This window comes from Quercus lobata, chromosome 1 (assembly GCF_001633185.2).
Source record: "Quercus lobata isolate SW786 chromosome 1, ValleyOak3.0 Primary Assembly, whole genome shotgun sequence".
NCBI lineage: Eukaryota > Viridiplantae > Streptophyta > Magnoliopsida > Fagales > Fagaceae > Quercus > Quercus lobata.
The window spans coordinates 877,743-1,003,000 of record NC_044904.1 but is presented as its reverse complement, the minus strand read 5'-3'; the positions used below and the strand labels follow the sequence as shown (position 1 = coordinate 1,003,000).

At 33.5% G+C, this 125,258-nt stretch overlaps 8 protein-coding genes and 2 long non-coding RNA genes across 13 annotated transcripts; 6 read left to right on the top strand and 4 right to left on the bottom strand.

The window, feature by feature from the left end:
* Positions 1-9,686: 9,686 nt before the first annotated feature.
* Positions 9,687-12,182, bottom strand: LOC115971329 (probable transmembrane ascorbate ferrireductase 4). The gene is made up of 4 exons (XM_031091226.1): positions 11,881-12,182; positions 11,716-11,767; positions 11,388-11,584; positions 9,687-10,232 (listed from the first exon to the last, which is right to left on the bottom strand). Exons 1-4 carry the CDS (start codon positions 12,025-12,027, stop codon positions 9,909-9,911), a joined length of 720 nt encoding a protein of 239 aa, XP_030947086.1. The 5' UTR covers positions 12,028-12,182; the 3' UTR covers positions 9,687-9,908.
* A 7,659-nt stretch (positions 12,183-19,841) lies between these two features.
* On the top strand, positions 19,842-22,576 carry LOC115963522 (clavaminate synthase-like protein At3g21360). Its single transcript, XM_031082581.1, has 3 exons — positions 19,842-20,207; positions 21,097-21,353; positions 22,154-22,576. Exons 1-3 carry the CDS (start codon positions 19,842-19,844, stop codon positions 22,497-22,499), a joined length of 969 nt encoding a protein of 322 aa, XP_030938441.1. The 3' UTR covers positions 22,500-22,576.
* Positions 22,577-33,203: 10,627 nt separating this feature from the next.
* Positions 33,204-36,244, top strand: LOC115962630 (clavaminate synthase-like protein At3g21360). Its single transcript, XM_031081548.1, has 3 exons — positions 33,204-33,569; positions 34,834-35,090; positions 35,890-36,244. The coding sequence occupies exons 1-3, from the start codon at positions 33,204-33,206 to the stop codon at positions 36,233-36,235; spliced, it is 969 nt and encodes a 322-aa protein (XP_030937408.1). The 3' UTR covers positions 36,236-36,244.
* Positions 36,245-37,157: 913 nt separating this feature from the next.
* Positions 37,158-42,167, bottom strand: LOC115971035 (protein decapping 5). The gene is made up of 8 exons (XM_031090732.1): positions 41,783-42,167; positions 41,090-41,190; positions 40,438-40,509; positions 39,424-40,356; positions 38,542-38,607; positions 37,874-38,074; positions 37,659-37,769; positions 37,158-37,544 (listed from the first exon to the last, which is right to left on the bottom strand). Exons 1-8 carry the CDS (start codon positions 41,988-41,990, stop codon positions 37,404-37,406), a joined length of 1,833 nt encoding a protein of 610 aa, XP_030946592.1. The 5' UTR covers positions 41,991-42,167; the 3' UTR covers positions 37,158-37,403.
* Positions 42,168-44,348: 2,181 nt separating this feature from the next.
* LOC115970747 (protein CROWDED NUCLEI 3-like) lies at positions 44,349-63,634 on the top strand. Of its 3 annotated transcripts, XM_031090453.1 has the most exons (9): positions 44,349-44,930; positions 45,645-45,854; positions 46,541-46,794; positions 46,976-47,246; positions 47,386-47,469; positions 48,240-50,220; positions 61,060-61,144; positions 62,569-62,782; positions 62,894-63,634. In XM_031090453.1, exons 1-9 carry the CDS (start codon positions 44,661-44,663, stop codon positions 63,119-63,121), a joined length of 3,597 nt encoding a protein of 1,198 aa, XP_030946313.1. In that variant the 5' UTR covers positions 44,349-44,660; the 3' UTR covers positions 63,122-63,634. The 3 variants fall into 3 exon arrangements, with proteins under 3 accessions (XP_030946313.1, XP_030946377.1, XP_030946241.1); XM_031090517.1 differs by lacking the exon at positions 62,894-63,634 and having other exon boundaries at positions 62,574-62,694; XM_031090381.1 differs by lacking the exons at positions 61,060-61,144; positions 62,569-62,782; positions 62,894-63,634 and adding exons at positions 51,730-51,943; positions 52,055-52,628 and having other exon boundaries at positions 48,240-50,305.
* Positions 58,011-61,034, bottom strand: LOC115970954 (protein CROWDED NUCLEI 3-like). The gene is made up of 3 exons (XM_031090629.1): positions 60,485-61,034; positions 58,863-59,076; positions 58,011-58,751 (listed from the first exon to the last, which is right to left on the bottom strand). Exons 1-3 carry the CDS (start codon positions 61,015-61,017, stop codon positions 58,524-58,526), a joined length of 975 nt encoding a protein of 324 aa, XP_030946489.1. The 5' UTR covers positions 61,018-61,034; the 3' UTR covers positions 58,011-58,523.
* A 5,933-nt stretch (positions 63,635-69,567) lies between the features above and the next one.
* LOC115975411 (piriformospora indica-insensitive protein 2-like) lies at positions 69,568-72,710 on the top strand. The gene is made up of 2 exons (XM_031096557.1): positions 69,568-70,272; positions 71,343-72,710. Exons 1-2 carry the CDS (start codon positions 70,063-70,065, stop codon positions 72,564-72,566), a joined length of 1,434 nt encoding a protein of 477 aa, XP_030952417.1. The 5' UTR covers positions 69,568-70,062; the 3' UTR covers positions 72,567-72,710.
* A 14,499-nt stretch (positions 72,711-87,209) lies between these two features.
* Positions 87,210-89,047, top strand: LOC115970691. Its single transcript, XR_004087134.1, has 3 exons — positions 87,210-87,250; positions 87,357-87,472; positions 88,436-89,047. It is a non-coding gene; the product is annotated as an uncharacterized LOC115970691 (long non-coding RNA).
* Positions 89,048-89,247: 200 nt separating this feature from the next.
* Positions 89,248-91,236, top strand: LOC115970609. 2 transcript variants are annotated; one of them, XR_004087129.1, is made up of 3 exons: positions 89,248-89,527; positions 89,949-90,548; positions 90,723-91,236. It is a non-coding gene; the product is annotated as an uncharacterized LOC115970609 (long non-coding RNA). The 2 variants fall into 2 exon arrangements; XR_004087126.1 differs by having other exon boundaries at positions 89,949-91,236.
* Positions 91,237-114,933: 23,697 nt separating this feature from the next.
* LOC115993051 lies at positions 114,934-115,518 on the bottom strand. The gene has a single exon (XM_031117327.1). It carries the CDS (start codon positions 115,516-115,518, stop codon positions 114,934-114,936), a length of 585 nt encoding a protein of 194 aa, XP_030973187.1.
* Positions 115,519-125,258: the final 9,740 nt, after the last annotated feature.

Below are 125,258 nucleotides of genomic sequence, written 5' to 3'. Positions count from 1 at the left end.
CGCGTGATCAAAGGTTCTTTTTTTTTTTTTTTTTTTTTGGTAAAGATTAATAATTTACATATATTATAATTTAGAAATATATATATTTTTATTTGTCAAACAAATAAAAAGAATAAACTTTAGAAATAAATTTCTTTTTCGAATGTAAAGGGAAAAAAATCCTAAATTTTAAGGGTACGTTTGGTATGCTGTAATAACTCCTTTAATGGAATAGTTATTCATGTGTAATAGCAATTTGGTCATTTGATTGCATCTTTATTACATGAATTAGTTATTACATTGAAATAATTATTCTTTAAATTGAATGATAGAAATTCCTCTTTAAAATGGATGTAATAGCTATTTCTTTGAACATATAATAGGTTTTAAAATTAATATATTTCCAAAAATATAAAGTTTCCTTATACATCATCATTTACAAACTTTCCATATGTAACAACCAAACTTATGAATAGTAATAGTTATTTCATTATAATGTTTTCTATTCCCAGCAATAAAGATTACTATTTTTAATATAATTTATATTCAGTGTACCAAACGTACCTTAAGAGTTCTCTTTTTTACTTCAAAATGAAATTTGTTATTTTACATTTATAACTCCATTTCTAAATGAAGTTGCCCTTCAACAATGAGGGTATTTTTGAACCACATAAAAATCTAATTGAAAGAGGGGAAACCTCTTATATATAGTTGTTGGGGACGTTTTTCCAACAAAGGCCAAAAATGTGATATTAGCCCAAATCTCCCATTAGGTTCTTTAGAAGTGTTTATTATAGAGAATAAAGTCCAAAATTCCAAATGTATAATGAACAAAAGGCTAATAGTGCTTTGACAAAAGAGAATCAAAATGCTAATAATAAAAGTGCAGAAAAAGTACAAAAATATAATATGTTTGAAATTTCGACTCGCAGTCATCGAGAAGAGGAAATTGAGAGAAGTTGTGAGGAAGAGAGGGAAGGTTTTCCTGTACCCATATTTCCACTCCTAAGGTTCAGAATTGTGAGAATGTTTCCTGACTCAGTGGGTTTTTGCCTCAAGTTTCAGCTCTATGGGGAAAACGTGGATCAACAGGTCTGAAACTTCGACCCACAATCACTGAGAAGAGGAAATTGAGAGAGGTTATGAGGAAGAGAGGGAAGGTTCTCCTATACCCATATTTCCACTCCCAAACTTTGGAATTGTGATATTGTTGACTGGCTGAATGGGCTTTTACTCTGAAGTTTCAAGTCTGTGGGTAGAACGTGGTTAGTTGATTTTGAATCTAATAGGGGCCTTTTGTATTGAACTTAGGGTGCTTTAAGTGACTATTTTTGGTCAATAGAAGAGGTTTTGAACCCTAAGGTATGGATCAAAGAAGTTATGGTCAGATTTGATTTAATTAGGTAAGAGGGATGCCTTACTTTTTGCATAATTTGGAAAATAAAGTAGCCTAAATTCATGGGTTGATGTTTTCTAGACATAGCAGGTCATTGGAGATTGCATTTGGTAGTTGCAGTAGACCAAGCCAGCCACTTAAGGTTAGCTATGTGTTTTAGGCAAAAAATGGTATAGTAGAAAAGTTGGGTCACAGTCACTCAAAGCATAAAAGCTATTTTGGGGTGTATATTTTGGATACAAGACCTCCTCCATGAGTTTAAGGTGCTACTAGTGTCCCTTGCCCACTTGGTAGCACGCATGAGTTGGGCTCATGCAAAAGGTACGAAAGGAACCGACCCATACCCTCCAAACCACACTTTCTCAATTTCCACCATAAGTCACATGGGCTTAAGTCATGCTTAAAAGAATAAAATAAAATGTAATACATGAATTAAGCCCACAATAGTATAAATAAATATATAAGCAGACACCTCATGTTAAAGAGTATAGGATTGTGCTATGTGACACATTTTTCGAAGTTCTCTTTATTTAGGGTTCTAAATCAACAAAGTTTGCATTTATATCAAAGTATTAGTTCATTAAATTAGCCAATAGAGAAAATGCTTATATTAATTATCAATAGTTGTGCATTAATTATTTATATCAAATAAATTTATATGATTATTTTTATAAACCCTATATAAGAGATAATTTTTAGTTGGAATAATAATAATAAATTTAGAATATAACATTCTTACTCATGTTTAGTTGCTTTGACAACAATTGACACAAAAGCCGTAAAAATTAAATATTTGTGAATTTACTAAAATAAATCTTAGTCCTTTAAATTTCCTAACTCCTTTCAGTCACATGTAATATATATATGTGTGTGTGTGTGTGTGTGTGTGTGTATGTAATAAAATAAGTACATTTATTTTGTTATAACATAATGAAATTTTAATATAATTTTTCTACGATTTATGTGAGAAACAATAATTGAAAGATATATGCATTTTTTTAGCAGGCATGAAATATGCTTATCTATATTAACCACTATATCATGCAATTTTCAATTTGTGAATATATATAGTGTGATTTCTATTTTGTCTATAAAATAAATAAAGATTACAATTTTTTTTTTTAATATATATATTGATAGTTGGGAGATATGAATCATGAATGTCTCTATTGGAAATTAAGGTGCCAACTAATTAAGTTATAAGGTTCTTTGTAAACTTATTGAAATATTGGAGAAAACTAATAATAAGTTGCACCACACATCATGTAGGAATTTAGTTAATTTTCTTTTAGTTAGTATTGCTTTTGCTGCTACAAGTGGGCAAGTAAAAGAAGTTCCATGTACGATATAATATTGATCATTTAATTCATGATGAATGTTAATGTGGAGACACGTTTTTCAGGCCAAACCCAAGATGCATGGGACCTTAGACCAGTGAGCCTGATACAATGAATTTATAGAGAGTGGACCAAAGAGCTAGGCTTTAGTGTATGGACAACAATCATCGCGGTGTTCCTCATGGGCCGAGTTTACCAAAGAAAATTGGTCCTCGGCATGATCCGATGACCTTTTCCTGGTATCCCCAGTATGTTGGGGGGAGCCTCCCCCTTTCTGTTTCTCTTTATTCCCTCTTTATAGTCGTTTTCTTCCTCCTGAATGGGGTCTCTAGGGTAGGTACTTGTCCCATCAGCCTCTCCTTTCAGTTGTTGGGAGTGGTTGTAAGGACAGAGAAGTATGGCTCTGTTAGGCACAAGGCACTAAATGCAATAGTGGCAGCCTTTCCCTTAGACTATTCCATTTTCTCCGTTGTCTTTTTCTGCTTTAGTGCTTTTCCTGACCTGTGGAACGATATGGAATGTTGCTACTAGTGGTATGTTGCCTCTTTTACCCTAGGCTATATCTCAGCCGAAGAGGATTCTCCCATGGCCGAGGAGGGATTTTCCTTGGATTGGGCCCCTGGCCCAATGTAGACATCGACATGGGCCTATTAGTATTTTACCCTCCCACAGTTAAGTACACAAACCTCAACTCCGGGTGCACATATGTCAGGCTCGATGGAAAACATAATGAAAGATTATTATCATTTTAAAAAGGAAGATGTACTATAAATTAATAAGAATCTCTGTAAATTAAATTAAATGTCTCTTTGATAAAGAGGCACCAACTATTAATATCCATGGTGCAGTATTTTTTTACTATTGCCTCACTACAAAAAACGTGGGCTATAGCCCTGTTTACAAAAAAAGCGGCTATAGCTAACCTATAGTTGTGTTTTAAAGAAACACAACTTAAACTACAGACCTACCCGCATTTTTAAAACGTGGCTATAAGTTAAGTCTATAGCCGCATTTCTAAGTAGAAATGCGGCTATAGGTTTATTTGGATTTTTTTTTTTTTTTTTAAATAGACTACCTATAGCCACGCTTTTGAAACACGACTATAGGTCCATCAAGAAATGCATGATGCTCCTTATATATTGGAGAGTTTAATTGAAAATTGGGATGAAGAACATTCAACTGAGGTAATTAAACTGCTTGCTCTACATAGTGTTCTTGTGATGCCTTGGCTATGGGCTTCTCGTCCTTTATATACACTTCTTTGTGGTTTTTGTGTGATTTTGTGTTTTTTTGGGGCTAATCATGAATGAATATTGTAGATAGGAATATTGCTATGTTAATTTGAATGTGTGTGTATAAATATATATATAGGATGAATATTGTAGACAGGAATATATAAACATGAATATTGTAGACAAGTTAATATGTTAACAAGATGAATATTGTAGACAAGAATTTGTGATTTGCCCAAAAAGAAAAAAGAAAATAAGAAAAAAAAAAACACTATAGCTACATTTATAAAACACGGCTATGGAAAAATTAGGGGAAAAAAAGGGTTATAGCCGCGTTTAACAAGCGTGGCTAAATTAAGATCTATAGCTGTGTTTGAAAAAACGCAGCTATAGACCTGTTGATCTATTGTCATGATTTTTAGACCACGCTTTAATACATGGCTATAAAAAACACGGCTATAGACGAAATGGACCGATAGCCATGTTTTTAGTAATGCCTCCGAAGGACCAAAATTCCAACTATAGCTACAGTTAGTATATTAGACTTCATAGCCAAAAATGATCCAACCACAATATCATTGAAATTATTATATGATTTTGTAAAATTAAATGCAACTGATATAGAATTCACTTCAACTTTTTGCTCAATTGCCGTAATAAAACCCTTAAAAATATCATGGTTTCTCTCATCTCTATAGCTTTTATATGGATAGATTCTTGCTAATGGAGCTATACCTACAATGGTTTCAAGAAAAGTGTTGAACAAAATTGTTTCACTTTTGGTTCTACCTGCCACTGAGACACACCCAATACCATAGCCATTTACGTTGTTGAATGAATACTCTTCACGATAAATGTTAGGTTTTTGAATTTTGCCACAATAATAGTAGATACCATTAACACTATATATATATATATATATATATATATATATTTATTTAACATAAAAAATCAATTAATACTAGAATATAAGTCTTTCGTGTCTTTTAGCCTTATATCATCCCAATAAATCCCTTCTTTAACCTCGCTTTCCTTGAGTAGAAAAATAGAAAATCAATACTTAAGTCTGGTATCAATTATTGAGATTTTGATTTCCTTTTCCTAGACATGTCAAAATATGAACAAAGTTAAGCTTCTTAAAAAAAAAAAAAAAGGAGTAAGTTTTGGCATTAGACATAATTTTGGTTGTTCACATGATTGGCATTGATACCAGCTAGAACTAATAGAAGGATCACAAGCTCTCTCAATTTGCAATAGAAAAAAATTTCAATAACTTATAATTGGTGGTGGAAGTGGATGTAGTGATACCAGTTGCAATAACATGTAATTTTGGAGGTGGAATAGAGTTTTAATACCTTATTGTATTAGGGAAAATTGTTGCAATAACTTGATACCAATTATTTTTGCAATTTATTAAAACAAAAATTTTGAATTGATAACTTATTGCAACAAAGTTATCGTTGCAATAAACCGATATCAATTATCTTACAATCTATTGCAACGACAAAAATGAATAATTATCTATAAAAACGAAGATATAGTTGCAATAATTTGATATGAATTATTTATGTCAATTATTTCAATCTATTACAATAACATTCATGAAGTAATAATCTATTATTATAAGATATTTGAAGCAGTCAATTTTTTTTATTGCAACAATATATATATATATATATATATATTTATATTATTGCATCAAAGTTTTTATTAAAATATTTAGAGTTTATTACAACATAATTTTTTATTTCTATAACATGCATCAACAATTGCAATAACTTAAATGTTATTGCAATGATTTTTTTTTTTTTTTGTTTGCATTAGGTGAAAATGGAAGCAATATATTGCATCAAAATTGTTATTAAAATATTTAGAGTTTATTCAACATAATTTTTTATTGCTATAACTTGCATCAACAATTGCAATAACTTAAATGTTATTGTATTGATTTTTTTTTTTTTTTTGGGCATTAGGTGAAAATGGAAGCAATACCCATGAAATTACAATATACAAATGCCTTAATAACATAATTCATATGTTACGGTTAGGAGCAAAGCCGTGTTTTAAAAACATGGCTATAACTCGTGTTTTTAGTAGTGCCTTCGAAGGACCATAATTCTTAGCAGCAGCAGCTACGGTTAGTATATTAGACTTCATAGCCAAAAATGATCCAACCACAATATCATTGAATTGCAATTGATATAGAAATCACGTCAACTCTTTGCTCAATTGCAGCAATAAAATCCTTAAAATATCATGGTTTCTCTCATCTCTATAGCTTTTATATGGATAGATTCTTGCTGACGGAGTTGAACCTACAATGATTTCAGGAAAAGTGTTGAACAAAATTTTTTCACTTTTGGTCCTAGCTGCCACTAAGGCACACCCAGTACCATGGCCATTTACGTCGTTGAATGAATACTCATCACGATAATTAAATGTAAGGTTTTTGAATTTTGCTGCAATAATAGTAGATACCAATAACATTAAATATATATATATATATATATATATATATTTAACATAAAAAAATCAATTAATACTAGAATATAAGTCTTTCGTGTCATTTAGCCTTATATTATCCAAATAAATCCCTTCTTTAATCTTGCTTTCCTTGAGTAGAAAAACAAAAAATCAATACTTAAGTCTGGTATCAATTATTGAGATTTTGATTTCCTTTCCCTAGACATGTCAAAATATGAACAAAGTTAAGCTGCTTAAAAAAAAAAAAAAAAACTAATTAACTAGTAATAAGTTTTGGCATTAGACATTTTGGTTGTTCACATGATTGGCATTGATACCAGCTAGAACTAATACAAAGATCACAAGCTCTCTCAAGTTGCAATAGAAAAAATTTCAATAACTTTCAATTGGCGGTGGAAGTGGAAAAATTTCAATAACTTATAATTGGCGGTGGAAGTGGATGTAGTGATACCAGTTGCAATAACATATAATTTTGGAGGTGGAATAGAGTTTTAATACCTTAATGTATTAGGGAAAATTTTTGCAATAATTTAAAATAAATATATTGTTACAATAACTTGATACCAATTATTTTTGCAATTTATTACAACAAAACTTTTGAATTGATAACTTATTACAATGAAGTTATCATTGCCATAAACTTATATCAATTATTTTACAATCTATTGCAAAGAAAAAAATGAAATAATTATCTATAAAACGAAGATATATTTGAAATAATTTTATATCTATTATTTATGTCAATTATTTCAATCTATTAAAATAACATTCATGAAGTAATAGTATATTATTATAAAATATTTGAAGCAATCAATTTTTTATTGCAACAATATATATATTCTTGCATCAAAATTATTATTAAAATATTTGAAGTTTATTACAACATAATTTTTTGTTGCAAAAACCTATTATCTTAGATTTTATTGCTATAACTTGCATCAATAATTGCAATAACTCTAATGTAATTGCAATGATTTTTTTTTTTTTTTTTTTTTTTTTTTTTGCATTAGGTGAAAATGAAAGCAATATCCATGTAATACAATATACAAATGCCTTAATAACATAATTCATATGTTGTCTCACTTAATTCTTTTAACAAAAAAATACGTCTTTCACTTTTAAGAAAAACTTGGGACCAAATCCCACAATTCCAACAATCGCATCAAATATAATCTTGATATGCTCTTACTGGATATTCCCAACAATAGAAAGTTAGGAAGGTGATGGAGCAAAAGCAAAACAAGCTATTCCCAATTGGTCTACAAGAACTAAAGAGTTTCTTGGTGGAATTTCCAAGATTGTCTTACCCCAGAAATAGAAAGACACTATTGAAAGTAAACTATTTCAAACCATATTGATTCTAGTATATCTCAAAGATTAACACTCAGGTGCTCAATGGATGACAAATTGCACATTAAAAGCATCACGGAATGCTTCCTAAGCTACTTTTGACAAACTAGTCACGGTGTCCCTGAGTCCATAATCACTCCTATATCACCCAATTTTGCTCGACAGATAATTACTAAACGCCCCCCAACAAGAAACTCGTACACAAAGGATTAGGGACCACCTCCAAACCTATGATCCCGGCCTCTCTACTAAATGTGACCATATTCATATGTTCACACCCTATAGCCATGTTTATAATTATTTTACACTATTGCAATGACAATTATGAAGTTGCAACAAAGATATTATTGCAATAACCTGTTATCAATAATTTTACAATTAATTGTAACACAAACATGAAATAATAATCTATTGCAACAAAGATATCATTGCGATAATTTGACCCAAATTATTTTTGTTAAGTATTTTCAATCTATTGCACTAAGATTCATGACATATAGTATTTTTGAATTAAATTTGTGACATCAACAAATAAACCACATGTATACACTATTAAAACCGGCCTAACCACGGGTGGGTTAAATCTAATTTCTCCTATATTTTCATATTGATAAAATTTAAAATTTTATTATTGGACAATGATAACCGTTCATCATCACTTTTTAATTGTCTAGTCTTAGTATATTTATATAACCTACCAAGTATTGAGAAAAAAAGAAGAAGGAATAAATTAAATAAATATTTGGAAGAAATTGAACATCTCAAAAGATAATGTACCATTTTTTTTTGGGGGCTAAAAATAGACCGTATACCCTTTGTTACGAGAAAGTATATCATGTTTCAAGAATACCAACTCAGCATTTAGTTGGTGTTTCTAAGGTCAATAAAAAATTGACACCTATCTAAAAAAACACACCAACAAAACATACTATTTGCTCCTGAAAAGATAAGGTTGCCCCTGAAATTTCAAAGCCCCGCCATTAACAACCTAAAACCCCTTTTGCAAAATCAAAATCAAAATTTTCAAAGCCCCACCAATTACAACCTAAAACCCCTTGTGCAAAATCAAAATCAAAATCAAAATTTTCTCTCGTCTCTCTCACAACACAACATATACCATCATCTACTCTCTCTTTCTCAACTCCAAACCTCAATAATCATGGCCTTTTGAGTCTATCACATTTTTCTTCGATTGATAATATAGTTAAATTATCTATTATTGTTTCTAAATTTTGTTAAATTTAATGTTTTTACTTATTATTGAAAATTTTATTATTAGCTAATTGTTACTCCATTAGCTTTTAGCCTTATAGTTTCCATAAAACTAAAAAAGGCATACCATCAAAATCATGCTCAGTTATGTTTAAGTGTTCGTAATTTTACTAGAACCCTCGAACTTGTTTTGTTGAGCATCTGCAAGACAACATGCAATTTTGAGGTGAATGAGGAAAGTTGAGGAAACGATTTATGAAGGATTAAGAAAAAAGTGTATGTATCTTGCAAATGGGCACTATAAAATACCAAATAGAATACCAAATCTAAGAAACAAATTTGAGACTTCTTAAACCATAACATCTCAAACTATAACTGAGCATAGTTTTGATGGCATGTGTAATATATTGCTCTTCAAATCTTGGTAGCTTCCAACCCCAAGAGGACGCATAAAGAAGACTATTTTAGTATTTCTCAGGTGTGAGGAAAAAAGAAGACTACTTCTCAGATGTGAAGAATGAACAGATTGCTTATCATATATAAATTATAAAGTACTCATGCAATTGGGTGAGGAGAATGAAGAAAGAAAGGTATGAACAAACAAATACATGAACGGTTTTGGGAAAATTTTGTCTGAAAAATCAAGGGATAAAATGAATGAAAGTCACAAGAAATAGTATATCTATTTTCCTGGAAAATATTTCTTTGCATTTTGAGAAACCACAAACACTACATATTCAAAGTGAATCCATGAAAATCAAGGCAATTACACAGCTCAAAATTCACAAGAAGATTTCCCCCTTTTTTCCCCTACTCTATTTTTTCCCCTACTATAAAACAAACAATAAGTAACATTTACAAACATATCCAATAAGGATATCACTATAAAGCCAAGTCAAAAGACTCAAAACAATTTTGTTAAAATGACAAGCACTTAGCATCTGAGAACATGAGTTTATTTTGAAGGGTTTTGTGCTTTGGTGAAACCGCGGCCAATATTACAATGCCACTAAGAAGGGCCAAACCCACTCCTAGACTATTGACAACCATGGACTCTGGAGAGTGTGTGGATACATTTCTTTTGGTTTGTAGGAATGTCAACTTCTCTAGAAGTCCAGTTTCTGCTGTGGCCACAGCCAAACCATATGTGTAGAGACCAAGGAAAATGTGCCAAGGCAAGACCCTTAGCCTTACTGTGCGCGCCTCTCCTCTATGCCAAAAGCTCAGGAAACCCATCAACCACTGCATTTAAATTAATACTCCTATAAGAGAATTTGAAACTCACATCATATTATTTGAAAATACACGCTTTTCATTAGAATATATAAAAGACAAAACTCATATAATTCTTGTACCTTATGTTTTCCAATTGAATTCAACCAAATATTATATTGATTAATGCAACAAAAAAAGTGTCATTTTTTACACGGACTATTAAAGTCAGCCATTTAGTTCATTCATCAATTCAACTATAGGTTGAGTTTAATAATTGGGGAACCTAAGGCATTGTTCCTTACCCTAAATAAAATATCTCAAAAATAGGTACCCAACAAGTAGAAAAGTACTCAAGCAATTGTTACAAATATAACATATTGTCTAGGTTCCTAGTCTATGAATAGCCTAGAATTCGTCTCTATAGACTATACGTACCTACAATAGAGATCTCAATGGTAACGATAAAGATGTAGACAAATCAATAACAATTCTAACAATAACAATAGCCCCTTCTGCTTTCCTTAGTTTAGGAGAAGAGGTTGATGTTAATTTAGAGATTGTTTTCTACTAGGATATATGCTATTTTGCTATCCAAGAAAAATCCTTCTAATTTTCCATCTTATTGTTTAATTTTCGGGCCACTAATTTCTGTTTTGAATTTTATTATCCGTAAATTACTATGGAAATTGTATATGAATGTCATATTAGTCATTGCATCGGATTCCATATTTTACCTTGACAAATTGATAATGATTGATGGCCTACATGCTTCCTAGCTAGTTATTATGAAAACATCCAAAAGCATCTTTCCTTGATCATGCAATTGACATAGACAGAATTTTGTCATCATTTTAGTAAAGATAAGGAACTTACTCTCAAAAGAAATGAAAGTTGAAAACAGTAGTGTAGTCTTGTTGCTATTTAATTGAAACAGACATGCCATCAAAGAAATGGGGGATCAAAAAAGTAATGTAGTTGTGTTAATTTTTAATTGAAACTAGAAGGGTTTGGTAATAGTGTGAAAATTGAAGAGGATCAAAATGGCATCAACACCTGAGCTGTGAAGCATTACTTATATTATTCAGTTTCTTAGGAAACACACACAACATTATGATTTTGAAACAATTGAAGTAAAATAAGAAACGTGCATCAGTAAAACTTGGGGAATTGAAGAAACAAAACCTGAGCTCCAAATAGGAAGACACATATCAAACCCATCCAAGAATGCAGACTATAGAAGTTAGCCACAATTCCATCATTCCCACGAAACTTCGTCCAAATCCCAAAAAACCCAGAAGCCAAAGCCACTCCTTGTAGACACAGATGCACGGATTTCTTGAAGCTCTTTGAACCAGGCAACCATCTATGCACCAGAATTGCTAAAAAACACACACAAAAACAAAAGAAGCACAACATGAGCCCCATTGTGCAAATTTACTGTTAATGGTCTAACAAGTTTACATGTACATTGTTTAGTATATAATAATTTCTAAGTTCTTTCACTAGCTACCTTCGCCACTGATGAGAATAAAACCAATCACCATTAGTAAAGGATGAAGAACCTGTCATAAAAGAAAGGAAAATAAAAACCAATCCTCTGAAGCACTTCAAAGATAAAAAACCATACTTTGGTGCTTTGTGTAAATGACATGCAGAGAGAGATAGTGTAACATACTGCATAGATGAGGTCTTCTTGGGAGGAGTGAAGGAGGAAGCTGGACTTGAAAGCAAGGGCCCAGAAGAGGACTAGCAATGCCACTACAAGTCCTGAGAGTCTAGCAAAGAAAAGGAGTGGGAATAGTGAAGAGGAGGTTATGGCCATGTGTACTTGTTGCAGTAGTACTCTCAGTCCCACAGTCCAAACTCAGTGAAAGTGGTAGCACTAGGAGCTGAGCTGAGGAACTTACAGTTAAAGCTGAGCTTTAGATCTACCATAGTAGGGTATTGAGTAAAGCAATTCCTTTTGGGAAACTTTATTTTGGAATAAGGTTTGGTTTTGTTTATTACCATTTACTTTGCATTATTGGTAATGTAATAGATTGAGATGTCAGACTCAGTTACCAGACGTTAATGACAATAATGGTAGTGGATTGCTTTTTAGATTAGGCCATTATTATTTATAAATCAATGAAATTTGACACTGAAATATATCTAGATGTGTATCACACTACTGATGATTTGGTTCTGATTAGTGAATTTTTTTTCAAAAGAGGGGTAACATAAGAACATATAATACTTCTTAATAAAAACTATTATTCGCTTTTTCTTATTTAAGGTATGACCGACCATTTTCTTATTCACTTTTTTTTATTTTACTATTTAGTTTATTTTTGTTATTATTTATGAGTTTTATTACACTTTTTAGTAATATTTATGAGTTTTATTCTACTATTTTAACTAACTTTTATTTTTATTTACTGTACTTTCAGTAAAAAGTTTTCAATTTTAACAAAATAAGCGGATTCCAAACAAAGTTAGAGACCATTTTATCTTCTTCTTTTTTTTTTTTTCCTAAAGTAATTTTATCCCTTCCAATACATTGTTCTTCACTTCTTTCAGGCTCCGCTTGGGAGGAGGGAATGGAATGGAATGGAATGGAAAGGAATAAAAAGAATAATTTTAGAATATTCTTCCCTTCTCTTGTTTGGGAGTTTTAATGAATGGAATGAAAAGTCTATTCCCTTGTTTGGGAGTTTAAGTGAGAGGGAATGGAATGGATAGGAGGGAACACCCATTCCTCTCTATTCCCTTAAAACCTCAAATTTTCATTCTCCCCAAAATTGAGAGGAATGGGAGGGAATGGAATTAGATTTAATGATTTTTTTACTAGAACTCCCAAAATACCCCTATATATTCAACCTTTTATTTTAAAATAGGGGTCTAATAGTAATATTGTCATAAAATGATTCCATTCCATTCTCTCCATGTTGCTCCCAAACAGGATTACTTACATTTCATTCATTTCCATTCCTTTATTTTAAAAGATCCAATCAAGGTTACTTAATTCCATTCCATTCCATTTTTTTCCCTTACTTAAATACATTCCATTCCATTCCTTTCCATTTCCTTATGACCATCTCATTCCATTCTATTCCATTCCCTTATGAACTCCCAAGCGGAGCTTTATAGGTCATTTGCATCTAATAAAATTGGAAGAATATTAGTTCCCTAATAAAGTTTTTGAGTATCAAATCTAAACTCATGGACATGTTGGCCACTTTATATATGAAAATCAATCAATCATATGTTCCCGGTTTCAACCAAAAATATACCAATGGTGAAAAAAACCCCTAATTATACTCCATAATTTTTTTCATAACTATTGATGTAATTTATTAGGAATGTTATACCATAAAAGTAATATCAATAATGGTTAATATGAAAATAATTTTATTCTACTTATACTTTACATCTCAACAAACTGTTAAAAAACAAAAAGTAGTTGTAAAAATAAAATAGTATTATTCTTAAAATAGTTTACTAATAAAAGCATTTAGAGCATTCGTTTTCACTTTATTTTATTCTCCATACCTATGGTCCATACTGATATCATACAGACGTATAAATAAAATTGCATATATTACAAATTAAATCAAAACCACAAAGTGTATTTGCTTTTAATAATTGCATTGCCAGTGCTGTCTGTAAAATGCAACATTTGAGTAAAGAAGGTGGCATGGCAAGTGCCAACACATTCATTACTGTTGACTTTTGTTGGTGCTCTCTCCTCGTGCCTTGTTTTACTTCTAGCTCTAGCAAAATGTATTATAAACCTCGCTTTTGTTTCTTTCGAAAACCAGAACAAAAGAAAACAAAACCTTCGTTTGTTTCCAGGACCCAGATTTGTGAGGTTGCTTAATTGATAGGGACCTCTACTTCTTAGTTCCACGTAATCTACAATTAAAAAAATCACAATCTCTTTTGGTGGGTTTTATTGGTAACTAAGTTCTATGCAAGGATGGAGTCAGAACTTGAAGTTAGGGAGCAGTTTTACTATTAGTTGCGTGCGTTGGCTCTAGCTTTCGGCTCAGTTGCATATCAGCTAATGAGTTTTTATTTGTGTTTTCTATATGTGCATTTAGGTATGGACAAAATTATTTTGTTTAAAATTTTTTAAAGGGTCAAGTTGTTTGTTTTAGGTAAAATTGGTTAATTGAGTTTAATTGTTTTTAACTTTACTATTAGTAATTTTTGTTGCTGAACAATTTTTTTAGGCTTGTTTATTTTGCTTTAGATTTTAGATCTGGCCTTTAAAAGGAGAAAAATGCTAAAATTACAAACTTTTTTTTACAAATTCTTAATGTGGTAAGTGGTTATTATTAAGTAAAAATACGATGTAAGTAATGAGCCTAGATGCAAACTAATAAAAGTTTACTACCACAAAAATTTGTAAAAATGTTATAGAAAATTTTGTGGTTAGAGTAGTACTCTTAAAAGAATCAATGATAATATTAAAGGGGACAAAGTGTGATTTTATAGAACAAAATTGCTAAAATTGGTGACTATGTATATATTAATTTAAAAAAAAAAAAAAAAATAGGGGGGGCCATTGCCCCCGTCCAAGTCTCCCTCCGTCCCTGGTTCTATGAAAGTAAGATCTTAATCATGGTATATAAAATAGGCCTTGGCCTGCCTCAACTTAGTTGCACCCATTGGAGATAGGAGACAACAAACATAAAGCTAGCAATGAATGAGTATCCCTCATTAAGATCAAGCTGTTGCCTTTGTTTTTTCTTTTTGTCCTTTAAAATATAATTCGGATTCAGATCATACAAAATGGTGTTATCTTAAAAAGCTCAAAATGATTAAATCTCCATTTTCCCATTAATTTAGATTATGGATGTTTTATACGTACGATTGTATTGTTCAATAACATTATTGGGTTTTAAACTGTTTTTCTATTTAGGTTCACATGTATAAACTGTTAAAATGTTTTAAATATTTATTATAACCATAAAACAGGGATCAAACTTTTTGGGAAGGGGTAGTACACCGCGATTACAAATTAATTAAGGTACTTGATTTTGTTACAATTATCGGTAAAAGAGATTTCTTTAAAACTTCAATCTTTAGTGGCAAATTTTATAATCAACCAAGGTAATGACTTTGTCTACACTCTTACATAGCCTTGTGTTTATTATTTCTTTCTTATTTCAAGATAGATTATTTGAATAGTAGACACCCTTTACAAAATAGTATATATTAAACTTATTTGATTTAAGTATATTAAGAATATAATTTTTAAATTTAGACAGATATAAAATATATGATTTTATAGTTTGTAAAATTTTGCTATTAGTTTGTAAAACTATAGGATGATGGATTCAATCTTATGATAGGAATATCCTTCCACCAATTTTAATTTTGGTAGGATCATAATTTTAACAAGCTTCTTGTACTCTAGTATTTTATTACATATTTTTGTCGTTTACCTATTTGACTACACTCATTTACATCTATATATATCTAAAAGCTGAAGCGTAATATTTATTATTGCTAAACTTTTGTTAAGACACATCAGCAATCACATTATCCACTTACCTCTCTCTCTCTCTCTCTCTCTCTCTCTCTCTTTTAACTCTTTTTCTTTTTATTAATTTTCCTAACTTATTGTTACACATTCACAAACATTTTCCCCTCCTTTTTACCCTTCATCTTCCCACTACTAACTACGTTAATATCTCTCTTCCTCTATCCCTTTATCTTCATTTATTTTGGCTCTTCTTATCCTCATCTTCTTATTATAAATTTCAAATTCTCTCTCACATTCAGTGTATAGTTTTCTCACACACAAAATGTTATTTCTCTCTCTTGCTTTCAATTTTTTGAGTAACATTAAGTGCAATTTTGTTATGATTTTTTATTATCATAGTAATCTTCTTTAAGAGAATGAGGAATTTGAATGATTTATTCAAAACTTAAAAAGTTTAATTGCACAAGAAAAAAAATAGAAAAACATAGTGCAATATAACATAATTTTGAATAATGTGGACCACCTTATAAAGAAATAATATCAATCAAATGCAACCCAAAATAATAAAATGATATATTGGTAGAGTTAGAAAGATGAAATAATTTTAGAAATTTTTTAATTTTTAGGAAGAACAAAATTATCTTCAAAAAAATTTAGAAAATAAATTATATTTAATACCATAATTATAAAATAATGATCTATTCCCACGCATTACGTGGGTCTGCGACTAGATTAACTCTAAAACCTTCATAATGAATGGTCAAGAGCTTTGTATCTTAACTAGTTGGCAATTTTTGGTATTTTCAAAATGTCTAGGATTAAAATTCCCCCTCCCCCAACTATTGATGTATCCAATAAAAACCTTTAGAATGAACTTTATAAATCCATAACTAGAAGTTTCCAACTAATTGCTACAATAAATATATAAAAGATTTGGTGGTCTTGATTTCCTATTATGTGACTCCTATGGATTTGTTGTGCTAGAGAAATCATGGTCCACTCCCAATCTTAGTGATCATGGTTTCATTGTATTGAAAGTTTTTTTTTTTTTTTTTTTTCGTCGTATTTATCATTAATATTTGTTTGTAACTCATTTGCATCAACCCACATATCATAGAATTCATGTTTGTGATTTCAGCTAATCTGATGTTGATACAGGAGTAAGGAATAAGTATACCACTAATGCTTGGGAAGCCTAAGTATACCATTGTTAATTTTCAATTACAATTGTTGTTTATGTTATCATTGTTATGTATTGAACTGAAATAATGAACCTATATACTTGGTCTAAATTGAACATGACCGTGCCAAATTTTGAGATGCATATTGTTTTGAGTTATCATATATGCTTAGACCATATGAGTTTCTAAGTTTTCATTTTTTTTTTCTTTGGTTGAGATTATGAGTTCCTTTCCAAAGTATAATTACATAATTGCAAATTGAAAAGTTTCATAATTATTTTCCTTCTTTTATATATATATTTTTAATTTTTTACATCCTATAATGTGGTTGATGTGGTATGGCTAGCCTCATATTACACTATAAAAAAAATGCAAGTATATTTTCAGTTATTGAATAATTAACGTTTCGTTGTAGGTTATTGAATTGTTTCAGTCTCATATTATCAACGTAAGCTATTTTCAAAACTTACCTTAAGTTGATGAATTTTTATATTTTTTAGAATTTTACTTTAGATTGATGTGATTTAGTTTTTTATTTTTATGATTGTATTTTTTTTCTTTGATTTAATAGATGTCATTTTATTACATTATAAAGATAGTATATAAGAATATATCATCATTATTATATTATATATCATGACTTGAATAATTTGATATTTATTACTATATCTTATATTTTTACTCTTTTTATTCTTATCTTATTTTTTATAACTCTCTCTCTCTCTCTCTCTCTCTCTCTCTCTCTCTTTATTCTTTCTTGCAACTCTACTTTAGGTTGACAAATCATTGTATTTTTTAAAACTTTATTTTGGGTTAATATGTTTTAGTGCTATATTTTTGAGTTTTCCATCACAAGTAATCTCTCTCCCTATTATAGTTTTGGTTTGACTTTTGTTTGAGTTAGTTAGTTATTTTGTAAGTAAGAATTTGAAATTATATATATATAAAGTCTTGGCTATGCATTCGAATGTGTCTATCAATTATTTGAGTAACATTAAGTGCAATTTTATTATGATTTTTTATTATCATAGTAATCTTCTTTAAGAGAATGAGGAATTTGAATGATTTATTCAAAACTTAAAAAGTTTAATTGCACAAGAAAAAAATTAGAAAAACATAGTGCAATATAACATAATTTTGAATAATATGGACCACCTTATAAAGGAATAATATCAATCAAACGCAACCCAAAATAATAAAATGATATATTGGTAGAGTTAGAAAGATAAAATAATTTTAGAAATTTTTTAATTTTTAGGGAGAACAAAATTATCTTCAAAAAAATTTAGAAAATAAATTATATTAATACCATAATTATAAAATAATGATCTATTCCCACGCATTGCGTGGGTTTGCGACTAGATGAACTCTAAAACCTTCATAATGAATGGTCATGAGCTTTGTACCTTAACTAGTTGACAATTTTTGGTATTTTCAAAATATCTAGGATTAAAATTCCCCCTCCCCCAACTATTGATGTATCCAATAAAAACCTTTGGAATGAACTTTATAAATCCATAACTAGAAGTTTCCAACTAATTGCTACAATAAATATATAAAAGATTTGGTAATTAGTAACCATCTAGCTTCAACATCAACTTATGTCAAACCAAGTTTAATTATTTAACTTCTTCACAAAAATAAATTTCAAATGTTTACGTACGATAATTTGGTGGTTATTTGGGGCTATCACATATGAATTAAGTAAACAATGCCTAATGAATAGTGACAAAAAATATTAAAAAAAAAAAAAAAAGACACTACCTTCTATTTGTAGGAGGCTGCATAAGCCAAGTGTTCACCAAAACCAAACAAAATTCCAACCCTTCACAAAACGACATATATAAAGAATCTCAATTAAACAAGTCGATGAAGAAACCAAACCTATCTTAATTCCAAGCTTTGTAAACAGCTCCCTAAACAATAATAACCATAGTTGTCAGTATCGTACAATACGCAATTCATATCGTACGATATGTATTGTATTGTATACAAAAAGTTTTGTATCATAAATGTTCATGAATCGTCTAATATATAGATGCGTATCGTATGAATCGTATCGTATCAGTAAATCATACGTATCGTACGATACATAGACATGTGGGCTTAAAATGAGTTTTTTGGTTAAAATTTGTGATTTTATTTGATTTAAACAAGTTTATAGACTTTGTTAACACAAAATTATTAGGAAACTTAATTGCGTCTAATGAAATAGCAAGTCCATGAGTCTTTTTCCTCCCTTCTTTTTCTCCTACAAAATTTAGACTATACTTATAACACTCACTTTTATATGTGCAAATTTATTTTCTATGCTATTAATAATGTATTAAATGAAAATATAATTATTTTTTATTTTGTTATTATTATTTTGAGTCTAAAAAGCTAGAATGCCAAGAAAAAATATAAAGAAAAAATTATTAGAATAAAAAAACAAAAAAAAGAGAGTAAATGTTGATAATAATAAAGAAAATGTCTATGAAAAAATTATTTTGCAAGATGCTGAGGATGATAACATTGACTTTAAATGGAGTTGAATAACCAAGATGATGAAAAGATATTATTATTTTGGTTCATATATCATGTATTACTTTTGAGTTTAATCAATTTGAATGTGCATGTTATAAATATAAGTTAATTTGATTTATTTAGTTAGCTTTGTTAAATTTTATTACATAAATAATGATTAAATTGATCATTAGTTGAATATATTTTGAATTTATAATGAATATACCTTTTATATATGTATATCTATAATTATTTATAATTTTATTAGGTGTTTGTGTATTTTACGATACACGATTTGAATCATTTGATACGATACACGATACAAAAAAATCAAAAATCGATTTACGATATGATTCACGATTTGACAACCATGATAATAACCATTACATCGCCACTATATATAAGCAAACTAGGAGTGTGAAATATAATCCCACTTAAAGTGAAAAACTCCTAAAAAAGTGAAACATTTAGAGAGGAATGGAATTCTCTAGCAAGGCCTTCAAGGAAGGAAAATGTCAAGGCCAAAAAGTGGTGCATGGTGAAATCATGCCACTAGTTTTACAACCTCCAGAGCCCAACAAGGGTGACTTGGAATCCCTTCTCTTGGCTCTCAAGGAAAACAAGGACTGGTTCGAGCAAATGATCATCAACAACAGTGCTGTCCTCCTTAGAGGTTACAACGTTGAGAAAGCTGAGGATTTCAATGAAATCATAGAAATCTTTGGCTGGGAAGAAATTCATTATGTGGGGCCAGCACCTCGAACACATGTTTACAAACGAGTTTTGACAGCCAACGAGGGACCACTCTCTGAGTTCATTCACTACCACCATGAAATGGTTTTGGTAAGTCTCACACACACACACACATATATATGACAGTCTAAGAAAGGGGGTTTTGGTTAAAAGTGATTCATTTCTGCCTCTTAATAGCTATAGAATATACCTTCTCTACCTAGCCAAATCCTAACTTTTTTCTTTGATTGAATATGATAGTTTGAACCTATGACATCCCTCCATGATGAATGCTTTATATTATTAATCTAACATACCAATAATTTTCCTTTTTGTGTAGACAGGATTCAATCCAAAGTCTTTTATTCAATGACCAAAAAACTTTGTTAGTTAAACTAACTAGAAGTTTGGAAACCCACAATTAAATTTCAAGTTAAAATTTACTTTGTTAAGCAAAACTACAAGGTCTAAAGTGTCATTTCTAGCCGTTACACATGAGCCCCAGCTAATAATGAGACATCAAAGCACTTTAAGGACACAGTTGATGTGGTTAATTAGTTTGCCATGAAGGAGAAAGTCATCATCATATTGAGTTCATAAGAAATTATTGTTATATTTTTGGTCAATATAAGCTGGGTCCAAGAGTATACCTCAGAAGTCAGCACCAACCACTTCTTTTATTTATTTATTTTGATGCATCAATCACTACTTTTAACTCCTAGGAAACTAGCATTTCATATTAAATCATAGCCGATGTGCAATATATAAATTTAACGAGTCAAGCAGTGATGATGTATTTTGATGATGAAGCAGACTATGCACTGAATTGATTAGAGAGTAAATATGGAGGAAACTTAACATTTTATTTCATCTTAATTATGTCTCTTACACATCTAATTGGAGATTGCAAATGTATAATTTTGATGATAATTTGAAAGAGTTGGACAAATAATAGCATGTGCCATTTGCTAAACTTTATTAATTATGTCTAACCAACCAGATTAAGGAATGTCCAAAAAAAGTTATATTTTTCTGTGAGATACCACCCCCTGAAGGTGGAGAGACACCCTTTGTTCCCAGCTTCCGAGTAACAGAAAGGATGCTAGAGGAGTTCCCAGAAGCTGTGGAGAAAATAGAGGAGAAGGGGCTAAAGTACACATTCACAACTCTAAGCAAGAATGATACAGCATCCTCCATGAGAGGTAGAGGCTGGGAAGATACTTTTGGAACATCGGATTGTGCAGAAGCTGAGAGAAGGTACAGACAATGATCTACATGCATAAAGAAGCTATCACTTTCTGGTTTTGTAATGATGTTGTCCATTAGTGTGCTCATATATTTATATATATTGGTTTATGAGTAATACAAGGGAGACAACATTTTTCAAAACTACTAACATGACATGTTGTGACTGGAGTAACATGACTTCCACTCAGTTTTACCACTGACACAACTTTTATTATACACCAATTACAATAGGTCATGTTAGCATTTATGAAAAAATTGTCCTTAAACCTATTGATTAGTTACATGCGGCTCATCTCTAGTTTTCAACATAGGTGGAATGCATGCTCTTGCAGAATATGACAGCTCTTGCCTCTTGGCATAAATCAATATTCAGAACCAATGTTCATTAGCTTTTTCCTTGAGTCTAGCTTCAGTTAAAATAGCCAATGCGTGACTCTAAGAACAAGTTACAAGGACTACATACACATATAAGTAATCTAGCAGGAAAGTTTTGACTGCATGGTTTTGGGGATCAAGATCTTTTCTATTTGGCTCAAATTGAATAGGGTTCATTTCATGTTTCAAATTTCATTTTCAAGAACGTAAGACTATGCACAGTGCCACATCATTTAGAATTCTATTACACCAAATAAGGAATGATCACTGATTTTGAATTAGATGACTTTTGTTAACTATCAAATTCTTAATATGAAATGCACTCTCCATTTCAAATTAAGCAAATGCAGAGGATCCTTCTCCTGAATTCGGTGCCATCTTATCATGGTAAAGCACTTGAAATTCAAGTCTCACATGTGAAAATTTTATTATAGGGCCAATGCTGCTGGCATGGACTTGGAGTGGCTACCAAATGGTGCAGTTCAGGCAACATTGAGCCCACGACCTCTAACAAAGGTGTTTGATGGAAGAAAAGGAAGGAGGATGTGGTTTAACCTCGCAGTTGGCACGCATGGAAAGGAACACAGCTCAGCCATGATGGCAGATGGAACAGAATTACCGGAACATGTAGTCAAGAGATGTGAAGAAATCATCGAAGAAGAGAGCATCCAATTCAAGTGGGAAAAGGGAGATGTTCTCTTCTTTGATAACATGGCTTTGCTTCATGGAAGAAGGCCTTCTCTTCCTCCTAGAAGAATCCTGGTTGCCATAACCAAGTAGTTTGTTTCGCTTGTGGCTCTATCAATAATTGTGTGCGTTGTGAGGACTTTTCACACTGCAAATATATATGTTGTGTGATAAATGCTCTCACATTTGTCCACATCTGCCTGTTTAGAATAACTTGGGTTACACAATTTGTTGTTTCAAATAAGAAATTCCGAGTTCTGCCACTAGTTCGTGCTGCAGGATTTTAAGGGATCAAACATCTAGCTATCACCTCATTGTTCTTTTGGTAATTTTTGTTGTTTGTTCAAAAACAAGTGCCCAGCCCAAGAAAATAATACTTCGGAATTCTTTGGTCTTATCTTATCTTCTTTGGTCTCGTCTTATCTTCCACCACAAGAAAGCATAAATTTTCAATCTTATTTAAACCGGTAGTTGATACTATTTTGCTTATTCTAAGAATCACTAAAAACTCATCATCTTTCTGAACTCCTTGAAAGACCTCAAATCTCAGCGCCCCCCACCCAAGAAGTAACCCTGAAAATGCATTGTTATAAAATAATAATAATAAAAATAAAATTGCAAAAGTTAAAATTTGTCACCTATCCAATTATTTTCGTTTAGCTAACCTTTGCTTCTCTTTAAATAAATGACATTATAGAGTACTTCTAATACAACTATTAAAAGTACTTTTTCCACCACAAACGATTAGAAAATAAACAAAAATTAGTAAAGTTTCATAGTTTAACATCTAAATTAAGCACTATAAAAAATAATGTTATGTAACAGAATAAATACCAAATTATCCAAATCATGCTATGTAATAGAATAATATTATATTTTTATATGCTATATTTAATTCTTTAAAACGCAATAGGATAACATTTAACAATCAAAGAGAATAAAAAATAATAAAAAAACAACAACAATTTAAAAAACAAAACTAAATCGCATTAACCCAAAATAGAGTTTTAAAGAATATAAAAAATTATCAACTTAAAGTAGAGATGCAAGAAAAATAAAATAAAAAAATTCACCAAAAAATTTAGAGAGAGAGAGAGAAAGAGAGAACCATTTTTTTTTTTTTTTTTGTGAGGAAAAACTATGCATAGAATAGAAGAGATAATAACAAATTTATAGTAAAAGGTGTGAATAAGAAGAGACAAAAATAAAGAAAGATGAAGAGGAAGAGGAAGAATGATATTAATGTAGAGAGTAGTGGGGAGATGAAAAGGTAAGAGAGAGAGAAAGGTTGGAGAAGTGTAAATATTAAAAAAATAAATGTTAAAAACAATTATAGGAAAATTGGAAAAAAAAAAAAAAAAAAAAAAAAGAAGCCCTAAAGCTTGAAAGGCTTCAACAATTTTTTTTTCTTCTTTTAAGCTGAAAAGGCTCACACAAAACCCTAAAGCTGAACTGAAAAAACTTTGGGTTGGGCTTGATAGTGGAACTAAATAAATAAGAGGTGGGTTGGATTAATTATACAGATTTATTATAGGGTGATAGTGGAAATAAATAAATAAGTAGTGGGCTGGATTTATTATACAGATTTATTATAGGGTGATAGTGAAAGTAAATAAATAAGTAGTGGGTTGGATTTATTATAGGGTGATAGTGGAAGTAAATAAATAAGTAGTGGGGTGTATTTATAGGGCTGAAAATTGTAAAAGCCATTTTAAAATTGTAGGACAAATTATATATATTTTTTTTAAAAAAAGACGTGACAACTAATGTGGCGCAACGTGAGATGAAATGGTAAAGAAGAGAGAAATGTTGGAGAAGTGTAAATATTAAAAAAACTAAATGTTAAAAAAAATTATAGGAAAATTGAAAAAAAAAAAAAAAAAAAAAAAAAAAAAAAAAAAAAGCTAAAGCTTAAAAGGCTTCAACAATTTTTTTTTTTTTCTTCCTTTAAGCTGAAAAGGCTCATACAAAACCCTAAAACTGAACTAAAAAAACTTTGGGTTGGGCTTGATAGTGGAACTAAATAAATAAAAGGTGAGCTGGATTAATTATACAGATTTATTATAGGGTGATAGTGGAAATAAATAAATAAGTAGTGAGCTACATTTATAGGGCTGAAAATTGTAAAAACTATTTTAAAATTGTAGGACAAATTATATTAAAAAAAAAAAAAAAAAAAGAGACGTGGCAACTAATGTGGCGTAACGTGAGAGCAGCAGCATTAAACGCTACGCTTTAACTTTTAGTAATATATAGATATATAGATTAGAATGGCTGATTTAATTAATAAAGTGATCAAATGGCCTTCATTCCAATTACTTGTATAATAGCTGGATCATTGGTTATAGGCGGTGGAGGCTGAACAGGTGGAGAAGATTTAACCTGTAAATCCTGCAAAAAGAAGCTTATAGGATGTTCAGGGTCTTTCTACTTTCATAAATATTAACCATCCTAATATACCAAGTACAAAGCTGAGTATTGAGATAATATCTGTTCAGTTTTTTAAAAAATGAAATGTAAAATCTCAGCATGTAGCATGCAACACAGTCATGCCAACCAAACGCTAAAACCCATAAAGTATAACATAAAAACATTACAGCTTAGGCCTCTCATTGTTTGTCATCTCATCTTCTGTAAATCTGGTAATTCTCGACTCTGCTGTGATATATTTAGAGAATTATCTAACTCGAAATTTAAATTCTCACCATGCACACCCAAAAGGCAAACTAACTACTCTTTTAAGGGGTCAGTAAGAGTAAACACCAAAGCATAGATAAAACTGCATATTTTAAAGAACTCAACAAATGAAACATTCAAGGGCAGAGTTGACACAAGAACCACTAGAAACGATGTGTATTGAATCTCTTCCAAAAACATGATTGACTATTGAAATTATTGAGCACTACAAGTTGAATAAACATCATAGACCAACATTGAGAACAGATAAAGGGCCTTTATGCCTAGGATACCTTGATATCACTCCCACGGAAGAGTATATATTCGTAAATTTTATCGCCTGGAGGAACTTGCGGGCAATCCTTTTTTCTCCCTTCCGTTCCAAATGATCGTACTGCCACATGAAGAAAAAAAAAGATAAACCAGCATTAACAATCCTCCCGAACATATCTTAAATATATAAATTATAATGGCACAAAATTCACATGAAAGAGCGCTCAAATTTCCAAGATCACAAGAGACCTTGACAGTGATAAAAAGATTATCTCATCACGAACCTAAAAATCATAAAATTTGGAACAATTTTTTTACTTAGACAACCTTATGTTGGTCACATTTTAAACTAAACCGAAAAATTAAATCTTCCGGTGATTGCAAAACGCCTTCATTTCTCCGGATTCCTAGCCACACTCTCAACTTCACAATAATCTTATCTAATTCTCCTTTCATGATAGAAGAATTATCCCCTTCAATGACAAGTTCAGTGTTAAAGATATATTAGCCCATTAGTATAGGTCCAAGCCTAATTCTACTTTGTGTGCAAGCCAAGTCTCCTACTTGTTCTAGAAGTCTATTAGTCTAGGGTTTAGTTTACTATATATACACATATAATAATTCATTGTAACACAGGATTTGTATTACACTATAATATATTATTGATATAGCCCTTTAGGGTTTCCTCCATGGATGTAGGCCGTTAGGCTGAACCACGTAACCCTCGTGTGTTATTGTGTTTTATACTTTATGCTTTCGTTTCCATATCTATATTAGCATATTCAACATGGTGTATCAATGCTAATATTTAACATGGTATCAGAGCCACCTTCCTGTGGCCATGGTTTTCTGTCCTTACGGTATATTTAAGAGCAATTTTTGTCTTCCTCGGTGTTTTTTCGCTGCGTTCATCTTCTTTGGCTTCCTACTGCTACCGTCAAAACTCTCCGGTATAGTCATGCCACCGTTAGAAGTCATATCAACACTGCAAGACTATTGCCTTCCTCAAATTACTGTCACAGAGCCAAACTTCATTCAAGAGATCTTCTCAACCTTATCAAATCTCAAGATTTCATCAAGCTTCCATCTTGAGTTTGAGAGGGGGTGTTAAAGATATATTAGCCCATTAGTATAAGCCCAAGCCTAATTCTACTTTGTGTGCAAGTTAAGTCTCCTACTTGTACTAGAAGTCTATTAGTCTAGGGTTTAGTCTACTACATATACACATATTATAATTCACTGTAGCACAGGATTTGTATTACACTATAATATATTATTGATGTATATATAGTAGACTAAACCCTAGACTAATAGACTAAACCCTAGGCTAATATATCAAATTCAATAGCTTTCCGACATGCAAGAAACTTAGCCTCCTCACTAGAAGATACCTTAGGACCCTTTACTACCATGGCTGCCATAACCTCACCTTTTTCATTCCGAATAACTTCACCAAAACCTAACTGTTAAGAGCCGAAAACAGAGCTACATCAAAGTTAAGCTTGAAGATTGAAGGAGGAGGGGGCTGCCAGGTGTCCCAAGAAGCTTGCCCTCCATGTGATGGTCCCATTAGTACAGAAGCAATTCGAAACTCCTCAAGAAACTCTGTTGCCTAAATTTTATTAAAAAATAACTATAAAACCCAAACTATATTATTAGTTAGACAACGTTTGAAACTAATTTTGTTTCTCACAATTCGAGTCCAGAGGGCTCGATTTTGGGGAATTGAGCTGGACAAGCTGTCCACATAGACCTGGAAATCGAGTCTAAAGGACTTGGTTTTCGTTCACGAAAGGTCGAGCCCAAAGGACTTGGTTTACTTCGTTCAGCACACGGACATGAAATCACCAAGGAAGAGAATACTCACATGCTCTGTTTTACTCTCCACAAAACAGAGCATGTGAGTAGAGATTAAGAAAATAAGAAGAGTGGTGGCTAACAAAGCGGTTAAGAAAAATAAGAAGTAGAGATTAAAGACAACTAACGCTTCGATACGGACTTGCATTGAAACACAGATGTTAAAGGCAGTCGAAGTAAGATTTCCACCAATACCTCAGTCATGAAAATCGTTCATAGTTTTTTCTGCGTTTTTGTGACAGAATGGACCTTTGTTTGCTAGGAAAAGAACATAGTAACAGATCCGCAGGTAACTCTTTGATCCTCCTCTGTGTGCGTTTCCATGAGCATAACATCAAATCCATGGCAATATCAATAGAGATGAGAGTAGAGCTTTAGTTTAGCCTTAGATTATAGAATACAATACTACTAGTTTGGACAGCATGCATGAAATCACCAAGGAAGAGAGTCCACAACACTCACATGCTCTGTTTTACTCTCCACAAAACAGAGCATACCGAATCACAAGCATGGCCCCTCATCAAACCAAAACTCCACAACACCAACTATCACTCTCACTAATGGGGGACTCTCTTCACCAAACATGAATCCCATGCCCAGGCAACTCTCTCCCCCTCACGAACACTCACTCCCCTGATCCTCACAAGCCAAAGGAGGAACGTCAAGTGCTGTTGTGGGATGAGACGAGTAAATCGAGTCTAGTAGACTCGAGTTCCATGAACAAAAACCGAGTACTTTGGGCTCGATTTCCATGAACGAAAACCGGGTCCATTAGACTCGATTTCCATGTACAGAAACCGAGTCCAATGAACTCAATTTCCAGGCCTACATGGACATCTCGGCTCCCCAAAATCGAGTCCTTTGGACTCAAATTGTTAGAAACCAAATTAGTTTCAAACGTTGCCTAACAAATAATATAGTTTGGGTTTTCTAGTTATTTTTTAATAAAATCCCGATTATTCAACCAGCCTGGATCATGAAACTTACCCCCATGCACAAACCGATTTCTTGGATCCCAAATCAACCATGCTTGAACTAGCACAAACTCCATATCATGAGACTCTGCCCGCTCCAGTAAGTATTCCATTAATTGAAGCATATCCATCATACCTAACCCACCTTTCTGCAGAATTTTTAAGGTACCCACCCACACATCTCTAGCCGCACCACAATCCCAAAGCGCATGGACTACTGATTCCGGAAACCTCAAGCAAATTGGGCACATCGCATCTGCAATAATCTTTCTCTTAGACAGATTCAATTTTGTTGGTAAGATTTCATTACAATCTCTCCACCCAAACACCTCTATTTAGTTGGGAATTCTAAGCTTCCAAATTACAGAACAAACCTCCTTTCCATCACAACCTTGAGAACTCTCAACTACCCTTCCTTTGCTCAACATTGCCCTAGCCACCTTGTAAGCGGATTTAACAGTAAAAATCCCCTTCCTTTGGTGCATCCAGATCATACAGTCCTCCACATGTCTTCGGCTGAGCTGTATTCTACAAATAGCTTCTACATCTTCTTTTTCAAACATATCCATGATAAAATCAGCCCTCCATGCATGCAAGTCTTGGTCAATTAATTCAGTAACAGTCACCTCACGAACTTCATCTTCCACTAGATTTAGAGGTGCATTTGTTGAATAATTTGGTATCCATTTATCCCCTAGAATCTAAATTGAGTGGCCATTCCCGACTCTCCAACAACATCTAGACTTCAAAATAGGAAAAACAGCCACAATACTCTTCCAAACAAAAGAGCAATTTGGTGACTCCTTAGCAGCAAAGAGAGAAGTTCTTGGAAAATATCTGGCTTTGAGGCATTGGAACACCAAAGAATTATTATTATGCAGCAAACTCCACCCTTGTTTAGCTAGCATTGCTAAATTAAAGGCCCTTAGATCCCTAAACCCCATTCCTCCCTCCCTCTTTGATAGTGTCAATTTTTCCCACCTCTTCCAATGAATTTTCCTTTCATTCCCCACATGTCCCAACTAAAACTTAGCACACATTGCATCCAACTCATCACAAAGTTTCAAAGGGAGTTGGAAAACACTCGTAGTGTAAGTAGGAATGGATTGAGCAACTGCTTTAATCAGAATTTCCTTGCCAGCCTTAGACAACATCTTCCCCTTCCACCCCTACAACTTTTTCCATATCCTATCCTTCAAGTATGAGAACGTATGATACTTTGTTCTCCTTACTAAGGTAGGCAGTCCTAAATAGGACTCAAATCGGTTCACTTCCTGCACTCCCAAAATCCTTAGAATGCCTTGCTTCTGACTGGCTGAAGTATTACTGCTAAAAAAGACCGAGGACTTTTCCAAGTTCATGCACTGGCCTGACGCATTAGCATAGGTCTGAAGCATCTCAGAAACAACCTCCACTTCATTTTGAGTTGCCTTGCAGAATAAGAGGGAGTCATCTTGTAATCTAGTATTTTATTACATATTTTTGTCATTTACCTATTTGACTATACTCATCTACATTTTTATATATCTAAAAGTTGAAACGCAATATTTATTGTTGCTAAACTTTTGTTGAGACACATCAATAGCCACATCATCCACTTACCTCTCTCTCTCTCTCTCTCTCTCTCTCTCTCTCTCCCTTTTAACTCTTTTTCTTTTTATTAATTTTCTTAACTTATTATTACACATTCTCAAACATTTTCCCCTCCTTTTCACCCTTCATCTTCCCACTACTAGCTACCTTAATATCTCTCTTCCTCTATCCCTTTATCTTCATTTATTTTTGGCTCTTCTTATTTTCATCTTCTTATTATAAATTTCAAATTCTCTCTCACATTCAGTGCATAGTTTTCTCACACACAAAATGTTATTTCTCTCTTTTTCTTTCAATTTTTTGTTCATTTTTTTGGTGGTCTTGATTTCCTATTATGTGACTCCTATGGATTTGTTGTGCTAGAGAAATCATGGTCCACTCCCAATCCTTTGTGATCATGGTTTCAATGTATCAAAAGGTTTTTTTTTTTTTTTGTATTTATCATTAATATTTGTTTGTAACTCATCTGCATGAAGCCACATATCATAAAATTCATGTTTGTGATTTCAGCTAATCTGATGTTGATACAGGAGTAAGGAATAAGTATACCACTAATGCTTGGGAAGCCTAAGTATACCACTGTTAATTTTCAATTACAATTGTTGTTTATGTTATCATTGTTATGTATTGAATTGAAATAATGAACCTATATACTTGGTCTAAATTGAACATGACCGTGCCAAATTTTGAGATGCATATTGTTTTGAGTTATCAAATATGCCTAGACCATATGAGTTTCTAAGTTTTCATTTTTTTTTCCTTTGGTTGAGATTATGAGTTCCTTTCCAAAGTATAATTACATAATTGCGAATTGAAAAGTTTCATAATTATTTTCCTTCTTTTTTATATATATTTTTAATTTTTTACATCCTATAATGTGGTTGATGTGGTATGGCTAGCCTCATATTACACTATAAAAAAAAATGCAAGTATATTTTCAGTTATTGAATAATTAACGTTTCATTGTAGGTTATTGAATTGTTTCAATCTCATATTTTCAACGTAAGCTATTTTCAAAACTTACTTTAAGTTGATGAATTTTTATATTTTTTAGAATTTTACTTTAGATTGATGTGATTTAGTTTTTTATTTTAATGATTGTATTTTTTTTTCTTTGATTTAATAGATGTCATCTTATTACATTATAAAGATAGTATATAAGAATATATCATCATTATTATATTATATATCATGACTTGAATAATTTGATGTTTATTACTATATCTTATATTTTTACTCTTTTTATTCTTATCTTATTTTTTTATAACTCTCTCTCTCTCTCTCTCTCTCTCTTTTTTATTCTTTGTTGCAACTCTACTTTAGGTTGACGAATCATTGTATTTTTTAAAACTTTATTTTGGGTTAATATGTTTTAGTATTATATTTTTGAGTTTTCCATCACAAGTAATCTCTCTCCCTATTATAGTTTTGGTTTGACTTTTTTTTTAGTTACTTAGTTATTTTGTAAGTAAGAATTTGAAATTATATAATAATAAAAAAAAAAACAAAAAGTCTTGGCTATGCATTTGAATGTGTCTATCAATTATTTGAGTAACATTAAGTGCAATTTTGTTATGATTTTTTATTATCATAGTAATCTTCTTTAAGAGAATGAGGAATTTGAATGATTTATTCAAAACTTAAAAAGTTTAATTGCACAAGAAAAAAATTAGAAAAACATAGTGCAATATAACATAATTTTGAATAATATGGACCACCTTATAAAGGAATAATATCAATCAAACGCAACCCAAAATAATAAAATGATATATTGGTAGAGTTAGAAAGATGAAATAATTTTAGAAATTTTTTAATTTTTAGGAAGAACAAAATTATCTTCAAAAAAATTTAGAAAATAAATTATATTTAATACCATAATTATAAAATAATGATCTATTCCCACGCATTACGTGGGTCTGCGACTAGATGAACTCTAAAACCTTCATAATGAATGGTCAAGAGCTTTGTATCTTAACTAGTTGGCAATTTTTGGTATTTTCAAAATATCTAGGATTAAAATTCCCCCTCCCCCAACTATTGATGTATCCAATAAAAATCTTTAGAATGAACTTTATAAATCCATAACTAGAAGTTTCCAACTAATTGCTACAATAAATATATAAAAGATTTGGTAATTAGTAACCGTCTAGCTTCAACATCAACTTATGTCAAACCAAGTTTAATTATTTAACTTCTTCACAAAAATAAATTTCAAATGTTTACGTACGATAATTTGGTGGTTATTTGGGGCTATCACATATGAATTAAGTAAACAATGCCAAATGAATTGTGACCAAAAAAAAAAAAAAAAAAGGCCACTACCTTTTGTATGTAGGAGGCTGCATAAGCCAAGTGTTCACCAAAACCAAACAAAATTCCAACCCTTCACAAAAAGACATATATAAAGAATCTCCATTAAACAAGCCGATGAAGAAACCAAACCTATGTTGATTCCAAGCTTTGTAAACAGCTCCCTAAACAATAATAACCATAGTTGTCAGTATCGTACGATTCGCGATTCATATCGTACGATATGTATTGTATCGTATATAAAAAGTTTCCTATCGTAAGTGCTTATAAATCGTCCAATACATAAATGCGTATCGTATGAATCATATCGTATCGATGAATCATATGTATCGTACGATACATAGACATGTGGGTTTAAAATGGGTTTTTTTGTTAAAATTTGTGATTTGATTTTATTTAAATAAGTTTATAGACTTTGTTAACACAAAATTATTAGGAAACTTAATTGAGTCTAATGAAATAGTAAGTCCATGAGTTTTTTTTCCTCCCTTCTCTTTCTCCTACAAAATTTAGACTATACTCATAACACTCACTTTCATATGTGCAAATTTATTTTCTATGCTATTAATAATGTATTAAATGAAAATATAATTATTTATTTATTTTGTTATTATTATTTTGAGTCTAAAAAGCGAGAATGCCAAGAAAAAATATAAAGAAAAAATTATTAGAATAAAAAAAACAAAAAAAAAAGAGAGTAAATGTTGATAATAATAAAGAAAATGTTTATGAAAAAATTATTTTGCAAGATGCTAATGATGATAACATTGACTTTAAATGGAATTGATTAGCCCAGATGATGAAATATTTTATTATTTTAATTCATATATCATGTATTTTGAATTTATAATGAATATACCTTTTATATATGTATATCTATAATTATTTTATAATTTTATTAGGTGTTTATGTATCTTACGATACACGATTTGAATTATTTGATACGATACACGATATAAAAAAATCAAAAATTGATTTACGATACGATTCACGATTTGACAACCATGATAATAACCATTACTTCACCACTATATATAAGCAAACTAGGAGTGTGAAATATAATCCCACTTGAAGTGAAAAAACTCCTAAGAAAGTGACAAACATTTAGAGAGGAATGGAATTCTCTAGCAAGGCCTTCAAGGAAGGAAAATGTCAAGGCCAAAAAGTAGTGGATGGTGAAATCATGCCACTAGTTTTACAACCTCCAGAGCCCAACAAGGTTGACTTGGAATCCCTTCTCTTTGCTCTCAAGGAAAACAAGGACTGGTTCGAGCAAATGATCATCAACAACAGTGCTGTCCTCCTTAGGGGTTACAACGTTGAGAAAGCTGAGGATTTCAATGAAATCTTAGAAATCTTTGGCTGGGAAGAAATTCATTATGTGGGGCCAGCACCTCGAACACATGTTTACAAACGAGTTTTGACAGCCAACGAGGGACCACTCTCTGAGTTCATTTACTACCACCATGAAATGGTTTTGGTAAGTCTCACACACACACGCATATATATGACAGTCTAAGAAAGGGAGTTTTGGTTAAAAGTGATTCATTTCTGCCTCTTAATAGCTATAGAATATACCTTCTCTACCTAGCCAAATCCCAACTTTTTTCTTTGATTGAATATGATAGTTTGAACCTATGACATCCCTCCATGATGAATGTTTTATATTATTAAGCTAACATACCAATAATTTTCCTTTTTGTGTAGATCGGATTCAATCCAAAGTCTTTTATTCAATGACCAAAAAACTTTGTTAGTTAAACTAACTAGAAGTTTGGAAACCCACAATTAGGGTACGTTTGGTATGCTGTAATAGCTCCTGTAATGGAATAGTTATTCATGTGTAATAACAATTTGGTTATTTGGTTGCATCTTTATTACATAGATTATTTATTACATTGGAATGACTATTCTTTAAATTGAAGAATAGCTATTCCTCTTTAAAATGGATGTAATAGTTATTCCTTAGTATATATAATAGGTTTTAAAATTAATATATTTCCAAAAATATAAAGTTTTCTTATACATCATCTTTTACAAGCTTTCCATATGTAACAACCAAACTTATAAATAGTAATAGTTATTCCATTACAATGTCTTCTATTCTCAGTAATAAAGATTACTATTTCTAATGTAATCTACATTCAGTGTACCAAACGTACCCTTAAATTTCAAGTTAAAATTTACTTTGTTAAGCAAAACTACAAGGTCTAAAGTGTCATTTCTAGCCATTACACATGAGCCCCAGCTAATAATGAGACATCAAAGCACTTTTAAGGACACAGTTGATGTGGTTAATTAGTTTGCCATGAAGGAGAAAGTCATCATCATATTGAGTTCATAAGAAATTATTGTTATATTTTTGGTCAATATAAGCTGGGTCCAAGAGTATACCTCAGCAGTCAGCACCAACCACTTCTTTTATTTATTTATTTTGATGCATCAATCACTATTTTTAACTCCTAGGAAACTAGCATTTCATATTAAATCATAGCCGATGTGCAATATATAAATTTAACGAGTCAAGCAGTGATGATGTATTTTGATGATGAAGCAGACTATGCACTGAATTGATTAGAGAGTAAATATGGAGGAAACTTAACATTTTATTTCATCTTAATTATGTCTCTTACACATCTAATTGGAGATTGCAAATGTATAATTTTGATGATAATTTGAAAGAGTTGGACAAATAATAGCATGTGCCATTTGCTAAACTTTATTAATTATGTCTAACCAACCAGATTAAGGAATGTCCAAAAAAAGTTATATTTTTCTGTGAGATACCACCCCCTGAAGGTGGAGAGACACCCTTTGTTCCCAGCTTCCGAGTAACAGAAAGGATGCTAGAGGAGTTCCCAGAAGCTGTGGAGAAAATAGAGGAGAAGGGGCTAAAGTACACATTCACAACTCTAAGCAAGAATGATACAGCATCCTCCATGAGAGGTAGAGGCTGGGAAGATACTTTTGGAACATCGGATTGTGCAGAAGCTGAGAGAAGGTACAGACAATGATCTACATGCATAAAGAAGCTATCACTTTCTGGTTTTGTAATGATGTTGTCCATTAGTGTGCTCATATATTTATATATATTGGTTTATGAGTAATACAAGGGAGACAACATTTTTCAAAACTACTAACATGACATGTTGTGACTGGAGTAACATGACTTCCACTCAGTTTTACCACTGACACAACTTTTATTATACACCAATTACAATAGGTCATGTTAGCATTTATGAAAAAATTGTCCTTAAACCTATTGATTAGTTACATGCGGCTCATCTCTAGTTTTCAACATAGGTGGAATGCATGCTCTTGCAGAATATGACAGCTCTTGCCTCTTGGCATAAATCAATATTCAGAACCCATGTTCATTAGCTTTTTCCTTGAGTCTAGTTTCACATAAAATAGGCATGCGTGACTCTAAGAACAAGTTATAAGGACTACATACACATATAAGTAATCTAGCAGGAAAGTTTTGACTGCATGGTTTTGGGGATCAAGATCTTTTCTATTTGGCTCAAATTGAATAGGGTTCATTTCATGTTTCAAATTTCATTTTCAAGAACGTAAGACTATGCACAGTGCCACATCATTTAGAATTCTATTACACCAAATAAGGAATGATCACTGATTTTGAATTAGATGACTTTTGTTAACTATCAAATTCTTAATATGAAATGCACTCTCCATTTCAAATTAAGCAAATGCAGAGGATCCTTCTCCTGAATTCAGCACCATCTTATCATGGTAAAGCACTTGAAATTCAAGTCTCACATGTTAAAATTTTATTATAGGGCCAATGCTGCTGGCATGGACTTGGAGTGGCTACCAAATGGTGCAGTTCAGGCAACATTGAGCCCACGACCTCTAACAAAGGTGTTTGATGGAAGAAAAGGTAGGAGGATGTGGTTTAACACTGCAGTTGGCATGCATGGAAAGGAACACAGCTCGGCCATGATGGCAGACGGAACAGAATTACCGGAACATGTAGTCAAGAGATGTGAAGAAATCATCGAAGAGGAGAGCATCCAATTCAAGTGGGAAAAGGGAGATGTTCTCTTCTTTGATAACATGGCTTTGCTTCATGGAAGAAGGCCTTCTCTTCCTCCTAGAAGAATCCTGGTTGCCATAACCAAGTAGTTTGTTTCGCTTGTGGCTCTATCAATAATTGTGTGCGTTGTGAGGACTTTTCACACTGCAAATATATATGTGGTGATAAATCATCTCACATTAGTCCACATAAATCATCTCACATTAGTCCACATCTGCCTGTGTAGAATAACTTGGGTGACACAATTTGTTGTTTCAAATAAGAAATTCCGAGTTCTGCCACTAGTTCGTGCTGCAGGATTTTAAGGGATTAAACATCTAGTTATCACCTCATTGTTCTTTTGGTATTTTTTGTTGTTTCTTCAAAAACAAGTGCCCAGCCCAAGAAAATAATACTTCGATATTCTTTGTTCTTATCTTCTTTGGTCTTGTCTTATCTTCCACCGCAAGAAAGCATAAATTTTCAATCTTATTTAAACCGGTAGTTGATCCTATTTTGCTTATTCTAAGAATCACTAAAAGCTCATCATCTTTCTGAACTCCTTGAAAGACCTCAAATCTCAGCGCCCCCAACCCAAGAAGTAACCCTGAAAATGCAATTTGTTGACATTGTACCATCCTCTACCGAGGCCTTCAATGATGAATAAAATGTGTGATCAATTATGAGCCATCAGAAATTGGAATGAAATGGTGGATACTAATAAACCATACTCATAAAGCCTCTTAGCATTGTACAAGGGACCTATCACTGATGAAAAGGTGTTGGGGGGGGGGGGGGGGGGGGGCACTATTCCGAAGCAATCACATTTAAAAAAAAAAACTGCCAATTGTAAAAGAGAAATTCTATGGACACAACTCTTGCAGAAATCCTAACATGTGTGACTGAATTATAAAGAAAAAATAATAGATTTATGTGAAAGTAATTACACATCATTAAATAGTGACGAAGTGTGTGGCCAGATAAAAACTGATTGTAAAAACGTTGAACATCTAATGCCGGATGAGCTGGACCTTAGGTGGCAAAAGTATTTCTCCAATTGAAAGCAAAAATATTCGTTACCTCCATTAATGGACTGCTGAATGCAGGAAACAGATTAAGACAAATTTAAATCAAAATGTACATCCTACTCTTTATTTTCAGGACAATCAAAACTAAAACGTACAACCATAACAAGCACAGCCCTAAACCAGTTTGCTGCTGTAAGCATAAAGGCTTTATATTTACCAACTATAACATTTCAAACGTCTTAAGTGCCATCTATATGGCCCGACTAGGAATAGTCCGCCCCCGGCCCCTCCCACCGTAGCCATAACCCCTTCCATAGTAACCACCACGAGAACGACCACCACGCCCCCGACCTCCTCGACCACCCCGATACCTTGCGAAATCACCAAACGTCTGTGCATACAATCAAGCAAACATATTAAACATTTTTTTATGAAATTTTGGGCAAGTTGAACATATTGCACATAATCCTCAAAACTTGGAGAGACACATCAAAGCACACATTACCTCTGTGTCAATCTTCATTTGCTCAGAGAATCTAGTCCTTCCATTATGTGATTCATGGTCAAGAGCATTGGAGGAGAGAGAATCAAAGAAATCATCCTTATTATAGACAGGCTGCAAACATAAAGAAATAAATTATAATCAAGTAAGAAGCGCAAAACAAGTTATTATTAACAGAACTCAATTTAACCAGTGTGAAACAAGACAGTAAATCTTACCTTTTCTTGTAACTTGGATGATTGACCATCATCTTCATCCTGAGTATCATCTTCATCACTAAAATTTTCATCCCCTTCTTTGTCCTTTGAATGAGATTTACTACTCTTACCAAGATGACCCCACACTTCATCCTTCTTAAATTTCTCATTCATGGCAATGAAATCAAAATCTTCAGTGAATTTTGTTACTGGACGTGAACTCTGCACAGCAAATGTTCAGCTTTCATGTCAAACTCCCCATTCAATGAAAGCAACTACTCAATAAAAATTACTGTGATATTGTGTAAATTGAGATGATTGGGGGGACAGTACATTGATCTTATGTGATGGATTAAAATTTTAATACACAAAACACATAAGTCTCACATCAAAAAATATCTCAAGCTTTAAATATTTATTTTGAAATGTCATTCAGTGTCCAAAGCCAATTCCAAAATCTTTACTCTCTAAACACATCATCTCCAGCATTATATTCAACAAGTCACCACTCCCAAATTTGAGCAATAAAAGATTGTTATTTGGACCAAATTCTAGAACCATAAGAAGTAGAACTGTCCACTCAACTAATTCAATATTATAACTCTTAATGCGAATTTTCAGGTTGTAAGCTTGATCAACGTACAGACACCCAACTTAATTTTAAAATGTAAATGCAAACAACAAATTACCCCCATTCCTCTTCCTCTATCACGTCCCCTGTAACCATGACGATGTTGGAAAGGAGTTCCATTGGGCTGGGAAGAAAGAGAGACATACATGTCAGCAACCTCATCAATACAAGGATATATAGAATATATAATAAGCAAGAAATCAACACAAACTCAGATTTCGGAACACCATAGGTTCAAATTTGTTATGACTGTTGTGACTTAACAAAAAACATATGTCATCATTGTGCAGTATAGAAAGGACTAAGTTCAATTAAATTCACATTAGGAAAAAACGACTAAATGGGTTTAGCTTATATAGCAAATTGTGAGTCTTTGCACAACCAACAGTAAATTTCCCATGAACCAACCATAAACCACAGAGCAACCAAGAAAAAACAGCAACAATTTACAAAGCTTTAGTGGCTTGCTTCAAACCCACAATAGACAGCTTAGTCAAGGTTGACCACATGTATCCTAAATAGATTAGTTAGAGTTGGCCACATGTATTCTTTTTTTTTTTTTTTCTTTTTTCCATTTTATTCTATACAAGGTCATTGTCTTTGTTACTTTCTTAATTGACATGTCCTTTTTAACTACTTCTACTAATGTGATATTTGATCTTCCTTTGCCTTGTTTCGTTCCTTAAATTGAATCAACTCACTCTTTCTTACTAGTGCATTAATCTCTCAAACATTATGAACAACCTCATGAAAAAGATAAAGCTTGTTAGCTGGCAACCAAGGTTTCGGGGGGAGGGTGGAACCTGTCCCCTGTAATCTTAAAATAATTAATTCAAAATCAAACCAAGCCCACGCAATATAAACCAAGCTACCAAGCCTATGGATATTTGGAACAAGCCCAAGGGTAAGGGATACACATGGATATATGTAACACAATCACCTTATGAACAACTCGTGAAGGTACAGGTAATGGCAGTATTGGTGGCTGAGCTTCAGCTGAAACTGGCACTGTTGGTTCTGATGATGATGCAGAAGAAGATACTTGAACCACCTCTACATCCTTATGTGCTGTTTGTGAAGTTTGAGACAAAGAAACTGCAGTAGGTACAGACTGCAACAACTGACCTGGAGTTATCAATGAGGGAGCTGGTGTTTCTGCACGAATAGAATTGGATGTCCCAACAATAGACGAGGTAGATTGAGACAAGGTTTGATATGACAAGGTTGGACCAGAAATTGCACTAGGCTTGTTGGAGATTATTGGTGGTACAATAGCACTTATATCCGGACTAGATGTAGCTAAAGGAGTCAGAGATGGCAAACTAGAACTAAGTGTGACTGATGGAAGGCCAATAATAGGTGGTGCCTTGTTAGGCACTGAGTTTCCTAATGTTTCGGAAGCTAATGTAGCAGAAGGCACAGGAGGCAGAGTGGATGGCAAAGTTAACGGAGTTAAAGAACTGGAGCTTAAATTCAGGGAACTAGAGCTAGCAGGAGGAAACAAAGATGGAACTTCGGGTAAGTTTGAAGCCCCAGTGAGTAGAGAGGTGTTAAAATTTGGATATTGCATTGGCTGCTGCATCGAAGAAGGGATTGAAAGCCCTGGTGGTGGACGAAGCAAAGATTGCTGATGCAAATGAGGGAGCCCATTTGGGGGGCCATAGTATCCTTGCCAATACATTGGCATTGCAAGGCCACCGCCATTTGCACTAGGAGGAGGTGGTGTAGCTGCCCAAGAACCTAGATTTGGTTGATACAAAGGCACGCCACCATGAAGTCCCAACTGTGCAGTATGAGAATTAAGATCTGTCAAAGTCCCACTAACAGCAGGAGGCAAGCTTGTAGCTGTAGAAACTGGGCGAGGATAATGAGACTGCATAAAAATTAGAAAGAATTAGAATGGCATAGCCTGATTTAATTAATAAAGTGATCAAATGGCCTTCATTCCAATTACTTGTATAATAGCTGGATCATTGGTTATAGGCGGTGGAGGCTGCACAGGTGGAGAAGATTTAACCTGTAAATCCTGCAAAAAGAAGCTTATAGGATGTTCAGGGTCTTTCTACTTTCATAAATATTAACCATCCTAATATACCAAATACAAAGCTGAGTACTGAGATAATATCTGTTCAGTTTTTAAAAAAAAGAAATTTAAAATCTCAGCATGTAGCATGCAACACAGTCATGCCAACCAAACGCTAAAACCCATAAATTATAACATAAAAACATTACAGCTTAGGCCTCTCATTGTTTGTCATCTCATCTTCTGTAAATCTGGTAATTCTCGACTCTGCTGTGATCTATTTAGAGAATTATCTAACTTGAAATTTAAATTCTCACCATGCACACCCAAAAGGAAAACTAACTACTCTTTTTAAGGGGCTCAGTAAGAGTAAACACCAAAGCATAGATAAAACTGCATATTTTAAAGAACTCAACAAATGAAACATTCAAGGGCAGAGTTGACACAAGAACCACTAGAAACGATGTGTATTGAATCTCTTCCAAAAGCATGATTGACTATTGAAATTATTGAGCACTACAAGTTGAATAAACATCATAGACAAACATTGAGAACAGATAAAGGGCATTTATGCCTAGGATACCTTGATATCACTCCCACGGAAGAGTATATATTCGTAAATTTTATCGCCTGGAGGAACTTGCGGGCCATCCTTTTTTCTACCTTCAGTTCCAAATGATCGTACTGCCATATGAAGGAAAAAAAGAAAAAAAAAAAAAAGAAGAAGATAAACCAGCATTAACAATCCACCCGAACATATCTTAAATAAATAAATTATAATGGCACAAAATACACATGAAAGAGTGCTCGAATTTCCAAGATCATAAGAGACCTTGACAGCGATACAAAGATTATCTCATCTTGAACCTAAAAATCATAAAATTTGGAACAATTTTTTTACCTAAACCGAAAAATTAAATCTTCCGATGATTGCAAAACGCCTTTGTTTCTCCGTATTCCTACCCACACTCTCAACTTCACAATAATCTTAACTAATTATCCTTTCAGTTCTTAAGCAAACATTCACTTTGCAAACAAAATTTTTCCTACAAAACCAATTTGATGGAAAATTCCTTCAACACAGTCAAAGAATCCAAGAACACTCCATTAAACAAAGTATAGGACTCAATTCAAACATAACCAAGAAACAAATTCAAAACCAAATCGATACGTTGAAATTTGAGTTTAAAAATATATATGCACGAAGTCTTTGAATGTGACACTAATGCTAGACCTAGAGAGAAGAAAAAAAGAGGGAAAAAAATAAAAACGGTACCGTTTCGGAGTCCGATACTGGACTCATCAGTGTTGATGTTGTAGAGAACGCCTTCGTATCTGATCTCACTCTTTGAAGTCAAGCTAATCAAGCTCCCTATGTACGAATCGGCCCCTGAGCCTGAGGCTGTGGCTGTGGCTGTGGCTGAGCTCGGTTTCGATGCACTTTCCGATGCCATGGTTTTCAAAATCCCCCCCCCCCCAATCATACAAATTCAAAGACTCGAAGAGAGAGAGTAGGGTTTAGGTTTTGAACTTTTCTTGGTTTTGGTTTTGGTTTTGGGGGCGGGGCGCTGTGTTTTGCTTTGCTGTGTGCGTTTCTATCTATCTGGCTCTCTCTGTGATTTTATCGATTCCTGTTTTTGTGAAAACAAAAGAGAAGGAAGAGAGAGATCTATAATGCTAATACTAATACCTGTGTGAGATTTTGATGGACTGGCCAATGGGGGTTTGCCAGCGTGGCGGATTTCGGACTTGTTGGTCTTTTTGTAGCAAGCGAAATTTGTGGGGGATTTTTGGACTTTCGAACTAACGGAAAAGGATAAAAAAAAAGGTAAAAAAAAAGTGTTGTACGCGTTTCCAAACGCTGGATTGGTCCTGTAGTGTAACCTCCTCCTTTTTTTTTTTTTTTTTTCAAGATATAACTAGAGTTCATTGATACGGACCAAAGTCCATTGTAATTACATCATTTTGAATTTGGAGTTCAACAACAGGGAGAGTATCCTCCACCCATATTACACAATCATCAACATGCAAGGCATTCCTAGCAAGTAAGCGAGCAGTCCCATTGTTGTTTCTTTTGACGTGCTCAACCCTCCATGTCTTAAAGTGACTTAGGCACCACTGTGAGCCTTCAACAACTTTTTGGATGACTGAGGTTGGGTTTACAGACCCTTTCAACGCAAACATCACAAGCTGAGAGTCCCCTTCCACCACAATATCCTTCAAACCCAGGTCCCAAGCTAACAAAATACCTATTTCAGTAGCTTATGCTTCAGCTTCTAAGGCTCCCCAAGGCATGGCGACCTTCTTACATAAAGCCCCCATCATCTGCCCTTTGTCATTTCTAATGACCACCCCAATTCCACAACACCTTTGCTCCTTAAACACAGCCGCATCAACATTTACCTTATACATACCTTGAGGAGAGGGAGTCCAATGTTTAACCCGAGGAGCTGGTTGGGCTTTTTGGCCCTTAGTTAGACATGCTGCTCGAAAATCTTCCACATAATTCCTTGCTTCCCCTTCAATGGTCTTCCCATTCTTGCACTTACCCCTAAACCTGACAGAATTTATGTTGTTCCAAAGCAGCCACGTCGTGACAACAAACTTCTCCCAATCCTTGGCAATGACAAAACTTTGGAGTTAAAAGTCCTATTTACCAATATCATATAAAAAAAAATGTTACCACACTTTTTGTGGTGATATTTGATAATTAAATTTAGAGAAATATGTCCATAACATTTTCACAATAAATTTAAAACGGTATGCTGTTTGGGTTATTATTGGTAGGGCAAAACAATTAACCACTTATGATTTGTTATAAAAATATTTGTAAAAAAATGTTATAAATATAACATTTCTTTTAAATTTAACTATATAACTTATTAGCCTATGCAATCACTCTATTTTTTAATTCCTTTTTTTTTTTTTTTTGAGAAGGAGCTAATGCAATCATATGATTGAATTTAAATAAGGAACTTCCCCCGTTTGTTTTGGATGTTTCAAAAAATAAGAAGAGAATATGAAAGGTAAATTGACAACTCATGTTCAATCTTTAACATGTAATATTATGCATAAAAGAATGTGTTTTTATATTTAAACATCCTTTTAGCATAGTCATCTCAAGATTCCAAAAAAGGAGATGGTGATTTGGTGCTTAAACCAAAACTATTTATATCTTAGAATCGGATATAATACACATGCATATCATTGTTCTCTTTACACCAGAAGTTCTTCACTTTTGAGCACTATTAAGACCATATACACTACCTGACTCAGTGAATATTTACTAGAGAAAATCTTTTTACTTTTTGAACAATTGAATTTTAGGCTTTGCATTTTAAAGATAGCTTTTGAATGACAAAATTTGGTGGGTTTTTTTTTTATTTTTTTTTTTTATTATATAAAATCCTTCCCCTTGTGGTCTTGCCCATAGTTTTAAAAAATGGACTGGAGGCAAAACCGGACTTGCCTCCAGTTCCCCTTTTTTCCCTTTTTTTTATCGGTTTTAGGCCTTTTTTCAGTCCGGTTCGGTTTTTAAAACATTGGTCTTGCATTTTCTTCCTTCTATCTCTTATTTTCTTCTACTTTTTGAGTAATTTGTATTTTAGAAACCTAAAAAGGTTTGAAGATGGAGATCATAGGGCAAATAAAACTAAGACCTACTATGGATGGTTTCAATTGGGCTTGAGGGGCTTTTGTGCTTTTCTTCACGAGATATGGGCTTTGTTTTTTTAACTTGCAAACCCAGTCCATTCCGGACATAACGCACACGTGGCACAACCGACGCCGTTTTAGTAAAATGAGAGTACAACCACAGTCGCAATCACATTATTCACAACAAAAACAAAAAACAAAGAACCCGACCCTTCTTCGCCCCTCGCTCACTCTTCACACTCACACAATCAAAAACCCAAATACAATAAATCAAAATTAAAACCTAGAAATTAAATAAAAAAAATTAAATAAAGTTTGAATTCAAAATCAAAATTTCAAAACCTTTTATTTCAGTTTATTTTCCGATACATTCCGAAATCTCGGCCGGTTCGGAACGCGATCTGTAATTCTTTCTTTCTTTCTTTCATTCATTCTTGCAAAAGCTATAGTATCAATCTAGGGTTTCAGATTTTTCTTTTGGTTGCCGTGAAGATTCGGCGATGTTCACGCCGCAGAGGAAGGCGTGGCCGGCGATGACGGCAATTGCGCCGAGGAGTGCTTCGGCGGCGGCGACGGGGAAGGGTAAAGCGGTGGCGTTTCCTGATATTCCGCCGCCGTTGGATTCGCTGAGCGGCGAGGCGGCGGAGATTGGCGGCGGAGATATGGAGGACTGGAAGAGGTTCAGAGAGGCGGGGCTGTTGGACGAGGCGGTCATGCAGAGAAAGGACCGCGAGGCTCTTCTTCTCAAGCTCTCGAAGCTTGAAAACGAGGTTTAATCTTTGGTTTAATTTTTATTTGAATCTCATTGAATTTTTAAAAGCTTAAGGTTTTAGTATTGTAATGGGTTTCAATTTTGTTAAAGAACTATGATTAATAGGTCATGTTTGGTTTAATATTTAATAAATTTCCAATTGGGATAATTTATCAGTAATGGGTATTGTTCGAATTTGTGTTTGGTTTAATTTCATTACAAATTTTTTTTATATGGATGGTTGTTTGTGTGTGTATTATTGGGAAATATAGGGTGTACGTATGTGAGGTTCTGTGACTTTGAATTCTTATTGTATTATCGGATTGGTTACGCTTTTTGGGTTTTCCTTTCCAAACTATTTCGTTCGATTTTGAAAGTGAAAGTTATGTTCTATATTTCATCCAATAAGTCTTAAGGACACAATAATTTTTGCAATTTTTTCACAGCCTTTTGAGGTGACATGTTGTGATTGGTGTTAATGAAAGCAATGTCGCTAGGGACCCGTGTGAAAGTGAAGCTATGTCTGATCACAATTTGCATGCCAATAGTTGTAAAAAAGATTTTGAAATTTGTTGTGTGCCTAGCATTGCTGAATTTCGTCACTGCAATCTTTATTTTTTTATGTTGTTTGATCTTGTGTTTCTTTTGAATAGTATGAGATAGAATTTGGCATTCTTTGATGAAGACTTGTGTTTAAGGAATTGTTTCATGGTATCTTTGTTTTTTTGGTCAGCTTTATGACTACCAGTATAACATGGGGCTTCTCTTGATTGAGAAGAAAGAGTGGACTTCCAAGTACGAAGAACTGACACAAGCGCTAGCGGAAACTCAGGAGATCCTCAAACGTGAACAGTCAGCACATTTAATTGCATTTTCTGAAGTTGAAAAGAGAGAGGAGAATTTGAGAAGAGCATTGAGCGCTGAGAAGAAGTGTGTGATTGATGTATGCTACATTGCTACTACTTTCTATCTTTCCTTAAGTCTTAAAGTTGTCCCACCACCCTGGTCTTTTATGATTATGTACCTTCCTATTTATGATCTTGATATGCACAAGTGTGCTTTAGTACCAGGGCTATATAATCTGCATAATGTGTGCATTGATATGTGATTCACATGTATATTGATATGTCTTTGTATTTTTTTAGATAGGTTTGCTGTTTTTGTTGAAATATCATCTTCATCTTTTTAGAAGATTGGCTATGCAAATTTTTAATTGTCGTTTGCAAATGTTTAGAAGAATTGTGCTGTGAATATTACGGGGTTTTTTATATTTTATTGTTGGATCCTTAAAATTTATACATGCCATCTTCATAAGTCTCTAAAACAGAGATCTTTTACATTCTTTGATGCTCATGGCAGACTAAATTTTTTTACACAGGGCTTATGCTAGAGTTCAATTCTTTTTTGGTTGCTGCGAGCCTGATTCTGTATCATCTTTTAAATAAGTTAATATTTGGATGTAGCTACTATTGAATGCTGATTTTAGTTTAAAAAAGCAATTTTTTTTTTTTTTTAAATTTTATTTTAAAACTCTAGTTGTTTTGGGTTATTTGTTTGGATATGGAGTGTAGTTTGTACTATTTTGGACTTTGGGTTATTGATACCTGGGTCATGTTTTCTTCAATACAGCTTGAAAAATCTCTACGTGAACTTCAAGGAGAGCGTCACCAACTCAAACTTACATCTGAGACAAAGTTAGCTAATGCAGATGCTTTGGTTGTTGGAATTGGAGAGAAATCTTTGGAGGTAGAAGAAAAGTTGCATGCTGCTGAAGCCAAGCTTGCTGAGGTAAACAGAAAGAGTTCAGAATTGGAAATGAGATTGCAAGAGGTGGAGGCTCGTGAAAGTATTCTCCAGAGGGAGCGCCTATCCTTAGTTGCTGAGTATGCTCTATGCACATCATTTTAAATGTCTATGTTAATGACTATATATATGCATCATACACACACACACACACACACACACACACACACACAGAAACACAAACACCCATTTTCTTGGAGCCTATGACTCACTTCAATTAGTATTTTGCATTCAACTTATATGTGTTCTTATTGCACTTAGGCAAGAGGCACATAAGGCAATTTTTTATAAACAAAGAGAAGACTTACGAGAGTGGGAGAGGAAACTGCAGGAAGGAGAGGAAAGGCTATGTAACAATAGGAAAATCCTTCATGAGAGAGAGGAGAAGGCAAATGAAATAGAAGCAACTATTAAGCGGAAAGAGAGGAGCCTTGAAGAGGCCCAAAAGAAGATTGACTTATTGAACACAACGTTGAAAGAGAAGGAAGATGATATCAACGAAAGACTGGCGGATGTAGTTTTAAAGGAAAAAGTGAGTCTTCTGTTCATTTGAACTGTTTTAATAATTTAAATTCCTCAGTGTTTTATTACTTCTTTATTTTACCTATCAAAAAATAAATAAATTCTTCAGTGGTTTCATACATGCCCTCTGTTTTGTTGATTTTATGCAGAAAGCTGACTCTCTGAGAAGCTCCCTTGAGATGAAGGAGAAGGAATTACTTGTGTTGGAAGAAAAGCTTGACTCTAGAGAAAGAGTGAGTTCCAATAACCCCCTCCCCCCCCCCCCTTCCCTGCGTTTTGTCCTGCGTAGTGAAAAAAGAAAATTGACTCTATTATTGGTGTTATATTTATTTATATATATGACGGGAAATCTTTTGGAATGTATTATCCTCTGCAGAATAATATGTAGTTTAAGTACTTCTGAAGTCTAGTAAATATGAATACTTCTGCACTAGCCTCTCTCTCTCTCTCTCTCTCTCAAAAATCTAGCTTATCATTTGGGGGATGACAGATGAGTCCCTTTGAGCTTAAATACCTTTGAAGTTTGGACCATATTATGGTGTAGAGATGCCATAGTATGTACATATGGATTAGTGCTTGGGATGTTTGAATGGGATAGAGCCATAAGATCATTGAGAACTCTTATCGTGTGAGCCTTAAAATATTATATATCATTAGATATGGCAGGTTTGATGTCTGGCACCTGAGTTGTTATACAGATGATTATAAATGACCTAATACTGAATAAAAAATAAAAAATAAAAAAAAATCTAATAATGTCATTTATAAGGATGACATATCTGGATGTGATTTGATAGTATGCTTCAATTGGCAATATGGAAGAATAGATAGCTATATTTGTTTTGTATGGAACTTTGTGTGCTCTGCTTGTGTTCTTATTGATCAAGAAGGGTCCTGCTGTGTATGTGTATGGGATCATTTATGTTGTGAAGGAGTTGAATGGATTATAGGTGTATGATTAATTCAGCTGTCTGACATTTCATGTTTATGGGTTTTGTTTTAGGTGGAGATTCAGATTCTTCTTGACAAGCAAAGGGCTATCCTGGATGTTAAAATGCAGGAGTTTGAGCTGGAACTAGAAGAAAAAGGGAAATCCCTTAATGAGGAATACAGTAGCAAGTTAGATGAGGTGGAGCAGAGGAAGGTTAAAATCAACCATGAGAAAGAGAAGTTGATCAAACAAGGTCAAGCGTTGGATAAAAGGGAAGAGAGACTGCGTGAGAAAGAGAAGGACATTGAAACCAAGATGAAAAGTTGTAAAGAGATAGAAAAGGATGTGAAAGCTAATGAGAAAAGGTTGGAGGCAGAAAAGCAACAAATACTTGCTGATCAAGAGAGTCTGCAAAATCTCAGAGATGAAATTGAGAAGGCAAGGGATGAAAATGCTCAGCTGAAGCTGCAAATTCAAGAAGAGAGTGAGAAACTGAGGATAACTAAGAAAGAGAGGTCAGAGCACCTCCGTTTGCAGTCACAATTGAAACAGGAGATAGAAAATTACAGACTTCAGAAGGAGATGCTTTTGAAGGAAGGTGAAGATTTAAAACAAGAAAGGGAGAAGTTTGAGAAAGAGTGGGAAGTTTTGGATGAGAAAAGAACAGAAACTAGTAGGGAGCTAAAACAAATTGTTGAAGAGAAAGAGAAATTGGAGAAATTGCAACACTCTGAAGAAGAAAGGCTGAAAAAAGAGGAACGTGCAATGCAGGACCATATAAAGAGGGAGTTGGGAGCTCTTCAACAGGAGAAGGAATCATTTGCATCCTTAATGAAGCATGAGCAATTAGCTCTATCTGAGAAAGCACAGAATGAGCAAAGTCAAATGCTTCAAGAATTCGAATCACAAAGAAGGGATCTTGAGACTGATCTGCAGAACAGACGTGAAGAAATGGAGAGGTGTTTACAGGACAGGGAAAGAGCATTTGAGGAGGAGAAAGAAAGAGAGCATAATAATATTACGCACTTGAATGAAGTTGCTGAGAGGCAATGGCAAGAAGTGAAGTCCGAAAGGCTTAGACTACAGAAGGAAAAGGAGGAATTTAAATTGAACCAGAAGCAGTTGGAAGTGAACCAACTTGAAATGAATAAAGATATTGTTGAACTCAACGGTCTTAACAGTAAACTCAAGAAGCAGCGGGAACAGTTTATTGAAGAAAGAAATCGTTTCCTTGCATTTGTTGAGAAGTTCAAGGGTTGCGAAAGTTGTGGGGAAATCACAAGGGAGTTCGTTTTCTCGGATCTCCAACTACCTGAAAATGAAATAAAACATAGGGAGGTTATTCCTGTACCGAGGCTGGCTGATGAATTTTTGAATAGCCCTCAAGGCAATGCAGCTGCTTCTGATTTGGGATATTCAGACTCTGGGGGCCACATGACATGGCTCCGCAAATGCACCTCAAAGATTTTTAACTTATCTCCAGGTAAAAAGATTGAGAATGTTTCTGCTCACGTTTTGACAGAATCATCACCATCGTCAGCCATGCTGGTCAACAAAGGAGCTAGTGGGCATGGTATTTCTGAGGATGAGCCACAGTCTTTTGGCATGACTAATGACACCTATGATGTTCAGCGGCAGCTCCAATCTGAAAGCATCATTAGAGAGGTGGATAATGCTTGTGCCCCATCAGTTGATGATCATAGCTACATGGACAGTAAGGTACAGGAAGTTCCAGAAGATTCCCTGCAATCAGAACTGAAGAGTGGTCGGCGCAAGCCTGCAAGGCAACGCAAGTCAGGAGTGTATAGAACGCGTTCTGTCAAGGATGTTGTTAAAGATGCAAAGGTTTTTCTTGAAAGATCAGAATTGAATGCTAATGCCCAGACTGAAGCTATTGACCATATCAATGAAGAAAGCAAGGGTGATTCCAGTCGTGCTGAGAAATCTGCTGGTAACAATGCAAGGAAGAGGCAACATGCACAAACCTCAAGGATAACAGAGAGTGAGCAGGATGATGGCAATAGTGAAGAGCATTCAGAAAGTGTCACAGCTGGTGGACGCAGGAAGAGGCGTCAAACAGCTACTTCAGTCATGCAAACTCCAGGAGAGAAGCGATACAATCTCAGACGACATAAGACGTAAGTTTCTTAATTTTTTGTGTTGGTGAATCGCGTGGCGCAATGCTGATAACCATGAAGTTCTAGACAGAATTTTGTGTGCAGTTATTGTTTTGACTTTTTGGCTTTGGGAAAAGTAAGGTTTTAACTGTATTTATTTGAAAGAATGGAATAAAGATATTCCAGCAAACCGGTTTCAGAAGTTTATTTGCTTTATATATATATTCTTTTCTCTTTTTTTTAATGTTTTTATTTTGTACTCAGTCTGGCGAGCCACCTCTGATACATCAGCAAACTGATGAAGGTTTTAACTGTATTTATTTGAAAGAATGGAATAAAGATATTCCAGCAAACCGCTTTCAGAAGTTTGTTTGCTTTATATATATATATATATATATATATATATATATTCTTTTCTTCTTTTTTTAATGTTTTTATTTTGTACTCAGTCTGGCGAGCCACCTCTGATACATCAGCAAACTGATGCTGGTTTACAGTTTTGGGGATAACTGACCATGTCTGTTTGGTGATTGGAGGTTTAGTATTTAAGTTGAAGGGGTTGAGTACATCTCTGGAAAATATATTGCCATTTTTGGCTGCATTATGTCTTGGTTGGATAGGATCTGTGTTTCTTTCCATATCTTTTTTATTTTCCACATGTATTAAGGCTGTGCCCTTTACATTACCTTTAATTAAATTTTATCTGGAAATTGCCAATTTTTGAGTAATTGAATCGTTTTGTGTGATCTGTGGCTTAAAAGGAAAAACAAAATTCTCAATGTCAGTGATGATTGATTGCCACTGATGTAAGAAATTCTCAATCAATACGGCTGCCTTGCATTGGTCGTTTAGTAACTTAAATTAGTTAAATAGCAAATTCTGTTTTCTAATGGTTAAATGTTTCTGGGATGGGATTGGTGTGTATTAGTGTTTTTATCTTTTAGAACTATTGAAATTAAAACTGCTGATCTATCACTTTTGGGGGTATTTCTTGGACACGGTCATGGGCATTTTTTTGTTATTTATTTTTTGTATAATAACACTTGAAAAGGTAATATAGTACAAAGAAGACAAGGAAGGTTTTGCCAAACAAAATAGTTACTATAATGTCAGTGAATAAAAGAATAAGCAAAATATTTCTTTATATGGAACTATTTTTAGTCACACTTACCTTTACAATCCAAGCTTAAATCAATCATCTGCCGAAAACCTGATCATGTGTGTAATATATGTCGTATTCACTTTGGGCCCGTTTGGATTGAGAGGGAAAGGAGGCGAAGTGGAGGGGAATAGAATAAAGTTGGCTGAAAATAGGCTAATTTTGGGCCAAATTTACTTTACTCTACTCTACTCCTCCTCTCTTCCCTTCAATCCAAATGGATTATTAATGTGGTGCCAATGGAGAAAACACAGTTGTTCTAAAATATTGCCTAAACATCAATCAGTGCAGGGATAGTCACAGCAGCATACACCTCAGCTGACCTGACAAAGTCAAAGGGGAAAGAAGCCACTGATGGTGATGCAGTGGAAGTAGCACCAACACCTGAAGGTGTTTCTGCACCATCATCGAGCGTTGCTGGTAAGAATGGCCAAATTACAGGATTGGTACAAGTTACAACAGTTAAAAGTGTGGAGATCTCCGAGGATAGAGTTGTTCGGGTAAAACTCTCCCCTTTTTGGTGTGCACGTGTTTTCTGAGATATTCGTTGGCTTTATTTCCTGAACTATAGTTGTAATAATTTCCTTTCTTCTTTTGTTGTAATAATGCAGTTTAAAACACCGTCAGACATTGATAATGACGATGGCGATGTGGCAAAATCGATTGAAAATGCCCATTTGAGTGAGGAAGTAAATGGTACCCCTGAATATGGCAATGAAGATGAGAATGTGAGCACAATCCATGAAGCTGAGGATAACTCTGATGACGATGATGATGAGTCAGAGCATCCTGGTGAAGCTTCAATAGGAAGGAAGTTATGGACTTTCTTCACAACATGATGACTGCAGTAGTGTCTTCAGTTCACTCTTAGGAACTCCTCTTTCTCTCTCTCTTCTGTGTATCAAAATTGTGGAATTCATGTAAACTTTAGGGATTCTAGCTTTAGTTAGATTTTAAAGCATTTTGTGGTTTTCCCTTTCCTTTTGGTCTTGTGTATTTTGGGGAATAGAAAAGATTGCAGGATAGCATAAAGGAGGGTTCTATTCTAGCTGTCAGACACTGGGGGGGTGCATGATGTGCTGCTAGTTTCAGCATGCCCAAGTTGATTTTCTTTGTATCCTGATCGATGGTGCAACTTCCACATTTTTTATCCTAAATTGCTGGTCCGATTTCCCTGTCTTCTAATCTTTTTACACCTTGCTGAAATCAGGATGATCATGTATGTGCGTTATGGCATATATGCACAACTACATGCATGATGTATAATTCTATTGGGGCAAAATATCTGTATTTGAAGAAAATTATGTCTGTACTTTATGGCATATATACATAACTACAAGCAATGATGTATAATTTTATTGGGGTAAAATCTCTCTTTATTTGAAGAAAATATATAAAAAGAGAGTATGAAGTTTTGTCATGCAGTATATTCTTTAAGATCTTTTATTTAATTTAATTTATTGAATTAGCCAATAAAGTAAATGCATATATTAAATATCTATAGTTGTATATTTTTATAGGATTAAATATCTATAGTTGTGCATTAATTACTTATATTAAATGAATTTATATGATTATTTTTTATAAATTTTAGATTAAAAAAAAAACCATTTTTATTTGGAGTAATAATAATTGATTTAGAATATGATAATTTTTCTCAAGTTTAGTTGCTTGGAAAACAATCGAAACAAAAGTCATAAAATATTAAATATTTGTGAATTCACTAAAATTAATCTTTACCATTTAGATTTCCCAGCTTTTAATAGTGACATGTAATATATATTTTTTTGATGAATGTGACATGTAATATATATGAACCAACATTGTAGTATTTTCTTTATGTAATTAAAAGGATTGCTAATAGGATGAATACATACTTGTTATGTTAATTATTTTAAGTGATGCATTAATTATTTGAATATAAGGAATTTTTTATATTATTTTTTCTAATATTTATTTGATAAATCTAATTTTAAATATGATATTCTTGCTCAAATTTATTTGTTTTTGAAATAGTTGAAACAAAGTGGGCTATTTAGGTTAGTTGGATCAATAGCCAAAGATGTTTACATATACGTGATGTGATGCACTTGGAGCAAGTTGGGTAGCCCTTTTTTTTATTTATTTGGGAAGAACTTGTATCTAGTGCACGAGTTGCACTGAACACGTTAGAAGGCAAACACGTGTCTGTATTTCAACGTGTCAAGTGCACTAATGCACTAGACACAAGCTGCGTCCTCTTTATTTCGTTTGGGTTGGAACCTTTTTGTGATAGAATTTGGTGCAACAAAACATTTTCAGAAGCTTTTACTACATTTGCGCAGTGTTTTCCCTTCATCTTAATTGTTCCAAGAGAGATGCTACGTTTATAATATTTTTACAACAAATCACAGGTGATTAGTTATTATTAGTTCAAATTTGAAACTAACACTAAGATTACTTTTTTGCCCTAACAATAACAACTAGTAACAACCTGCCACTTAGGATTTGTTGTAAAAATATTATAGACATATCATTTCTCTTGTTCCAAGATGAAGATTATTGTCACTGTGGGTGTCCCTGCGCAAATTTGGTAGAAGCATTTGAATTATAACGTGACAAAGGCCTAAAACTTTTAATGTATTATTCTCCTTTATAAGCTTATTTATTTATGGAAAAATCGAGATTTTTCTTTTTTGATAAACTGTATTGTCCAATTTGTAGCTTTGACACATTTCCTCAGACTTTAAATTTGAGTAATTAACTCTCTAAGCTATGTGATCAGTTGTGATAACTTTCAAATAACATCTAACCATAATTTTCGTATGCCATTTGCATAATCTTTGAAAAAAAAAAAAAAACTAATTACATGATAATGTGGTAAACATTAAATTTTTAAGGTTAAGTATAACGTAAATTTGAGGAGATTGATCCCATAATTTACGGAAATGATTGCTTAAATTTAAAGTTTATAAAGCCATTATTAAATTTAGGATGGAAAAATAGGATAGTCTCGTCACGTGTAAAAACCAATAATTTTGACTTTTGACCACCACACATTTTTTGTATGATAATCACTTCATAAATACAAGTTATTATGGAGTGAAAAGGGCAAGGACAAGGGATTCAAGTTTCCGAGAGAAAGGTTTACACACATATACACTTATATTATAAAACAAAAGTTTCTCTCCAAACTAATTTAGAGAAAAACCCTTCAAACTCCTCATATATCTTTATATTGAGTGTGAATTTTGAAAATCTAATTGTTAGATTACATGTTATTATTATATCCTTCAAGTTTGAAAATTTCAGGAAAATCATAGATCAATTTCTTTGATCTTTGATCTTCGATCTTCGATCTTCCTGAATCAATCTATTCAGTTACTAACTGAATAGATAGATTCAATTTCTTTGATCGTTCATCAATTTCTTTGATTCAGTTAGTATAACATCAATATATTTTACTAACTGAATCAATCTATTCTTTTCTTATTAGTTATACAAGTTTCACCGTTAAAAAAGAAAAGGAGGGTTATAATACAAGTTTCAATCCTTCTTCTTGGCCCAAATGGTTAAGAGATTTTAACCTAGTGTAATTTAAATTGGCTGTTTGCCCCAAGGGTTCAACTAACTCGATCCTATTAATACAGTGAAAAATTTGACTCTATTTCTTAAAATTTCCAACTTTCGCGGCAATTAGCAACTTAAATTGATCAAGCTACGTTGAAGGTTTTTTTTTTTTTTTAAATGATAACTACACCAGAGAATTAAAAGATTAAAGTTTGTTTGGTTGGGAGGATAACAAAATGAAGATTGTATAATTTCTCTAAAGTGATAGGATTGAAAATGTAAATATAATAAAAAAGTTGACCAATACAAAATATTTTGCTTTTCTCTTGTGTGTGTGTTTCTGTAGAGTTTTTTTTTTTTTTTTTGAAGACTTATTAGTGCTCGTTTGGATAGGGCGTTTTCTTTGCTGTGTTTTCGTTGCTGCGTTTCACTCCTTTTTTTTTTTTTTTTTTTTTTCTTTTACATTTCACGCGTTTTGCTGAACCGGGGGACAAACGGTACTGTAGCTGCACTGTAGCGGCACTGTATCGGTACTGTAGCAGTACTATTTATGGGACCCACAGCCACTTTATTCATTAAAAAATATTAAAAATGGGTCCCACGGTACTATTTACACATTTAAAAATTATTTTGCTACAGTGTTTTCAGTTTTCAGTTTCAGCAACAATAAGTTCAATCCAAACACACCCTTAGAGAGCGTTTGGATTTGGCTGATAAGTTTGCGTTTGCGTTTTTTTTTTTTTTCACGCGTTTTTAGCTTTTTGAGTGCTGCGGTTACTGTTCATGTACTGTTCAATGAACAGTAACCGCAAATTTTGACTTTTCCAATTTGTTTTAGCCAATCACAGCACATCGTGTACTGTTTACGGACCCACAAATTTCACTTTTCAGCAACTTTTTCATTAAAAATGGGTCCCACGATACTATTCACACATTTAAAAATTATTTTGCTACAGTGTTTTTCAGTTTTCAGTTTCAGTTTTCAGTTTTCAGCTGTATCCAAACGGACTCTAATCTATAACACAAATATCTATTTATAAGAATGAAATATATATGTGAATATGTGATGTTGGTTAAAGAAAAAAAAGAAATACATGATGTGGTTTCCCCTACATATAAAGAAACTATTATGCATGCAGAAACAGGGAGTAAATAATTATAGCAACGGATTGAGTTGATTTGAATAAACTTATTGTTATACTTTTATTATATTAACAGAGGATAGAAAAAATTGTAATTAAAATAAGTAAAATAATAAATTCTATGTAACGAATATTTTCTCCTCTACTTTTCCTCCCAATTTGGGACGTGGGAAGATGGTTTTTGATGGGCCTTGAGTGGAAAACTCCATCCATCCCCATTTCCATTTCCCTCATTTTCATCATACCATATAAGAGAAAACTTTCATTTTCATCCTTTTGTACCCAACCAAAAGGACCAGAAGTATGCATTTGAATTAATTTTTTTTTCTGATTTAATGAAAAAAAATAAAATAAAACACTAATATTAGAAAAGAAACAAGTTTGGGACAATAAAATAATCAAAAGAATCAGGTTAAATGTTTATGTATCAAAGCACTATTTCATTACTCTCTCTCTCTCAAAAAAAAAAAAAAAAAAAAAGTAAGGTAGAAAATGACTTGTCAGCCTATGCTAGGCCTGTGAAGGAAATTAAGTGCAGCGTGGGCTATGCATTCTTATCAACTGATACATCGTGGTCCAAAAAAAGTCCAAACTTCGAAAGCTCCAAAATCGTTTCCTGTTGCTTTTCAACTTTTTTGTGATTCTTCTCACTCCTAAACTCTCCCTGAAAGGGTTTTCTATGTTGAGGGCATCGAAAGGTTTTTTTTTTTTTTTTTGGTGTGTGTGTGCGTGTGTGTGTGGGTGGGTAGAAAGGGCATGGAAAGTTGGAACTTAATAGAACATTCAACCTAACATGTTTGGAGTAAAAATGAAACTTTGGTCAGGTCATAATCACTCTACCAATTACCAATACCTCTAGCCTTTGGTGGTATATATAGGTTTAGGTTGTTTATATTCGTTTATCCAACCAAAAAGAACTGTAGGAGTGACTCATCTATTTGAACTTATTCAGCTTGTTGGTCCCATCTAAGCTTCAAAATTGATTTAGCTTGGGACCATCTTAAGTAGGCAAACGTACTGGAAAAATCATTGGTAAGATAAGAGGCTTTGATTTTCCTGCATAGAAGACAGAACAATGGACTGCCAATAGTAAAAAAAGGAAAATAAAAATACCATTTTTAACAGTTAGACAAAGTAATTCGTGTAACAACCTAGTGATTGAAAGGTTATGTATTTTAATTTTAGAGCAAAAGTTTAAGTATAGGTCCTTAAGTATGGTGCGGTACGTTTCTCCAATTAAATTTAGTCACATACTTATATTGACCAATATAGCAAAAATATTAATTGTTATATTTAAAAAAAAAAAATCAATTTAATTTTTTGGTTCATTAGTCGATATAACCACATAATAGAATTTAATTGGATGACATAGCTAGGGTACAACATCTAAGGAATCACCTAAGTAAGGAAGTTACTAATATATACCAATTTCACGTATAATATTTATTATTTAATTTGTTATATGAACGATTTAGTACTAATTTCTTGTATTATATACTTTCTCATCAAATATCCAAAATATTTTTTTTTTTTTTAGTTTTACAATAAGACACCACATCACTGTTTTGGCAGGTGTGAACTTAGTACAATCTCAAATCCAAAAGTAAAAGAAAAAGAAAAAGAAAATTATTGCTATCATTTATGTCCCATAAATTTAAAACAGAAAAAAGAAGAAGAAAAATCAACCTCTATGGCCCATTAGTTTAATCCTATAAAAATATACAACTATAGATATTTAATATATGCATTTACTTTATTGACTAATTCAATAAATTAAATAAAATAAAAGATCTTAAAGAATATACTGCATGACAAAACTTCATACTCTCCTTTTATATATTTTCTTCAAATAAAGAGAGATTTTACCCCAATAAAATTATACATCATTGCTTGTAGTTATGTATATATGCCATAAAGTACATACATAATTTTCTTCAAATACAGATATTTTGCCCCAATAGAATTATACATCATGCATGTAGTTGTGCATATATGCCATAACGCACATACATGATCATCCTGATTTCAGCAAGGTGTAAAAAGATTAGAAGACAGGGAAATCGGACCAGCAATTTAGGATAAAAAATGTGGAAGTTGCACCATCGATCAGGATACAAAGAAAATCAACTTGGGCATGCTGAAACTAGCAGCACATCATGCACCCCCCAGTGTCTGACAGCTAGAATAGAACCCTCCTTTATGCTATCCTGCAATCTTTTCTATTCCCCAAAATACACAAGACCAAAAGGAAAGGGAAAACCACAAAATGCTTTAAAATCTAACTAAAGCTAGAATCCCTAAAGTTTACATGAACTCCACAATTTTGATACACAGAAGAGAGAGAGAAAGAGGAGTTCCTAAGAGTGAACTGAAGACACTACTGCAGTCATCATGTTGTGAAGAAAGTCCATAACTTCCTTCCTATTGAAGCTTCACCAGGATGCTCTAACTCATCATCATCGTCATCAGAGTTATCCTCAGCTTCATGGATTGTGCTCACATTCTCATCTTCATTGCCATATTCAGGGGTACCATTTACTTCCTCACTCAAATGGGCATTTTCAATCGATTTTGCCACATCGCCATCGTCATTATCAATGTCTGATGGTGTTTTAAACTGCATTATTACAACAAAAGAAGAAAGGAAATTATTACAACTATAGTTCAGGAAATAAAGCCAACGAATATCTCAGAAAACACGTGCACACCAAAAAGGGGAGAGTTTTACCCGAACAACTCTATCCTCGGAGATCTCCACACTTTTAACTGTTGTAACTTGTACCAATCCTGTAATTTGGCCATTCTTACCAGCAACGCTCGATGATGGTGCAGAAACACCTTCAGGTGTTGGTGCTACTTCCACTGCATCACCATCAGTGGCTTCTTTCCCCTTTGACTTTGTCAGGTCAGCTGAGGTGTATGCTGCTGTGACTATCCCTGCACTGATTGATGTTTAGGCAATATTTTAGAACAACTGTGTTTTCTCCATTGGCACCACATTAATAATCCATTTGGATTGAAGGGAAGAGAGGAGGAGTAGAGTAGAGTAAAGTAAATTTGGCCCAAAATTAGCCTATTTTCAGCCAACTTTATTCTATTCCCCTCCACTTCGCCTCCTTTCCCTCTCAATCCAAACGGGCCCAAAGTGAATACGACATATATTACACACATGATCAGGTTTTCGGCAGATGATTGATTTAAGCTTGGATTGTAAAGGTAAGTGTGACTAAAAATAGTTCCATATAAAGAAATATTTTGCTTATTCTTTTATTCACTGACATTATAGTAACTATTTTGTTTGGCAAAACCTTCCTTGTCTTCTTTGTACTATATTACCTTTTCAAGTGTTATTATACAAAAAATAAATAACAAAAAAATGCCCATGACCGTGTCCAAGAAATACCCCCAAAAGTGATAGATCAGCAGTTTTAATTTCAATAGTTCTAAAAGATAAAAACACTAATACACACCAATCCCATCCCAGAAACATTTAACCATTAGAAAACAGAATTTGCTATTTAACTAATTTAAGTTACTAAACGACCAATGCAAGGCAGCCGTATTGATTGAGAATTTCTTACATCAGTGGCAATCAATCATCACTGACATTGAGAATTTTGTTTTTCCTTTTAAGCCACAGATCACACAAAACGATTCAATTACTCAAAAATTGGCAATTTCCAGATAAAATTTAATTAAAGGTAATGTAAAGGGCACAGCCTTAATACATGTGGAAAATAAAAAAGATATGGAAAGAAACACAGATCCTATCCAACCAAGACATAATGCAGCCAAAAATGGCAATATATTTTCCAGAGATGTACTCAACCCCTTCAACTTAAATACTAAACCTCCAATCACCAAACAGACATGGTCAGTTATCCCCAAAACTGTAAACCAGCATCAGTTTGCTGATGTATCAGAGGTGGCTCGCCAGACTGAGTACAAAATAAAAACATTAAAAAAAGAAGAAAAGAATATATATATATATATAAAGCAAACAAACTTCTGAAAGCGGTTTGCTGGAATATCTTTATTCCATTCTTTCAAATAAATACAGTTAAAACCTTCATCAGTTTGCTGATGTATCAGAGGTGGCTCGCCAGACTGAGTACAAAATAAAAACATTAAAAAAAAGAGAAAAGAATATATATATAAAGCAAATAAACTTCTGAAACCGGTTTGCTGGAATATCTTTATTCCATTCTTTCAAATAAATACAGTTAAAACCTTACTTTTCCCAAAGCCAAAAAGTCAAAAGAATAACTGCACACAAAATTCTGTCTAGAACTTCATGGTTATCAGCATTGCGCCACGCGATTCACCAACACAAAAAATTAAGAAACTTACGTCTTATGTCGTCTGAGATTGTATCGCTTCTCTCCTGGAGTTTGCATGACTGAAGTAGCTGTTTGACGCCTCTTCCTGCGTCCACCAGCTGTGACACTTTCTGAATGCTCTTCACTATTGCCATCATCCTGCTCACTCTCTGTTATCCTTGAGGTTTGTGCATGTTGCCTCTTCCTTGCATTGTTACCAGCAGATTTCTCAGCACGACTGGAATCACCCTTGCTTTCTTCATTGATATGGTCAATAGCTTCAGTCTGGGCATTAGCATTCAATTCTGATCTTTCAAGAAAAACCTTTGCATCTTTAACAACATCCTTGACAGAACGCGTTCTATACACTCCTGACTTGCGTTGCCTTGCAGGCTTGCGCCGACCACTCTTCAGTTCTGATTGCAGGGAATCTTCTGGAACTTCCTGTACCTTACTGTCCATGTAGCTATGATCATCAACTGATGGGGCACAAGCATTATCCACCTCTCTAATGATGCTTTCAGATTGGAGCTGCCGCTGAACATCATAGGTGTCATTAGTCATGCCAAAAGACTGTGGCTCATCCTTCAGAAAGTGTCACAGCTGGTGGACGCAGGAAGAGGCGTCAAACAGCTACTTCAGTCATGCAAACTCCAGGAGAGAAGCGATACAATCTCAGACGACATAAGACGTAAGTTTCTTAATTTTTTGTGTTGGTGAATCGCGTGGCGCAATGCTGATAACCATGAAGTTCTAGACAGAATTTTGTGTGCAGTTATTGTTTTGACTTTTTGGCTTTGGGAAAAGTAAGGTTTTAACTGTATTTATTTGAAAGAATGGAATAAAGATATTCCAGCAAACCGGTTTCAGAAGTTTATTTGCTTTATATATATATTCTTTTCTCTTTTTTTTAATGTTTTTATTTTGTACTCAGTCTGGCGAGCCACCTCTGATACATCAGCAAACTGATGAAGGTTTTAACTGTATTTATTTGAAAGAATGGAATAAAGATATTCCAGCAAACCGCTTTCAGAAGTTTGTTTGCTTTATATATATATATATATATATATATATATATATTCTTTTCTTCTTTTTTTAATGTTTTTATTTTGTACTCAGTCTGGCGAGCCACCTCTGATACATCAGCAAACTGATGCTGGTTTACAGTTTTGGGGATAACTGACCATGTCTGTTTGGTGATTGGAGGTTTAGTATTTAAGTTGAAGGGGTTGAGTACATCTCTGGAAAATATATTGCCATTTTTGGCTGCATTATGTCTTGGTTGGATAGGATCTGTGTTTCTTTCCATATCTTTTTTATTTTCCACATGTATTAAGGCTGTGCCCTTTACATTACCTTTAATTAAATTTTATCTGGAAATTGCCAATTTTTGAGTAATTGAATCGTTTTGTGTGATCTGTGGCTTAAAAGGAAAAACAAAATTCTCAATGTCAGTGATGATTGATTGCCACTGATGTAAGAAATTCTCAATCAATACGGCTGCCTTGCATTGGTCGTTTAGTAACTTAAATTAGTTAAATAGCAAATTCTGTTTTCTAATGGTTAAATGTTTCTGGGATGGGATTGGTGTGTATTAGTGTTTTTATCTTTTAGAACTATTGAAATTAAAACTGCTGATCTATCACTTTTGGGGGTATTTCTTGGACACGGTCATGGGCATTTTTTTGTTATTTATTTTTTGTATAATAACACTTGAAAAGGTAATATAGTACAAAGAAGACAAGGAAGGTTTTGCCAAACAAAATAGTTACTATAATGTCAGTGAATAAAAGAATAAGCAAAATATTTCTTTATATGGAACTATTTTTAGTCACACTTACCTTTACAATCCAAGCTTAAATCAATCATCTGCCGAAAACCTGATCATGTGTGTAATATATGTCGTATTCACTTTGGGCCCGTTTGGATTGAGAGGGAAAGGAGGCGAAGTGGAGGGGAATAGAATAAAGTTGGCTGAAAATAGGCTAATTTTGGGCCAAATTTACTTTACTCTACTCTACTCCTCCTCTCTTCCCTTCAATCCAAATGGATTATTAATGTGGTGCCAATGGAGAAAACACAGTTGTTCTAAAATATTGCCTAAACATCAATCAGTGCAGGGATAGTCACAGCAGCACACACCTCAGCTGACCTGACAAAGTCAAAGGGGAAAGAAGCCACTGATGGTGATGCAGTGGAAGTAGCACCAACACCTGAAGGTGTTTCTGCACCATCATCGAGCGTTGCTGGTAAGAATGGCCAAATTACAGGATTGGTACAAGTTACAACAGTTAAAAGTGTGGAGATCTCCGAGGATAGAGTTGTTCGGGTAAAACTCTCCCCTTTTTGGTGTGCACGTGTTTTCTGAGATATTCGTTGGCTTTATTTCCTGAACTATAGTTGTAATAATTTCCTTTCTTCTTTTGTTGTAATAATGCAGTTTAAAACACCATCAGACATTGATAATGACGATGGCGATGTGGCAAAATCGATTGAAAATGCCCATTTGAGTGAGGAAGTAAATGGTACCCCTGAATATGGCAATGAAGATGAGAATGTGAGCACAATCCATGAAGCTGAGGATAACTCTGATGACGATGATGATGAGTTAGAGCATCCTGGTGAAGCTTCAATAGGAAGGAAGTTATGGACTTTCTTCACAACATGATGACTGCAGTAGTGTCTTCAGTTCACTCTTAGGAACTCCTCTTTCTCTCTCTCTTCTGTGTATCAAAATTGTGGAGTTCATGTAAACTTTAGGGATTCTAGCTTTAGTTAGATTTTAAAGCATTTTGTGGTTTTCCCTTTCCTTTTGGTCTTGTGTATTTTGGGGAATAGAAAAGATTGCAGGATAGCATAAAGGAGGGTTCTATTCTAGCTGTCAGACACTGGGGGGTGCATGATGTGCTGCTAGTTTCAGCATGCCCAAGTTGATTTTCTTTGTATCCTGATCGATGGTGCAACTTCCACATTTTTTATCCTAAATTGCTGGTCCGATTTCCCTGTCTTCTAATCTTTTTACACCTTGCTGAAATCAGGATGATCATGTATGTGCGTTATGGCATATATGCACAACTACATGCATGATGTATAATTCTATTGGGGCAAAATATCTGTATTTGAAGAAAATTATGTATGTACTTTATGGCATATATACATAACTACAAGCAATGATGTATAATTTTATTGGGGTAAAATCTCTCTTTATTTGAAGAAAATATATAAAAGGAGAGTATGAAGTTTTGTCATGCAGTATATTCTTTAAGATCTTTTATTTTATTTAATTTATTGAATTAGTCAATAAAGTAAATGCATATATTAAATATCTATAGTTGTATATTTTTATAGGATTAAATATCTATAGTTGTGCATTAATTACTTATATTAAATGAATTTATATGATTATTTTTTATAAATTTTAGATAAAAAAAAAAACCATTTTTATTTGGAGTAATAATAATTGATTTAGAATATGACAATTTTTCTCAAGTTTAGTTGCTTGGAAAACAATTGAAACAAAAGTCATAAAATATTAAATATTTGTGAATTCACTAAAATTAATCTTTACCATTTAGATTTCCCAGCTTTTAATAGTGACATGTAATATATATTTTTTTGATGAATGTGACATGTAATATATATGAACCAACATTGTAGTATTTTCTTTATGTAATTAAAAGGATTGCTAATAGGATGAATACATACTTGTTATGTTAATTATTTTAAGTGATGTATTAATTATTTGAATATAAGGAATTTTTTATATTATTTTTTCTAATATTTATTTGATAAATCTAATTTTAAATATGATATTCTTGCTCAAATTTATTTGTTTTTGAAATAGTTGAAACAAAGTGGGCTATTTAGGTTAGTTGGATCAATAGCCAAAGATGTTTACATATACGTGATGTGATGCACTTGGAGCAAGTTGGGTAGCCCTTTTTTTTATTTATTTGGGAAGAACTTGTATCTAGTGCACCAGTTGCACTGAACACGTTAGAAGGCAAACACGTGTCTAAACACGTTAGAAGGCAAACACGTGTCTGTATTCCAACGTGTCAAGTGCACTAATGCACTAGACACAAGCTGCGTCCTCTTTATTTCGTTTGGGTTGGAACCTTTTTGTGACAGAATTTGGTGCAACAGAACATTTTCAGAAGCTTTTACTACATTTGCGCAGTGTTTTCCCTTCATCTTAATTGTTCCAAGAGAGATGCTACGTCTATAACATTTTTACAACAAATCACAGGTGATTAGTTATTATTAGTTCAAATTTGAAACTAACACTAAGATTACTTTTTTGCCCTAACAATAACAACTAGTAACAACCTGCCACTTAGAATTTGTTGTAAAAATGTTATAAAAATATTATAGACATATCATTTCTCTTGTTCCAAGATGAAGATTATTGTCTCTGTGGGTGTCCCTGCGCAAATTTGGTAGAAGCATTTGAATTATAATGTGACAAAGGCCTAAAACTTTTAATGTATTATTCTCCTTTATAAGCTTATTTATTTATGGAAAAATCGAGATTTTTCTTTTTTGATAAACTGTATTGTCCAATTTGTAGCTTTGACACATTTCCTCAGACTTTAAATTTGAGTAATTAACTCTCTAAGCTATGTGATCAGTTGTGATAACTTTCAAATAACATCTAACCATAATTTTCGTATGCCATTTGCATAATCTTTGAAAAAAAAAAAAAAAAACTAATTACATGATAATGTGATAAACATTAAATTTTTAAGGTTAAGTATAACGTAAATTTGAGGAGATTGATCCCATAATTTACGGAAATGATTGCTTAAATTTAAAGTTTATAAAGCCATTATTAAATTTAGGATGGAAAAATAGGATAGTCTCGTCACGTGTAAAAACCAATAGTTTTGACTTTTGACCACCACACATTTTTGGTATGATAATCACTTCATAAATACAAGTTATTATGGAGTGAAAAGGGTAAGGACAAAGGATTCAAGTTTCCAAGAGAAAAGTTTACACACATATACACTTATATTATAAAACAAAAGTTTCTCTCCAAACTAATTTAGAGAAAAACCCTTCAAACTCCTCATATATCTTTATATTGAGTGTGAATTTTGAAAATCTAATTGTTAAATTACATGTTATTATTATATCCTTCAAGTTTGAAAATTTCAAGAAAATCATAGATCAATTTCTTTGATCTTTGATCTTCGATCTTCGATCTTCCTGAATCAATCTATTCAGTTACTAACTGAATAGATTGATTCAATTTCTTTGATTCATGGTGAAAGATTGATTCAATTTCTTTGATCGTTCATCAATTTCTTTGATTCAGTTAGTATAACATCAATATATTTTACTAACTGAATCAATCTATTCTTTTCTTATTAGTTATACAAGTTTCACCGTTAAAAAAGAAAAAGAGGAGGGTTATAATACAAGTTTCAATCCTTCTTCTTGGCCCAAATGGTTAAGAGATTTTAACCTAGTGTAATTTAAATTGGCTGTTTGCCCCAAGGGTTCAACTAACTCGATCCTATTAATACAGTGAAAAATTTGACTCTATTTCTTAAAATTTCCAACTTTCGCGGCCCAAAAAAAAAAAAATTTTTAAAAGCAACTTTTTTAAATTTGGGGAAAAAAATTTCCAAAAGCCCCCCTTTACGATTGAAGGTTTTTTTTTTTTTTTTTTTTTTTTTTTTTTTTTTTTTTTTTTTTTTTTTTTTTTTTTTTTTTTTTTTAATGATAACTACACCAGAGAATTAAAAGATTAAAGTTTGTTTGGTTGGGAGGATAACAAAATGAAAATTGTATAATTTCTCTAAAGTGATAGGATTGAAAATGTAAATATGTTTGTTTTTAGACCCCTTAAACAATTGATTAAACCTAGATAATTAGCCAAGTTGTTACTTAGTCCAATTAAACAAGTCTAGGTTATCACAATATAAAAGATCAAATCATGCAAAGCAACGGAAAATAAATAACACAAGATATGATTACCCAGGAAACCAAACCGGTAAAAACCTGGGGAGGATTTGACCTAACTATCCTCAAGGTAAATTTGAATCCACTATCTTGAAAGAATCGAAGTTCATACAATAAGACTTACAAGCCCCCACGCTCAACTTCTTATTGCTACCAACCAGTAGAACTTACTGACACGACCACGTGCAAGCTCCGAATCCACGGACTCCTTCTTTCTTGGATTCCCACCAGCTACAAGCACACCCGCTTGTGTATTTTTTAAACTTTAATGACAGCAACTGAATTGATCATCAAGGTGTAGATAAATCTTCTCCTTGAAAACCCTAAGTTTGTGTAAAGGAAAGCTCCTCTAGATCTCACAAGAGATTTACATAAACCGTAAATATGAGCAACACTAAAACGTGGCTAGGGTTTGCCTTTTATACTTAGGACAAATAAGAAACCCTAAAAACGTTTTAAAACAAATAGGGCTGAGTTGGACGAATCTGCAGAAAAGCATTCTGCCCGAGTTTCGATCGGTCGAGCCTAAGCTTCAATCGATCGAGCCAGGCCGAAAGGCACAATGCTTCCTGCTTTAACTCGATTCCAACTTTACATTGACACACAACTTTGAATTAGCTTTAAACACTTCTAAACATATTGTTTTGATCATGGTTTGCCAACAATACACATTAGAGTTCTAAATACATAAAATCCTAAACTTTAGAACCTAACAAAATATAATAAAAAAGTTGACCAATACAAAATATTTTGCTTTTCTCTTGTGTGTGTGTTTTTGTAGTTTTTTTTTTTTTTTTTTTTTTTTTTTGAAGACTTAATCTATAACACAAATATCTATTTATAAGAATGAAATATATATGTGAATATGTGATGTTGGTAAAAGAAAAAAAAGAAATACATGATGTGGTTTTCCCTACATATAAAGAAACTATTATGCATGCAGAAACAGGGAGTAAATAATTATAGCAACGGATTGAGTTGATTTGAATAAACTTATTGTTATACTTTTATTATATTAACAGAGGATAGAAAAAATTGTAATTAAAATAAGTAAAATAATAAATTCTATGTAACAAATATTTTCTCCTCTACTTTTCCTCCCAATTTGGGACTTGGGAAGATGGTTTTTGATGGGCCTTGAGTGGAAAACTCCATCCATCCCCATTTCCATTTCCCTCATTTTCATCATACCATATAAGAGAAAACTTTCATTTTCATCCTTTTGCACCCAACCAAAAGGACCAGAAGTATGCATTTGAATTAAATTTTTTTTTTCCGATTTAATGAAAAAAAAAAATAATAAAACACTAATATTAGAAAAGAAACAAGTTTGGGACAATAAAATAATCAAAAGAATCAGGTTAAATGTTTATGTATCAAAGCACTATTTCATTACTCTCTCTCTCTCAAAAAAAAAAAAAAAAAAAAAGTAAGGTAGAAAATGACTTGTCAGCCTATGCTAGGCCTGTGAAGGAAATTAAGTGCAGCGTGGGCTATGCATTCTTATCAACTGATACATCGTGGTCCAAAAAAAGTCCAAACTTCGAAAGCTCCAAAATCGTTTCCTGTTGCTTTTCAACTTTTTTGTGATTCTTCTCACTCCTAAACTCTCCCTGAAAGGGTTTTCTATGTTGAGGGCATCGAAAGGTTTTTTTTTTTTTTTTTGGTGTGTGTGTGCGTGTGTGTGTGGGTGGGTAGAAAGGGCATGGAAAGTTGGAACTTAATAGAACATTCAACCTAACATGTTTGGAGTAAAAATGAAACTTTGGTCAGGTCATAATCACTCTACCAATTACCAATACCTCTAGCCTTTGGTGGTATATATAGGTTTAGGTTGTTTATATTCGTTTATCCAACCAAAAAGAACTGTAGGAGTGACTCATCTATTTGAACTTATTCAGCTTGTTGGTCCCATCTAAGCTTCAAAATTGATTTAGCTTGGGACCATCTTAAGTGGGCAAACGTACTGGAAAAATCATTGGTAAGATAAGAGGCTTTGATTTTCCTGCATAGAAGACAGAACAATGGACTGCCAATAGTAAAAAAAGGAAAATAAAAATACCATTTTTAACAGTTAGACAAAGTAATTCATGTAACAACCTAATGATTGAAAGGTTATGTATTTTAATTTTAGAGCAAAAGTTTAAGTATAGGTCCTTAAGTATGGTGCGGTACGTTTCTCCAATTAAATTTAGTCACATACTTATATTGACCAATATAGCAAAAATATTAATTGTTATATTTTAAAAAAAAATCAATTTAATTTTTTGGTTCATTAGTCGATATAACCACATAATAGAATTTAATTGGATGACATAGCTAGGGTACAACATCTAAGGAATCATCTAAGTAAGGAAGTTACTAATATATACCAATTTTACGTATAATATTTATTATTTAATTTGTTATATGAACGATTTAGTACTAATTTCTTGTATTATATACTTTCTCATCAAATACCCAAATTTTTTTTTTTTTTTTTTAGTTTTACAATAAGACACCACATCACTGTTTTGGCAGGTGTGAACTTAGTACAATCTCAAATCCAAAAGTAAAAGAAAAAGAAAAAGAAAATTATTGCTATCATTTATGTCCCATAAATTTAAAACAGAAAAAAGAAGAAGAAAAATCAACCTCTATGGCCCGTTAGCACTGCCAAGCTGCCAGCCCAACTCCATGCCCATTTTGCAGGCAAGCAGAGCAGTGTAGTGCTGTGCAGTGCAGTACTGTCCCACTTTCATAACATAACCTCACTACCATCTTGTCTTTTCTTCTCTGTTTCAGAGAACGGTTAATCATTCAAAAGCCCAAAAAGAGAGAACAAGAAAACAAGAGATAAAAACCCTATTTTGTCTTGCATGCATTTACATGCACTCTCTCTCTTTTGCATGGACAATATATAATGGCCCCCCAACACCTTCCAAACCCTAAAACCAGAAAAAATAAAAAGTCCTTTTACCCTAACTGATCCCCCCACAACCTTAACCATTTCTTCAACTACTCTTTAACCATATCTCTAGGATCCAATTACATTAATAATGACACTTTTAATGAATAGTAATACTTAATGTCTGATAACTGAATCATAAAGAGGGTCCAAAGCACAGAGCAGTATTAAGAGCAACCCTACTTTCCCTACCTTTCGCTTTCATTATCAAGCCCTTCAATTACACCTCTGTCACATTTTATTGTTGTGATTACCATTATTACTTTGATCTTGGAAAACTGTGCTGGATCTTGTGTCCCTTCTACTATATACAACTTCCTTAGCTTTTCCTCTAACACAAAGAAAGAAATACCTCAGATTTCTTACTTTGCTTCTGCTTTTCCTTCTTTAACTTTCTTCCTTCAACATGTGTTTGGATCTTTCTCATTCATTTATGTCTGGGTTTTCTAAAGTATTCTAAAGGGTCCCATATATGTTGGACTGATTGAGTTCTATGTTATATTGTTCTTCTGGGTCTATTTCTTATCCTATATATTTCACATCATGAACTGTATGACTCCAAAAATATCCCACTTTGTTTCTATGGATAGAAAGTGAAAGGCCCTTGTTATAGAATTGCTAGAATGGTCGTTTAAATTGAAGCCAAGCTTCTTCCTTTAAGATTTCCCTTGCTTTCTTCTGCATAAGTATCCATGAAGAGCTTCATTACTATCAGTAATGCTATTTTTGCTGTCTTCACCTTCTGTTTGGTTGCATGGTGCTGTGGACATGAAGACATTGATGTAGCTCCAATGGAGAAAACAGAAAAGGAAGCTCTTTACTCTGCTGTACAGGGCTTTGTGGGTAATTGGTGGAATGGCTCTGGTCTATATCCAGATCCTTGTGGCTGGACTCCTATACAGGTACTATTCTATTTTTTTGATGAACCACGTACAGGTACTATTTTATAGCCTTATCTATTTCATGTCACTTTATATACCTTTAAATTTATAATACTCCGTATTTGATTTAAACCATAAATAAAAATCTCTTTCGGATAGAAAGAATCATTTTCCTTCTCTTGTATTTTGAATATAATATTTATAATGATCACTTCAGCTATTCATTCAAAAGTTTATCTATATTTTTCTGTACACTGTTACTTTAGGATACCGATCAAAATGGTATTCTTGTTGTGTCATAAAAATAAATGATTTTCTTTGACATTAAAGTGTAACTAGTATGGGATAACATTCACCATTCTTTATTGAAAACACTACAGAGTGATCATTGATTCCTTTTGGTACCCCAAAAAAAAAAAAAACCCATTATAGACACCTAAAAAGCTCATCATGGTGGCCATCATTATTATTGTTGTCATCGTTATCATCATTATAACTAGACTCTTTTTTCAATTACATACTTGCACTTTGGGATGATTAGTAAGCTTTCGCAAATAAGACATGGAATTTTGAAAACTCTAAAAATGATTTCACAGATACACTTAAATCATTTGCCATCTGATTACTTATCGTTAGTTGGGGGACATGTCTTTAGCCTACAAACTCATTGAGAAGTGAGAACTTATCATCATTCAGAACGAAAGCTAAAAATGGAACATGGAATCGGAAGGTTTAAAGCCTTTTAGTTTTAGACTTACATCCTAAAGCTAAATTTTAGTGAATTTTTTCTCACAAAATGACAAACTTTGAGGCTCGGGAAACCATTTTTCACAACAATCTTATGCATTCTTCTTTACCAAATAAATAAATATATAATCATATGCATTCTTTACTGCCCCGTACAGAAAACAATTACCATGCACATGGTGAATGGTGATAATAGTTCATTAGCCATCATGACTAAATCATTGTAGCCATTACCATTCAACCGTAAGGTCAATTTTCATGTGGTATATTTTGGATATGTACGTGTAATTGCAGTCTCAGGCTTCACAATTTTGTTTGATACATTTTCTTATATTCTTCTACAGGGGGTTTCTTGTGATTTGTTTGATGGGCTTTGGTATGTTACTACCTTGAATATTGGGCCCATTCATGACAACTCTCTTGGTTGTGCCAAAAATTTGGAATTCAGAGCACAAGTGTTTGAGCTTAAGCACCTCAAAAGTCTTTCATTCTTCAAATGCTTTGTTTCACCCAAGAGGCATCCCATTGCCATTTCATCCAATAGCTGGGACAAACTTGGTGGCAGCTTAGAATCATTAGAGTTCAGATCAAACCCTGGTCTCATTGGAAAAATTCCTATCAGCTTTAGTGCCCTTGTGAAGCTCAAATCATTAGTGCTACTAGAAAATGGATTAACTGGCAATATACCGACAAATATTGGCAACTTGATCAACTTGAAGCGTCTAGTTCTTGCTGGGAACCGATTTGTTGGTTGGATTCCTGATAGTTTTGGTGGGTTGAATGAGCTACTAATATATGATTTAAGTAGGAATACACTATCTGGGCCTTTGCCATTGACTCTTGGAGGGTTGACCTCACTTTTGAAGCTTGACTTGAGCAACAATCAATTGGAAGGGATGCTTCCAAGTGAGATTAGTAACTTGAAGAATCTGACCCTTTTGGACCTTAGAAACAACAAAATTTCAGGTGGGTTGACCAAGTCATTTCAAGGAATGTGTTCCTTAGAAGAGTTGGTCTTGTCTCACAACCCAATAGGTGGAGACCTAATGAGCCTAGAGTGGCATAACTTACATAACTTGGTCATTTTGGACCTCTCCAATATTGGGTTGACAGGGGAGATTCCTGAGTCCATATCAAAATTAAAGAGATTGAGATTTTTGGGTCTCAGTGACAATAACCTCACAGGAAAGCTGTCTCCAAAGCTAGCTACTCTACCTTGTGTTAGTGCACTCTACCTAAATGCGAACAATCTGACTGGAGAACTTAATTTTCCTGATGATTTTTATAGGAAAGTGGGAAGGCGGTTTGGGGCTTGGAACAACCCAAACCTTTGTTACCCGGTTGGGTTAGTGTCAGCTAGCCATGTTCCATATGGGGTAAAACCATGCCAGCAACAGGTCACATTGCTTGAACACGACTTAAGAACCAAGTTGGCTAATGGGAACATGAATCAAAATTCCCAATTTGTGGCCTCTTTGGGGTTTACAAGCTATGGTTTTGGTGCTGGGATTTGGTGGGTTTCTCTAGTAGAGATGTTGACAGGTCTATTCTTAAATTGTTTCCTATAGTTGTGTCTTAATTGACAGAATTCTCAACTCTAGAAGATTACCTTTTAGAAGTATGTAACAGCAATTTCATCTTTCTTACTCTTGTCCTCTCTTCTAACATTTTTCTGCAGTACCATTGCTTATGGCTATTCATAATTATGAAAATGTGAATTGCATTGTGAATTTATATATATATATATATATATATATATATTGGTAAAAGGGAACTTGCATTAATGACAAAGAACTAGGGGGGGGGGGAAGGATCAGATATGGATCTGATATGATACACTCCAGCTCTGTCAGAGCTCAACATGACCAATAAATCCACAGGCGGATCATGGTGCAAAACAAAACAACTATCCTGATGAGTTCCTAAACGAGCCAAGAAGTCAGCACATGAATTTGCTTCACGAAAACAGTGGCTGATCCGGACTTGGCCTATCTGTGACACCAAATACCTGCAGTCATCAAGGAGAGGCATTGCACAAAAATTAGCACTAGATAAAGGAGCTGCACAACTGCTTTAGCATCAAGCTGGACATCCACGGCAGCCAAATGTAAGTCAATACAGAGACTTAAACCGTCCCTAAGCCCCCAAAGTTCTGCCATAAAGCTGTCGGCACAGCCAATACTCCTAGAGAAACCACCCAGCCACTCTCCATGCTCATTTCTTATAAGGCCACCAACCCAGCTCGGCCTGGGTTCCCTACAGCTGCACCATCAGTATTTAGGCATGCCCACCCAACTTGAGGTCTTTCCCACCTCACTTGCACCACCCTCTTGCTGCCTGACTTCTTGTTGTTCAAACCACAGTGCTGAAACTCCAAGGAACGGAAAAGCGCATCCTTATGGACATTTGGTTGAGCATGCAGGTTCCTGAAAATTGTTGCATTTCGATGCTTCCACAGCAGCCAAATGGCAAACGGGAAGATGATTCTCCAAGGGGGTTGCTCTCCTAACCTGCAAGTATTGTTCTTACAGTTGTATTCCAGTCGTTGACCCAAGTTTCCCTCATAAAAATTGCTATTCTGCTTTACTCCCAACCTTTCCAAAATCTGTTTCGAGGTCCCACAATCTCGAAGTCTATGGAGAATTGTTTCTGGCTCTCTATGACACAAGGGGCAGATATCATCATTACTAATGCACCGTTTGACTAGGCACACTCCCACTCCAATAGCATTATGTAAACATTGCCACATGAAGGTTTTAACCCGTGGGATAGTGTCCAATTTCCAAACCCACATCCCATTAAAGGGCCCAACATCCGTTTCACTCCCCATTGCTAATGCATAGGCATGATTAAGAAGAAGAAGAAGGGAGGGTACAATGCTTAAAGTAGATAATTTAAATTTTCTTTATCATTTTATGTTTTACCAATAAAAACTTGTCACTTATATACCTACTTAATTATATTCTATCATTATGTCTTTTCCTAATCTTACTTTATATAATGTAAAATTCATATTAAGATGCATCACACCAAAAAATGACAAAGACATATAATATATTTATCTTTATTTTCATTATCCACATTAACTTAGCCAAAATAGAATAAACTGCCTAAATTTAGGGGGAAAAAAAAATATATGTAAGGATTGAATTTGGATTGGACCCAGTATAAGATTGGGTTTTAGCCCAATAAGCCCAAACAATGAATTTATAGAGTGTGGGTGAAAGAACTAGTTCTACTCCAGAAAAAAGACAATAAAAGTTGCTGAATTAAGATCATTAAACACAAGTAAGATAAGAAAATCTGTCATTGGCACGGCTTGAGAAGCTTGTGTTATAATGTCTTGTTGATGAATAAAGTTACAACAGTTCACAGTATTATTACACAGATTTCTTGATTTTTTCCAATCCTGCTCCTTTAGGCCACCTTCCCATGATATATACTACAATCTTGGTATCATCCCTATCATACACGTGTAGGTTAGACTCTAGGAACTCCTTCTTGTCCCTCCAACACCTCCCAGAACCATCAACTAGTAGCTGTAAGGCTGCTTGACCACTGTTCAGGTATCACCTCCATATTAATGCGGTCAAAGAGTTAGTTGGGAGGCATTTAATGTGGAGGTAGTAGCTTTTGAAGATATTTGTTGCCTCCCTTTACTCATCCCTTATCCAATGTCCGACTCTTAGTTGTAATGCAACCTTGAAGGATGTCCGGGATTATAAAACATTCATACTGACCTTGGATCTCTGTTTCCGAGATGACTTTTCTCCTCGGACGTATTTTGGACTATCACATACAATCTTTATTTCTTCTTCTTATACCATTCCCATTATAACCTTATTTAACTATCCTCGGATTGGTTGATATCCTCGGATTGGGCCATAGGCCCAATTCATATAGTTTTAATAGTACCTTCTAGATAATTGGCCCCCACAGAATAAATTATTTAAAAACTAGTATGCAGAAGGACAAAAATTGAACTAATCTCTTAAATTTTGTAATCATAAACTAAATAGCTCAGTATAGAAAGTGTAAAATTTCAAATATGGAGAACATAAAATAATAATATTGGAATGGAAAAAAAAAATTATTGTGCTATATGTATAATACACTTTATGCCTAATTCAAGTGAGTTTTTATGACAAAGAAAAATGCATATAATTAACCCTAAATAGATTGTTGAAGATTCATAATCGGTCTCAAAATTTTGTGATTAAGACTGTGTTACTATATTGTTGGCTTCTTATAGTTTTATACTAATATAGTTTTATGAATTAGACGCACACTTTGGGAGCAATAAAATGGTAAGTTGGACACTCTCACACGATCACAAAAGCTAGATTCATGAAATTATCATAATCAATCAAATTCAATAACTTGAAGAAAAAAAAACGAAAAAAAAAAAAAACCCCTTTTTATATTTGATTGTATGACCCGTCTTCCCATTAATAATTTTAAGAATTAGGTGAGAATGAGATCAAGGTTGAAGAAGACTCACCGGAGCACCAACCTGCAGTCAAGAATTTAAGATAAGGTATTCTTTTCTGTACCATATGAATCTTCCTAGTTTCTCCCATTGTACATTTGCCCCTTGTCATGAACAGAAAATTTGGCAATGAAACATTGCTTATTGATAATAATTGGAATCATGTCCAAGTGACCTTTGTTGGATTAAATACTTTTTTTTTTTTTTAAGAAATAATTAAAATATACTATTAACTCTGGAGTTCAAACTTTTTTCTAAATTAAATACTTTAATATATAACATTTACATTTTCTTGATAAATCTTTTAAGAGCTTCTCCAAGGACAGTCTGCTATTGTAAGTCTAGAACTCTTATTTACGAGTTTCCAAATAACAAAGTAGTAATATTAGATGCGTAGAATTTTTCACAATTCTTTATAAGACAATAAATTGTAAATGAAATATCACTTTTACATGAATTAATCAATATAGAACTCTTTTGTTAATGGGCACCCATTATTATGCACGACAAACTACCTCCATTATAGTGAAAAAAAGAAAAGAAAAGATAATGAATAATTTTGGGGATTCTGGTTTTCAAATTAAATTAATTTAAATAGGTTTTTCGTTGACAAAACAAGCCAACTAATTTGGAAAGTTGGAATCTATGCTGTGGACCTGTGGTATATATTATAGATTTCCTATATTGATTTTTCAAAGCGGCAGTTGAATGACTTTAATACGTTGAAAATGAAATATGGATAACTAGACTTTAGACATACCGGGTAGGTGTAGCCTGTGTAAGTGTAACCCTTTACGTGTACCTTGGAATAAGTATGGCTAGGCTTGTAGCTTGTGTTCAGTGTTTTATGAACATTGTGTTGGAAGATGGTGATGATGATGATGAGGCCAGGGTTCAGATAAAAGTTAGACAATGTTCAAAACTTTTGTCAGCTAATCTCTGTTCTCATCTCTATGTTCTAGCGAGGTTGATTTCTTCACTTTGTTCTTAGGGTAATCAAAGTGCCTTGGCTTCTAGGAAAGTAAATTCAATGTTGCTTCCTTGCACTTCAACTACTTGTCACACACTTTTGAAGTCTAGCTTAGCTACTTTCATTCACTTGTTTAAAACTAAGGATTCGTTTGCCTGGGAGAATGGAAAAGTGAAAAAATAGAAAATAGAGAGGAGATGGAAAAGTGAGGAGATAGAAGAGATTTTAATTTCCTTTATTTATGTTTGGTTGGAGGGTAGAAAAGTGGAGGGATAAAAAATAGAGTTTGTATAAATTTACTCTCATGCCCTTATTACATAACTTATTTTATATAAATATTTTATAAAGGAAAAAATAAAAAGAAAAAATTGGTTGCTCTTTTACCAAAAAAAAAAAAATCTGTTCTATGTAAAATGGCTCAAAGTAAGGAAAAAAAATCCGGGAAAAAAAAAGTTTAAATGTGAGTAGCAAAGAACCCAAGAAAAAAAAATGTTCAATGAAACCAAAGACAGAGCCAAAAAGAAAAAGAAAAAGAAAAAGAAAAAGAAAAAAAGGAACAACGTTCCACGTCAAACAAAGAACCCATAATAAAAAATAAAAAAAAACAAAAAAAAAAACTACTAATGTGGCATAAAAAGAAAAAAGTATTAACATTGAATTTACTTTAGGAGAGTAGAAGGGGTAGAAATGTCATTTTCATCAACCACTTCCCCTCCCCATTTTCTCTCCAATTTGGGGGAGCTAAAAAATGGTGGGCCATGGAAGAAAATAGATGGGTCCCACCATTTTCTCTCCTCCAAAATCACTCTAACCAAACATCATTTCCACCTAAAATCTCTCCTATTTTCTCTCCTTCATTTTCCATTCTCCCTATTTTCACTCCAACCAAATATAGCCTTAAGAAAATTGAATGTTACATTCTTTTTTTTGCTATTTACTCGGGATTCTGTTTCAAATCTAAGGAATGATTGAGTTATTTTTGTTCTACCGAATTGGAAAGACAATTTGACCTAGTAGAAGCACTAAAATGATGTGTATGTGTGTAATTACAAATAACAATGTAACAAGAACAACATTAGTTAAAGTTGTAAGCTTTCAGCTCATAGCTAGCATTGCACTTGGACAACCAAAGAGAAAAAAACACAAGAAAAGAAAAAAAAAAATTCATATTAACAGATGCCCTTAATTAAGACATGTGTTAATGGACTATTTTAGGAAAATTTTGATACAAATTTCATAAAAAATATAAAAACTTATAATAAAAAAATTACTTTTTTTTTCTTTTTCTAGAAAAAGTTCTTAAAAATATTTCCTAAAGGGTATTAGCATTGGCATTGGGTCTTGTAAATGGTATATGTAGGGGAATTTTAGCATCCAAGCATAAAACAAGCCCATTACCCGGTCTTGTACTTGTAAAAAATTTTACAATAGTGTTACAGTAAATGGCATAATATTAAATTCTCTTTTCTCTCACTCTGTCAGCCATATACTTTTTCTTTTCTTTTATTTTTTTCTCTGATTCTCTCTCTTTCTTCACTCCTCACTCCTCACTCCCTCTCTCACATCTCTCTCTCTCTCATTCAAAGCTTGCCACTGAAGCTGGGTTGGATTTGGAGTGGTCACGACGTGGCGGAGATTGGCGTGGTCACGACATGGCGAGATCGGCATGGGCATGGCGGATTCTGATGGGGTTGTTTGATTTTTTACTATTAATTTTTGTGTTTTGGGTTTGGATGGGTTGGATTTTGGATTCCTATGGGTTGGTGTTTTGGACTCTGATGGGGTTTGGGTTGGATTTGGATTGGTTGGTTGGACTGATGTGGTGGGTAGTGGGTTGTTTTTACTATGGGTTTGCTTGGTTTTTTTTTTTTGGTTCTGGTGGGATTTTGGTAGGCAGTGGTGGCGTGGTGGGCATGGTGGTGGCATAGTGGTGCTTGGGTTGTTTGGTTGTTGAGAAAGTGACAGAGAGGCAGGGATAGAAATTAGAGAGAGAGAGAGAGAGATAATTTGTTTATTATTTTATTGTATAATTTATATTATTTTAATGTGTTTTATTGTAAAATAAAAGTTGGGATGTTGTGTGTATTGTAAAATGGTATGATATAATAGATAAAATAGCTTTCGAGATGGTAAAATAGAATTGTTTAAAGATATCGGATGTGAATGTTCTTTTAGGAAATATTTTTAGATGTATTTAATAAGAAAAGAAAAGAAAAACTAATTTTTTTTTTCAATTTTTTATATTTTCTATTAAAATGGTATTAAAAGTTTAAAACTTTCTTAAAACACATTAACAAATATCATAAAGATACCCGTTCACCCGATTCAAAAAAATGAGTTAGCATGTTTGCTTATTATTTTTAAGCAACTATTGTCAGAATTTAGTCCCTGTTTTTTTGGGTGCATTGTGAAATATATATAGTTTAATCTCAAGTTGAATTTATACCTTGTTTCCATTAGATTTTCAGAACATTAAATGTCATCTATACTTCGGATAAAGACTTTAGACTTGTACTCCAGCTAATACGTACCTTTCTGGCATTAAAAATGTCACTTATTTATATAATTCTATGTGATGTCACTTTATAAAACAAAATAAAATTATCAGTTGAAGATTGAAGAAGCAAAACTCTTCTGTTAAGAAAAAAAAAAAAAAAAAACACCGACAATTATAACAATATAATAGATAATATATTTTAGGTGTGAGCTGTTTTGTCTGGTCATCGCGCTGTAGCCCTTCCATTATACTTTAATACTAGTCGCTAACCCGTGCGATGCACGGGATATTTAAACAAAATTTATACACATTCACTTTTATTGGTACAATCATTGGAAAATAATTCTAACCAATACCCAAATGTAAAAGACACATTGACTTACTATTTAAAGTAACCTTCTGAAGAATTTACACATATTGTGCAACTGAGCCTTAATTTCTCATCAACGATTAGAAATATAAACTGCAAATATATAAATAAAGACCATGACTTGAGAAGGACGCATTAAACTTCAAATTAGAGTAGTAATGTTACTTTCTCAATCTTTGCTCAATTGTAATAATAATATAGAGGAAATTCAAAACATGGAAAGAAAATAAAAATTACAACAATTAATTTCATTATCTTTCATGCTATACTTTAAAAGGGTTAGTAACAGATTATCTGCTTAAAAGGGTTAGTAATTAATAGCACTTACCCCCACTATTAGTATACAGACACCAAGTGCAGTCGTCCTAACCCTTTGAAAGAACCTTCCCCAATTGGACCCTATCAAAAAAAAAAAAAAAAAAACACCCAATTAACAAAATTGATCCAAAAGGGTCTAAAAAGCACATAAAATCAATTCAAAAAACAAAAATATGAGACAAAGTAATTACTTTCCGCTGCCAATGAAATCGTCTTCTGTATTACTGTTCCAAACTGCAACACTTATCTCTCTATGACCTTCAATTAACGAAAACACAAACTTCTCTTGGAATACCGGAGTATTATGACCATCTATACACACACACACAAAAAACAAAATCAACATAACTCACTATAACTCTATAGAAGACTCAAAAATATAAAGAGAAACTAAAGGGGTGGAATTTGATATTTACGTTTGGAGAGAGAGAGTTTGTAGAAACCGTGGCTTTATATTTCTTAATTTGAGAGAGGGGTAAGGTTGCTAGGGTTTTAAGGAGTTATAATGTTTTTATTTTTTATTTTTTAAATATTATGCTGACGTGAAAAATTGTTTTATTTTTTATTTTTTAAATATTGTGCTAACGTGAAAAATTGTGGTGCTAGCAGATGTTTCGGTTTTATATATACTAGTAGATACGAAAATTTGAAGGAAAAAAAAAAGATACCAAAATCAAAAGGAATTAATAAAAAAATGATTTAAAAAAAGAAAAACCAAATGCAATTCAGAGAATGAAATTGAAATAAGAAGAAAAAGAAGAAAAGAACAACTTCACATAGGATAACAACCAAACAACGTTTTAGCAAAAGAAAATTCCTCAATCAAAACCAAATCTAACCCAAAATACCAATCTAAATCATAATTAACACCCAATTGATTCTCCAAATAAAAACCCAAAACCCTGAATTTTTAAATTTAAAACAGAACTTACTAGTAGCGATTCTGATGGTCGGGTAGGGAGTGGAGGTTTACAGTGATGGCAAAAAATCTGACAGGAAGTGAGAGACATATTTTCATTCTTGATTGCAAACTGCAGTTTTTGATCTCTTGATCTCTCTCTCCTTCTCCATTCTCTGCCTCTCTATTTCTCTGTCTCTCTTTTCTATCGGTCTCTCTTTCTCCTTTCTCCGTGTAGCAATCTTTCTTTTCTTTTTCTTTTGTTTTTTTGCAAAAGTGGTAACGTTGTGGAAAATTATAATTTATTGTTTTTAAGAAAGAGAAAATGTTAAGTAGTCTGAAAAGATCGGCAGATATTTTAATATTTCTACGTTTTTTTTTTACTTTTAAAAGGTTTTTTTTTTTTTTTTAATATAAAAAATTACAGCCAAACGGTGTTAATTTTTTGAAAATAATATAATGTATCGCTTTTTAAAGTTACACATGTCTGAATTTTAGGTAAGGACTTTTCCTATTTGTTATTATCTCCTTAATTCTAGGAACTCATTTTCTCTCAGCTTCTGCTTTTATATATATATATATAGATATAGATATAGATATATATATATATATATATATATAGATGATAATTCGTTTAACACATTAAAAATAAAAGTATTTGACTTTAATTTTTAAACTTTTTACAGCTACACCAGAGTCAGCGAGTTTGACTTTTGTATCATCTCTATATCTATTGGATTTTCTGTATAAATTTCTTAATCAATTCTTTCGTTTGGGATCATACAAAAGTTGGATGGTCATGGTGGTCTTGCTAGAATATTAGTTCTAGCTTCGTTTGGGTTTATACACTGTTTTTTACTCACAACAACTGAAAGTAATAAGGAGATCAAAATTTTAGTTCTTTATTTCACCAAAAAAAAAAAAAAAATAGCAATATCTAGTGAGCGTTCGGATGTTGCTGAAATTCTTTTGATGGTGTGTCTAGTGTTTTTTTGTGGGTCCCGTGCACTGTTCACGAAACCCGCAAGTCATTAATTTATGTAATTTTTTCTTTAAAATTGGGTCTCATGACACTATTCACACATTTAAAAATTATTTTAATACAATATTTTTAGTTTTCAGTAACAAACGGTATCCAAATAGATCCCTAATGTTCAAATACAGTAAAGTGTAAGGATATTTAGCGTGAGTTGGATAGCGGCCAATGTGTGTTTCCAGCGTTTGCATTTTTGGTTGAGTCCCACAGCATTGTTCACGACCTAGCCAAAAATACAAAAATACACATACCAATGCATTTTTGGATCTCACGGCACTATTTATACTTTTAAAAATTATTTTACTACAGTATTTTTAGCAATAAATTTTCAGTTTTCAGCAAATAACCGATATTCAAACACACTCTTAACATTCAAATTTACCATTTTCTATTATAACTACTGAATTTAAATAATAATTTTTTTAAAAAAACAGGGAACTTTTTTTTTTCTTTTTTTTGGTTAGTACTAAGTGGACCAATACATGTTGCAAACAGTATATCATACCTTGCACTTGTATTAATTTATTTCTATTCTAATTAAGTTAAGGGTATATATAAAAGCAACTTGTGTATTAAAGTTTGTTGACAAACAAAGTTTCACTCCAAACTAGTTTGGAGAGAAACTTTTTAAACTTTTCATATATCTCTTTTTTTGTGTGAATTTTGAAAATCTAACCATTCAATTTCATGTTCATTATGTTCTTAACATGCATATCAAATTTCGTTCAAATTGAATATTAATTATTATTCAATCAATAAACTTATTTTTTATACATAATTTTAGATCATAAAAATTTGAAATTTTAACATTTGTTTGATGAGATAGCAATTGATTTTTGATCTTCTTGAAATTTTACATGCATGAAGAATATAATAAGAATATGCAATCTGACAGTTAGATTTTCAAAATTCACATTTAATATAAAGATATATGAGGAGTTTGTAAAGCTTCTTTGTTCTTTGTTGACACACTAATTTCTCTTTGTCTTTACAATAATACTATTAACTATATCATTCACATATTAATAGAATGACCTGTCTCACTCTCTCTTAAAATATTTGAGTGAAGTTTATAGTATACTTTTGTGTCAAAACACTTATTTGCTCACTCGGTATTTGACTATTTGTATGCGCCCCTGTTTCTGGCCAAACCCCTCAAGAGCAATGCTACACGAAAAAACTTAATGTATGTTTTCTCAACCCCTCACATTCACACCCAACCTTTTGAACCTTCCCAACAAGGAGGTTTGGATGGTACAGAAGCATAATGCGTTCCTGGGTACGTATTGTACTGAACTAGAATTAATTAGTCTTATCCTATCCCCACCAGTACTCCTGCTCCTCACTGTAACTAAAACTGTAGATTCAATGGTACAAGAACTATTTATAGTCAGTTTAACAAGCTGCCAAAATCTATTCAATCATTATTCAGCCAAAAAAAAAAAAAAAAAAACTCTATTCAATCGTGATTGTGTACACCCTAAAAAAAAAAAATCGTGATTGTGTAAGCTATTGCAAATGAAGAGAGAACTGAGTTTATATACTAGACCTATACAAAATGAACAAAATTTTTTTTTTTTTTGAACCAAGTTCATTATGTAGCCCATAAATCAGACGAGAATTAAAAAAAAAAAAAAAAAATAGGCACACGAATTGTATTTATTTTTATTTTTTATTGATAAGTTATACATATTACATGCAGTATACTTGTGATGATTATATTTATATACAAAGAATTTTATACACGGATTAAAGAGAATAACCAATATCACTCAAATCATTGAAGTCAAAATACGTATACAAAAACCTATTTTTATGTCTTATAGCCTGATTACTACATGTCTATATTTGGGGTTTTTAATGCTTTATTGAAATTGGCTTAATAGTCCTCAAACGTATTAAACTACATAAAATACAATATCATTTGTTTTTTTGAGAAATTAAAATACAATATCATTAAAGGTACACACAATTATCACAATGTACAACAACTACATAAACAAATGTATCATTTGTTATTTAAAATGTGCATTCCTATGATAATTAAATATTTGACATTCTTAAGTAGTGCACCTTTAAAGGCGCCTGTTAACAAATATGTAGAGTAATTCAACTTTTAAATAGTTGTAATTAGTGAATTAAATCTAGATATGTTAACATTTGTTTGTTTGTTCTTTTTTTTAATTTTTTTTTTTTAAGAAGAATTTTAACATTTGGTTAAAAGAATTTTGTACATTGCATTGGTTAGTGACCAGTTTCTCTAATTACAGGGAAAACAAAAGCTTGAACCACTATAGGCCCTTGATTTCCTGAATTTTGATTGTTCACCTTGTACTTTGTCCAGGAGCACATATTGCACAAATAGTTAGAACCTGTGGTAAAACATGAGAGTTTTTCTTATTCTACTTTATGTGACCCACTAATGAATGCTTATCATACGTGATACCACTACATCGTATGTGAGACCCACCAGCAAATGCTTACCATCTTTGATACCACTTGATAAGAAGATGATACTTTAGAAAGACTCCAATTTAGAAGTTAATGTAACATATAGGAACATCAACTTGAGTTTAATCATATTATATTAATAACTTATTCTTCTCATTAGTATCCTATGCAAGACCTTTACTACTTAACTAATCACATCACTCATATGTGAATATTACAACAATTCCAAACTCAAGGTAGAGATCTTCACAAGATTTATCCAAAATTCAAGACTTCGCTAAGTTTGTACCTTGAATTTGAGGAAAAGTGTTAAAAATAGTTTGGATTTATAAGTTTATTATGTATGTTGGCCAAAGAGGCCTAATTGTGTTGTAAAGCTGATGTAAACTTAATCCAAACTCTTAGAACTCTTGTATAAATCCTAATAGGGTTCATTGTACAATAAACCATGCTAATCTCAAAGATATAACTATTATGGTTTTATTGTGTAAACATGAGAGCATATGTTAGTAAAACCTATAAAAGAATTCTTGCATACGCAAAGCATATTCCAATTAAGAGCCATGATTTAGACACTTTTTCTTTTCTCTTTTTTTTTGGTTCTTTCTTTAACGACAAGTAAGGGAGGATGTGAAAGGTTGCCACTGAATTGTAAGCGCATTGGCCAGCCATAAGTCGGACTTTCCAAACCAAGTATTTCATCAAAACTCTATAATTCATGCTGGTCCTACTAGTGTTAGCAGTTAGCAAATTCAAGACGCTTATATGAGGGTGATTTCTCTACCTAATTAACCAGCCACAGAAAACTAGGAAAGAGACATATATTTAACTCTACGAGCATATTTGGCATTGTGATAAATAATCTCTTTCGTAAATTGAGAACCAATCAAACACAAATTAGGCTTAGGACTACTATTTGTAACATACCCTAAACAAGCAAGCATGACAAGCCCCTCCAAATTAGCCCAGTCTTTGATTTGGACTAGGGCAGGCATTGGGAAATGGACTGGCTTTTTAGCCTTTAGGACAGCCATCTACCACATGACCCACAGAAATTCCTACACAAAAATTCTCTCTCTCTCTCTCTCTCTCTCAGAGCTTGTGTTTCACGCTCATGAACTTGCAATTCCGTCCCAAATTTCTCTATTTCTTAAAAAGTAATATTACCAAACAATTTATTACAGCAAACTTATTATATAATTTTTTTTAATAAAAAAATAAATATTATTATTACATTAAACATAATTAAAAACTTTTTAAAAAGTAACTTAAAAAATATAACATTAAGCACTTCACAATTTACATTGAAATTCATATATTTGATAATGTCAAATTTATGCTTTACTTTTGTTGTCAATATTAGCTTGTTTAGAGGTAATTCATATTTTTTTTTTTTTGGGCAATTGGGTTTCTTTGTCTGCTAGTAATTCATATTATTTTTTGGGGAATTGGGTTTCTTTGGACCAAAGTTGTGCTTTAATTTTTTTTTGTTATTATCCAAAGGTTATTGTAATTATTCTTCAGCAACTAGGCAAAATGGATAGAATAGAACATATACTTTTGGATTTCATGGACCAATTTATAATTTTTTTTGGTGGGAGGGAACCAAAATTGCATATTTTAGGTCAATTTATTATGAAAATATTATAGTAACATTTCTTAGTTTTAATTTTTAATTTTATTTTTCTCTTTATCCCTTTTTCTTTCATTCACACGTTTATATATATATTTTGGATTTTACTAATGTGTGCCCTTAGGGTACACATTAATTTCCATTTTTGGAAAAAATTTTCTCGAAAATTGAAAAAATAATGACAGCTTTTTCAATTTTCAAAAAAATGTTTCTAAAAATAGAAAGTTTAATGTGTGCCCTAAGGGCACACATTAACCGGACCCATATATTTTTCCTCTTTTTTTCTCCTCTACACACGTATTCTTTACTTCTCCCTATCTTCACTTTTGACTTTTCTTTATACTTTTCTTCTTTTTTTACTGAAGAAGGTAGTTTATACTTTTCTCTTCATTCCAAAACATACCATTTCTTTTTTTTCTTTCTCTACTTTCCCCCACACAGCCCACACCCACACTCACACCCACACCCACACCCACACACTTCTTCATTTTGATCTTCACAGGTAATTTCTCTTAATTTCACCAAAAATCTTCAATACCTCTCTCAACCCACACCCACGCAAAGTGATTTTTGTGAGTCACAGTTTCCTTCTCGTAGTGAGGCTTCACCTCATGGTTCATCAAGAATCAAGACCCACTTCGGCACCACCATTTGAGGCAGCTTTTTCATCATTGTGTTGATTAGTGACTCCATGATTCTCATTAAGAATCAAGACGCAATTCATTTTGGCAGTACCCACTGTAGCAAAGAGATGAGATCTAATTCTAGAACTAAAGACTACAGATAACGGAATTTTTTTTCTAAATAACAATAAATATTAAAAAATTTAGTTAAATGTCACGTTTCCAAACAATGTTGAAAACTAGCATCTCGAGTTTCTAAAACTCGAGTTCTAACATAAAAATCGAGTTTTTAAGTCTCGATTTGTAAGTGGATCAGTTTAAAGTGGAAAAAAAAAAAGCTGAAAATTGAGTTTTAAAGACTCGATTTCCATAAATTGAATAAAAACGCCGCTATAGGTCTATAAAACGTTACTATAGGGCTTAAAAACGCCACTATAGGACTCCATAAATTTGTACTAAAGAAAAAAAATTTCCAGGAAAACGCCGCTATAGGGATTTAAAACGTCACTGAAAGGCTTGAAAACGCCGCTATAGGTGTAATTTTTTCGCATAAAACTCGAGTCTTAAAGACTCGAGATCTATCTGGGGTTTTTTCTAATATGGATCTCGAGTTTCTAAAACTCGAGATGTTAGTTTCCTTTATTGTTTCAAACGTTGCCTAACTAACTATATACAATTCTTTTGCATTGTTGTTTTGCACATTACCTCCAGATAACGTGATTTGCCTTTTGAAACACAGTGGGCAATTTGGGAAATTCACAGTAGCTTCCAACGTTAATATTGATAACGCGTTGTGGCTTTTTGCAAAAGCTTGTGTCCAACCCTGATCTCTCACTATCTCTTTTCTCTTTGGTTCTCTCTCTCTCTCTCTCTCTCTCTCTCTCTCTCTCTCTCTCTCTCTCTCTCTCTCTCTCTCTCTCTCTCCTCTCTCTCTCTCTCTCTCTCTCTCTCTCTCTCTCTCTCTCAGGTGAGTCCTCTCATTTATCTCTTTACTTGTTATTTTGGGTTGACATATAACATAATGCGATTAATGGTTTTGAGATTTTTTTTTTTTTTTTTTTTTTTTTAATTAGATGCCAAGAAATAAGAGAAATCCCAGGCGAAGAAAGAAAATGAGTCTGAAAGACTTTATTGTTGCTGATCTACGCACAAGTTGATCACATGTTGGTATTGGGGGACTAGGAAAAAGGTACAAGAATATGAATGTTTATGTTATTATGTATTTCATATTGAATTGTTTTTTTTTTTTTTTTTTTCTAAGAAATTTTTCGTTTATTTTTGCATCTGAGTTTGGTGGTTTGCTTTATCTTTATCTGAAATTATTATGTTTTTTATGCATTTTTAATAGAATTGAAGAAAACATAAACTATTTAGAGTGAAAAAAAAAAAGGCTATCAATCTTTTGTTAAGTTGGGAATGAACCTTGATTCTTCATCTAAGTGGTGGACAAAAAAAGAAAAAAAATCAATGGAAAAACGGGAGTTAATCTACCAAACAATGCATCTTAAATTTCAGTTAAACTATAAATGGATAAATTATAAATTTGCACAATTTAGTAACGAAAAGTGTGATGTAGGAGTCAATTTGTGTCTGTTCAGACTTATTCTCAAGAAAATGGCAATTCTGTATTGCTCTTATGGCATCTCAAAAACAAGTTATTTTAGTAGTAAACATTTAGAAGTAATAAAAAACTTACTAACTGATTTTGTTGTGAGATTGTTGGTGTTACTCCTTCCAAAAACATGGCCCCATTTTAATAACATTTTAAAGGTGGACAAAACAAAAGAGCTTTAAAGGAAGTAGTAGTGCGTGGGCTCACAGAATCAAAACAAAGAAAATATCTAACACAGTGACACACAAATAAAAAAGAAGAAGAAGACAGCGTGCAAGAGAGAAAGAAAAAAAAAATTAAAGAGAAGAAGAAGAAAGCGTGGCAGGAATTTTCATTTTTCCTTGGAGGGAAATGCACTTAAGACCATTGAGCTGACATATCAGCTGGCACATGACTTGCAGGAGAAGAATGAGGACTTGTCTGCTCTAGAAAATGTTATGCAGAGTAGCAACAATATTTCCTAGAGAGTGAATTTATAAATTATTGCTTCCTTGCTGGCATTTATCTGGTTTTTCATTAGACAATTTGTTATTGCTATAGGACTTTATGGCCCTGCTTGCATATGAAGGGCTGAATAAACTCCCAATGGATCATCTGCTTAGCTTGTACTAGCAAATAGTTGCTGAAACTTTGAATTGGCAATTCTTGGTGGTGATATATACATGCTAGCCGAATAGAAAAACCAAAAGATAATAATATATACGTATTTGTTGAGCTTCCTTGAGCTATGAAACTGAAGCTTTGTATCTCTCCAAAGAACAATCACATAGACTATGGGTAAGTATTTGTAATTGATTATTCATTTCATTGTTCAACTTCTAGCTGCTGAGGTGAAGTTAAATTGGATGATACAATTGGATTCATTTGCCTATAAATTAATGTCTTTTATTTGAGAAGGATATATTAGTGTTTCATTTGCATATAGTAAAATTAATGTATTTTATTTTTTGAAATTAATGTCTCTTTTGATTTGATTAATGTAAATCTCTATATACTTTAAAAATCAAATGATTTATATCTATGTTTTGTGATATAAATAAAATCTAGAATTATCTTAATCATTACTCTTTTTCCACAGCAAGCATGTGCAAGGCACATGCTGCCCTAACTTGTCTAAATATAATATTTTAAAATGTTTAAAATTTTAGGGAGTATGTATAGAGTAATGATTAATTTTTTTATAATTTTTCCTTAATCCAAATGCATAAACTTCTTTTTCTTTTATAATTTTTTAACAAAAATTATAATTAAAGAAGTGAAAAAAAAAAATGATCATTATGTATTACATGCAATTGTAAATTAAGCCAATGAATCATTTAAAAAAAAAAGGGACTATTTACGCCACCAATCAGGAGTTGCCACGTCAGATACACATTGAGGCGTCAGTACATTCTATCACACAGGATTGTAGCTCAAACAAAACCAAAATCACCAAACACGTTTTGTTCAAAAGAAGCCCTTACCTGGAGGAAAAAGAGAGTCCGGTGCCAATGCCTCCTCTCCTCTGAGTCTAACCAACGGAGCTCCTCCCCGCCTCTTCTTAGCACTGAATCTCCACGCCTCCTTCGGAATTTGTGCTGGAACTTGGAAAATGCGCCGGAGCCACCGTGAACGTGGTGTCGCAACCTCAAGGTTTGTTTTTTCGTGATTTGTTCTTTTACCCAATCTGGATTTCAAAATATTTATGGTTTTGGGTTAGGTTTTTTGGACGTTAATCACTTGCTTTGGTATGGGTTTTGCTGTATTTTGGTACCTTGGTGCGTTTTGATTGGATTCCAAAGTGGTTAAGTTCAACCCTAAACAAATTTGATTTGTCTATTATGAGAATCTTGTTACTATTTCAAGTTCTTACATGAATAAATTATATATTATGAATAAAAAAATTGATGAATTTCTAAATCTGGAGATGTATTCTTGTTCTTTAGTTCACTACTTGAAATCAGTCTAATTCACATAATATGATTTTTTTGATAAATTATTATTTATCATTTTATAAAGTCTGTTATACATCATTTAATGATTGTTGTTTCCCACCTATCACTTTTAAAAGCAGAGTTAGAGGGACTCCTATGGCTCATGCCTGTCATGATGTTGTTTGAGTTGTGTCAGAAGCAAGGGAAGCAGGTTGACATTAAGTATTGGAAGAATGGGGAAAAGAATGTTGCAACTGTATATGTCGATGGTAAGTTTATCGCTTCAGGTTCTTCTAAGAAGAAGGAAACTGCAAAGCTTAATGCAGCAGCAAAGCAAGCTTTGCTCAAGTTATCGGAATCTATGCCCACTAATGTTGGGAGGCTAGATTTTTCTTTTGGACTCAATAAGTCATTTGAGATTGATGGAGCAAAGCAGAAGTTACATGAGCTTTGTGGCAAGAAAAAATGGCCTAAGCCTATTTACGGGTACAAGCTTCTTTACTATGAGCAGTGAAGCAATAGAGTGTGTGTGTGTTCTGAATTATTTGATGATGAGCCTGTTAGTTTTGTGAGTTGAACCACGATCAAGCCTCCTCTATTCTCTCTCCCCCTCCCTCCCTCCTCTCTCTCCCATAGGCCATAGTTTATGATTTAGAATTTCATAAGGATGGCATGGAATGTTTTGAAGAGCTTGATTACTGGGTTCACAATGATTGGAACCAGGAATACTGATCTCTATGGTATGTCAAATGAACATAAACTAGTAGGCTTTGTAGTTTGTTCTATTGGCTTGTGGGCACTCACATGTTCACTGCAGTTCTTCTTCTCAAGTATTCACTGTTTTTTCAAATTCTCACTTTCATATCTATATTGTAAGATATTGAATCTAAATGTACTTTTACTATAACTTGCAGCCTTGAGAAACATGAGGGTCCACCACATGACAAGAAATATGTATGTAGAGGTAGATGAAAAGTCAAGAGTAAAGGAAGCACAAAATTCTGCAGCTTCCTGGATTATTCGTGCCTTACAAGAATCTAATTATCTATGATGTTGCTCCTTTTTTAGAAGAATATCAGTGAAGAACAGTTAGAATGGTTAGGTTTAGTTTAGAAGAATATCAGTGAAGAACAGTAAGAATGACTTGGTTAATGGCTACAGCTAAAATACATGGAATACTTTATGGAATTGCAAGTAGACCCATGTGATATAGGGGTTAAATGAATTATGTTCACTTGATTGCTTGGGCATGATTAGTTTATGCCACTAGATTTTTAACTAAATTGTACCTATTTAACAGTTTAACAATTAACACTAACAGTATAAAGTGAAAGTTCCATCTGTATCAACCACTCTCATTGTTGTATGCAACCCAATTGATTGCTTGCTGTGTCTTTTATTGCTAAAGCTGCTTATATTCTTTATGTATCACCCACTCTCATTGTTCCCTATACTGATTAAGGAAGGTACTTTATATGCATCTATGAGCTTTGTATGCTTAAAACACAGTTATATTGAAAATGTTAATAATTCTTTTGCACAGCTACACACAGTTTTGCATCTTTAGCTAGAGCTAATAGCTAAATTTGTTGATATTACCGTGATTCCATAATATGTGTCTGATCATATCAGTACTAACGGTTTAAATGTATGACATTGTTCAATCAATGAAATAAATGCATTCCGTTTTATTTTGTAAGTTTTAAAGCATTAAAAATAATCTTTCATGGATACCTTTTTTCTCAGACAAAATGTAAAAAACATGATTGAATGAATCTATAAAAGACCAAAAAAAAAAAAATCTATATGCAGTTTTTTGCTCTTACTTCACAGGATAACGACATATACCCCCAAAATTTTTTTTTTTTTGAAAGCAAAGTTTCTCATTGACAATAAAACCTGCCACAATTTGCAATAGAAGTTCCTAATTGACAATACATTCACCTGAAATAAAAATGTCATGATTCAAAATACAAAAAATGAATCATAAGATTACAAATACATCTGAAATAAAACCTGTTACAGTTTTTTTTTTTTTTTTTTTAAAGTTTCTATTTAACAATACATTCACCCGAAATAAAATCTCTCATGATTCAGAATACAAAAAGAGAACCATAAGATTACAAATACATTTGAAATAAAACCTGTCACAATTTTTTTATAAATGTTTCTAATTGACAATACATTCATCTAAAATAAAACATGTCATGATTCAGAATACAAAAAGAGAATCATATGACTGAAGATACATCTTAAAATAAAACTTCTCTCAATTCAAACTACAAGAAGGTGGTTCTATCCACCACAATTAAAATATTGTATAGCAAAAAATATTTGCTTCCCAATGCATTCTCTTGGTCACAAAACTTGTTTAAACATCAGCCTTCTTGGAATTCTTGTAATTGATCCTACATAAAAGAACGTACAACCAAATAAAAAAAAAAAAAAAAAATCAATAAACACTACATGAAACAGCTCAATAAACACTACATAAAATAGCTCCAACTACATCTTAAATTGCACTATGGTACATATAAAGAGCAATTTGACATTACAAGTAGGAGAAAATTGAAATTACAAGTAGTATAAAATTATATTTGAAGCTAAGAATATGATAATATCTATCAAATAAATGATACTAGCTGTGTCCCAGAGGCCTGGGTTCACGGTGGAGAATTCAACAACCACAGTAAAAAAACTTGTTGAAAAGGCACCTGTAACAAAAAACAAGATTCCCATTCAATTAAATTCATTTTAGTGTTGGATTCCTAATTGAACAAGCTCCCAAGAAAAGCAAATCCAAAAAATTTAAGTCAAGGTTTAAAAAAAAAAAAAAAAACACATTGAAAATTAAATAAATATGACAGTATAATGACAACGAGGCAACCTAGAAATAGTTATTTTTGCCTGCACTTAACCTATTTTACCTGTTTTACTTATTTTTGCCTGCAGTTAATAGTTATTCAAGAATGAAAGATGTGAAATAGTTCATGCCAGTCTCAGCCATAAATAAATAGAGTTAAGAAAATATCTTGAATTAAGAAAAAGCACAAATTCAACCATCATACAAGTACTTAAAAAATAAATGGTAGGCATTGATCCAAGTTGAAAAAATTTGTACAAGGAAATTCAATATCATCCAAACAATAAGCCTTCTAATAACATAATAGAAAGGACTACCACCTTTCAAAAACAAGAAAGAAAAAAGAAAAGAAAAAGAAAGATATCCAATGAGGTTTATAATCCAATAGTATTACTATATATAGTTCAAAAAATTGAGAAACACAAAATCCTAGCTACGAACAAGGAGAACAATCAAGCCCATCAACCAAAAAGACAAAGAAAAAGAGCCTCAACAGTTGAATAGTAGCTTTGATACACCTCAATGAGGATCTAGTAACATTTAAAAATAAAATGAGTGTTACTAATTTTAGTCAAAGTTTATCAGATTGTATATTTGTATTTGTATCCAACTTATAAAGGAAAAATTCTTGAATTAATATTCAGATTCCCCTTTTATGTTTGGATACGGTAGTTGTAATGTTAGGAATCAGAGGTATCCATTGTCAAGAATTAAAACCAAAATCAAAATCTCTACAAGTTTCACATTTATACATTTGCTAAAGGATACTTTAGTGGGCAAATTTCACATGGGTTACATTATACTTTTGCTGTGCTGTAATATTATCTTGTTCTGCAATATTTGTACTTCTAAAACTTAAATCTTGCACCATTGGGAGTGATATGAAATTGTTTTCCTTTTAGTTGATTAGATAAAACTGACAGTTTGTCAGATCAATGGTAGCTAGTTACTTATCATTTGTGTATGGCTTTTTTGTAACAGATTGCAGTTCTAATTGACAACAGGAAGAAAGGAAGCTCAACTTTTTTATTATATACTTAATTTACAAAATGAAGGAAGAAGAAGTTCATGGATGCCAAATTCAAGAGTGGTACAAGAAATTTAAGTCTGTATCCATTAAAACCGAAATCCATGAACTTCCAAGAAATTTAAGTTTGTACAGGTGGGTGGCCTATCACCTAAGAATCTAATCAAAACCCATGAAAATACCCAAAAAAAAAGGGCAAAATCTGTATAAATCAATAAAACCTATACCAATATGAATAGATTGATATCCAAAAAATAACCCAAACCTATCAAAATTTCAAAACCTAAATATTGGGGAGATAACTAATCAAACAATAAAGGGGAAATTGGAAAAAAACCGCAGTATTTGGTGCATGGGTGTTTGCTCCAACAGCGAGGAGGAGCTCCGTTGGTCAGACTTAGAAGAGAGGAGGCGTTGGGACCGGACTCTGTTTTCTCCAGGTAAGGGCTTCTTCTGAACAGAACGTGTTTGGTGATTTTGGTTTTGTTTGAGCTACAATCCTGTGTGATAAAGTGTACTGAGGCCTCAATGTGTATCTAACGTGGCAGCTCCTGATTGGCGGCGTAAATAGCCCCTTTTCTGCCAACTCCGGACAAAACGTTTTCTTATTAATAAATGGTAGCTCGTCGATGTGCTCCAAAAGTTTTACATCCTCTCCAATTAAGTTGTAAAATTCATCAATATTATTATCATCACTTCGAGTAACTATAGAAAGGGGTGAACTTGATGAAGTTCTAGCACTGTATAACATAAGCTTGATCTCTCTATTATTTACATGTGTTTGTCCTTGTGAGATGTCCCATGCTGTTTTACTCTCCAAATTCGTACTGTTTACAAATTTTTCGATGTAAACCATAAGAATTTAGAGGGTGACACAACATGGGATATCTTGCGAAAAGGGCAGGCACAAATACAGAATGGAGAGATTCGGAATATGCTACACCGTGTTAAAGCTAAATCGAGTTCATCTCTTTCTACCTTTAATAGGTATGAAAAGTACCAAAGGCTGCCAGTATCAAGTTGTTTTCAGTTTTTGAAAATGGATTTTAAATGTGAAATAAGGAAATTATCAGAAGAAAGGTGTAGTTTGCTTCTGGTGGTTGCAATACTGCTTGTAACAGTCAGCTATCAAGCGGTACACTGCCCTTCTGGTGGACTTTGGCAAGATAATGGTCTGTGCAATACCACTGAAGTCGGGAGTAGTCCTGATGGAATCACTGATCTGTCCAATACAATATTACTGAAAACCAAAGCAGGTTTTATTATGCCCAATATCAACAATAAAGCAGTGTGTGAACACAAAGCAAGGACAGCCATTGCTTTTGAAGATGGCCTTTTTTAGGTATTCCTCGTTGGTAATGCTATCACATTTCTGATTTCAAACTCTTTAATTATTTTCCTCGGTCCAAATTGGTACATGAAGGTTCTGTTCTTCGCACTCAATGTCACCCTCTGTTTTAGCTATTCTTATGCACTCCTCACCATAGTCGGTGATCCATATAGGGCATATACGGCGGGTATTTTGATGACTATTTTGGCCTTGTTTATTTTTGTAGCATAGCTTTTTTCCTGGAAGCAATGATCAGACTTAGTGCAATACCACACAAAGAAGCAGGGACAACCATTAGTTAGGAAGGAACCCCTTTTCTGATATTCTTGATTTACAGTAATTGTTCTCCTCATTCCAGATGTTGCCTATTTCCTTTGGTTTTGTTATTTTTGTTCCTAAGCTCCAGATTGGTCGAATTTGCTTGCTTTGGAAAGAGTCAGGCTAAGTGGTTTCCAAATTCAATCATGGGAGAAGAAATGACGGAATAAAAAAAAATAGCCAACCTTGGAGCTGTATGCATGTGTAATGTGTGTCAATTTTTATTTTATGTTTCTTTGATAATAAAATTTAGTCTACGTTTCTTTGTGCATCGTTGTAGTACTTAGTGTATATTGCAATAAAGCAGTGTGATTGGCTAGCATTAATTTTTGAATTTATAATCAAATTTCTAATAGTGTTTGGTTCTAAAAGCTCAGGATATTATTGGGTGCTTTAAATTTCAATAAGATCATGTTTTGGAAGCATACTATTATGACCATGAAATAGTGGTCATACTTATATTATTTGCAATAATAGAGTGAAGCTTTTAGAAAAGAATAATCTCTACTTTGAATCAGAATAAGGTAAAACACTGTTGGCTTGGTCATAATACACAAAATTGTGATTGATTTCAACCTCTAATGAGTATCCATAAACGTCTATTCTTCAAAACAAGTGACAAACAAAACAAATAGTAATTGTCACTTGTTTGTAGGGTGATCATTAGATGGAACAGAGTAGGATGACTGAAAATCCCACCTAGGATGATCGAAAATCAGGATCAGATGTTGAACCGTAGACGAAAGGACAAAGAGGCGTAGAAATCTCATGAATGCCTTCTAGCATAGGAATGACTTCCCTTATGGAAGGCCTTGATGATGACACATCCTAGATACACAAAATTGCCACCGTCACTAATTTCTTCACCCACTTCAGATCACTAAGAGCCTCCACATCATTTTCCACCAATCTTTCCACTTTACCTTGATAGTAACATTCACAAGCCCATTCCGTTAAAATTTATTCATGCAAGTACATTAGTCCTCTAGCAACTCTTGATGCAATCTGCATTTTTTGTTACCAAATAAACTTGTACACAGTCACCATCTTTTCTAGATTCTTTGAGTGTTATGACTTGATGCTAATACCCCTTTATAAACGTTGGCAAAAGAACCCTTACCCAATTCTTCTTTGAACCCACCAGTGCTTTCTTCAAGATCTTTATACGTAAATGTTACATGTGGATTGTTTTTTGGTCCACTGATAAGTGACCGAGTCCTAGGAGGACTCTTGTTATTTGATTACTTTAACAAACCAGTACCTAACGGTATTAGGAAATCCAAGTTCAACTTGGGCTCTCTCGCATGAGGTTTTTGCCTTTATATTTTAGCATGTAACCCATTCAAATGCATACATGCATTTAAAATTAAACATAATTTTTATTATAAAAATATAAATTGTAGGGCTCTTGGGCCCAAGAGTTCATTATCTACATGTATATTAGGCCTGTGGCCCAAGTCGAGGACAATGATCTGTCCGAGAAGGAGAAGTCTTCGCCAGAAGAGACTGTGTTGATGAACAAAAAGGTTAGCTTTGGTCATAATGGCTCAAGAGAGTGGATTGAGGATGAATAAGTCCTCGGCTAGACAAAGTCGAGGTCTTAAGAGATGGTCTATCAACAAGGGTGACGATCCCGAAAATTTAGTTAGAGCGGATAAACATTGCAGAGACATCAGATAGGGAGGAGTCCTAAAATATCTAAGGAGAAAGCTGTTGTCTCCGCATTAAATGCATTGTAGCTTACTCTCTGGCCACATTAATGTGGAGGTGATGACTGAACAGTGGATTTCAGTTTTACAGCTACTACATAAGGACTTATGGGGAGTGCTGATGGGACAAGTATCCACACCGACCATCTGGCATGCACGTGGAAGGTGGAGATGAAAAGGAAAGACAGTATAAAAGAAGAAGGAGGGAGTGAGAGAATGGATCGGAAAAATCAAGAAAGAAACACTGTAGCAATCTAGAACCGGACTTGTAACCTTATCTAAGAACATTATATAAGAACCAATATCCTCGGACTTCGTCGAGGATATTTTTTCTTCAGTTTAAACTTGTGTATTTTCATTCTTTTGTTATCAAATCTACCTAACTTGTTGTTTGGTTAACTAAAACCCAGTTCTCTAATCCATCCTCTACAAATTCATTATTTTTGGGTTTTTTGGACCTAATTCCATTCATACCTTGGGCTAGGATATCAAATCTGGTCCTTACATAAATAATTAGTGAAATTATTTTTAAAAATAGCATGAACACATGCATACGTATAAGCCTAATTTTTATTATAAAAATATAAATAATTAGTAAATTTTTTTAAATAAATGTAAACATAATTAGTTATATATTAAAATTCTTACCTAAATTTAATGCTAATTGTGATAATTTTTTTTCTTCTAATTTTTAATAAGATAGAACATGTAGTGATTTTTATTGTATGGTGATTTTTATTGAGTATATGTGATTGGTTTTTTTTTTTTTTAATAATTTTATAGTTCATTAATATTAGATTTTTAGTATTTTGCACTCTCATTAACTCACTTGGCACAAAGATTAAAAAACTTAGCTGGACATATGGCACAAACTTAAGTGGATAATTATGATGTGATCCCCACATAAATTTAGACACATTGCGCAAAATTGGATTCTAATTGAACTTTTTCTCTGAGCTTTGCCTATTAATCTATATATATATATGTGTGTGTGTGTGTGTGTGTGTATTAATAGGTAAAGTTGAGAGAAAATCTAAGTAGAATTCAATTAGAGATTAATTATGCGCCACGTATCTCATCTAATGTTTTTTTTTTTTTTTTTTTTTTTTTTTTTTTTTTTTTTTTTTTAATTTTTGTGCCAAGTGAGTTAATTCAATGTAAAAAACGAGAAGTTCAATATAAATAGATCATAAAAAACCTAATCATTTATTTATATATATATATATATATAACCAATGCTTAGAGAAAATTTAATTAGATTCAAAATTGAATTTTGCTTTTGTTAGCTTTACATAAAAATTAAATTGTTTAGATTTTTGTTGTTATTTTTTCTTTGAACTATAATGAGCATATTTTTATACTGTTTCTATTCAAATATTTTTATGCTAGGATCTTGAATGTAACAAATTGTTATTGAAATGAAGGATTTCATGCAACTATCTCCATTCAATTTAAGAGATACTATTGGACCAATTTATTCTTTTATTATATGTTGTATTTAGTTGAATTTCAAGGACAGTGATTGTGAATAGATATTATATATGTAGTATCCAATAATGATTTTCAAAATTATATACATAATACCAGTTTATTGAGAAACTTGGCATAGCCAATATTATGAAAATTGCAAGAAAAGATTATTTTAGTACCTCTGAATGTCTTGGTCGATCTAATATCATATATGTTTTATAACCCAAGATAACATCATTAGCACCACTACAATTCATCATTCCGCACGGGTTACATACTAGTGTGTGTGTGTATATATATATATATATATATATATTACTAGGTAAAACTAAGAGAAAATCCAATTAGACTTCAAATTAGAATTCAATTAGAGTCTAATTTACACCATGTGTCTCATCTAATCTAAGTTTTTTAATTGTTGTGCCAAATGAGTTAATTTAATGTAGAAAACAAGGAGTCCAATATAAATAAATCATAAAAATTATAATCATATATCTAACTCTATATATAAAATTAGAGAAAGAGAGAGTTTGAATGATTTTATATTTATGAGCCCCTTTTTTTGTATAACTAAAAACAATTTAATTAGATTTTGCTTTTGTTAGCTTCCCACACAAAGTAAATTGTTTTGATTTTTACTCTTATTTTTTCTTTGAATTAATGAGCATATTTTTTAGAGGAAATTATACTTTACCACCCTAAACTATACCTCATGTTACACTTTGCACCCTAAACTTTTCTAATACACTTTTTGCACCCTAAACTATGACTCTTGTTACACTTTGTATCCTGATGTTAAGTTTGCTGTTAACTTAAATGGAAAAATATGACACCACGTAAAAATACCTAATTGCCCCTCTTCTTAATGCTTTAAAAACAAAAGATATAAATTATACTCCTTATTACACTTTGCACCCTAACCTTTGAATTTTCATCCAAGTTAACAGCAAACTTAACGACATGATGTAAAATGTAACAAGAGTCATAGTTTATGGTACAAAATGTAACATGAGGTATAGTTTAGGGTGATAAAGTGTAATTTCCTCTATTTTTTTATATTATTTCTATTTAGATATTTTGTATGCGAAGATATTGAACGTAATAAATTGTAATTGAGCTAAACGATCTCATGCACCTATCCTCATTTAATTTAGGAGATATTATTTGACCAATTTATTATTCTATTTTGAGTTATATTTAATTTAGTAGAATTTTACAAACAATAATTATGAATTGATATTGTACATGTAAAATCCAATAGTAATTTTCAAAATTATATACGTAATAATAATATAATGAGAAACTTGGTATAACCAATATCATGAAAATTATAAGAAAAAAATATTTTAGTACCTCCAAATTTCCTTGTCGAACTATGTCCTATATGTTTAATAATTCAAATTAATATCAATAGCATTACTACAATTCATCGTTCTCATGCATAAGAACAGGTTACATGCTAATATATATATAGATATTGATTATACTCATTCAATTATTAGGAATTCGAGTTGATTATTCTATTAATTAATGTAAAATCCTTCATTTCAATAATTCTATAAATTCCTTAAAGTATTTTGTTAACGTCAAACAAAAGTCCAATAATCCAATCACTGAAACAGAAACTAGAGTAGAAGATTACCTGTTAGTGTATTATAGCTCCACCCATGAAAGTATCATAGCCAAAACCCGACGTCCTTGTCATTATTTTCCTCTCTAGCTTCATCATAATCTTAATTCCTTTATATAACACCCTCTCAAGCTAGTGCGAGCCAAGAGAAAGATTAATTTATTTTTTGATAGGTGAAGAGAAAGATTTAAAAGCAGGATAAAAATTGTAAAAGAAATATCAATGAAAAAAGTTGAGGCTCATTGTTTAAAACTATGTTGCACACAGCAGAGTGATTTAAAACAAAAGAGGAGTCAAACTATTTGACACATGAGTTGAGGGCTCAATACATTTGGAAAATTAAATACAATTACCATTCATCTTCCTCAACTAATGCATTCTATAGCAAGAAAAGTAATACAAAAAATCAAATCAGTAACTGTTATTAGTATTATTATTTTTTAAGCATATAAGAAGGAAATTGCTAAGCAACAGACTGAACTGTGCTGCACATGCCAGGGTTCCTACCAAAGTGGCTGAATGGGTTCAGCTCCAATACTTCTTTGCACCATTCTGTATCTCCACTCGTTCAACCTATCTGTTGCCGAAGCTCTTGGCCATATTCCAGTATTTAAAACTGCAGGGTCTGCTTGCTCGGACCACAATGACACCTCCCCACCTTCTTGCTCAACCCATATGTTATATCATAGTCGTATATGGTTTACCATGTCTTGAAAGGTGCACACCATGATCCTCCATTTCCAGAGTTAACACTTGTTTGTTGATCATACTGGCTGTCATTCCCTACAAAGCCACCATGCCCACAGTCCAGATAATAGAAATCCGAGGATGATACGATAACCCGGTATCTAGAAGAAACAATCTTTTTGGCGTTTTCATGGCCATTGTTCCATGTTTGCAAGATAGTTTAGACGTAGTAATTATTATTCAATGTTTGGGACTAGTCTCTCTGTATCTCAAGTGGATTGTAGTTCTAGTTGAGAATTAATCATAAGCCAGTTTGTTGTATTTGGGAGCTTAAGCCGAAAATTGATTATCTTGTTTTATATGCAAAATTACTAGTAATTAATATGAACCACATAGATTTTTTTATTTTTAGTTTTTAATATATAGAAAGTGTATAAACACAAAAAATTTATCAAAACTTTTTACATTTGTTGATGTGGAAGATTGATAGCAGTAAGTAAAAGAGTAATGTTAGTGGTGTACTTAGATAAGAACTGGTAAAAATTTACTAATTCAATTGTGAAAAATGTTGTGAATTTTTTTGTGTATTGCTCTTTTTTTTTTTTTTTTAGAAATGCTACATTTATAATATTTTTTAGAACAAATCTTAAGTATTAAGTTACTTCTTATGAAAAAAAAATTTACTTTTTGTTTTCTATTTGAACCTACCACTAAAATTATTTTTTTGCTATTAATAACAGCTTGAACTACTTGCTATATATGATTTGTTGTAAAAGTGTTGTGGACGTAACATTTCTTTCTCCTTTTTGTTTGTTTTTCATTTGATGAAAATTTTTATTTTATTTATTGATTAATATTTCCCCTTAATTAAGTTAAAATTTAGGGGCTGTTTTTTTAGTTGGGGCATTAAGCAACCACCTCAATAACTTATACCATTTTAACCAAAAAAAAAAAAAAAACTTATACCATTGAGCTGGCAATGTTATTTATCAAACATTTCATTAAACATACTGATTTTAATAATCATATTTTGAAGAGACATCCATTAATTATTAAAGATACATCCACATTTTATGTGGTATCTAATTCTAAGTTAACACACAAAATTCTGGAAATAAGAAAATGTGAATAGCACAATTGATAATTTAATCCCTAAACGAAATGGCAAATTGGCAATGGATTGCAATGTGTATTCGGGATCCGCTGACACTGAGGCTGATCTCCTTTTCTTTATGACCCAACTTGGGCCCACATTAACTCGTTGTCTACAACCTTTTGATTTTCACTCGATCGGCCATTCATCTAATATTTGATATATCCAGACAATTCAAACCAATGGCCCGTAGGCCTGTTAGTGCATTCGCTGGATTACTTGGTTTGGCCCATTATCACATCTACTCCATTCCTTGTAACGTGATCCGACAGTGCATGGTTCAAAGTCTAGGGTGGCCAAGTAAGCCCAAATTTATTTGCCACTCAAATCTATCAACTCTAATTAAATCCAAACCCATCCAGTTATTAGTGGAGTTAAATGAGCATCAATCTAATTAAATCAAGTAATTATTGGGTTTTAACTAAAAACCTATTAAACCCCATTTAACCCAAAAACAATACACCCAATTTATTGTTGTTACTATGATTTGAACACTGGTCAATTTTGTTTCAAAGAAAAAAAAAACACTGGTCAATTCTAACTCGTTAAATAGGATGGATTCATTAAATTAGGCACGTATTTTCATTGGTTTTTGAAAATTAAAATCAGCATTTTGCTTTTGCCTCTTTTCAATGTCCTTCACTAATTAAATTTTAAGAACAGTTTTTATTTTTTGTCCATTTTGAATTGCCAAACAAGTTTTTTAGTCTCAAAAATAGAAAATTGTTTTTGGAAATAGAAATAATGGGAAAAATAGTTACCAAACAGCATGCATCAAACGCTAAAACTACCATATTTTACCCAATCAAATATAAATTTATATTGACATTTTTTTTTTTTTTATGTATTCCGAGAATAAAAATAAAATAATGATTGTTATATCTAAAAAAATTTAATGTTTTAACCACGTAAAAATAGATAATATGATACGATATTTTGAAAAGTAAAAATGTAAAATAGAAAATGTACGTTATTATACTAAATAAATATGAATTTTTACACAAACTATTGCAAATACCCTAAGTTTAGGAATAAGTTTTATCTAAATAGAATGTCATCTATAGATTTTTTTTTTTTTTTTTTAGAAGAAGAAGAAGATCTATAAATGAAATGTCATCTATAGATTCTAGACAAATTGTTTGTTACTCTCACATGAACCCACTACTATATATATATATATATATATATATTTTTTTTGCTACTCACCATTTATCACATAGGGGTAAGAATTAGGTACAATGCTTAGGTACTGTTTCTTAAGTTCCCCTCTTAAGATTCAGTTATGTGGCTATTTAACTAAAAAATACACTTTCATCATATAAGAAAAAATTTACATGGCTAAATTTACTTGTTATGTTGGGTTGAATGGGCTGTCAAGTAAGAGGGTCCAAGGGGCTGATTTATTTCCATTTTTGATACCTCCACTCTTCACCTCCCCCTTGCGCACGTATCTAGCCCAATATCTGAGACAATTCATGTTAGCCCATTAATCACCACACTTAAAAAGAATAAAATAGTCTCTCTCATTTTCAATGTGGGATTAAACATTTTCACAACTCCTCATCTTCCATGTTTATTCCCACACTTTACATTTATGTTGTAACATTTATTCATTTTAATTATTTAATATTAAAATGCCCCAAAATTTTTTTTTTTTTCTAAGAAATTTTTCGTTTATTTTTGCATCTGAGTAAGGTGGTTTGCTTTATCTTTATCTGAAATTATTATGTTTTTTATGCATTTTAAATAGAATTGAAGAAAATATAAACTATTTAGAGTGGAAAAAAAAAAATAAATAAGGCTATCAATCTTTTGTTAAGTTGGGAATGAACCTTGATTCTTCATCTAAGTGGTGGACAAAAAAAGAAAAAAAAATCAATGGAAAAACAGTAGTAAATCTACCAAATAGTGCAACTTAAATTTCAGTCAAACTATAAATGGATAAATTATAAATTTGCACAATTTAGTAAAGAAAAGTGTGATGTAGGAGTCAATTTGTGTCCGTTCATACTTATTCTCAAGAAAATGAACTTCTTTTTTTTCAAATGTGTTGATTGATACTAGGAGCAGAGATGCTAGATTTGGCATTCCTCCTTGGGTTAAAATTTTCCATCAAGGTAGGATTAATTAGTTTCTCATCATAGCTATTAAATGGGAAATTAAGGGAAAGGTGGATTTTGCAATTCTGTATTGCTCTTATGGCATCTCAAAAACAAGTTATTTTAGTAGTAAACATTTGGAAGTAATAAAAAACTTACTAACTGATTTTGTTGTGAGATTGTTGGTGCTGCTCCTAAAAACATGGCCCCATTTTAATAACATTTAGAAGGGTCATTCTACTGTAGCAACCCTAAAACAAAAATTTGGATACTTTTGGATTTTAAAGAAGTTGTTGGAGTTGATTTTTTGTGGGGTTGCTTTCCAAAATTGGGTTTGAAGCATCTATAGGAGATGCTTTTAAGAGTATTGTGTCAGAAAAACACATGAAAGATAGTGTTGACAGAGACAGAAAGTATCATGTACAAAATAATGCAATGAAACTAGGTTTTATTGTTTGATCCTTACCTTTAACAATATTAAAGAGATTATGATCATGAATTTGTGTGCCGTAGAATGACCCTCAGATGATACTATATATTATGGTCAGGATTTTCGATATAAAGTATAAACAATCAAACCAGATCGCCCATTCACCTTTCTCTTTAGTGGGTCGCCCTTTCACCTTTCTCTTTATTTTGTGTCCGGATGTGGCGTAAAGCATGAGATTTACGCAGTTATGCCCTCCATTAAAAGGGCTCCACAACAGCATTTTTTCCTAAAACGTCACAGGTCTAAAGATTCTAAATTTCTCTTTTTTTCTTTCACATCTTCCACTTCCCACACCCCTCTTCTACCCTCTTTAAGTTGGCATATAGGAAAAACAACAAACAGTTACGAAGAAAAATGAGTAATTATATTTCATAGCAAACGTCGATATCTCTTGAATCATCCATCATTACAATAAATCAGATCCACACCAACAAATCTTATAAAAAGAAACCACAAAAACAATCTTACAAAGTTATTCTTTGTATGTTTTTCTACACTTCGTCAAACGGTGGCTCCGCCTTTTTTACTACACTAGTGGTATCTCTAGCAGTTAGAGGTTGAAGGATTTGGTTCTCAGTTGTGTGTGGAAGCTGGGCTTTTGGATTTTTGTGAAATTGGGTTTTAGGGAGAAGGATTGTTTGTGACAGATTTATTTCATTGACCAGTGAAATGCGAACAGAATGTTCTCTCTCTCTCTCTCTCTCTCTCTCTCTCTCTATATATATATATATATATATATGTATGTATTTTAATATTTCAATTTTTGTAAGGTATCGCTGTTTATGACTATAAAATTGCATCTAGAAATAGTTATACGACTTTTTTTAAGCCAATAAAATCAATGAAAATAAACTCTCCTAAATTTTTTTTTAAATATTTTCCGGATAACAACTTATATATTTATCTATTTATTTTCTTTTTGCACCAACAGTTTTCTTTTCCTAGTTAACTATCGTTATATATATAAAATTCAGACAGTTTTATTCTAAATTTATTTTCTGAGTTTATTTCCTTTACGATAAATTTTACATTTTTATTCTAAATTTATAGGTTTTTTTTTTTTTTTACTAACAATAGTTAAACTTTTGTAAAATGATTCTTATAAAAATTTAGAATATTTCATTACTAATATAAACAAATGGGGGGGGGGGGGGGAATGTTAATTTTTTCAAACCTCAAAAGAGGGGAGTGGGGTTTTGTTTGGGTTTTAGTGGGAAGAGCACAATGTTTTGTGTCCCTTGTGAGTGACACAAAACAAGACAAGATTTTTCTCATTTGCTTTGTGAGAAATTTAGGGTGTAAATAAATCAAGTCATTCATAAACAACTTAATTATATAAAAAAATTCATTTATTTTTGTTTGTTTATAAACAAGTCAAGTTTGAGCCTGAACAAGATTGTGACCAATAGGGCTCCATAAAATATTGTTCACGAATAGATTTGTGATGAACAATAGTGTTTGATAAAATACAAGCCAAGCTTAGGTTATTTCATAAGCTTAGTAATAAGCTTGATATGAGCTTGAAAAAAAAAACTTTATTTTACTAAACGTTTAATTAATTGGAAGTTTAGACCTATAGTCCTCCAAACTAAATGAGTTTGATAACGTACTTGTTTTGGATATCGAGTTCAAGAGCTTGAGTTTAAACTTGAGATCAACTTGATTAATGAATCAAGCCAAGCTCAAGCTTTTGAACTTTTTGATGAGCTCAAGCTCAAACAAGCTTGGTTTATGTTCAAGACAAGCTTGAACATTTTTTTTTTGTTATTAATTCAAACCTAAGCATTCAATACTTGACAAAAATCAGCTTGTCTTACGAATACTTAATAATGACATTTACCAGTATTCTAAATTTAATGATGTTTTTTTTTTAATACCTAATTTTAATGACTTAATATTGAGTACATGCATTTGATACTGCAATTTTTTTGAGTAAATGCACAGTTTTTATTATTATAGATAAACAGAGTAAATGCATGGTTTATTAAAATAAGAAAAAACTCCAACTTTAATAGTTTGGTTCTACATGAAGGCACAACATAAAGATGGAATTAGATTCAATCTATGAATCTGTCTTAGTGGCATCTCCTAGTTTTTAGGGAGAAAATTTAGATTTAAATCACTTTACCCCACTTATTGTAAGAAAAACATACCTAAGCCATACCTATTGTAGGGACTCAGTTTGGGGCCAAAGCCCAATAAGTATGGAGTCTTGGTCCAAAGGACCCTAATATAATGAATTTGTAGAGAGTGGGTTACAGAACCGAACCTTAGCAAAGTAAATAGAGACTAAGGTTGGGCTACACAACACTCGTACACAAGAAGATCATGTTAACGTCCAAATATTCTCCGTCCGAGGGGATGAGGTAGATGTTTTTAGGTTCTTCCTTTCAATTTTTAGTCCCTTTTTCTCGTGAGGGCTCCCTTTCTTATATAGCCTCCTTGAAACCATCACGGCCTTACACTTGTTGATTATTCGGATTCCCACTTGAGTGCTTGTCCCATTGGACACCCCCTCCACCTTTCTATAAGTTGTGGTAGCCAAGGCAGCACTATTCACAGGTCTTCTCCACATTAATGCGGCCAGAAAAGTAGCTGCAACGCATTTAATGTGGCAGCTGTAGCCTCTCCTTAGGCATCTTTTGTTTCCTTCTTTGCCACGGGTCTGTAAGACTTGTCCTTGCTACAAGTGTTCATTGGGGTGGATCCCTTTGGTAGGCAGAGCGCATGTTGAGCCCTACTTGTCACGCCCGAGGAGACATTTCTCTTCGGACTGCTCTTTAAGTGACTTTAGGCTTATGAGAATTGGACTGGGACCCCTTTTGGTATCCACGTCCTCTCCTCGAACATGGTTGACCATCTAGTATGGGGCCCAAGGCCCATTGTATGATTTTGGGCCTGTGGGCCTTTGCCCCTACAAAAGCCCCTCAAAATTCCGGTTTTTCCCTCTTTATCTGAGGAGAAAAGGTGGGATTTTGATACTTATTGAGTAAATTATAACAATTTCTTGACTCACGCGTGTGGGGGTACGGCCTCACGTGCTTCATTATTGCCTCTGGCATTTCGTAGCTCACGAGGCGCTATTAATTGTACCAGGCGGCTTTATGTCCCCCGTATCCAACGGTGGGTCATTCAATCAACGGTAGATATTCCCCCAATTCTTTGGGCGGGAGTAACCCTGTTCAGTTTCCCCTTGCTATATAAGGTTTCTGAGGGGAATTACTTCCTCTTTTTAGAAAAAGACAATCAAGCGTTCCAGAGCACTTCAGCATTTCCTCTCGTAAAACACTCAAAAGTCCATAGCCACTTCCATGAGGATTTCCAGCGGATTCTTTGAAAGCTCGGGAAGTTTAGAATCTGCGTTCCTGTAAGTGTTCATTTCCCCATATCCCTTTACTTTTCTTCTCTGTTGTTCTTCTCGGCGTCCTTCCATTAGTAAACCTTCTCTGTGCCACCTAGGGTTAGTAAGATGGGTAAGTTTCAGAAACTGGTAGATTCCCCGGCCGGTATGGAAGGTTTCAGGGCCAAATACTATATCCTACCGGGAGTGGGTCTAGAATATTGCTCCTCGGACCAAATCATAACCAAGAGAGAGACAGGGTAGGTTGCCATTCCTATGATTGCTTTCATAGAAGGAGGAATGACGGTCCCCATGGGGAGGATAGCTAGGGATTACTTGCGCGGTCATAGGCCCCCACCAGTGCGCCGCTAACATGTTCTGGATCCTAAGGTGCGTAGACGCTCTGAATGAACAGATGAACCTCGGCCTCTCATGGCACGATGTAGTTCACTTGTACGAGTGCCATTGCCTCAATGAGTCATATTACCTGAAATCCAGGTTCGACGAGGTGAGGCTGATATCCTGCCTTCCCAAGTCTAACAAAGGCTTAAAGGACAACCATTTGATTGTCTCCGGAGCATGGCACGATGGTCTTCGCTGCGCAGTTAGGGTGGGGGTACCAGGTGGGGCATTATAGGGTCGGATCCCTCAGCGGGGATCTTAGTTTTGAGCTTTCCTTTCACTTATTTCGGTTTCGGTTTTGATTATTTACCTTCTCGGACTAACATAACCCTCGCTTTGGGTATTTTGCAGACAAAGAACTCACAACTCCAAAGATAAGTTTGGTCAACATCCAAGCTCTCAATTATCTCCTAAGGTCCGAGATCTTTGTGAGCGAGGACAGGTAACTGCGTGCCGCTTACCTTGTCTTGGACTACGAGCCCCTTTCTTGCACTTTTGTGGACGTGGGTCAAGCAATAAAGGCTAGGAGTCCCCGATTAGCCAGTATTGATGTCTCTAAACCGGGCTTCCTTGCTCGGAGAGACCTACCACCAGTCCAACCTCTCGTTTAGCGTGTTCTCCAAAAGGTAACCGCTCCAGGAGAGGGAATTGACTCCTCGCGTTCATCTCTCGAGGCTGAAATTGATCAATTCCATTTCACCGAGAAGGGCGAGGTGTCAACAAGGCCAATAGAGCTTTCAGATTCCGGCTCGGATCTTGATCAGTTCTCGACGGCTCACCTTTCTGGCCTAATAATTGCTCAGATTGACACGAGCCAAGAAATCGAAGAGGAGGATATGGATTTGAAGCTGAGGTTTGGGCTGAGGGGGCCCATGTCCAATAGGAATAATGGGCAATCCTCCAAGGATGCCCCTAAGGAGCAAGTTCTAGCTAAACTCCCTCCTCCTCCTCCTCCTTCCACTGACCCCGCGCTACAACCAATTTCCAATTTAAGGCAGAAGAGGCCAGTGGAAGAATTGGAGGAAGGTGAGGTCAGCCCTTAGAAGGTCAAGCAACAGAAAAAAGGCAAAGAGCAAAAGGACAAGAGGACAAAGTCCGTTGATAGCCGAGAAGAGGCGGCTATCAGGAGGGAGCAGCGCACCTGGTCTCCTCGCCTAGAGTTGGATGGCACTCCTATCCCGTGGGATGTAACTCTTTGGGAGTCCCAGTGGGTACAGGCATCCTACTTGGTCAAGGCCCTACAGCAGCCCTTCCTCTTGCCTCGTGACATGGATGGGCTTCGAGCCACCAGGAAATCGGACCTCTTTATGTCGTTGAAGAGAGATCTTGTCATGGTAAAACGAAGATTCTTCCTTGTTCAGGTTCTTTATTCCATGCTTGTTTATCATTCATTCTCATTTTAATGATTTTTCCGTTATTTCTGTGCAGGTCACTCAACAGGTCTTCGTCACTGAGGAGTGGGCAAAGAATTCTCGGGAAGAGCTGAATGCTGAGGTTCAGTCCTGCCTTACGCCTTACCGCAGAAAAGGTTTCGGGTGCTCTCAAGCTAGATAAAGAGCACTTGAGCAAGGAGATCAAAGAGGAATTCAAGGCCCGGGACAGTGCCGAGGAGGGCCTGAAGACCACAATGAAGCAGATCGAGGATATGCGCCAGTAGCTTTGCATAACAGAGATAAACCTTGCGACCGAGAGACAAATGGTCTCGGGCCTCAAGGCGCAATTGCTGCAGGCAAAGGAGGCGGCTCGTTTGGCCAGGGAGGCGGCTGAGGCTGCGATGGCAACCTCCTACGAGCGCGGAGTGGCAGATACTGAACCAGGCTGACTGAGGAGGTGGTTGTGGTCTGCAGGGACTACGTCACCGAGTCTTGGGGAGTAGTCTTGGACTGGGCAGCGATTCCTACAGACTCCGACCTTAAGAGGATCGAGAATATCTTCTTCCCTGAAGATATTCGCGAGATTCCTGGTTCGGATCCCCCTGAGGAGCCCCCTTCCGCCCCGACCACTGTTCTCGATTCCATCATACCTGAAGGGAAAGGGGGAAACGAGGAGGTACAGCCACTAGCCAAGGACAAGTTGCCTGAGGACGCCCTCACTATAAGGGACGTGGTCGCGCAAGCCAAGGAAGCCAAACCCAAACCTACAGCAAGAGTTGACCGTCCTGAGGCTGAGGACCCTGCAAAAAGCTCAACCTAATATAAAGCTTAGGACGATAGTGTAGGACTTCTTTTGTAGTTGTTTTGTTTTGTTTTTCATTTCCTTAGCCTTTGTTAATGTTTGTAAGATGACGCATCTCGGAGCTTAATGAATGATATAATTTCTTCTTTGAACTTCATTTTACTGCTTCCATTTTTGTCTTCATTGTGAATGAATTTTGACTGTGTTACTAGATCTCTGAGGATAACCCATTACTCATAGTTTAAGTAATACGGCTAAGTATGAATGAGAGGATAGTAACTAATTTCCCCCAAGCCTGTGGTCCGAGGTGCCACGCAGGACTTGGGTTCTGTTTAACACTTAGACAAAATGGCGTAGTGGTTAATTTCTCCCAAGCCTGTGGTCCGAGGAGTCATGTAGGACTTGGGTTTTATTTAACACTTAGTTAAAATGGCGTAGTGATTAATTTCTCCCAAACCTGTGGTCTGAGGAGCCATGCAAGACTTGGGTTCTGTTTAATACTTAGACAAAATGGCGTAGTGGTTAATTTCCCCCAAACCTGTGGTCCGAAGAGCCACGCAGGACTTAGGTTCTGTTTAACACTTAGTTAAAATGACGTAGTGATTAATTTCCCCAAAGCCTGTGGTCCGAAGAGCCACGCAGGACTTGGGTTTTGTTTAACACTTAATTAAAATGGCACAGTGATTAATTTCCCCCAAGCCTGTGGTCCGAGGAGCCACGCAGGACTTGGGTTCTGTTTAACACTTAGTTAAAATGATGTAGTGATTAATTTCCCCCAAGCCTGTGGTCTGAAGAGCCACGCAAGACTTGAGTTCTGTTTAACATTTAGACAAAATGGCGTAGTGGTTAATTTCCCCTAAGCCTGTGGTCCGAAGAGCCACGCAGGACTTGGGTTCTGTTTAACACTTAGTTAAATTGGTATAGTGATTAATTTCCTCCAAGCCCGTGGTCCGAAGAGCCACGTAGGACTTGGGTCCTGTTTAACACTTAGTTAAAATAGCACAGTGATTAATTTCTCCTAAGCCTGTGGTTCGAGGAGCCACGCAGGACTTAGGTTCTGTTTAACACTTAGTTAAAACGGTGTAATGAGTAATACCAAGAGTACGAACTTTCGTTAATAATTGTACCTTTTCAAGTTATTTACATTCTAAGGACGTGGCACTACATGCTCATCTAAATCTTCTAAAAAGTAGGCTCCTATGCCCGCCACCGAGGTGATACGATACGGCCCTTCCCAATTTGGTCCGAACTTTCCCCACGCGGGATTCTTTGCAGTGCCCCGCACTTTTCTTAATACCAAATCCCCAGGTGCTAGTGGTCTTAGTCTCACCTTGGTATCATAATCTTGCTTAAGTTTGTGTTGGTAGTAGGCAAGTTGGACCATGACCCTTTCCCTTCTTTCCTCGATGAGGTCTAAGCTTTTTTCCAGCAGCCCGTTGTTGACATTAGGACGGAATGTGCTGGTCTTCAGTGTTGGGAAGTTTTTTTTTAGAGGAATGACAGTTTCAGCTCCATAGGTCATCGAAAAGGGGATCTCCCCTATGGATCTACACGACGTGGTGCGGTACGTCCACAGGACATAGGGTAATTCTTCCACCCATCTCCCTTTCACATCATCTAACCTCTTTTTCAGCCCATTTACTATGACTTTATTAACGACCTCGGCCTGCCCATTCTCCTGTGGGTAAGCCGGTGTGGAGTATCTATTCGCAATTCCCAACTCACTACAATACCTCCTAAAAGCTTTACTATCGAACTGGAGACCGTTTTCCGAGATTAGGGTGTGAGGGACTCCGAACCTGGTGAGGATGTTCTTCCAAATAAACTTCTTAGCATCTACGTCTCTAATGTTTGCCAGTGGTTCGGCTGCGACCCATTTTGTGAAATAATCAGTGCCGACGAGAAGGTACCTCTTGTTCCCCACCGCTTTAGGAAATGGTCTTAGGATATCCAGGCCGCACTGTGCAAATGGCCAAGGGCTGGACATCGGATTGAGGGGCCCACTCGGTTGATGTATATTTGGAGTGAACCTCTGGCATTGGTCACATTTCTTCACGTATTCGTGCGCCTCTTTCTGCATGCTCGGCCACCAATATCCTTGGGTTATGGCTCTATGGGACAAGGATCTGCCCCCTGTATGGCTCCTAGAAATTCCTTCGTGCAACTCCTTTAGAATAAGCTCCATGGCATCAGGGTGCAAGCATAGCAAGTACGGTCCTGAAAATGAGCGCTTGTACAATTTCAAGTTCTCGGATAGCCAGAATCAAGAAGCATTTCTTCTAATCTTGTCGGCTTCGCTCTTCTCTTCGAGTAAGACATCCTCCTTTAAAAATAGTATAAAAGGATCCATCCAATTAGGCCCTGCCCTGACGCTGTGAACATGCATCAACTCGGCCTTGACCACCGAGGGCCTGTGTAGATCTTCCACGAGTATGACTCGAGGTAAGCATTGCACCGAGGAGGTGGCTAGCGTGGCAAGAGAATCGACATGGGTGTTTCCACTCCTAGATACATACATTAGGCTAAAATAGTTAAAACGCATCCGCAAGCGTTTAGCTTGGACCAGGTACTCTTGCATTCTTTCATCTTTCGCCTCCAATTCCCCATTTACTTGTCCTACCACAAGTCTTGAGTCTGAGAACATATCTATGGATTTCCCGCCCAGTTTCTCGACCATAGACATTCCTTCCAACAGGGCCTCATATTCTACCTCGTTATTCATGGCCGAAAAACCCAGCCTTAGTGATTTCTCGATGGTAATCCCCTCGGGGGAAATCAGGACGAGCCCCACCCCAAAACCCCTTTGATTTGCTGCGCCATCAACATATGCTTTCCAACAGGTGGGCCCTTGCTGAGAGACTGTGCTGGCCAACTTTTGGTTCGTGCCTGGTACCCCCCCTTCTTCTGGTGAGGGTTCAACAAACTCAACTACCAAATCTGCGAGGACTTGGCCCTTCACAACGTTATGAGGCATGTACCTAATGTCGAAGGCGCCAAGAATGGTCCCCCACTTAGCTATTCTCCCTGTGTAATCGGCACTTCGGAGTATTAACCTGAGTAGGAGTTGGGTTAATACAACAACCGTGTGCACCTGGAAATAGTGGGGGAGCTTTCGCGTGGCTTGTACGATCGCCAGGATGGCCTTTTCTAAGGGGAGGTAACAGATCTCAACCTCATGCAACAATTTACACACGTAGTAGATGGGCCGTTGTATGCCGTTGTCCATTCGGATTAGCACTAGGCTCACTGCGTGAGGGGCCACAACAATATAAGCGAATAAAACCTTGTCGACTTCAGGACTGGACATGATTGGTGGCCGAGGCAAATACTCTTTGAGTTGCTGGAAGGCCAATGCGCATTCTTCAATCCACTTGAACCCTTTCCACTTGTTTAATAAGAGAAAGAAAGGCCTACACCTATCCGCCGAATGGGAGATGAAATGGTTCAAGGTGGCAATTATGCCAGTAAGCTTTTGTACCTCCTTGGGGTTCCGAGGAGGCTGCATGCAATGGATAGCTCTAATCTGGTTGGGGCTGACTTCAATACCTCTATGAGTTACAATATAACTTAAGAATTTTCCTGATCCCACTCCGAACAAACATTTAGACGCGTTCAGGTGCAGCCTATATTTTCTCAGGATTCCAAAGATATCGCCGAGGTCCTTCAAATGCTCGAACACCAACTTACTCTTTACCACCATGTCGTCTATATAGACTTCGATGCTCTTACCCATTTGCAGCTCAAACATCCTGGTCATCATCCTCTGGTAGGTGGACCCGGCGTTCTTCAAGCCAAAAGGCATCACCTTATAGTGGTAATTTCCAATGGGGGTGACAAAAGCCGTCTTTTCCTGGTCGTCAGCTGCCAGGAGTATTTGATGGTATCCTTGAAAGGCGTCTAAGAAGCTCATTCGAGGGTGTCTCATGGTTGAATCCACCAATCGATCTATCCGAGGCATAGGAAAGAGATCCTTCGAGCAGGCCTTATTCAAGTCTGTGAAGTCTACGTAGACTCACCATTTCCCACTCTTCTTCTTCACCACAACTGTATTGGCTAGCCACTCGGGATAGAAAACTTCTTTGATAGCCCCTGCTTTCTTTAGTTTCATCACCTCCTCCCTCACTGCATCAGCATGCTATTTCGACAGTCGCCGAGGAGGTTGTTTCTTAGGCGTAATGGCCGGACTAACATTAAGATGATGGCATATGAAGTTCGAATCGACCCCCGGAGCCTTGTAGGTGTCCCATGCAAACACGTCCACAATTTCTTTGAGGAAATCAATTAGCTCTTCCTTTTCTTGGGGTGGCAGTTCCGAGCCTATCTAAAAAAATCTTTCCGGATCGGAGCCCACTAGAACTTTTTCCAAATCCTCATAACTCGCCTCCTCAACTGGTCCCCCACCACCTAAGCCCAGGGCTAGGGCTGTTAATTGCTATAAGCCATTCTCGGTAGAGGTTGAGGGCTCGACACTCGGCCGTCTTGAGATGGCGAACACCATGCATTGCCAGGCCATGGCTTGGTCCCCTATCACTTCTTTGACTCGACCCTCCGACGGGTACTTCATCTTTTGGTGTAAGGTTGAGGATACAGCCCCTAGGGCATGAAGCCAAGGTCTGGCTACAATGGCGGTGTAGGGCGAATACGCATCCACCACTATGAAGTCCACCTCCACTATGTTCGAGCCTGTTTGTATAGGCAGCCTAATCTGACCTTTTAGAGTAACAGTTTTCCCTTCAAAGCTTACCAAAGAGGAGTCGCATGCTGTCAAGTCTTTTGGTCTCAGCTTCAGCCCCTTGTATAGGTCGGGGTACATTACTTCCACGACACTGTCTTGATCGACTAACACCCTCTTCACGTCATATCCCCCAATCCTGAGTGTGACGACTAGAACATCGTCGTGGGGCTGGACGGTTCCAACTTTATCCTCATCCGAGAATCCGAGTATGGGCGAGGCCATCCCTTTAGCCCTCTTAAACTCACAGTTGTCAGCTTCAGCGGGGAGTCGGGCCACCGACATTACTCTAAAAGGATGGGAGCCGGTTCTTTCCGGAGCGGCAAGAATTACATTTATCGTGCCAATAGGCGGTCTCAAGGTGCTTTGCCTTGCCTCGTTGCTCGTTTGCTCTTGTCAGCCACCGGAATGATGCAAGAGATGTGCACCAACTTGCACTCAAGAATTTAAGATAAGCAATTCTTTTCTATACCATATGAATCTTCCTAGTTTCTCCCATTGTACATTTGCCAAATGCCATGATTTGCCCCTTGTCATGAATAGAAAATTTGGCAATGTAACATTGCTTATTGATAATAATTGAAATCATGTCCAAGTGACATTTGTTGGATTAAATACTTTAAAAAAAAATAATTACAATATGTTGTTAACTCTATAATTCAAACTTTTTGTTAAATTAAGTACTTTAATATATGACATTTACATTTTCTTAATAAATCTTTTAAGAACTTCTCCAAGGACAGTTTACTATCGTAAGTCTAGAACTCTTATTTACGAGTTTTCAAATAGCAAAATAGTAATATTAGATGTGCAAAAATTTTCATAATTATTAATTGTTAATGAAATATCACTTTTACATGAATTAATCAATATAAAACTCTTTTGCTAATGGGTACCCTTATTATTATGCACGACAAACTACCTCAATTATAGTGAAAAAAAGGATAATGAATAATTTTGTGGAATCTGGTTTTCAAATTAAATTAATTTAAATAGGTTTCTAGTTGACAAAACAAGCCAACCAATTTGGAAAGTTGGAATCTATGCTGTGGTATATATTAAAGGTTTCCTATATTGATTTTTCAAAGCGTGGCAGTTGAATGACTTTAATATGTTGAAAGTGAAATATGGATAACTAGACTTTGGACATTGCGTGTAGGTGTAGCCTGTGTAAGTGTAACCCTGTACGTGTACCATGGAATAAGTAAGGCTAGGCTTGTCGCTTTTGTTCAGTGCTTTTTGAACATCGTGTTGGAAGATGATGATGATGATGATGATGAGGGGATCAGATAAAAGTTAGACAATGTTCAAAACTTTTGTAAGCTAATCTCTGTTCTCATCTCTATGCTCCAGCTAGGTTGGTTTCTTCACTTTGTTCTTAGGGTAATCAAAGTGCCTGCCTTCGGGTCAAAATTGTCAAATATCACTTTTTTAAAAATATTTTACGATCTAACATTATTTGTGAAATATTTAATAATTTATCATTTTTTTTAAATTTAATTTTGTAGAAATCAAGTTTTGCATGGTACTCGTGTTCAGGGAACTCAAGTACCAAGAAAAAATTTCAAAATTTTTCATGGTAGAGAACTCAATTTCTAGAAAATCGAATTTCAAAAAAGTGGTATATTGTTAAACATTTCACAAATAGTGGTAGATTCATATATATTTTTTCAAACAGTGATATATAACCATTTTGGCCCCTGGCTTCTAGGAAAGTAAATTGAATCTTACTTCCTTGCACTTCAACCACTTGTTACACACTTGTTTAAAACTAAAGAAAATTGAATGCTCCTTTCTTTTTCTTTTTTTGCTTTTTTGTTCTACCGAATTGGAAAGATAATTTGACCTAGCACCAAAATAAGTTTATTAAATCAGGTGTTAATACAATAAAATTAGTATAGTGGTATTAGACATAATTAATATCACGTCTAAAAATTAAAAGTTGTTGCCATAGTAACTTAAAAGTAATAAATTATTACATTAATAATAATTATTTGCAATAATTTATAATTTTCAGTTGCAATAGAGACTTTAATAATAAATTGAATTAAAAATTTTTTTTGCAATAACTTAAATTGAAGAAATCAAAAAAAAAAAATTTGCAATAACTTAAATTGAAAAAACTGTTATAATAACTTGATACCAATTATTTTGCGATATATTACAATAGAAATTTCAAAGAGACAACTTATTACAACAAATATAATATTGCAATAAATAAATATCAATTATTTTACAATCTATTGCAATGACAAACATGAAGCTACAATGAACATATTATTAATGATCTAATACCAATTATTTTACAATCTATTGTAATAAAAAAATATGAAATAATTATCTATTACAATAAAGATACTGTTGCAATAATTTGACACTAATTATTTTTGTCAATTCTTTACAATCTATTGCAATAAAATTCGTGAAATAATAGTCCATTGCCACAAGATATTCGAAATAGGAAATTGTTTATTGCAACAATAGATATATTATTACATCAAAATTGTCATTAAAATATTTAAGGTTTATTGCAACGAAATTTTTTTTAGTACAAACGTATTACCTCAAATTTTATTACAACATTCTATTACAATGACTCTTATGTTATTGAAATGATTTTTTTCATTGTAAAAAACATTTTTTGCTGTAGTGCTAGTAGAAGCACCAAAATGATGTGTATCAATATGTGTGTGTAATTACGAATAACAATGTAACGAGAACAACATTAATTAAAGATTTAGGCTTTCAGCTCATAGCTAGCATTGCACTTGGACAACCAAAGAGAGAAATTCACAAGAAAAGAAAGAAAAATCATATTAACAGATGCCTTCATTAAGACATTTGTTAATAAACTATTTTAAGAAAATTTTGATACAAATTTCATAGAAAATATAAAAAATTATAAAAAAAATTGTTTTTTCTTTTCCTATAAAAAATTTCTAAAAATATTTCCTAAACCAATGCCACTAACACATTCATTAACTTTTTCAAAAAAAAAAAAAAAATTGCAAATAAAAACGGGGAAAAGTTAACCATTGCTATAAAGGTATTAATTTAGGAAATATTTTTAGATGAATTTTATAAAGAAAAAAGAAAAAAGTAATTATTTTTTTTCAATTTTTTATATTTCCTATAAAAATGGTATTAAAAGTTTAAAACTTTCTTAAAACACATTAACAAATACTCTAAAGGCACCCATCTATATCTATATATTACTAAAAGTTTAAGCGTAGCATTTATTCTTTCCATGCTCCTGTTGAGCCACATCATCATCCATGTCATTTTTTTATTTTTCCTTTTTAGTTAATTTATTAACTTTTTTAAAAGAATACAAAATATATGATGACTTTACATATTCTCATTACTTTACACATTCTAAATAGTCTTAATTCTTTTGTTTTGCTACATATTCTCGTGACTTTACAATATATCATGACTTCACATATTCTTGTGACTTTTTTGCATTTAATTATGCTTTCCTACTATTACTCAAACCTTCTAAAAAAAAAAAACCAACTATCCATTAAATGTTTTCCTATTTTTCAACTTCCTCAATTTATTTATTTTAGATAGAATATGTAGAATCCTTTCCATAACAACTAAGTGTAACCCACTCATCTTCCCCATTTACTCCATTATACCCAACCGGCTAACTATTCCAATTCTGAACTAACCGTCCTCCTTGCTCTCTCTTTCCATCAAACAAAGGGATAACATCACCTCCCTTTTCCACCACCTTATTAAATCCATTTTAACCTCTATTTAGCACTACTTCAATTCTTTGATCTCAACTCCTATTCTCTCTTTATTGATTTATTTTCTTTATATATTGCAGTTGCCTTCTCTCCACTTCTGCAGAAGCTGCCGAAATACCATCGAACTTGGTAATGCTATGGTCTTTTTTGCTCTTCTTCAATCAACCAAGTAACCAATTTGTCTCTCCTAATTTCTGCCTCATGCTCTCGGTTCCCCCTTTCTCCATCTAATATAATCTATTGAGAAAACCAGAGAACCTAGACAATGCAAAAACAAAAGAAACATATTGAAAAAGAGATAAATCTTTTAGACCTGATTTTTTGTCAATTATTTTTCTCCTTTTTGGCAATAAAAACGTTTTAATTGTCACCCATTCTTTTTTCTTTTTTTTTTGATCCCATGTGGAATGTTGATTTTTTTTTTTCTTTTGGTTATTGTTGCATGACATATACTTGATGAAATTTCTCTTAGATGAGTAGTAGCAGGTAATTAATGGGGAGAATAGTTTTGAACACTATTTCTAAACTTGGGCACCCTATTCTCTTTTGAGCTTCAAATGTTTTTGTGGCATGTAATGGCTAGGAGAAGTTTCTTAAGTTTATGTCCATAAATGCCATCTACATATTGCATGAATTATAGCTCCTTATGATGAGGGTTTTGATTTTAATATTTTTGTCTCTACTGCTTTTGTTTCTATTGGTCACATTTGCATATGCACTCTCTTTTTGTAGAGTTTGACTTACCTCCAGTACTTTTTTAATTGAAAGTCTCCTTTCGTTTTAAATACACAATAGTAAGTAATTGCATGAATAAGATTGAAGGGGAAAAAGACCTGCTTTGTTAGTAGTAGAAATAAGATGTTAGATGTGGGTATGTGGGTTTGCAACATTCGATAGTTGTAAAACTATATTTTACACTTTTTGTATAATTTTATAGACATGACTTGGAAAGCTAAAAAACTATAAAAGTTTCTAATTATAAAAATAAAAAATGACCAAACTGTAAAAGTAATTTTTTGTTGCTGATGAATTGCAAGATTTTATTGAAGGAAAAAAAAAAAAAGCAAAAAAAAAAAAACACAACAGGGGGACAATTACCAACATCAAAAGAACCAAAAAATATGATTTGAAGCAACCGATGTTCCTTTTAAACTAATTTATAAATGTTTTGTTGTTGGAAACAATCAAGCTCAATCAGTTATTGAAGCTAATGATTTTTTGTTGGCACTTATTACTATTCCAATTATCCTTATATCTAGCCCCTTTGATTAATTTTTGGGGGTTCAAGACTTTAAGTGATAGCCTACCAGTAATAACATCTTTTGTGGTATCCCGTTATTTACTTAAATATTTAATATATGCAATGCTTATTTCATTTACATTTTTAATTTTTTTTTTCATTTTCCCATTTTAGTCTCTTTGTAAGTTTTGAAATTGCATAAACTTCTCAATAGTGTTGGTTTCTATGATTAAGTCATTGGTATTTGTAATGTAAGCCTAAGTGGATAATAAACTTTGAGATTTTATAACCATATACAACACATGGAACAAGATGTTGAATTTATCTGTACAAAGTTTTGAACAATAATGTATTAAACAGTTTTGCATAACTACTCTACAATCATTGTAGTTTGTATATGCCGATGTTATCTTCATTCTGAAAAGTGAGAAACCAAGAAAATTAAGGAGAAAACTCACATGGTTGACAGTGATTAACTATTCCTTAATTAATTCCTCTTGGTTAAACATGTACACTCTCTAGAAAAAAAAAATCTTGAACTCAATGTTAAGGGCAGTCTACTAGAATTCTTTATCATATGTTATATTTTAAAGATCTTATTAGCTGTATAGATGATACTTTTGGTTTATGAGACAAGATCAACAAAACGGTGGTTTTATATGATTATATTTAGATGACTTTACAATGCCATGTTGGATGGGTTGGTCTTATTTTACCATATAATGCAAGTAATCATGTAATTTATGAATTTAAAGGGCAATATATTGTGGGATTTTTTCATATGTTGTAATTTAAAACACAATTTCAAATAACACATATTGACTTTCTAAAAATATACCTTCTATATTATATTAATTCAATAATATTCCAATAAAAAGTAATTATATCAAATTTTCCTGCGTATTGCACGGGTCTGCGACTAGTTACTATAAAAATGAGTTAGTGTGCTTGCTTATTATTTTTAAGGAAATAATAATAATGTTTTAAACTAGGTTTATAATACATTACATAACCAGAGTACAACTACAAAAGAGCCTAACCTTTATAATTGTAAACTAGAGTTATAAACTGCGGACACTAGACACACACAACTAATGTGGGATAAACATCCGTATTTTTTTTTAGTAAATAATAATACTTATTATAATACACATGAAAATAATAATAGTGTTTTAAACCGAGTTTATAATATATTATATAACCAGAATACAACTACAAAATAATCTAATCTTTATAGTTGTAGACTGAAATTATAAATAATGGAATACTACACCCAAAACCAATTTGAAATTGAATTTATATCTTGTTTCCATTAGATTTTCAGAACATTAAATGTCACTTATACTTCGGATAAAGACTTTAGACTTGTAGACTCCAGCTAATACGTACCTTTCTGGCATTAAATGTCACTTATTTCTATAATTCTATGTGATGTCACTTTATAAAACAAAATAAAATTATCAGTTGAAGATTGTAGAAGCAAAACTCTTTTGTTAAGGAAAAAAAAACACCGACAATTATAACGATATAATAGATAATATATTTTAGGTGTGAGCTGTTTAGCCTATTCATCACGCGGTAGCCCTTCCATTATACTTTATTATGATAATTCGTTTAACGCATTAAAAAAAAAAAAAGAAGAAGGTATTTGACTTTCAATTTTTAAAACTTTTTACAGGTATACTAGAGTCAGCGAGTTTGACTTTTGTATCATATATATCTATTGGATTTTCTGAATAAATTTCTTAATTAATTCTAGCTTCGTTTGGGATCATACAAAAGTTGGATGGTCATGATGGTCTTGTTAGAATATTAGTTCTAGCCTCGTTTGGGTTTATACACTGTTTTTTACTTACAAGTGAAAGTAATAAGGAGATCAAAATTTTAGTTCTTTATTTCACAAAAAAGAAAAAAGAAAAAAGCAATATCTAATGTTCAAATACAGTAAAGTGTAAGGACATTTAACGTTCAGATTTACCATTTTCTATTATAACTACTGAATTTAAATAATAATTTAAAAAAAAAAAAAAAAACAGTGGAACTTTTTTTTTCTTTTTTTTTTGGTTAGTACTCAGTGGACCAATACATGCAGCAAACAGTATATCATACCTTGCACTTGTATTAATTTATTTCTATTCGAATTAGGTTAAGGGTATATATAAAAGCAACTTGTGTATTATAGTTTGTTGACGCACTAATTTCTCTTTCTCTTTATAATAATACTATTAACTATATCATTCACATATTAATAGAATGACTTGTCTCACCCTCTTTTAAAATATTTGAGTGAAGTTTATAGTATACTTTTGTGTCAAAACTCTTCTTTTTTTTTCTTTTCTTTTTTTTTTCATTTTTTGCTGGGTAATTTGTTATTGCGGGGGCTCGAACCCCCGAGTTAACGGACACAGAAGGTACCGGATACCACTCAGGCAACTAGGCCCGGTGGTGTCAAAACTCTTATTTGCTCGCTCGGTATTTGACTATTTGTACGCGCCCTTGTTTCTGGCCAAACCCCTCAAGAGCAATGCTACACAAAAAAAAATTAACATATGTTTTCTCAACCCTCACAGTCACACCCAACCTTATGATAAGCTTCCCAACAAGGAGGGTAGGATGGTACAGAAGCATAATGCGTCCCTGGGTACGTATTGTACTGAACTAGAATTAGTCTTATCCTACCCCCACCAGTACTCCTGCTCCTCACTGTAACTAAAACTGTAGATTCAATGGTACAAGAACTATTTATAGTCAATTTAACAAGCTGCCAAAATCTATTCAATCATTATTCAGCCAAAAAAAAAAAAAAAAAACCCTATTCAATTGTGATTGTGTCAGCTATTGCAAATGAAGAGAGAACTGATGAGTTTATATACTAGACCTGTACAAAATGGACAAAATTTTTTTTTGAACCAAGTTCATTGTGTAGCCCATAAATCAGATGGGATTTTAAAAATAATAATAATAATAGTAGGCACACGAATTGTATTTATTTTTATTTTTTATTGATAAGTTATACATATTACATGCAGTATATTTGTGATGATTATATTTATATATAAAGAATTTTATACACGAATTAAAGAGAAGAACCAATATCACTCAAATCATTGAAGTCATAATACGTATACAAAAACCTATTTTTATGTCTTATAGCCTGATTACTACATGTCTATATTTGGGGGTTTTAATGCTTTATTGAAATTGGCTTAATGGTCCTCAAACGTATTAAACTACATAAAATACAACATCATTTGTTTTTGTGAGAAATTAAAATACAATATCATTAAAGGTACACACAACTATCACAATGTACAACTACTACATAAACAAATGTATCATTAGTTATTTAAAATGTGCATTCCTTTAATATTTGATATTCTTAAGTGCACCTTTAAAGGCGCCTGTTAACAAATATGTAGAATAATTCAACTTTTAAATAGTTGTAATTAGTAAATTAAATCTAGATATGTTAACAATTTTTTTTTTTTTTTGAGAAGAATTTTTATATTTGGTTAAAAGAATTTTGTACATTGCATTGGTTAGTGACCAGTTTCTCTAATTTCAAGGAAAACAAAAGCTTGAACCACTATAGGCCCTTGATTTCCTGAATCTTGATTGTTCACCTTGTACTTTGTCCAGGAGCATATATTGCACAAATAGTTAGAACTTGTGGCATAACATGAGAGTCTTCCTTATTCTACTTTATGTGACCCACTAATGAATGCTTACTATCTGTGATACCACTACATCATATGTGGGATCCACCAACAAACTTACCATTTTTGATATCTCTTGATAAGAAGATGATACTTTAGAAAGACTCCAATTTAGAGGTTAATATAACATATAGAAACATCACTTGAAGCTCATCAACTTGAGTTTAATAATATTATATTAACTACTTATTCTTCTCATTTGTATCCAATGTGAGACCTTTACTACTTAACTAATCACATCACTCAGACGTGAATATTACAAAAATTCGAAACTAAAGGTAGAGATCTTCACAAGATTTATCCAAAATTTAAGACTTCACTAAGTTTGTACCTTGAGTTTGAGGAAAAGTGTTAAAAATAGTTTGGATTTATAAGTTTATTGTTTATGTTGGCCAAAGAGGCCTAATTGTGTTGTAAAGCTGATGTACACTTAATCCAAACTCTTAGAACTCTTGTATAAATCCTACTAGGGTTCATTGTACAATAAACCATGCTAATCTCAAAGATATAACTATTAGGGTTTGTGAGATCATATGTTAGTAAAACCTATAAAAGAATTCTTGCATACCCAAGGCATATTCCAATTATGAGTCATGATTTAGACACACTTTTTCTTTTCTTTTTTTAGTTCTTTGTTCAACGACAAGTATGTGAGGATGTGGAAGGTTGCCTCTGAATTGTAAGCGCATTGGCCAGCCAGCATAACTCAGACTTTCCAAACCAATTATTTCATCAAAAACTCTATAATTCATGCTGGTCCTGCTAGCAGTTAGCAAATTCAAGACGCATAAGGGTGATTTCTTTACCTAATTAACCAGCCACAGAAAAATAGGAAAGAGACATATTTAACTCTACTAGCATATTTGGCATTGTGATAAATAATCACTTTCGTAAATAGTGAACCAATCAAACACAAATTAGGCTTAGGACTACTATTTGTAACATTCCCAAAACAAGCAAGCATGACTAGCCCCTCCAAATCAGCCCACTCTTTGATTTGGACTAGGGCAGGCATTGTGAAATGGACTGGCTTTTTAGCCTTTAGGACAGCCATCTACCACATGACCCACAAAAACTCTCTAGTCCCAAGTCAGTCTGAACACGAAAAAGTCATGCTACATGGCTTGACAATACTGTCACATATAGACATATATAGATAACTCAGCTTGTGTTTCACGCTCATGAACTTGCAATTCTGTCCCAAATTCTTAATTAAACCATACAAATAATGTATATTGCTTACCATAGTAATGACTTTTTTTCCCAAGAAAAACATTAAAGAAAAAGAACACACATTTTCGACTTTGGGGCAAC

Bases quoted from the DNA above. Each gene is read 5' to 3' on its own strand.
- LOC115971329 (XM_031091226.1), bottom strand. From the start codon at position 12,027: ATGGCCATAACCTCCTCTTCACTATTCCCACTCCTTTTCTTTGCTAGA. The intron at 11,768-11,880 runs GTATGTTACACT...CTTTTATGACAG, and splicing joins AAGAAGACCTCATCTATGCA to GTTCTTCATCCTTTACTAAT. The intron at 11,585-11,715 runs GTAGCTAGTGAA...TGTGTTTTTTAG, and splicing joins TATTCTCATCAGTGGCGAAG to CAATTCTGGTGCATAGATGG.
- LOC115971035 (XM_031090732.1), bottom strand. From the start codon at position 41,990: ATGATTGGGGGGGGGGGGATTTTGAAAACCATGGCATCGGAAAGTGCA. The intron at 38,608-39,423 runs GTGATTGTGTTA...CTTTCTTCCCAG, and splicing joins CTTCACGAGTTGTTCATAAG to CCCAATGGAACTCCTTTCCA. The intron at 37,545-37,658 runs GTAATGTGTGCT...TTGTATGCACAG, and splicing joins AAATGAAGATTGACACAGAG to ACGTTTGGTGATTTCGCAAG.
- LOC115993051 (XM_031117327.1), bottom strand. From the start codon at position 115,518: ATGTCGGTGGCCCGACTCCCCGCTGAAGCTGACAACTGTGAGTTTAAG.
- LOC115970747 (XM_031090453.1), top strand. From the start codon at position 44,661: ATGTTCACGCCGCAGAGGAAGGCGTGGCCGGCGATGACGGCAATTGCG. The intron at 45,855-46,540 runs GTATGCTACATT...TCTTCAATACAG, and splicing joins AGAAGAAGTGTGTGATTGAT to CTTGAAAAATCTCTACGTGA. The intron at 47,470-48,239 runs GTGAGTTCCAAT...GTTTTGTTTTAG, and splicing joins AGCTTGACTCTAGAGAAAGA to GTGGAGATTCAGATTCTTCT.
- LOC115963522 (XM_031082581.1), top strand. From the start codon at position 19,842: ATGGAATTCTCTAGCAAGGCCTTCAAGGAAGGAAAATGTCAAGGCCAA. The intron at 20,208-21,096 runs GTAAGTCTCACA...CTAACCAACCAG, and splicing joins ACCACCATGAAATGGTTTTG to ATTAAGGAATGTCCAAAAAA. The intron at 21,354-22,153 runs GTACAGACAATG...ATTTTATTATAG, and splicing joins TGTGCAGAAGCTGAGAGAAG to GGCCAATGCTGCTGGCATGG.
- LOC115970954 (XM_031090629.1), bottom strand. From the start codon at position 61,017: ATGACTAATGACACCTATGATGTTCAGCGGCAGCTCCAATCTGAAAGC. The intron at 59,077-60,484 runs GTAAGTTTCTTA...AACATCAATCAG, and splicing joins AATCTCAGACGACATAAGAC to TGCAGGGATAGTCACAGCAG. The intron at 58,752-58,862 runs GTAAAACTCTCC...GTAATAATGCAG, and splicing joins CCGAGGATAGAGTTGTTCGG to TTTAAAACACCATCAGACAT.
- LOC115962630 (XM_031081548.1), top strand. From the start codon at position 33,204: ATGGAATTCTCTAGCAAGGCCTTCAAGGAAGGAAAATGTCAAGGCCAA. The intron at 33,570-34,833 runs GTAAGTCTCACA...CTAACCAACCAG, and splicing joins ACCACCATGAAATGGTTTTG to ATTAAGGAATGTCCAAAAAA. The intron at 35,091-35,889 runs GTACAGACAATG...ATTTTATTATAG, and splicing joins TGTGCAGAAGCTGAGAGAAG to GGCCAATGCTGCTGGCATGG.
- LOC115975411 (XM_031096557.1), top strand. From the start codon at position 70,063: ATGAAGAGCTTCATTACTATCAGTAATGCTATTTTTGCTGTCTTCACC. The intron at 70,273-71,342 runs GTACTATTCTAT...ATTCTTCTACAG, and splicing joins GTGGCTGGACTCCTATACAG to GGGGTTTCTTGTGATTTGTT.